This window comes from Nicotiana sylvestris, chromosome 3 (genome assembly GCF_000393655.2).
Source record: "Nicotiana sylvestris chromosome 3, ASM39365v2, whole genome shotgun sequence".
Classification (NCBI taxonomy): domain Eukaryota; kingdom Viridiplantae; phylum Streptophyta; class Magnoliopsida; order Solanales; family Solanaceae; genus Nicotiana; species Nicotiana sylvestris.
Window position 1 is genome coordinate 119136329 of NC_091059.1, and position 127863 is coordinate 119264191.

General features: G+C 36.5%; 7 protein-coding genes and 1 pseudogene across 7 annotated transcripts; 3 read left to right on the plus strand and 5 right to left on the minus strand.

Moving 5' to 3' along the window:
• Positions 1-25293: 25293 nt before the first annotated feature.
• Positions 25294-28801, minus strand: LOC104242761 (BAG family molecular chaperone regulator 7). The gene is made up of 3 exons (XM_009797840.2): positions 27695-28801; positions 27106-27387; positions 25294-25893 (listed from the first exon to the last, which is right to left on the minus strand). Exons 1-3 carry the CDS (start codon positions 28403-28405, stop codon positions 25663-25665), a joined length of 1224 nt encoding a protein of 407 aa, XP_009796142.1. The 5' UTR covers positions 28406-28801; the 3' UTR covers positions 25294-25662.
• Positions 28802-33103: 4302 nt separating this feature from the next.
• Positions 33104-52794, minus strand: LOC138887928 (uncharacterized; annotated as a pseudogene).
• A 3166-nt stretch (positions 52795-55960) lies between these two features.
• Positions 55961-59618, minus strand: LOC138887929 (uncharacterized). Its single transcript, XM_070169720.1, has 5 exons — positions 59491-59618; positions 59394-59442; positions 57589-58058; positions 56616-57093; positions 55961-56485 (listed from the first exon to the last, which is right to left on the minus strand). Exons 1-5 carry the CDS (start codon positions 59616-59618, stop codon positions 55961-55963), a joined length of 1650 nt encoding a protein of 549 aa, XP_070025821.1.
• A 13768-nt stretch (positions 59619-73386) lies between these two features.
• On the minus strand, positions 73387-73986 carry LOC104215170 (pectinesterase inhibitor 4-like). Its single transcript, XM_009764919.1, has one exon. It carries the CDS (start codon positions 73984-73986, stop codon positions 73387-73389), a length of 600 nt encoding a protein of 199 aa, XP_009763221.1.
• A 27894-nt stretch (positions 73987-101880) lies between these two features.
• LOC104228415 (21 kDa protein-like) lies at positions 101881-102735 on the minus strand. Its single transcript, XM_009780882.2, has one exon. It carries the CDS (start codon positions 102655-102657, stop codon positions 102010-102012), a length of 648 nt encoding a protein of 215 aa, XP_009779184.1. The 5' UTR covers positions 102658-102735; the 3' UTR covers positions 101881-102009.
• Positions 102736-116185: 13450 nt separating this feature from the next.
• LOC104228423 (uncharacterized) lies at positions 116186-116542 on the plus strand. Its single transcript, XM_070169721.1, has 2 exons — positions 116186-116392; positions 116447-116542. Exons 1-2 carry the CDS (start codon positions 116186-116188, stop codon positions 116540-116542), a joined length of 303 nt encoding a protein of 100 aa, XP_070025822.1.
• A 1441-nt stretch (positions 116543-117983) lies between these two features.
• On the plus strand, positions 117984-118826 carry LOC138887930 (uncharacterized). The gene has a single exon (XM_070169722.1). The coding sequence runs from the start codon at positions 117984-117986 to the stop codon at positions 118824-118826; it is 843 nt and encodes a 280-aa protein (XP_070025823.1).
• A 4649-nt stretch (positions 118827-123475) lies between these two features.
• Positions 123476-124757, plus strand: LOC104228434 (21 kDa protein-like). The gene has a single exon (XM_009780900.2). It carries the CDS (start codon positions 123827-123829, stop codon positions 124445-124447), a length of 621 nt encoding a protein of 206 aa, XP_009779202.1. The 5' UTR covers positions 123476-123826; the 3' UTR covers positions 124448-124757.
• Positions 124758-127863: the final 3106 nt, after the last annotated feature.

A 127863-nucleotide genomic window follows, 5' to 3' on the forward strand; every position in this document is an offset into this window, starting at 1 on the left:
ATTTTGTATCACTCGAGCAAGGCCAATGTGGTGGTCGATGCTTTGAGTCATCGGGCAGAGAGTTTGGGGAGTTTGGCTTATTTATCAGTAGTAGAGAGGCCCATGGCGATGGATGTTCAGGCCTTAGCTAGCCAGTTTGTGAGATTGGATCTTTCGGAGCCCAGACGAGTTTTAGCTTGCGTGGTTTCCAGGTCTTCCTTATTTGATCGAATCAGGGAGTGTCAGTTTGATGACCTTCATTTGCTTGTCCTCAAGGATAAGGTTCAACCGGTGATGCCAGAGAAGTGACTATTGGTGATAATTGGGTATCGAGGATGCAGGGTCGGATTTTTGTACCCAATGTTGATAGGCTTCGGGAGTTGATTCTAGAAGAGGCCCACAGTTCGCGGTATTCCATTCATCCGGGTACCGCGAAGATGTACCAGGATTTGAGGCAGCACTATTGGTGGAGGTAGATGAAGAAATATATAGTTGGGTTTGTAGCTCGATGCCTCAATTGTCAGCAGGTGAAGTATGAGCACCAGAGACTGGGTGGGTTGCTTCAGCAGATAGAGATCCCGGAGTGAAAGTGGGAGCAGATCACCATGGATTTCGTAGTTGGACTCCCACAGATTTTGAGGAAGTTCGATGCCATTTGGGTGATTGTGGATGGGCTGAACAAGTCCAAACACTTCATGCCTGTATGTACTACCTATTCTTCGGAGCGGTTGGCAGAGATTTATATCCAGGAGATTGTTTGTCTGCATGGTATTCCAGTTTCCATCATTTCAGATAGAGGTACTCAGTTCACATCATGGTTTTGGAGGGCTGTTCAGCATGAGTTAGGTACTCAGGTGGAGTTGAGTACAACATTTCACCCTCAAACGGAGGATAGTCCGAGTGCACTATTTAGATCTTGAGGATATGCTACGTGCTTGTGTGATTGAGTTTGGAGGTTCTTGGGATCAGTTCTTTCCATTGGCGGAGTTTGCCTACAACAACAGCTATCAGTCCATTATACAGATGGCACTGTATGAGGCTTTATATGGTAGGCGGTGCAGATCTCTGGTGGGTTGGTTTGAGCCGGGTGAGGCTAGATTATTGGGCACAGACTTGGTTCAGGATGCTTTGGAGAAGGTTAAGGTGATTCAGGATAGACTCCATACAGCCTAGTCCAGACAGAAGCGTTACGCGGACCGGAAGGTTCGTGATGTTTCCTATATGGTTGGAGAGCGGGTTCTGTCTCAGGTTTTGCCTATAAAGGGCGTTATATGATTCGGGAAGAAATGGAAGTTGAGTCCGAGGTTTATTGGTCCTTTTGAGATATTGCGGCGTGTTGGGGAGGTTGTTTATGAGCTTGCCTTACCTCCCAGCTTGGCAGGAGTTCATCCGGTGATCCGTCGTACGTGTTAGATTTCAGTTCAGTTCAGTTGGACAAGGATCTATATTATGTTGAGGAGCCAGTGAAAATATTGGACAAGCAGGTTCGAAGGTTAAGGTCAAAGAGCATCGCATCAGTGAAGGTCTAGTGGCGGAGTCAGCTAGTCGAGGAAGCGACCTAGGAGACCGAGCAGGATATGCGCAGCCATTACCCTCATCTTTTCACTACTCCAGGTATATCTCTTTGCTCGTTCGAGGACGAACGAATGTTTAAGTTAGGAGGATGAAACGACTTGGCCGGTCATTTTAAGAATTTATGCCCCGATCCCTTATTATCTACTTTCCCCGTGTTTGTTTCTGCTATTTTGATTCGTTGTGATGTTTGGTTTTGGCTTTCGGAGTGTTTTGGGACACTTAGTCCCTAAATGAGAGCTTAAGCTTTAGAATTTGGACCATAGTCGGAGCAGTGTGAAGACGGCATCAGAATGGAATTTTGTTGGTTTTGTTAGCTCCGTTAGGTGATTTTGGGCTTAGGGGCGTGTTCGGATTGTGTTTTGGAGGTCCGTAGCTTATTTGGGTTTGAAATGCCGAAAGTTGAATATTTGAAGTTTCCGGTTCGATAGTGAGATTTTGATATTAGGGTCGGAATGGAATTCTGGAAGTTGGAGTAGCTCTATAGTGTTGAATGTGACATGCTTGCACAATTTCAGGTCATTCGGACAAGGTTTGATGAACTTTTTGATCGAAAGCGAAATTTGAGAGTTTTTGGAGTTCTTAGGCTTGAATCCGATGTTAAATTAGTGTTTGGAAATTGTTTTGAGCATTCCGAAGATTGAAACAAGTTTGAATGATGTTTTAGGATTGGTTGGCATGTTTGGTTGAGGTCCTGGGGGCCTCGGGTGTGTTTCGGATGCTCAACGGACCATTTTTGGACTTGGAGAAAGATCAGATTTTCTGGTTTTCCTTTTGCAGACTTTCCTTCATCGCGATAGCGTGAGTAGCCTCGCGATCGCGCAGGATAATCTGGGATAGGGAAATTTTGCTCTTCGCGTTCGCGTGAAGAGGAATGCGAACGTGTAGTTATGGGCAGTGCTGAAGCGCAAACGCGTGGGCTAGGTCGTGTTCGCGTAGAAGAAATAAGGTGGCAGTGGATTTAAGTGTTTCTCTACGCGGTCGCGTGAAGCCAACCATGATCGCATAGGTCTGAGGGAACTAAAGCATCGCGTTCGCGTAGAGTAAATCTGAGGCGTGTGGTCTTTGCTCTTTGCCATCGCGGCTGGACTTACACGATCGCAGTGAATGCATATCTGGGTAGATTTTAAAACTTAAAATCGAGGGTTTAAGCCATAATTTATATTTTGGACTTGGGAGCTTCGAAAATTGCATTTTTTGAAGAGATTTTTACCTTGGCAATTAGGGTAAGTAATTCCTACTCGGTTTAGACTAATTTCCATGAATCAACACTTAAGTCCATCCTTTAATTTTGAATTTATGGTGGAAAATTAGGGGAAAGTTCTTAGACCTAAATTTCAAGTTTTAATTGGGGATTTGACATTGGATTTGGATAATTTTGGTATGGTTAGACTCGTGAGAGTATGCGAATTCTGAAAATATAAATTTTACCCGATTCCAAGTGGTGGACCCGGAGGGCATTTTCGTCAGTTTTCCTAATTTTGCGTATTAGCTTAGAATTAATTAGTGGAATAAGTTACTTGAAGTGTATTTGGAGTCGAGTACTCATGGCAAGAATGTGGTTTCGGGTTGATTTTGAGCCGGTTCGAGGTAAATGGCTTGCCTAACCTTGTATGGGGGAAACTCCCCTTAGGATTTAGTATTGTTGATATTTGAAATGCCTTGTACGTGAGGTGACGAGTGCGTACTTGTGCTAATTGTTGAAAATCCTATTTTCTTTAAGTAACTTCAATTGTGTTTTCTCTTCCTGTTTATTTTACTTGCAAGTTAAGTCTGCTATTAGCTTAGGGAATCATGTCTAATTGTCTTAATTACTTTATTGCTCAAACTGCCTTATTTGGACTATGTGAAGCATGTTAGGTTAGAATTACCTATTTTACCTTGGTGTGAAATTTAATTAATTGAGTATTCTTCGTATTGTTGCTGTGTGTTTACTTTGGGACTATGGGACGGTATCCCGGGAGTTCCCCTGCACATATATTGATTTGGACTATAGTGCGGGATACCAAAAGATCCTTAGCACATATTGAGGTTACTAAGAGATCCTTGGGATACCGAGAGATCCCCAACATATATATTGAGGATACTAAGAGATCCTCGGGATACTGAGAGATCGCCGACACACATATTGAGGATATTAAGAGATCCTCGGGATACTGAGAGATCCCCGGTTGTTATCTCCGTGTTGAGTTGTATTCCTTTCTGTGATTATTTTGTTTCTGTTATAGTCATTGTTGTTCTTTCTATCCTATGTTACTTCTTACTGTTGTACGTAATTATACTGTCTTATTATATATTGTTATACCTTGTATTTCATTTAACCTCAGTAGGGCCCTGACTTTTCTCGTCACTACCCGACCGAGGTTAGGCTTGGCACTTACTAAGTACCGCTGAGGTGTACTCATGCCCTTTCTGTGCATGTTTTTCATGTGCAGATACAGGTACTTCCACTCAGTCTTATCACACTTGAGGCGAGGTGCTTTCTAGAGACTTCGAGGTATATCTGCCGCGTACGCAAATCGAAGAGTCCCTTTCTATTCTCAGAACTAGTATAGCCCTTCTGTATTTTCCTTGTTGATAGACATTTCTGGAGTTAGAGCTCTTTATGCAAACTCTTAGCTTGTGATTCATAGGGTTCCGGATTTTGGGAGTGTTTTGGTTGAGATTATTGTATTGTTATATGCCAGGCGGCATCTTAAACACTGTTTCATTTTGTTATCTTAGTTTTTAATTATTTTCTTTCTGCAATTGTTTCTTTTCTGCATTTGTTAGGCTTACCTAGTCGTAGAGACTAGGTGTCGTCACGATAGTTTACGGAGGGCGAACTAGGGTCATGACAACAACTCATCCTTCATTTTTCCTAAATTCTCTTCTAAGGTGAGGTGTATGTGATCAGCTTTCTTTTTACCTGTTCCTAATTTCAGTTTTAAATTTTCAGATCTAAGCTCTAACAAAGTGGTGTCAAGTTCAATAACCTAGTTCTTCAACTCAGTATTTTTACTATCACTTTCACTAGCCCTGAGTTCCAGATTCTTGCACTTAGCTTTCAAGATTATACATTCCTTAGACAGATGATCCTTTTCATTATTTATGACTTTAGACTCATCAATGAAATCTAGTAGTAACTTAGATAGCGTTTCTTTAGACAAAAATTTAATCTTGTCTTTGAGATGAATCACACTTACCTCTTGTTCATCATCTGATTCTCCAATGGCCATAAGTGCTTGTTCATTTCCATTTTTATCTTCTGAATCCTCATCTGAGCTTTCTCCCCAGGCAACAACCATAGCCTTCGTTGATCCTTTGTTCTTCTTAGGATGAACCTGTTCCTTTTTCTTGTTCCTTCATTCAGCCCTTTCCTTCTTCCATTTAATTTCCCATTAAGGACAATTTTTGATCATATGGTCAGTCTTACCACATTTGTAACAGCCCTCGTTGGTCTATTTTTCATGGACCCTTGGTTTGTTTTAAGTTGCACCTCTTGAAGAACCCTTTCCTCTCATTAGATACTTCTTGAAGTCCCTCGTGATCATAGCCATTTCATCTTCCTCTAGATCTGCACCTTCAGCGATTATAAGAGTCAGGCTTATTTCTTTCTTGGGAGCATCCATCTCCATGGTTTTCCTTCTCAGTTCATAGGTAGTGAGATTTCCAATCAACTAGTCCAATTTGAGAGTGGCAATGATCTTCAATTCCTGAATAGCAGTGATTTTGCTTTCCCAAGTAACTGCAAAACCCTTGTCAAAATTTTCTCAACCTTGTCTTCTTCAAGGATAATCCTTCCAAGTGACTTAAGTTCGTTTGTTAGTGTTGTGAACCTTGTATAAATTTCTTGGATGGTTTCTCCTTCCTTCATGGTGAAATTCTCATATTGAGAATACGCAGTGTTCCTCTTGATCTCTTCACTTGAGGAGTTCATTCATGAGCCACTTGTAAATTGTCCCAAATTTCCTTAGCAGTAGTGCAACTTTGAATTCTGATGTACTCGTCTGGACCAAGTCCACACACAAGCCATTTCTTGGCCTTAGCATTCTTTTCCCACTTTTCAAGTCCTCACCAGTACAGTCGCTCTAGTCTTTGGCACATCCACTCCTTCAGAATTCTTCTTCGTGGTAGCCAGGGGACCATCAGTAACAATGTCCCAGAGTTCATAGTCCTCTCCGATGATATGATCTCTCATCCTGTTTTTCCACCAGGAATAGTACTAGCCATTAAAGAGTGGAGGCCTAGCAGTGGATTGTACTTCCCAGTTTCCAGTGGTGCATTTATCTTGATCTGTTCCTAAGGTGTTAACCTCTTCAAGGATAACCCGCTCTATACCAATTGATGTTCTATACTTCAATACCACACAAGAGAGGGGGTAATTTATGTGGTGCCTAATTTTTCGTTTAATCTGATTATAGAAGGACCTGGTTCTTCTATGTGTTCCAACTACTACTGTTGCAGAATTATAAATACAGAAATTAAAGAACACATAGATTTTACGTGGAAAACACCTGGCTCAAAAGGTGAAAAAACCACGACTTACCTTCCAGTAGGATTTTCCTAAACTCTCCACTAAAGTTACTGAACCAAAAACTGCATTACAAAAACTCTTTTGTAAACCTAGGATTAACTCTAATCTCGTTGTAGCACACAGCCTCAACTGTTGTGGCAACTTCAAGTTAACTCTAACTTGAAAACTCTGAGTACCTAATATAATTGCTTCTAGATAAAGCTGAAAGGTACAATATGAGAAGCACCTACTACAATTGAACTAGAATAAAAATAGACACTTGAAACTGGTTCTTCTATCTGGTTCAAGTAGCTTCATGATTGAACGCTTGAATCACACATAAATTGCTTGCAAAATTACCTTGCTATTTTGCTCTCAATTCACGTTTAACTTCTGCTTATGTGCATTACCTGTAAAAGAGAACAACACTGATATTTATGGAGTTAGTAAATAGAGATTGACTAGAATAGTGATGCTACTCTTTCTTGGTGGAAGAATTCTAGTTGGTCTCATCCTCTAACTCTATCCATCTCTTAAACCGTGTTCTCTTCGTGTAAGGAGTCTTTATCCTTATTCGATATGCAACCTTTTCGATCAGGATTAGGATATATCATTTCTGGTAAGTGAGGTTTATCTCCTTCACGTACATCTCACATGCTTGAGTTGACCATATCTGTGGTTCACTAGGATGGACCTGGTCCATGTTTGAGTTCCTTTGTCAATCTTCAAAACTCTCCTTTACTTGGGCCAACGGTATACAATAAAATTATGTTTATTAACAATATTCTTATTTAATTTAAACTTAATCAAATTGAGACATATAATAATTTAAATTTGGATCAATTTAAAAATTAAAAAGTTGCAATAATAAGCTATTTGTTAGTAAAAATAACATTAATATATTAGTCATTTTGACTGAAAAATTGTTTATCGTCACTTTTTTACCAAACACTTTAACAATTTATTATCAGCTTTCAGTACTTTTATCCAAACACGTAACTGCTTACTTATAAAATCAGTTTAAGCACATAAAATGCTTTTCAACACTGAATGTTTATCAGCTACTTTCAATCAGCTAAGATAAATGGGCTCTAAAGTGACAATGCAATGTGTAAACATCGGGCTACTCCGCTATTACCTAGCTTTTACTTGGCAGTTGGCACTTTTCTTCTTCTATGGATTTGCGAACTTTTTTTTTCATAATCAAAAGTTTTAATTTTAACTTGTTAATATTTCTTATATATACACGTGTGTCTGCTTTTATTTTGGATAATCATCTTGTGCATATCACAGCTAATTTATCGAGTAGTTTTTTTTAATCAAAGGTCCATCATCATGATGGGGTTAGGCAAACCCCAACGTGTATATAGCAAAAATAATAACTATACAGAGAAGGACATAAATATTTGCCTCCCATATAAAGTGTAAATTGTACTCAAGCAATCTAATGAATAGTTGAACAATATGAGATAGCCTCACATTAAGAACCACAACATTGTTGATAGTGCTCCTACCTTCTATCAAATACACTACACACAAGTTCATCAGCAAACTTCAAATCATAACAAATTCAAATGATGCCATAATCAACTGTGAACTAGTTTTTCTTTCGCTCGATCCTTAGGTAGGGTAGGCCATCTTGTTCTAACTTCAAAGAAGCTCTAACTTGTCTAGGAAGAGAAACAGATTCATTGAAGATATGAAATGTCCTTGTATTTTCCAGAAAATTAGCTAATTGATCTACCACCACATTGTCTTCGCTATATGTATGTGCAATACAGAAGGTTCCTGTGTCAACATATTATCTTATCTGCTCAAGCATATGTTTAATCTGTCAATTAGGTCTCATCTTTTTGTTAATAACATTCACTAACAATAAAGAGTCTGATTCCACGAACACATTAGAGAATATGTATTGGAAGCATATATTAATTCCCTGCAATATAGTCGTTGCCTCAGCTACATTATTACTATATTGTCCATAATAATTTGAAAATGCCAGGCTCATAACTCCTTCATGGTTTCTGATAATTCCACCCCCTCCATTTGAGCCAGGATTACCTTTACTACAACCCTCCACATTCAGTTTAAGTCATCCCAATCGAGGTCTTTCCCATCTGATCACCTGGAAATGAAACCTTTGTAGAACATTCTCTACAACTTTACATTTGTCAAACCAAAGTTGAGGGAAATGAATTGATAGGAATTGACTATTCAAGATCAAGGTCATTGTATTTGTTACTTGCTTTATGATATACCAATCAGACGTATGCTTGTTTTCAAACCTTGCATCACATCTACTCTTCCAAATATTCCAGTAAATCACAGAAAGTAGGCACTGCAGCAACACAACATATACTTCATCTCTAGGTTTGGTCAACCACCAAGTCATAAGAAATTGTCTAAGCTGACCTTGGGTAACTTTGATACCATAAGCTTTAGAGAAGTACCTCCAAACTTGAGAAGCTATCAGACTCGAGGTGAGTAGGTGACTGATGGTTTCCTTTTCACAACTAGTACAACAACTACATTTGGGAGGGATCATGAAACCAAACCTCTCCATAGCATCATCATTAGGAATTTTGCATTGCACAGCTCTCAACATGAAAAAAGAAATCATAAAAGGAAGTCTTTTATGTCAAATCATCTTACAAGTCAATGATCTCAATTTTTTGGTCATACACATTGCCATGCCGATTTACATAAGAACAACTTTGTATCTTCTGGTAACCAATAAGGGTAATCTAATTTTCTTTTATCAAATTTGATGTCCAGTATTGCATTGATGTCACGACCCAAATCGGAGGGTCGCGACGGGCACCCGGTGTCTTACTCGACCAAGTTCAACATAACATATCTTTCTTGTCACACCATTATGGATAAATGGGCCAGAAGGGCCGTCATGAGATAACTAGAATAAAACATAAGGGAATACTAGTCATAGGACGACTCAACATGATATAGAAACTTATATATGTGACATACGGGCATATAAGGCCGACATGATCATTTGTACACTCAAAACATACAAGCCATACAAGTATCCATATACATGAAATCTATTTAGAAGCCTCTAAGAGTATACAAACGTCATAAAGGTCGGGACAGGACCTCGTCATGCCAATCAATACATGTCCAAATCATGCTGACCAAATAGGCAACTCTGGAGCAAGTGGGGTGCACCAACACTTTCTGCTGAACTGATAGTCTACTAGAAGGATTGTCAACCTGTCTATCGGAACATGCGAGCATGAAATACAGCGTCTCCAGGCAAAAGGGACGTCAGTATAAATAAAGTGTTGAGTATATAAGGCATGAAAAGTAGTATATAAAAGACATGAAAGAAACATGAAGTAAAGGACTCGACTTGTAAGTCTGAAGAGCTATGTGAATCATGAAATATTTATAATGCCATACATGTGCATATAATGTCATATCATTCAGAGGTATATAAGCATACATAACATCATCAAGCCTCTGAAGGTATCCCATCATATCATTCCGGCCTCTGTGTGTGAAATTATCAATGTATACCAACTGATCAGGTGGTGGTGCATCTATAATGCCATTACCTTTCCCCAAACCCCATATACATATAATATATGTGTATATAACGCCATCTGGTCATGGGTCAATATACATCTATAAATGAATGTGATGCATAATGAAGTAAGTCAATAAGATCTCTTGGAATGTCATAAGATCAATATGCATTCGATTAATATCACGAAATAAACTTTATCAACTTACGTATTTTCTGAGACCCGTGAACAGATGATATAATAATAGGACATATGGGGAATCAAGAATATAGGCAACCCTAGTACTTCTAAGAATAGAGTCATTTGTGAATGTTACATGTTTGCTCGTTTCATTGCATCATATGGATCATGCCAAAAGTAAAGAAGGGATAGCATTAACATACCTTATCACAATCTGTCCAATAACCACGTTGAACACATCTCGTTGTACTTTAATTTGCAACAATGATAATAAGGCCATCGTTAAGCTATGAAAGATACAACTATCGTACATCGAACGACAAACTTATTTTATACAACCAAACAGCATCTACCCTATTTTCATTACTTTCCCAAGTCCATAAACTAACAAGAACTCATAAAACCCTCAATTATATACTTTCAGCACCACAACACAAATCAATCTACACAACAACAAATGCGTAAACATCATCCACGAAACTACTATTTAACACGACGAGCGACAAGCGCGGATTGAATCCCTTTTGAACCCTTTAATCCAAAGTCACTCATTTACTAACTTAACAGCATATCCATAATGAAATTAAGTATAATGGGAGTACTTCTAACCTCCTATCCACCTCCTAATTCACCCTTTAACAGCCTAACAATCCAACAACAACAACAAGTACAATTTTCCATTGTTATGTTGTTCTTTCTCTTCATATTCACAATACCAACAACAAGTTTGAAATGTAGACAATATATTTATAATAACAACATCATAAAAAAGTTATTTTCCAAGGTCCCAACCATTTAAAGTTCATGGAAATAACCTTTTCAAAATAGTCCATTAAGAACAATAACATCTCAAACAATTTCAAGTCTCCTCTTGTAGTATCTTGCTCAAATAATGCAACTAACATACAAAAAACTTCAAGAACATATAATAGGTTGTTATACTCACTTTGAACTGTATAAAAAACTTGAAATTTTGGCCAAACACAGCCCACAAATATCCTCAATGACAACACAACCTCAAAGAGGTGGTGTCCTTCACGAGAACTAATTTTTGATATTAAAATATGGTGTAATCACTTTGGAATCACTTCAAACCCTTATGGTATCAATTTAGGAGGGGTAGGAAGAGTGTAAGTACAAGGTTGGGTCAAAAAATAAAAAATAAAGGTCGTCCAAATTATTTTTAAAGTAAAGTAGGTCGATCACCGCCTAAGTGAGTCCCATTGGGAGCTGTTTGCGCAGTCTTGCGAAAACGCGAATATCTCTCTACTCCCATGTCGTATCGACAAACGGTTTAATATGTTAGAATCTAGACTCGTATATCTTCAATTTGTTAGGTTTATCATCCCTTAATTACAAATTTATTTGGAGAAAAACTCCGCTACATTTGACCTAATTTTCAGCATATTTATGAATGTAACTTGTGATGACCTTTGCCAACTTTTGTTTCACAACTCGCTTAACTTCAGAATGTAATACACGACTATCATACAACTAAAATAACTCATAACATAATCTCTTTATGATGTTAGGAACCCTAGTCTCACCCCAAAAGTACATGTTATAACATTCCCAACATGTCGACTTTCGACAAAACTTATTTTCTTCAATTTGTTTAGCTTCTAAGCCTTTCAACCCTCTTGGTACTTGTTAACCATGATCTTAAAGATTTGCAACTTCTAAGGTAACATGATTAACTTACTTTATGTACTTTTAAAGACGATCTCATTTATGAACTTACATCAATTGACTTACGATGTGCTTTCACGAAAATATGGGACGTAACAATTGATCACTGGACTAGATAAATTATCAGGTAATTTATCTCTTAACCACATTTCTCCCATTATAAAATCTTGTACCTTAGTGCTCTTTGATGTGACCCCTGACTAAACTTGTTAGCTAAGGCTCCTAACCCTGTCTAGTTGTCCCGCTAAAATGAGACATCACCTCTACCAACTTTCCAGAAAATAAATTTCTCTGCATCTTTCTTTGAATCCATCAGCCTTCTCCACGTGTGAGATGACCATATGCCTATTTCTTTAACACAGGATGTGACCTTTTGCAGTATTTGGCCTCCAAAAATCTTTGAGTAAAGTCTTTTGAGTTCTGAAGTTTCACCATAGCTTAATAGAGAAAGCATTACAAATGTCCTTCAGTTATCTAAAGATTGTCCCTCCCTCTTCTGTTGGAAAGCATAAATCATTCTGCTTTCCAATGCATTTTATTGTTGTTACAATCTTTTTCCCAAAAAAAGTTAGCCATAATCTTCTCAATCTGGTTCAATACTGTCTTAGGAGGATGTAACACAGGAAGAATATACAGAGGTAAAGCTTGTAGTATTGATTTCATAAGCACAGCGTTACTCCCATATGACAATAGCTTACTCTGCCATCACTGCATCCTATTAGCCTCTTTAGCAACCATATTACTGAAATACGTCACATTTTTTCTCCCTAAGTAAATAGGGCATCCAAGGTATTTCATAGGAAATTGACACCATTGAAAACTAGTGATTCTATTAATGTTAGTAATCCTCTGATCATCTTCTTGAAAAGGAACATAAAATCCAGATTTCCTCTTGTTCATCATTTGCCCAGACATCTTCTCATATTCATGCAATTTAGTCATCACAAGCTGCAGAGAAACAGGATTACATGAAGAGAATAAGATAGTATCATCAATATAGCATAAGTGAGTGAGTCTAGAACTTTTCTTATCAATAAAGTATGGGATACAACCAATATTCAGCAGACTATCCATAATCCTTGATAATAGTTTATCCCCCAACACAAATAGAGAAGGAATAATGGATCTCCCTGCTTGATTTGAAAAAGCCATATCTGGTTCCATTAATATTAATAGAATACCACACTGGACATTAGCCTCCATACACTCCAAATCCAACCTTCTGAGAAACCCATCTGCCTGAGTACTTGGCAAAGAAGATACCTCGTCATATGCTTTAGTCATGTCCAATTTTAATATAACATTACCATATAGAGATGGTTCAGTTATATTATGGACTATGTCTTGAGTGAGCATAATATTTTCTGTGATAGACATTCCTCTAATGAAACCTGTCTGGTTAGGAGAAACCAGTTTCTGCATCAATGGGCTTAGTCTCTGGTTCAGCAACTTGGATAGAATCTTGCATGAGAAGTTACTAAGACTAATAGGTCTTAGATCTGTGAAGGACTAAGGATTGTCCACATTTGGTAATAAAATTAGGAATGTGTGAGTCAATGCCTTTGGTAATAGACATATCACTGATAGCCCCTTCCTTCGTGAATAAATTCTAAGAAAAAGAGACAGCTTCCCTAGAAATGTCATCATCACCTTCAATCCATGTACCATACTCTTTTTTAATCTTCTTCAGTGTTAGTCTTTTTTTTCTTCCTTTGACTACAGAGTAAAAAATATTGAGTTAACTTCACCCTCCACAAACCATTTTACACCTGATTTTTGCTTCCAAAAGGACTCTTCCTTCTTGTAAGCTCCGATTAGTATTGCATTAGCCTGGTTTAGTAAAGCCCTGTTGTTCTCAGAATTATCGATAATGGTGTTATCTTCCAATTCAGTCATTGTGTATTCCAGTTCCTTAATCCTGTCAAAGATGTTGCCAACAGTATTCTTGGATCACTCTGATAACTGTCTACTAGTATTCTTTAACTTCAAGTGGAACCTCCACATTGGAGATCCCTGGACCTCTATATTCCAGGCTTGTTCCACCACACTTTTGAAATCAACTTCTTCAACCCAGAAGTCAAGAAACTTGAAATATTTAATTGGATCCTTCTGATTATCTTGGCAATGAGGAGAATGATCTCTATTCTAATCAAATGGTTAGCATTAGTAGAATCAAACAAGTTCATCCATTCATGATTGACAAGGATTCTGTTTAATCTCTTCCATATCCTTTTACTAGGACTCCAACCATTACACAACGTAAAGATAGATCCAGAATACCTAGGATCCAATAGCTCATAATCCATGATACACTCCAAGAAAGTAAATTTTTAGATATCCTGTGAGTATTGCCTCCCCTTTTTCACAAGGATAAGAGATACAATTAAAATCACCCGCAATGTGCCATGGTAACTTGTAAGTGTTGAAATGTCAAATATTCCAGCTTCCCACATCGGTGAGTTAGCAATAGTTGGGGGGATTTTTCCCCTATAAAAGAAGGCTTAATGTTTAGGATTTAAAACACACCTCTCATTTGCCTTCTCATCTGTTTAAGGCATCTTTATCTTCTCTCTTTAGTATTATTTCACTTGTATTTTTGGAGTGGAATAAAATATTGGTTGTGTCCGAGGAGTAGGCAAAATTAGCCGAACCTCGTAAATTTTGGTGTTTCCTTTATAGTTGTTTTATTGTCTTATTTATTATTTGGTGGCTGTCATAATTTTGGTATAGTAGTTGTGACTTATTCACACTATATACATTTGGCTTCCGCAACAATTGGTATCAGAGCTAAGGTACTGTCTAAGTATGCTCTGTGGTTGCAGCATAGTCTGATCTTCCACATCAGAAAAGATTTATCTTGGTAACTGAGTCAAGGTTCTGTCTGAGTATGCTCTGTGGTTGCAGCTTAGTCTGATCTTCTACATCAGAAAGGAAATAATCTTGATTTGTGTCGTCAGCTATTAAATAATATTTGTGTCAAATATGGGAGACAATAAACAAGAAGAATCTACATCAAGTGTCAACAATACGTCATCATTGGCATCTTCGCTTATGACAAGAATTGTGTCAAATGCGAAATTTGCGGTAGAAATTTTTGACGGGTCCGGGCATTTTGGGATGTGGCAAGGCGAGGTTCTAGATGTCCTTTTTCAACAAGGGCTAGATCTGGCCATTGAAGAAAAGAAACCAGATGTTATTGGAGAAGAAGATTGGAAGATTCTCAACCGTGTTGCTTGCGGTACCATTCGATCCTACCTTGCTAGAGAGCAGAAATATCCATACACAAAGGAAACTTCTGCAAGTAAATTATGGAAAGCACTGGAGGATAAATTTTTGAAGAAAAATAGTCAAAATAAATTGTACATGAAGAAGAGACTGTTTCACTTCACCTATGTTCCTGGTACCACGATGAATGAACATATCACCAGTTTCAATAAGTTGGTCACAGATTTGCAAAATATGGATACAACTTATGATGATGGTGACTTGGCCTTGATGTTGTTGGCGTCACTTCCTGATGAGTACGAGCACCTTGAAACTACTCTACTCCATGGAAATGACGAAGTTTCTCTCAGAGAAGTTTGTTCAGCTTTGTACAGCTATGAACAAAGAAAGCGAGAAAAACAGAAGGGCGGAGAAGGAGAAGCACTGTTTGTGAGGGGTCGTCCTCAAAATCAAACGAGGACAAAGAAGGGAAGATCCAAGTCAAGATCCAGACCCAGCAAAGATGAATGTGCCTTTTGTCGAGAAAAAGGGCACTGGAAGAAAGACTGTCCGAAGTTGAAGAATAAGGCCAAACATAACAATGGAAAGGCCATTATGGATTCAAATGTAGCTGATTGTGATGATTCAGACTTCTCATTAGTTACAACAGAGTCATCAACATCATCAGACATATGGTTGATGGACTCGGCTTGTAGCTATCATATGTGTCCCAACAGGGACTGGTTCGTGGAATTTCAAGAAGGAGAATATGGAGTCGTCCACACAGCGGATAACAGCCCTCTTACCTCATATGGCATTGGTTCAATACGATTAAGGAACCATGATGGAATGATCAGAACATTGACAGATGTTCGATATGTACCGGATTTGAAGAAGAATCTCATCTCTGTGGGAGCCCTAGAATCAAAAGGGTTCAAAATCATTGCAGAAAATGGAGTGATGAGAGTATGCTCCGGTGCACTAGTGGTAATGAAGGCTAATCGGAAGAATAATAATATGTACCGCTATCGTGGCAGTACAGTTATTGGGACAGCGACAGTGACATCCAGTGACGACAAAGAGGCAGAAGCAACCAAGCTATGGCACATGCGCTTGGGACATGCTGGAGGAAAATCCTTGAAAACTCTATCAGATCAAGGATTGTTAAAAGGAGTAAAGGCTTGCAACTTGGAGTTTTGTGAGCATTGTGTCAAAGGGAAACAGACAAGGGTTAAATTTGGTACAGCGATCCATAATACTAAAGGCATTTTGGATTATGTACACTCTGATGTTTGGGGTCCTTCCAAAACACCTTCATTGGGTGGGAAGCACTATTTTGTAACCTTTGTTGATGATTTTTCTCGAAGAGTGTGGGTGTATACAATGAAAAACAAAGATGAAGTGCTGGGAATTTTTCTCAAATGGAAGACGATGGTGGAGAATCAAACAGGCAGGAGGATCAAGTGTATTCGCACAGACAATGGAGGTGAATACAAAAATGATCATTTCAATAAGGTCTGTGAAAATGATGGCATCGTCCGACACTTCACTGTTAGACATACACCACAACAGAATGGAGTGGCAGAACGTATGAACCGGACCTTGCTGGAGAAGGTACGGTGTATGTTGTCCAATGCTGGCTTGGGCAAAGAATTTTGGGCTGAGGCAATTACATATGCATGCCACCTCATTAATCGTCTACCATCTGCTGCTATTGATGGCAAGACACCATTTGAAAAATGGTATGGAAAACCTGCTGTAGATTATAACTCTTTGCACGTGTTTGGCTCAACTGCATATTATCATGTGACGGAGTCAAAATTGGATCGAAGGGCAAATAAGGCTATTTTTATGGGAATTACTTCTGGAGTCAAAGGATATCGCTTATGGTGTCCTATGACAAAGAAAGTAATATTCAGCAGGGATGTTACCTTTGATGAATCTGCTATGGTAAATAAGGTAACAGAAGATACCAAACAAAATAAAGGTGCTTCTAAGCAGGTGGAGTTTGAGGGAAAATTTATTTTTCCTACACAAGAAGCAGAGGAGGAAACAAATGAAGATTACCCTCTGGAAGGAGAGCCAGTAGAGGAGATTCCAACTCAGGAACCTCAACAACAACTTGAATCAATAGCAACCAGCAGGCCAAAAAGAACAATAACGAAACCTGTTCGTCTCATAGAGACGGTTGCTTGTGCAACCTCAATTGTAGCTGATGATGTTCCTACTACTTATAAAGACGCTGTCCAAAGTTCAGAAGAAGATAAGTGGAGGATTGCCATGAATGATGAAATACAGTCCCTTCATCAGAATCATACATGGAGATTGGCCAATCTCCCGAAGGGAAAGAAAGCAATTGGGTGCAAATGGGTATTTGCAAAGAAGGAAGGATTTCCTAACCAAGTAGATGTTCGCTACAAAGCAAGATTGGTGGCCAAAGGATATGCTCAAAAGGAGGGAATTGATTACAATGAAGTGTTTTCTCCAGTTGTAAAACATTCCTCCATTAGAATTATGTTGGCTTTGGTAGCACAATTGGATTTGGAACTAGTTCAGATGGATGTAAAAACTGCGTTTTTACATGGAAACTTGGAGGAGGAAATCTACATGACTCAGCCAGAAGGATTCAAAGTTGCTGGAAAAGAAAATATGGTGTGCAAACTTGAAAAATCGTTGTACGGATTGAAACAATCTTCTAGACAATGGTACAAGCGATTTGACGAGTTTATGTTGCGGCAAGGGTACAAGAGAAGCAAATACGATCATTGTGTGTATTTGCACAAGCTTAAAGATGGTTCCTTTGTATATCTTCTCCTATATGTTGATGATATGTTGATAGCTTCCAAGAATTCGGAAGAAATTGATAAGTTGAAGATTCAACTGAAGAAGGAGTTCGAGATGAAGGATCTGGGTGAGGCAAAGAAAATTCTTGGCATGGAGATAATTAGAGATAGACGTTCAAAGAAACTCTGTTTATCTCAGAAAGAATATTTGAAGAGAGTACTACAACGTTTTGGCATAGATGACAAGACTAAGCCAGTTAGTACTCCACTTGCTCCCCATTTTAAGCTAAGTACTACTATGTCGCCAATGGATGAAGCTGAACGAGAGTATATGTCAAAGGTACCATACGCAAATGTTGTTGGTAGCTTGATGTATGCAATGGTTTGCACAAGGCCTGACATTTCACAAGCTGTTGGAGTTATTAGCAGATATATGCACAATCCAGGGAAGGAGCATTGGCAAGCTGTGAAGTGGATTCTACGGTATATTCATAATACTGTAGATGTCGGGTTAGTTTTTGAGCAGGAAGACAATCAGTTTGTAGTTGGATATTGTGACTCAGATTTTGCGGGTGATATGGACAAACGAAGATCAACTACTGGTTATGTGTTTACTTTTGCAAAGGCACCAGTTAGTTGGAAGTCTACTTTGCAGTCAACAGTTGCTTTGTCTACAACAGAGGCAGAGTACATGGCTATTACAGAGGCTGTGAAAGAGGCAATTTGGCTTCAAGGATTGCTAAAGGAGCTTGGTGTTGAACAAAAAGGTATCACAATTTTTTGTGATAGTCAAAGTGCTATTCAATTAGCGAAGAACCAAGTTTATCATGCAAGGACGAAGCACATTGATGTTCGGTATCATTTCGTACGAGAAATCATAGAAGAAGGTGGAGTCACGGTGAAGAAAATTCATACTACGGAGAATCCTGCTGATATGCTGACAAAGGTGGTGACTGCGGTCAAGTTTCAACATTGTTTGGATTTGATCAACATTGTTGAACACTGAAGATTGAAGATGAAGACACAACCAAAATTTGTTATAGAGAGAAAATTGAAGACGTGGAATTTTTGCCAAGGTGGAGATTTGTTGAAATGTCAAATATTCCAGCTTCCCACATCGGTGGGTTAGCAATAGTTGGGGGGATTTCCCCTCTATAAAAGAAGGCTTAATGTTTAGGATTTAAAACACACCTCTCATTTGTCTTCTCATCTGTTTAAGGCATCTTTATCTTCTCTCTTTAGTATTATTTCACTTGTATTTTTGGAGTGGAATAAAATATTGGTTATGTCCGAGGAGTAGGCAAAATTAGCCGAACCTCGTAAATTCTGGTGTTTCCTTTATTGTTGTTTTATTGTCTTATTTATTATTTGGTGGCTGTCATAATTTTGATATAGTAGTTGTGACTTATTCACACTATATACATTTGGCTTCCGCAACAGTAAGTTGTACCAATCAGCAACATCTGCTTGATTGTCCCACAATTTCTCCCTCTGCTCTGCACCATATTTAGCATACATAGAGGAAAAAAGTAATGACAAACCATCCCATTTGACTAAGCATGTGACTTGTTGCTCGGTTGCATCCACAATACTACAATCAATCAGAACATCTCAGAAAATTCAGATTTGGCTGTTGCAGTTGGAGAAAGCATTCTTCATACCAAAAATTCTTTTATACTTGTCCAATTGGTTAGCTTTACAGAAAGGTTCATTTAAAGCTACAAAAGAAAGTTTTTGAAATCTGATTAGTTGTTTAAGTCTCTCAAGAGCGCCGCTAGAATTGATGCTCCATATGTTCCAGAATAAAGACTTAATCATAAAACTAATTGGATAAGTGATGTTCCTGTGATGTTCTCACAAGTTGTTGATTGAGGTGTCTGCCACCTCTTCCTCTTGTTGATGTTCTTCCTCCTCTGTTGTTGCCTCTGCCTCTCCCTATACCTTTATGAGATAGGTGTGCAGTATTGATGACATTGACAAATGTTGAGGTTACATTTATATCCACCAATGAGTCTGGACAAAATTAGGTTTGCACCAGTCTATCTACATGCTCGGCACTATCAATTTTTTTATTGTCAACACTTGCATAATTTGCACTGGACTCTGAGTTTTCTTTAGCCTCATAACCTGACTCCTCTGAGTTAACTACTTCTCTAGTGTCTATTTCACCTGGTTCAAAAGCAAACTCATCCTCACCTGGGTATAGGTTTGGATAGGTGAGATGTCGATGTTTGGTTATTTGGATCTGGTGGGGTAGGTAGTTGTATAGGGGGTGGGTCATTAGGATCCATGTTACTTTTTAGCAGATTTTAGAGAGAAGTTAGAGAGAAGGGAGAGCTTGCTACATTCTACCAAGCAGTGTAGGTGTCATAGCCCGATTTAAATGTTCCTCCAATGGTGCAAGATTAGCATTTGAATTTTCACAATGTAACTTGCTCATTGTGAAATTGTTAGTTTTGACATAAATCATTTAGAGTAACATCGCTACACATAGACACAAGTTTATTCTATATTTAATTTCATGCATAACATGTCATATGCAACAAAGCCTGCGAATTTGATATGAATATGCATCTGAAAGTATACAACAACGACAACGGCCCAGTATAATCTCACAAGTGGGTTCTGGGGAGGGTAATATGTATGCAGACCTTACCCCTGTCTCGAGGGGCAGAGAGGCTGTTTCCAGGAGACCCTCGGCTCAAAAAAGCAACAAGAAATGATATATTAGTACTATCAATAGACTCATAATAAAATAACATAACATAACATAACATAAAATAACAAAATAACAGCAATATAAGAAATATAGGAAATATGAAAAAGATGGAAGGTATAATAATATCCAGCAGATAAAGCCCTGCATCAGTAGTTGACCAAGTGCATCCTAAGACTAACTCTTAACTGACTAGTCACACTCTAGTGCGCTGTAGAAATATTTACAGTATTCCCCCTAACTTACAACATTAATGTTCAACCTCCACAATTCCTATCAAGGGCCATGTATCTGAAAGCATGTGAATAAAAATCAACTGATGATCCTGCTAAATATATTATATAAATTGCCGGAAGAAGGGTAATAGTATATTCGTGACTGAAATTACATATTAAAGTTGTTTAAAGATGCAGTATGGATATTTTAAGTTTCAATAATGCTACGCCACAAGACTGCTCAAGTTGTTTGTTGCATAGCTCAACTGTTTTTTAATATAGAATTCTAACCAAATTTAGAATTTTAACAAAAATAATTAATGCCTACTACTCTGAGTTATTAAATACTCTTTTTATATTACACAAATTCATCACAGGTATTAGAAGTAAAGATAAACTGCCCGATTTAAATGGTGATCCACATAGCATTTCATCTTAGTCATATAGTAGCTCTTCGGCTGTTCATACTTTATTGTCAAAATATATATATTTTTCAATTGAACTTTTTTTCTTTAAGAATAAGTACTTTTCTATTGAACTTATGACATGCTAAATTTTATTTCTGATATTAACATCTTAAAATTTCTTTTTCTGCAGGTGATGTTGTGCCACTCTCAGTATTTTGCTTGACGAATGTGGAGAAGTGGGACAAATTCAGGAATATAGACATGGATAAGGAGGTTATTATGTTTTCCTGTTTCCGTAAAGTGTATTTACTTCCTAAAAACCTGGCAAAATTTCACGCCTCTTAAGAAATAATAAATGAAATGTATAATTTATCATGTTATCCATATTAATTGATGCATATTTTATTAGATTTGAGAAAGTGATTTGAAATGGTAATAAATATTGTGGGTAAAATAGGAAAAATTTGTTGTCTTCTCTTGATATGCATAAAGTGCCAAGTAAAAGTGAACATCTATTTTTAGTATACATGCCAAGTAAAAGTGATGGGAGGGAGTATTAAAAACTATGACTTCTTACGACGCTATGTATTTTCACCCCCTTCTTTTTTTGATAAGCATGCATTATTTCCTTTGGTTTTCCTGGCGAATGATTTCCTTAGGACAATTTAGCGATGTGAAAGGCCTGTTGCTACTTCATAGTTAAATTGAACTACTTATTAAAGCTTATTGATTAATAATTTTACTATATGAAATTCATGATTAACTCTTGATGTGGTATGTCTTCACCCCTCGTGTCAAAAGTTTGCATTTTTATTTAATTCAACGTAGTGGCGCTCTTTCTTGGAATTTGACTTGTGATGTTGCAAAATTGTCTTATGGTCTTCTATATGCTCTTATTTGGTTAGGCTACCATAATGGATGCTCTTGAAGGCAAAACATCGAAGCGAAAAAATTGCGTGGATAATGATAAGGTTGCGGTGTTGACTGCATGGCATATAGTGGATTGTCGAACACTTCGACGTAACTTTCTCCCTGAATTGGTCAGCCGCGATGAGGTATTATTCCTGAGAATTATTGGCCTATTGGGCCCCTTGTCTTCAATTTGTTCTTCTGTATGCGTTGTTCTTATGCAAATGTTATTCAGCTATTTTGCATCTGTTCTTATTCTGAAGATGTTGCAGCAAACACCGACTTGATATGTATTAAGGTTCTGATAGAAGTTTAAGCTCGTTGAGCCTCCAAAGGGAGGTGGCCAGTGATTGCTGAGTTGAAGTGACAACCTTGGGAACCCATATTCGAGTTCCGATAGAGGCGACAATGAGCTCTTCTCTAAGTATCTAAGTTCATGGGGAGAGTTACCTCATACTTGTGCCGGTAGGACTTAGGAGGTAGCAGGTACCCACGGATAGTCGAGGGCGCACGCTGGGCCGAACACCCATTGTTATTAAAAAAGAAAATTTAAGCTTGTTCCACGGGCTAACTGGTTTAATTTACCTTGGGATTACTGGATCTGCAAAATAATCTACATGCTCATGTGAAACAACTTAGATGTCTACTCCTTCGTACTCGAGTTGGAGATTAATGTAATAGGAAGAAATAACATGGATTTTCTTTTAGGCTTGGCTATAAACTATAGTTTGGGTGTGGGGAATGGGTCCATCCTTGCTGTAGCATTAACAAGAGGTTTTGGATATTTTACTGTAGCAATGTGTCCGAGCATTTGTGGAGAGTGGTGATGGAGAGGTGCTTGTGCTACGGGTTCAAGACCCCTTCCGTCGGTTATTGCTGCATGGTGTTTGTGAGGTATGCTTTGCGAAGCTAAAGGAATTGACAACGCCGGTGAAGCCCTTTAAAGTATGTTATGAAGCTAAAGGAATAAATGTCACAGTTGTAGGTCCCTATGTTCCAGTTATTGATCTTGTATTAATATTTGGTGTTGCATCAAATAAAATTGTTCTAAGAAGAATTTCAGCCTGTGCATTTAGTTCCTGATAAGGGGGATATGGGAAGTTGGAGGAAGAGAGGAAGTATCGCTAAAGCAACAAAGTCACATTTGCCAAGCTTTTTATGCCAATAAGGAGCCAAGGCACAATGAGCACTTCAACAAATAGGATCCTGAAAAGTTTTGTTTAAAAAAAAATATGTGGAAGAAGAGAAATAGGTGAGATATCTAAGAAACTTCAGTTATACAAACATATAGATGTTTACATATGCAGTTGTCGTTATACAAAGATATGATGAATACTATCTATATAACTGTGGCTTCAATTCAGTACCACATTTTCAGTGACTATGATTTGCTCGAACACAATATTATACGTGCTCCCAGTAGATTCAAGTGCTAGCAAATTACCTCATTGATTCCACGCTTTGGGCAAAAGAAACGACTATAAAAATCAAAGCCAGAACCTTGTGGAGCAGGTCCAGTTATTATTATTTCTCTGCCAGGGCAATTCTTTATTTGATCAAACTGAGGTTGGCATTCGGCCACTGCCTCCCCTGATGGGAGTAAAATCTGTAAAAGCACCATGAATTATCTTCATTTCCCTAAATTTTACTAACTTTATCTAGCATCCCTTCCTCCTGAGTTTGAAAGAAATGTTTTTTTTTTCCAAAAGAACGAAACAAAAATGCTTTCTTGATTGCCTTTAGGCTTGGGTATAAACTATAGTTTGGGTGTGGGGAATGGGTCCATGCTTGCTGTAGCATTAGGAGTACTGTGCCAAGCCAAGTTATGTACTTCATTTGTTATGTACAAATGTTTCCCTTATGGAATCATCTAGGTGTTGCATCAAATAAAATTGTTCTAAGTTTTATGGTTCAACGGATAAGATGTCAAGTACAGGAATTATTCTGTTGCTTTTAATAAGTATCCAAACAAAGAAGAGGATTTGAAAAAGAAGAAACGATCCGATTTTGCTGCGAAAACTACAAGAAATTAGACCTATGACGACACTTTATAAGTGTCGTATTTAGTTAAATAAATGTCACTAATTCATTAACCCACATTTATTTTACATTTAGCTTAAATGTCGGAAATTTTGGGATTGGAAATTTTTTGACATTTAATTAAATGTTGGCAAAAGTTTTACGACATTTATTTTACGTCATTTAGATAAATGTCACATAGAAATTTACCACATTTGAGCTAATGTCACTAAATAAAGAGTGACATTTATTTCTAGACTTTTATTAATGTCAGCGCATGAGTTTCAAGCACATTCTGTTTTGTTTCCAACATATTTAGAAGTGTCCATGTTTACATGAAGCCATAATCCAAATTCAAATTGTATATCCTACAAAAGTAATCCACTATAAACAATATAAACTGAAATCAATATTTTGAAGAAAGAAGTTCTCAATATCTAATAGAATAATTCTCAGGAATAATACCTCATAGCGTAAAAAGGACATTACCGTAAGAAGCTTAGACTCTCGACGTGCTAATTAGGACTCCATATCATACACCAAAAGACTAAGTACATGTCATGAATAATTTTATTTTTCAGCCTGACAGCATGACCACCGAAAACTGACGAGAGTTGCCTCATATATTCATATAATTGGCAACAATGTCATTCTCCACACGAACAACATATTCCCTACCAATCAATCAACTGAATTTCTTTGAAGGAAAACACCAGTAACATTAAATCTCTGATACATTAAATTTAGATTATGACTTACTTATTTAAAGCAAGATGGAGAATTTAACAAAATTAACCTTAATGCTTTATAGAAAAAAATTAGCTTTAGTGAATATGTGAAAGCACAGTACAAAAGTAACACAAAATTTTGAGAAAGTACCAAATGTGTAGGCAAACGACCTCATCAAAACCGTATCATAAATCTCTAAATATCGTAATTAAGCCATATAAGATTATTAATAAAAAAAAGAAGAAGTTCATATATGAACGATTTGAGAACAAAGCAGATACATGGTTACAACAGAGAACGAGAGATATAAACAGTAAAGAGAAAGGGAATTCTCGTATTGCATCTTTCTCCCTCCACCATGACGCCAAAGGCAGAGAAGAAATCACAGGCCAGCAATAAGCTATATTATGAATGGTGGAACGTTCCACTGCGGTTGAGGAGAAGAGATTGCAGCCGCAAAGGGTGAAGGAGACCTAAAAGAATTAGGTCTTCACGGAAGCCGCTGTACAATTGGAGATATAGTTTCTACATTTAAATTTTTTGAATACGGTAAATTCCCCACTATTAATTGGAAAGGTCATTTACCAGAAGAAAAAGGGGCCAAAATTCTAATACAAAATTACAGTGCAATAAAAGGTGATTCATATCCTTCTTATGTTTTCTGCACAAGCAACACCAACTCACAAAATAGTGTATTTTCACTTCTAACCAACAGTGGTATTGCCTGTCTAAAAGCTTATACTCATACTAATTAGTTATTTTTACAACACAATCATTTGCTCACCACTTACAGCTAAGCTGAACGCAACCACGCTAACATTAGCAGTTGGCATAGAAACTTCAACAAGTCAAGGTCAGATAGAAATCACGATTCCTGTTTCACACATTATTAATAACTAAAGAAATGCTAGTGCACATTGTCTGAGCACAAAATATTGAAATACATGTGGATTACAAAGGAAACATCAAGCATAACACTTGATATGATCATTATGCATCAACAATATCCCTACAAGTGGGAAGAGTTAAGCCAAGTGATAACTTCATACCAGAAAATGCAAGAAGAAGAGGATGACATACTAGCTATAATCTCCATTATCCAGAATAAAAGAAAGGTAACAACAGTAGTAGTAGTAGTAGTTTCACACCTTCGTCAGTCCTACTTAGAACATACAACACCAGCAACCCCAAAGACCAGTGGAATCTCACATGTCATAGTAGACTCATAAGCATGCTTCAAAGGATTCAGCAGCATTGGACTCGTCAAGCATTTGAACAACTTGAGCAACACCAGCTGCAAGTTCCTTCTGAATGGCACCATCAGGCATATCAAATGTTCTCCTCCTAGCAACCGATATAGGCCTCCCGCCAGGTTGGGGGTCGATAACATCAAGCATTGCTTCTAACTCATCCACCATTGACTTCTTTGAAGATCGCACCATTATATCGGCACCCTAATACAGAAGGAAAATAGTACGATAAATGCATTTTTGGAATAAAAGCAAGAACACTAAAAATGGTTGAGAGCCAAAGATCGCATAACACATTGCAAATATGGAGAAGATGTGATCTCATTATATGCAGACAATTGATGTCATCAACAAACTCCGTATGGATTTTGTAGAGAAAATAAATATAGTGGATGATAAAATTTCTGGTTGCAGTAGGCATCATTTCATGCTCATCTACCAAAATACAGACCCAACGTAATTCTGCGGATGTGAGGAAGCTACAGCACAACTAGCTGAGAGGTCAGCAAATTCTTGTTTCCCGGCTTCAATTCCAGGAAAGACGGAAGCATAGTAATAAATAAGCTGCATCCTTATTTAATCCATTACCACTGCCTATCTAGTCAGATAAAGCAAATAATGTACATTCTGAAGTTACCAGGAAAATCTAAAATGGAAAATGCATAACAAAAATAGAAGCACAAACTGGTCTAAAAAAGTAATTGTACCAAAGGTCGTGTTTATGTTGTTCCAAAGTCAGGCCCAGGCTTCCTATCTAATGCCTCTCTTATTGATGAACTATATGTACTGAAAACCATCCGATACCCCCAAATCCAACAGAGTTGAAAAAGAAATAAGAACAAGAAATGGAGAACCACTAAAAACAGGGAAGTTGAAAGGCCACTTCCGGGGATCAGACCATGCAACAACTATTAAACATCTGAGAACTATAGAAGGTAACCACTTCAAAGTTGCAGAATTCTAGTACTCTATCCACTCCAATTTATTGATTTCTTTCAGTTTGAGACGTTCCAAAATGTTTGACACAACTCAATTAACATTATTTCATAAAATTTTCACAGCTTTCAAAAATCCAAATACATCTAACAATTCAAATTATAAAATTTGATGTGATGTTTTCTATCAGAGTAACTCTTCAACTGTACTTCATAATTTCTTCCACAGTTACTAATGTAACAAACTAACTCAAATCAACATCCTTAATTTAGTATCAAGTCATACGTCACGACATAAAATATAATGAAGCAGAGTAAGTACGATTTAGATAGCTAAAACCCGCTAAGCTAATTGATACAAACGACTTAGATAGCTAAAACCCAATAAGCTAATTGATTCAAACGACCAGCAACAAGAACCTATGTATAAACGTTTAATGAGAAGTCCGACTACAGGAAAGATAACACGAAATATGTATACCTCAATGGCGTCAACAGTGAGAAGCAGCACAATAATCTTCTCAGAGAACCTCTGACGCTCCTCAGCATCACGGGCAACACGACGTCGGTAAGTGAAGTTGTTGAATAGAGCCCTTAGCTCCTTCAACTTAGTCTTGGCAATGGCCAGTTCCCTCAGAGCACGCAGTGCTTGCGACCTCCTAATCAAGTAAGCCCTGAAGCTCATCTGAATAGCTAATGCTGCATCCTGTGGTGATATCTCCTTCCTCTTTCCCCTTCTCTTCTCCACCCTCTTCGCAAATACCTATACATCACAAAAAAATAAAAATAAAAACACAAATATGCATCAAAGAAAATGTAAAGAGCCCACATTGATCAACAAAATCTTAATACTCCATGTGTCCCAATATATGTGATGCACCTTAGTTTTTAGTCTGTCTCAAAAAAATGATACCTTTATATATTTAATAACAATTTGTTATAGCGACACAAATATCTTAGGGTTGTTTTCGATCACAGGTTTCAATTTTTCTTAAAATTTATGTCCACTCAAACAACATCACATACAATGAGCCGGAGACAGTAACCAGTAATAATAGTCAAAAGTTAACCTGTCTTAAGACGAGGGCCCCATGATCGGATGGCTCTTCAATCTCAACTATACGTGTAGAACCCTCAGATTTTTCACATTTCTTCTTTTTGTTATGTTTCTTCTCTTTTTTCTCACTCTCAGAATCATCACCGCCGGCATTTGATGCTTTGAAAGTGTAGGTACGTGAATCCTCATTCTTCCCTTTGATCTCAGCAGTAAATTTGTAACTTTTATCCAAAGCACCCTTCTTTTTACCATCTTTAACCTCAGCAATCCACTTGTACTTCCGATCAACCCCGTCCTTCTCGGGGCTCTTGATCTCAGCCGTCCACGTGTACTTCCTCTCACCAACTTTCTTGCTCTTCTTCTTCTTCTTCTCCTCAATGAACAGCCGCTCGAGTTCAGAGACTCGGTCAGACAGACTCTGCAACTCAGTACCGAGTCCGACCCGGCGATGAACCCGGCGAGTGGAGGTATAAAAAGGGGTTCTTTCGATTTGGATCAGATCAGTGATGGTATCAACGTCGTCAAAGGGGGAGGCGAGATCGAGAAGTGTAGTGGGTGTGAAAGTGTTAGGGCAAAGGAGATCGAGAGTGGTGTCAAGCTCATCTTCAATGTGGAATGAGGGGTTTAGAAGTAGGGTTTTGGGGCTGAGAAATGAGGATTCTTTAAGGAAGAAAGAAGGAGAAGGAGAGTACTCAATAAGGTCAAATCTCCTGAAACGGCTCATTTTTCGGTTGAATCTAGCAACACAAAGGAAAAAGGTGTAAGCTTTGAGAAAAAGAGTGATAAAGATGGAGGATAAAATATGCAGAGCTTGGTTTATTAGGAGAAAGAGATGGAGGGAGTCAAGAAGGGTACAGTAAGAGAGGAGGGGTAATATTGGAATTTGGTGGAGATTAGTGGGAAGAAAGTTGTTGAGTACTTTGTGGGGACGATTAGTTGATTCGTTAAAGCGGATAATATCGCCGCGCACGGATATTATATTTACGAAAATGTCCCTGAAAAGGTTAGGAATTTGCGCCGTACAAAAACATAGACTAAAGAATCTCTAGATTGCGACCAAGGCATGTGGGGTTTCAGACTTTTGGGGGCCACTAGCTGTTAAAGAGAACCCCGATTGACATTGAGACAAATTAAGTGGAGTATGCTTTAGACTTTGGAACTTTTGATTTTTGTTAACATCATAATATCCTAATACTGAACCGGCTGTCTTTGTTTCCGATGGCCTTTTATTTGCTTTAGCGTAGTAGGTGGCAAATAGGGTCGCACGTGGGATAGAGTTTGGAGTTTTGTCCTGTTCAATTAGTATATGATCATTTAAGAAATGGAGATTAGCGTTAATTAAATTAAATTGCGCCTATCTTCTGACATAGTCAAGGTATGATGGTCGCCCCAAACTAAGATCTATGTTAGTTGGTCCTGAGTTAATTGCAACCTTGATACTAGCTAACGAAATTAAAGGAAATCTAAGTATCCTAGAGAGCAAATGAAGAGAATTGCTTTTGAACATATGACTTAGCAAGAGAAATGATTTCGAGAATTTAGAGAGAAAAGGAGAGATATTCCATTGAGAATCTAATACAATTGAATAAGCATTACAATTGTTGTGATTTCAGCATATAAGAGAGAAATTCAGTTGTAACTAACTTATAACAAACTATAACTAACTTCCGGAAATTTAACTATCTAACTAACTTATGCACACGTGCATCTCACGTGACTACTTATCAGCTCCCATTTTCTTCTGATCGTAACAAACTTTTAAATGGATTTACTGTTCTAAGTTATTAGTATGGTTTTAACATCAGTTTGTCATACATCATCCCCTTCGTAGAGTGATTTTCTGCAAAAAGATGAGGCGGGAGAAGTGAAATATACGAGATTATAAGTATAAATTACTTGTGGGTAAGTATGAATAAAGATAAAAGCTTTGTAAAAATTCTATCTTCGTAATAAAAACCAACACCGCTAAATTGCGCTCGAACAATTAAAAAGCAAAATATTCCTTAATTAGGTGACCATCGTCCAAAAAATCATTCTAACTTTTTATATGTTATATGTTCTAATTCTGGTTTTTTCCTTACCCAGATAAATCAGAATTCAGAATTAAGATTATTGAATAATACTTTATCACATAATTTCATTTTTCTTTTTTTTTCTTTTACTTGTTGTATCAGGCAGAGGGAGTGTAAGAAAATGACTTAACTTCTAAATTAATTTTAAAATTAGTTTTTTTCCATTGAGATTAGTCAAAACTTTTGTTATTCAATCTGTATTACTATAAATAATGAAACAGTAAACTTTCTGAAACAGAAAACAAACACAGAAAGTTAGCAGCAACAGAATGTCGAAATAATATTTGAAAAATAAATAAGTCGAGCCCACTGAATGCATATTGTGTCCTTAAGAAAATTATTCCCCTCAAGTATCCAAGGTGCTGGAATATTATTGTCCCAGAATTGAACGATTTAACTCACAAGAGTGTTGGTACCAAAAAAGCCAGTGAAACAACGAACCACTCGAAGGCTGTAAACCACACTGGAATTTTAATTGTGCAGAAGCCGAAGCCGAAGCCGATCCGAACGAGCGAGCGACGATGACGGCGCGAGGCATACTTTCTTTCCAACCCATTTAACACCAAGAGAAGTGCTTTCTCAATATAAGCACATTCACTTTTTTTTTCTACCACCAATGAGGGACACTTGCTCTTTCCAAAGCAAAAGGGAGCTCACTTTTCCTCCATTTTCTTCCCTCTATTTCCCATTCACCAATCTTTTAATCTCAACAATCCCCCACATGAATGGGAAATGGCTATAAGACAAAGGAATGCACAGACGAGTGTGTGATTTACATGCAAGAATTAATTGCATCTAGAAAAGTAGGTTTCTCTTGAACTTTTCGTAGTGAACTTATATCGGATATATTCGGTCAATCGGTAGATTTGATATCTTTGAATCGTTGAGCTTTGTTGTATACCTAGACAACATAAGTCACACAATTAACTCTTAACCATCTATGGTTCTCACGGTTGTGAGCTATGAACACCACCTGGTTTCATGAGTGCTTAGAAAATGGGCCTTTACTTTCATTCCCCTTGAAACGGCTTACACTTCACACTCACATTGGTAATTTCTAAACGTGTAATCCTATGGACATATTATCTGGTCATTTCCTTCCAGACTTCGTAAATCATTAAAAAGCTTTAAGCTTTATTGATTCATCAAAAAGCCTTAATGCTTTACCCTAATTTCTCAACATTGTCTTCATCACGAGAATGAGTTGAGTTATTTGACAATGTTGAACCATCATTCATAACTTTGTTTAATCTCTTTGAACCTAGCTCTTGGGATGTCCAGTCTGCTAGGTAGAGTTACCGCCATGATGACTTGTCCTAGGCCATAACCTTATTCCCTTCGATGACCTTTCAACTGCCTCTCTAGATAGGCCTTTTGTAAGTGGATCCGACACGTTATCTCTTGACTATACGTAGTCAATCGTGATAACACCACTAGAGAGTAGTTATCTAACGGTATTGTGTCTCTGTCGTATGTGATGAGATTTTTCGTTATACATAACGCTCCCTGCCCTGCCTATTGCCACTTGACTATCACAACGTATACATATAGGTGCCAAGGTTTGGGCCAAAATAGAATATCTTCCAAGAAATTCTGGAGTCTTTCAGCTTCTTCACCAGCCTTGTCTGAAGCTATAAATTCAAATTCCATTGTAAAAAAGACGATGCACGTTTGTTTGAATGATTTCCAAGATATATATCCACTCGTGGATTTAATTTCAGATAATTTGGTGATCCAATTTGCATCACTATATTCCTCGATCACGGAGGGATATTTGTTATAATGCAGAGCATATTCTTAGGTATGTTTCAAATACCCTAAAATTCGTTTCATTGCCGTCCAATGTATTTGATTGGGATTACTTGTAAACCGACTCAATTTGCTAATAGCACATACTATATCCGGTCGCGTACAATTCATGATATACTTCAAACTTCCCAATACTCTTGCATAGTCTAGTTGTGAGTTACTTTCACCTTCATTCTTTTGAAGTGCATAACTCATATCAATTGGAGTCTTGACAATCTTGAAATCCAAATACTTGAACTTGTCAAGTACTTTTTCAATATAGTGGGACTGTGATAATGCTAGACCTTGTGAAATCTTGTGAATTCTGATTCCTAAGATCATATCAGCAGTTCCTAGGTTTTTCATGTCGAATTTGCTAGCCAACATGCGCTTAGTAGCATTTATATCTGCCATATTTTTGCTTATTATTAACATGTCATCAACATATAAACAAACAATGACTTCATGATCTGGAGTATTTTTAATGTAAAGCTGTTTGTCACACTCGTTAATTTTAAACCCACTTGCCAACATTGTTTGATCAAATTTGGCATGCCATTATTTGGGTACTTGTTTAAGTTCATAAAGAGACTTAACAAGTTTGCACACTTTCTTTTCTTTACACGGAACCAAAAAACCCTCAGGTTGTTCCATGTAAATCTCTTCCTCCAATTCGCCATTTAAGAAAACTGTTCTAACATCTATTTGATGGATTTTAAGACCATACACGACCGCCAGTACCACTAACACCCTAATAGATGTTATCCTCAATATTGGCGAGTAAGTGTCAAAGTAATCAAGGCGTTCCTTTTGTCTATAACCTTTAAGAATAAGTCTTGCTTTATATTTTTGTCAATAGTGCCATCAACTTTGATTTTCCGTTTAAAGATTCATTTCGAACCTAAAGGCTTATTTTCTAGAGGAAGATCAACCAATTCTCATATATGGTTATTCAAAATTGATTAAATCTCACTATTGACTGCCTCTTTCCAAAATACTGAATCAGAAGATAACATAGCTGCTTTGAAAGTGTGAGGCTCATTTTCAAGCAAGAATGTCACAAAATCTGGTTCAAAGGAAGTAGATGTTCTTTGACATTTGCTACGCCTTAGATTCTCTTCACTTGGAGTATTTTCCTTTGGTTTTTCCCGTGGTCGTTTAGGTCTTTCACTTAACGACTCACATTCAGTTTTATACGGATAGATGCTTTCAAAGAATTAAGCATTATCTGATTCAATTACCGCATTAACATGAATTTCGGGATTATCAAATTTATGAACCAAAAACCGACATGCTTTACTATTTGTAGCATATCTAATGAAAATAAAATCCACAATTTTTTATCCGATTTTTACCCTTTTGGGTAAAGATACTTGTACTTTTGCTAAACACCCCCATACTTTGAAATATTTCAAGTTGGATTTTCTTCCTTTCTATTTTTCATATGGAATAGATTGCGTTTTGTTGTGGCTCTGCGGTAATATAGAACTTATTAGTGAAGAATTCATCATTTCCTTTAATGTCCGGGTTTTTCTTTCCACAATTCCTTTGGATTGAGGTGTTTAAGGGGCAGTAGTTTGATGGATAATTCCATATTCCGAACATATTTCTGCAAATGGAGATTCATATTCTCTACCCCTATCACTTCTAATCATTTTGATCTTTTTATTCAATTGATTCTCCACTTCATTATTGTATTGCTTAAATGCTTCAATTGCTTCATCCTTACTATTAAGCATACAAACATAACAATATCGAGTACAATCATCAATAAAAGTTATAATACTTTTTTCACCTCGAGATAGTGTTGACTTCATATTACTAATGTCAATATGAATTAAGTCTAAAGGATTTGAATTCCTTTCAACAGCCTTAGAAAGATGTTTTACAAACTCAGATTCAACACATATTTGACATTTTTATTTATTACACTTGAATTTAAGCAATACTTCTAAATTAATTAACATTCACAAGGTTTTATAATTGGAATGTCCTAAACGAATATGACATAAATCATTTGACTCAAATAAATAAGAAGAAGCTGAAATTTTATTAATACTGTCAACAACCATTACATTGAGTTTGAAAAAACCCTCTGTGAGGTAGCTTTTTCCAACATACATTTTATTCTTGCTTACAACAACTTTGTCAGATACAAATACACATTTGAATCCATTCTTAACAAGTAAAGAAGCTGAAACTAAAAAATTTCTAATAGTAGGAACATGAACAAACGTTGTTGAGCGTTAACACCTTGCCGGAAGTCATCTTCAGGAATATTTTCCCATAACCCTCAATCTTGGCTGTTGTAGTATTTCCCATGGAAAGATCTTCTTCGGGACCAGCAGTAGAGTAAGTCACAAATGCTTCTTTAACAGCACAAACATGTCTAGTGGCTCCAGAGTCAATCCACCACTCCTTCGGATTTCCAACTAGGTTGCATTCTAAAAGCATTGTACTTAGATCATCAATGTCATCATTCTTCTCCACTATGTTGGCATGTCCCTTTTCTTATCCTTTTTCGGGAGACAACAATCAGGGTCTTTGTGACCGGCTTTTCTGCAATTGTAGCAGTTGCCCTTGAATTTTGTCTTGTTCTGCTCCTTAGTCTGTCTAGAAGACCTCTTCCTCTTCTTACTTTTTGGAGCAGTCTCCTCAATGATATTACCTCCCATAATCGTTGAAATTTCACGAGACTTCTTCTCGGTTGTTTTGTTATCTTCCTCAATCTTGAGACGAATCATAAGATCTTCCAACTTCATTTCTTTGCGCTTGTGATTTAGATAGTTTTTGAAATATCTCCACGAAGGAGGAAATTTTTCAATCATTTAAGCCACTTGAAATGCTTCATTATCTATCATACCTTCAGCAATAAGGTCATGAAAAATAAATTGAAGCTCTTGAACTTGGGTTCCAACAGTTTTGCTGTCTATCATTTTATAGTCTAGAAACTTGGCAACCACAAACTTTTTCAAGCATGCATCTTTAGTATTGTACTTCTTTTCAAGTGCGTCCCATAATTCTTTCGAAGTTTTCATAGTAATGTAGACATTGTACAAGTCATCCTCCAAAGCATTTAGGATGTAGCATCTGCAAAGAAAGTCGGCCGATTTCCACGCCTCAATAATCATAAATTTCTCATTGTTCGGCATGTCGGCGACACTAGAGGGTCTTCAATGGTGAACTACTGCATACCAAGCATGGTAAGCCAGAAGAATACCCTTTGCTTCCATCCTTTGAAGTTGGCTCCAGAAAATTTCCCCGGTTTCTCAGTCGGTGGCACAACAGTTTGGCTTGACGAGGCTATCGTCATTGCCGCAACAGTCGCAGAAGGATTTTCATTATCAATTGTCATTTCTCACTATCAACAACAGAAGAGTTTAATTAATGACAAAAAATAGTATAGTAAACAGTACTGTAATTAATGATAAACAGTACGTTTAATAAATAAAAACCGAAGTTTTTATATATTGTTTCATAGAAAACGATGAAGTTTTTATATTCTTCAAATCATTTCTGAATTTTAATACTCCGATGAAGTTTCTATATCTTCAAATCAGAAATAGAAAAATTCAGAAGTAGTAGAAAACCACACAGGTTTTAATTTCCAAAAATAGAATACAGATTACAATATAAAAACTAATTTCCTTAAGATTGTTATTCAATCTGTATTGTCACATCTCCTTTTTACTACCGAGAGGGGATATAAGGGAGTTTTTCTAATTAAAATGACATTATTCGAAATGGAATTATTTTATTTATTTTTCAGAGTCGCCACTTGGAATAGTTTATTTTTTGGTGTCCCAAGTAACCGGTTTGTTTTTAAATCCCAAATCGATGAAATTTTCGACTTTATTTAAAAGTCTGCGAATCAGAAATTCTAAGTAAGGAATTCTGTTAACCCGGAAGAAGGTGTTAGGCATTCCAGGGTTCCGTGGTTCTAGCACGGTCGCTTAGCGATTTATACTTGGCTTAAATTATTTAACTACTCATTTTAGGACCTATGTGCATTTATTCCTCTAACCGCTTTTAGTTGCTTAATTAATCGTAGTTTTGAAATTATCTTAAAAGGAGTCACGCGTACGTGTACTCATTTCATTTGGCACGTCAAGAATCATGTCACGCGTACGTATCTACAACTAATCACGCTTTATTAGTATTAAGAAAGTTTGGTAGAAGTTGCGCGAACGCATACCTCGATTTTGTTATTAGGATCATAATCATGTCACACGAACATGTACACAATCCCGATGAACGCATACAAAAATCAGTTAAAAGTCCACAAACAAAGTGCTCAGACAAAACATTGAATGCATGACTAAAAGCAGGAAGCAAGTTAAGATAACTATAACTTGTGAATAACATGGTTATCAAATTTCAACTTTTCAACAATCTCAAATTGTGAGTAACACGGGCTTAGATCAACATCTAACAAAAATACTTGTATATCTATGTTGCCTAAAAGAATCAAAATCCAGTACAATTACAAAAATGTGCAACCAACGTAGCTAATTGCTTGTGATTTTAGTTCATAGCAAAAGAAGGCCTTCCTTATAAAGGTAGACTAAAAGACAAGTTACTTCCCATAACTTGACATTTAAACTGTAATTAATTAATCAATCAACCTGGCCTCAATCCCAAAACTAACTGAGGTCTTCTATACAAGTCCTCTGTATTTATCCAGCTCTATTCACGCCGACATATAAACTGACGCTAATTATATATTAAGTTGCCAAATATTAATAAATGCAATATGTTAACCAATTACCATAACCAATCACATTGAAGTATCGCTTCATTTATTAGACAAATGTTCATTGTGAAGAGCTAATATTTTCAAGAACTGACCATGACCTCAATACAAAGGTGCCTATTATTACATTTAAAAGCACATAATATTCAAAGACTTATCCTTGGAGAAAGGTGCCTAAAAATTCACAAAATCTTTAGCGCATAAACTTTATATATTTAAACAATAAGTGAATCTTTTTAATGCATCGGAAATAGGTATTTCCAATGAACCACTTCAAATATTTAATGTCAAGACACGGATGAAGAAGAACAATAATCTTTCACCTTCAATATATGTACTCTACATAAACTAAACAGTAATTCATCACCTAATTTTCAAATTGAAATAAAAGTAGCAGAAGAAGAAAATACTTTAAACATCATAGATTGAACAAACATTTTAAAACATTCAAACCATTCAGCCAATGACATTTATTAGCCTATATTTATTCAGCAAATCAGTTAACAGTTACACATGAGCTCAGAACATACCTAAGCTAGTTTTGCGAGAATAGATAGAAGACGCCAAATAAAAGCTGGAGGAAAGGGATTTTGAGATTAGCAAGAAAAATCAGTCAACAAAAGCAGCGATGAACATCATTCGAACTTAAAATGGCTTTCTAGAATCCCCAGAAAATATGCATCAATGAAGAGGAATCAGCAACTGTTTTCTTTTAAGGACTTTTCTTTTGTTTTTGTTGTTTTTCAAAGTCGTCGCTAGGGTTGGGGTGTGTGTGTGTGTGTTTTGGAGTAAATGAAGAAAAAGCCTTGGGAAGGGAAGGTGTTGTGCGCCGTTGGTTTCTTGGAAAAGCAGGGTCTATTCTTGATTTTTTGATGGAAATGGAGGAGAAGCTTTTTTAACTCCCAAATGCGTCGTTTCTTGCTCTTTGGAAAGGAGGTCAAAATCTCATCTTTTTTTTTTCTAAGTCTAGGTTTTCTAATGTGTATCAGATGAAGGCAAGGGGGATGGGCTTGGGTATTTTGGGCTGTTTTGTGGGGAATTTGGGTCTTAATTAATTGGGCCATTTGAGGAATTGGCCTAATTTTGAAAGAAACAAGACCAAAAATATATTCTTCCTCTTTTCCTTTTCTTTGTTTTTTCCTTTTTCTTTTCTTTAATTAGTTAAAATTTTAAAAAATCAATCTACTTTTGTAGAAATTAAAATTCTTTATCTATTTTTAATATTAAAACAACTAATTAACTTAAAACTAAAGAAAAATGCTAACTTTAAAAGGCTAAACTCTAAATATGTAAAAATGACCATTTTTGTGATTTTTTTGCTTAATAAAATTAATTCCTACATGCAAATTGAACCTAAGATGGCATGAAATTAAAATATGATAATTTTTTATGATTTTTCTATGATTTTAAAATATGAAAAATGCATAAAATGCAACTAAACAAAGAAAAACTCCTAAAAATAAATTAAAATTATTTTTGGTCTAGTTTTAGGAGTTATTTTCATGTGGGGGCAAAAATTAGGTGCTCACAGCTGCCCCTCTTTGCTCAGAAATATGGAGAGTTTTCGTGCAAAGATAAAGTGAACAATTACGAGCAATTTTTGCCCATTTGGAACTCCATCTGGAAGCATTTTGAAAATGTTTGACCGAACCTTGCTTCGGAGGTTGCCTACATATCCTTGGCTATAAAGGAATTAGGTCAGTGTAGTTCTGGGAGTTTTGGTAGTCGGGGACTACCGAAAAATTGTAATTTCACTGCTGTTGATATTGTTTCTGCTTGTTGAGCTCCTTATTACACCAAAATGAAAGATGAAAAGCTAAACTAGTTAGGCCTATCAACTACGAGTTACAAGATTCCTATCTATAAACCTTCTAAAGCTTGATCTTGAGTTTTGGCTGGTTCTTCTTGCAGACTCTGATCTGAATCTTGATGCTCGTTAGCTGAAACTGCTGGTTCATTTTTCTTCAGCTTTTCGGATCAAGGCGAGACATGCAAAGCTTGTGACTTCAATTATATCTTGGGTAGTCTGCATCTTTTCTCCGCTTCTACACTTAGAGTTCAACTTCTTTTCTTGTTTTTCTTTTCTTTATTTGAATCGATACTTCTTCTTTTGGTTGCCTCGAAACTTGTGCCTCAAGGTAAAATCCTACTCAGGCACTAAAACAAACAAACAAACGAAATTCTTTGCCCCAGTTTTCACTAGAAAAATTTCATGAGTTATTGTAACAAAAATCTAAACTACTTCTTTATTGAAAACAATAAAATCAGGATTATATATCCTTGGGAGAAAAGAGATTATGGAGTGGAGCTCTATATCTAAAATGAAATCAAATGGGGATCGGACGTCCTAAGTTGGAAAGATTACCAGGTTATGCTGGAATCAACTAAGGAATGAGACCTTGTACCAGAAAAGATTACCAGGTTATGCTGGCAAAGCTAGGGGTGGGACCCTATGTTGGAAAATATTACCAAGTTATACTGGCATCGGCTGGGGAATGGGACTCTATGTTGGAAAAAATTACCAAGTTATGCTAGAAAAATCATCGGGTTATGCCGGAAAAGTCATCGGATTATGCCGGGAAAGTCATCGGGTTATGCTTTAAAGGTTCTCGGGTTATGCCGGAAAGGTCCTCGGGTTATGCCGAAAAGGTCCTCGGGTTATGTTGAGGAAGTTATCGGGTTATGTCGGAAAGGTCCTCGGGTTATGCCGGGGAAGTCATCGGGTTATTCCGGAAAGGTCCTCGGGTTATGCCGGAGAAGGTCATCGGGTTATGCCGTAAAGGTCCTCGGGTTATGCCGAGGAAGTCATCGGGTTATACCGAAAAGGTCCTCGGGTTATGCCGGGATCAACTAGGGAGTGAGACCCTATGTTGAAAAAGATTACCAGGTTATGCTGGCATTAGCTAGGGAGTGAGACCTTATGTTGGAAAAGATTACCAGGTTATGCTGGCATCAAGTAGGGAGTGGTTGTTGGAAAAGATTACCAGGTTATGTTGGCATCAGCTAGGGAGTGGGACCCTATGCTACCATAATTTTGAATTTTCTTCTTCTTTCTTTTCTTTTCATTTCATTTTCATTTTTTTAAGAAAATGAGTAAAAATGCAGGAAAGAATTTAGAGGAGACTTCCCTTTTGGATTGATTATTGCTGCAAAGTTGTTTCTAGCCCTTGCGTAGTTTTTTTTTTGCGGCACCTGCTTCTTACAAGGTTGCTTTGGATTTCACCTATTTCATGTTTTCAAACAAAGAACAATTGTTAGTTTGAAAAAGAACAATTGTTAGTTTGAAACGGTGGTTGGTTTTGTGGCCTTGATTGTTTCAATCACTTGATCTCGACCCGGCTTCTTTGATGAAGATCTCAACTGCAACTTCTTATTCCCTGAGGACCGATTTCATTTCAGGCCCTGGAGGATCTCTAGTTTTAACAGACTTTGCCATGACAGTTGGTCGGTGGAACTCAGCCTTATCAACTTTATTTTGCCTTCGTAGGCCTTTCCCTTTTGACTTTTTTTTTCTTCTTCTCTTTTTTTCCTTTTTTTTTCTAACTTCGGAGCATTGGGGAAATTTTTGCTCCTCAAACTTTGTCATAACGGCTAGTTGCGTGGGACTTAACCTTTTCCAACTTTATTTTGCCTTTATAGGCCTTTCATTTCTAGCTTTTTTCTTCCAACTTCAATTTCAGAGCATTTGGGGTACCTTCGCTTTTCAAACCTTTGCCAAGACGGTTAGCCACGTGGGAATCAACCTTTTTAACTTCATTTGCTTTTATAGGCACTTTAATTTGATTTTCTCCTTCCAAGAGTTTTGATTTCGAAGGATCAACCGCCATGGCCAGTCGAGGTCGACTTAATGCCCTTGCCGAGGCTGGGTGCCTTATTGCACATTAGCTAGTGTCAAATGAGAACCCTGTAAATCAGTCTTACCATCATTTCTTTGTCTTAGTTTCAGAATAGTGTTAGACCGAAAGGGATTCAAAGGAAAAACAAACATGGAACGGATAAATGAATTTAAACACGAGGTATCCCTTTTGGGGAAAGGAAAGAAGGACTTATCTGGAGTACATGCGGACTTTAATGAACATGACATGCCCTTTGGACTGGATTCCTGTGGCTGGGCACATATATGAGTGTTAAACTAAATCATATTACCAAATATTACTAAGAATTCGAAAGCTAGGTCCCATTATCCAGGGAGGTCCTGGCAATTCTTACCTAAACGAAAATTTTAAATCTAAGTTATATCTTCTAAAGGTGTGACTTCCGTTAAATCTTGTTATCTAAGAGGGTCTTAAAGTTACATCCTATTATCTAGGAGGGTCCTGAAACTTAAAATCAAATCTTGTCCTAAAAAAAAGCTTTTACGACTTAATTATATTACCCAACGGCGGAACTTACGATACACCTTGTGATCTAATGGAAATCTTAAAACTAAGTCCCATTATTCAGGAGGGTCTTGAAAACTCCTAATTGAATCCTATCTCAGACATGCAAACTCATAAGCTAACTTATATTCCTTTTGGGGTACATTTATGCTAGATTATGCTATTTCTGAACTTTAAACTGGGTCCCATTTTCCAGGAGGGTCCTGAAAATCAAAAATCAAACCTGTTTGGTGATTTCCCTTTTACGGAGGGTTTCTCCGAAACAAACAAAATTTTCTGCCCCTGTTTCAAATCAAAGAAAAATCTTGTCAGTTTAAAAATATGGTGGTTGGTTTGTGGCCTTGACTTTGAGGACGGTTGCTCCTTCACTTCCCATGATAACTTTGATTTTCACTCGAAGATCTTGCTTGTTTATTTATTAAAACTTTCTCTGTCACCCTTATCACGGAAAATACTTCTGATCCATTCCAACCCAATACCCTTCATCTATTGCATTGTGCTCTTGCATTGATATGTACCAAACCTTTGTGTTTCTCATGAATCTCAAAGCACGACAATTGCCACCCACTCATTGCACATGTTGTTTTTTCTTGACTTAAACCACTGGCCCTGGCCTTGAGGTCTGTTGCTCCTTCACTTGCTACGATAACTTTGATATCTGCTCGGAGGACCTCGCTTGTCACTGATTAAACACCTTTTGTCGATCTTACCAAAGAAAATGCCTTTGATTCGTTCACCAAACCCCTCCATCTTGTTGCATTGTTTATGAATTGATATGTACCAAACCATCGTGTTTCACCGAAAATACCTTTGATCCGTTCACCTAACACCCTCCATCTATTGCATTGTTCTTGAATTGATGTGTACCAAACCTTTGTATTTCATAAGGATCCCAAAGCATGTTGATTATTACCAGCTCAATGCGCTTGTTGTTCTTTCCTGACTTATGACACTTTGATGTACTGGCCAGATCCCGTTTTGTGCAATTGAAAAGGTGGTGGCAAATTTTGAAGTCATTTCTCACTTGTTCTGACCAAACAGACTCGGAACGAGGAGGTAAACAAGACAAAAGGAACATAGTAAAGGACAAAGGAAAGAGATGATTCCTAACAAGAAAACTACAAAGTAGAAACCTATCAGATGTGGATACCAACTCTAATGACCATGACATGCACATGTTGATTAAGTGGCCTAATCTATCAAACAAGTCTGATGTTCAACTCTTGTTATACCCCTGAACCGTGAAACTGGACTTCAATGCTCTGATTATCCAATCTGATTCACAATCCTTATTTGACTTGTAGTGCCCGAAGGGTTTTCACCATCAAACCTCTCTCATTCTGTTCTTTCTCTCAACTTACCATCGCTTTACGGTCCCTGCACGGGTTTTCACCAATAAGACTCTCTCATTTTCATTATTTTTCTGCTTGGACCAGAGTGTTGCCCCTGATATGAATTACCTCTCCTTACATGACTTGGCATCTCTCGAAGACTGATCGGAAGGTCTTTCTTTGGACTGTAATGTGGGCTTTTGGATATGATTAAAAAGAAAGGATATCAAAGGCTCAGAACAATTCTCATGGGTTCAAAATTACAACTTTCGGAATCAGATTTCTTACAACAACCACAACTCCTGCCCCAGTTTCTTGCTTGGGGACTTTTGGATTTTTATTTTGATGGGACCGAACCATGAGGCTGCCTACGTATCCTTAAAAAGGAATCAGGTCGAACGTAGTTCATGTCATAGAAATTACTTTGTTGTTGTGATTTTCTCTTTTTTCTTTATTTTCTTTCTCTTTTTTGCTTTATTTTTCTATTTTTGTTGTTTTTCTTCTCTTTTTTTTCCTTTTCATTCTTTTCTTTCTCTTTTCATTCTTTCTTTCTCTTTTTCTCTTTTCTTTCTCTTTTTTTTCTTCCTTTACTTATCTTTTGCACTTGCAATTTCTGAACTTTGCTACTAATTCCAAAAAAGGGGTATGAAAGAAAATAAATAAGGCTCAAAGGGGTAACGAAGGATAAAGTGTTTAGATAGCAGAACAAAATGCATTCATCATTCCAATCTTCAAAACATGCCAAGTACAAACAACACAATTAAACTAACCAAGGAAAACATTCGTAACACCTTTTGATTGTATCAGACGTGATAACCATATCTACACATTCGCCTTCTACATCTGTTAAATACAAAGCACCATTGGACAACACTCTCACTCTCATTACCACGAATGGCCCCTGTCGATTTGGGCAAACTTGCCTTTAGCTTCAAACCGATGCGGCATGAGGCATTTCAATAGGGTTTCTTCATATTCTATCTACCCTAGTTTCACACAATTCGGGCTTGAAGTGATCTAAAAATGCCTTTACTTATTTCCCTCAAATGTCCCTACATCTTCAACATTGTTTCATTGCTTCGTGACTAAACTTACTTTTAAAACCAGGCTGAGAATTATGCGTGCATGTCATGTCACTAGAGTCAATAGGAAAAGAACCATAAAAAGAAAAGAGAACTAAACAAAAATGATTAGAAATTACAGAAAACAGAAAATTGCATTAAACAGATGGTGAAAGTGTTTGGACAACAAAACAAACAAACTAAACTGGGGTTACAAACCTAGAACAAACCTAGACAACACTAGACGGGCTACTATGACTAAACAAACAAGGCAAAATAGAAGGATAGAAGGGTTTGAGTCACAAGACAATATCCGGATTACAACCATGAAATAACCCGGACAACAGAAATGACAACAAAATAAACCACCAAAACTCTTCCCTGGCTAACCAAGAAAGGAGCGTCTTTCTAATTGCCAAGCTCGGCATCTTAGCCACTGAATTCCGCATCAACATTACTAGGACCTTCACAAACTTCCATCACATTGTTCTTAATAAATTGCTTTTGGGTTCCCTTTGCTAGCTTGTTCTTAAGATCAACCTCTGATAGCACTGAAAACTTTGCAGTGCATGGACCTTCAAGGATCTCAGAAGAATTCTCATATTCCTTTTCAAAACAAATCATACTCACCATATGCGTCTCAGTATGAACAGGCGATGGACTTTGGCTAGTGTCTGCTGCATCTGGATTTTGCACGACAATGTCACCTGCATCAATAAGCTTCTGAATTGCTTTCTTCAGATTCCAACACTTCTCTATGTTGTGACCCGGGGCATCTGAGCAATATGCGCACCTTTGAGAAAAATCAAACTTCTTTGACAGAGGATTTGGCATTTTTATATGAATCGGCTTCAACATGTCCCATTGTTTCAACTTTTGGAACAAACTGGCATATGATTCTCCAATAGGGGCGAAAGCCTTTTCTTTTTTTAGCAACCTCTCATTCTTAAATGCTTGATTGGGCTGGAAACCTGATCTAAGGGGTTTTCGGTAGGCCCGTGCGGGTGGATAGGCATTTCATGGAGCTGGGTACTGGGAAAATGATGTACGACTTTGGGAGTTCTATGGAGAGAAGTGGCATTGGGGAGGATCATCTGGTGCACAGGGATATCCATGGGGATGATGTCGAGGCTGGAAGTGTTGATCGGGAAAGCCCATCGGATCATCTTTTCTGTTTCTCTTTCTTCCACCCAAGCTTACTGGGATGTTCTGAATGTCTTTCGAACAACTCATGATTTTGCCTGATTTGATTCCCTCTTCTACCACCTCCCCCATTTTTAACATATCATTGAAAGGCTTTCCCAAGGTCGGGATCAAATGACCGAAGTAGGTGGGCCCCTAGGCTTTTAGGAAGAGCTCAACCATTTCTTCTTCCCCAATCGGGGTATTGACTCGAGCAGCCTGCTCCCTCCATCTGAGTCCAAATTCTCTAAAGCTTTCCTCCAGCTTCTTTTCCATTGTAGATAGGGAGGAGCGGTCTGGGGTAACGTTTGATCTGTACTGAAAGTATCGAACAAAATCTTGAGCCATGTCACCCAATGTAGGCCACTTACCAACATCTTGACAAATATACCAGTCCAAAGCTGCCCCCGTCAGGCTCTTACTGAAATATGCCATCAACATGTCATCTTTCTCTCCAATGCTTCTCATTTCACTGCAATAGACCCTCAGGTGGGCTACCAGATCTCCACACCCATCATACAAGTTAAATTTTGGCACTTTGAACCCCGCGGGCAAGCAAACGTCAGGGGACACAGACAGTTCTTTGTAAGTCATGCTACCTTGGTCTTCCCTTCCTTGTTTGTTTTTCAAGGATTGTTCTATGCCTTTCAGCCTCCTGGGTATCCCGTTTTTCCCTTCTCTTCCTGTGAACCTTTCATTTTCAACATGCAACTTATCCCGAGGGCTCTGTTTGTATGAGTTGGGAACTTGTGGGCAACCTCTGAGGGGTAATATTGGGCATCGTGAGCTTTGAGTGGGTGTTCATTGTTGGGGATGGTGGATAAGACAGGAGGGCAATTTTTGGGAAAGGTAATTGGAAGATGAGTGACGGAACTACTAGGGTGGTTGGAAAAGCCATGATAAGCGGGTGGATCTGGAGAGTATGGGGGATCATCTGGCATTGTGACCGGTGTTTGGGTAAGGGTAGTATTTAGGAAGCTAGGTGGTGGCGGGGGTGGTGCCTTCCCAGTCATCCAGGCCCGATACATGTCCGCCATGTGTTGTCTTAACATCCTCACCTCTTCAACCAACCCATTGTCCTGCTCAACCAATTGCTTTTGGGCACCTATATCAACCAACTCAGTTTTATTGTTGTTTGTCGTTGCTTTTTGACTTTATGTTGTGGAAAGGAGTTACTACTTCGAGAACCACAAACCAACCACTTTTCTGCTATGAAGATATCAAAAGGAACAAAATGGGGTCATCCCGTTAGCGTTAGGGCATTTAACACCAAAAATATCACATTGCATGCAATGCACCTAGCAACAATTAATGGTTCTAGAATGACTTCGAGGATCATAAGGTCACTTGGCATCATCCCAATTTGTCCATTTGAATCTTCTCTTTTCTTTTCTTTCCTCGCACTTCTTTGCTCGCTCATTTTCTTTCCTTTTTTCTTTCTGATTGTCGCTCTTTTCTTCCTTCTCAATTCTCACATCCCATAATTTCACCATCTTTTTATCTCTTTTTTTTTCTTTTCTTTTTAAAAAAATGATTCGATCGAACCCTATGTAGGTTGCCTACGTATCATGACGCCGCATGAATCAGATCTTTGCGTAGTTCGGGAAGATCAGGAATAAAGGAAACAAACTGACGTTCTCTGTTTCTAACTTAATGACTCTGACGAGAAAAGGGAAATAAAAAAAACAAATCTCTTTTTTTTTGTTTTTAAATTTTCTAGACTTAATGTTCTATAACCTATTCTAAACTCAAGCTTAACGAGCATATATTTTGCTCTTTTTGTTTGTTTGTTTTTTTTGAAACAAACACTCCATAGGAAATTATTAAGGAAAACTCTAAGAAGAGAAAACAAATATTTTTTGATTCGTTCTTTTTTTAAGGAGGAAATCTAAACAATAAACCATAGAAACATATTTTGAATTTTTCATTTGATATCCTGACGCGATATTTCGAAACGAGCAATGAAAAAGATAAAACAAAATGCTTTTGGATTTCAATTTTGATTACCTAAAAAAATTCTAATGATAAACAAAAGATAAAGTATTTTTTCTATGTACAATATCCTAAAGTTCTAATGAAAATAAAAGAATTTTTTTTCTCATTTTTCACTAATTTCCCAAAGAGACACCTCAAAAGAAACTCTTTTTGGATTTTGGAATTAACACCCTAAAGAAGGCTTTTAAAAAAGTACTAAAAGAAAATTCTCTTTTTTTTTTGAATTTTGGTCCTAATATACTAAAGGAAACTTAAAAACAATTCATTTTAAGTCCTAGATATTAATTCCCTAAAGGAAAAACAACCTCAAAATTTTCTCATTTCTAGAATTAGCATTCTAAAGAAAATTTATAATGAAATATAAAATGCAACATCTCTTTTTTTGGATTTTTGAGTTACAGCACATTTTTTCAAATATAAAACAGAAAATAACAATAATAAAAAGACTTGACATTACTGTACAAAAGTAGAAAGTAAAAGACGACATAAAATGAGGAACAGACTCAAAACATAAAAATAAAACAAATCTCCTTAAGCAACTCCTGACTGAGTGATCCTGACCGGATGGTCACGGGGTGTCTGCCATGCTCAAACTTCGGTAAATAAATCCACACTTGTATGAGAAAACTTTAACCAACACTATGTGAGATAATAACGCTCCCTATTAGACACATGCAAGACATAATTGGGACTATTTTTTGCAAAATGACTTATTTGGCCAAAAGGTGACTAGAAGTGCAAAATTTGGCTAAGACCCCGCAAAGCCAAGAACTTAAGATTTACTAAGAAGACCGGACCCTATGTGGGTTGCCTACGTATCCCGCCCCGAGAGACGAGAATCAGGTTCGCGTAGTTCGGGCAAATTGGATACGGGCGAGAATAATAAAAAAAACCATTAATTCATAGAAATCACATTTTTTCTTGTTTTTTCTTGAAAAATGACGAAACATGCAAAATCTTTTTGGATTTTCTTTTTCTCTCTTTTTTTTTTGATTTTTGATTTTTGAAAAATGATGAAAAAGTGCAAAATCTTTTTTTGAATTTTTCATGTTGTTTTTTTTTTTTGTCTTTTTTCTTAAAAATGTAACAAAAAACATAACTAGACCCTACTTGCATTATTTTCACTCTTTCCCTTCTCTTTTTTCTTCTTTTTCTTTCTTCTTTCTTTTTCCATTGGTTTTTTCCTCTTTTTTCTTTTTTTCACTTCTTCATTTACCCTCAGTTATCATTGGTCCGTCAAATGACCCTTTTACTCTTGAATAAATGCAACATGTAGCACATAGGATGCATCAAGATGGTCTGTTATTTTGGGTACACCTGTCCTAGACGGACCCAACCCCTGTGTTGAGTCCCTAAGTCAAATGCACATGATGCAAACAAACGTTCCTACTAGGGATCCGGCATGAGGCTGTGTTTTTCTAGGTTTAAATCCTGGGGTTTTGGTCTAGACTTGGGGTACCCGAGCGGACAACTGGGCCGAGGAGGGGGCGACATACCGGGAGCACTAAAGTCTACCCGGCCTTGTCACTTGCCCAGCCTCATTCTATTTGGTATAATTTCTATAGAAAAAGCGGGCTACGCGAACGTATGCACTATTTCCAGAAGACTCAGATGGGTGGCGTAAGAAGACAGTTATATACAATTCAAATAATATTAAAGCGGTAAACAGATAGAATTTAGCACAAAAGATTCACAGAATACAGTAATATTAACAATAAAGCCAAACAAAATCATATTAACAAGCTCGAATTCTTGAACCCTGAACCAAATATTCTGGGTTCGATCCCCGGCAGAGTCGCTAGAGCTGTCACACCTCCTTTTTACTACACCCCCGCAAAGGGAGTATGAAAGGGAGTTTATCCAATTAAAGGACAATCGAAACAGGATTTATTTATTAAAGATTCAGAGTCGCCACTTGGGAGATTTACGGTGTCCCAAGTCACCGATTGAATCCCGAATCGAGGAAAGATTGACTCTGTCTAACAATCAGCGAATCGAAAATCCGAGTAAGGAATTTTGTTAACCTGGGAGAAGGTGTTAGGCACTCCCGAGTTCGGTGGTTCTAGCACGGTTGCTTTGATCATACTTGGCTTACTAAAATTATTTAATCACTGATTTTAGAACCAATGTGCATTTACCTTTTACCGCTTTTTAATTAAGAAAATTATCTTGAAACAGGTCACACGTACGTGTACCTGTCTGTTTGGCGTGTCAAAATCATGTCACGCAAACGTGTCCACAATTAATAACGCATTATTATTATTAAGAAAGTTTAACCGAAGTTGCGCGAACGCATAATCCGATTTTGTTTTAAGAAACCGTAATCATGTCACGCGAATGTGTCCACGATCACGGTGATATATTAAACGGGACTAAAGCAAACTACGAACATTTGTTATTTTATATCTAAATAATAAGAAATTAGTAGAGGGCCCTGCATTTTAAGATTTGCTTGGCGCGGCGCACCTCAATTCCATTTTTTACAAGGATTCATGACTAATTAATTAAAGAACGTAAGGAGTCCCAATTTATTCTAGACCAAACTCATATTAAAGATTCAATAAAATAAAAATAAAAACTCGCAAGAAACCGCCCGAAACTGATTGCCAAATGACCACTGTTAAAAAGGAAATATGAACATTTTCCATGACTTGAACAAACATAAGAGACATTCAACCAAAACTCTAAATGAAATGACACTTCTAATTAACATGGAAACATACAAACAGAAGTAAATTACTTCATAACACCCATATAGAGGAAGACCGAAAGAGGCATTAAAGGCGGCATTTAGACATCTAAGAGCACATAGACAAGAAAACTCATGTTTACAGCAACGTCGAGTTTCAGCAGCTCAAGCTCGACGGAAAAAAAAATGGACAGCGGTAACCATAGATTGGAACCAACATACGGCAACTTCCACACGACTCAAACTCGCAAATGACTCTAGACTTCAGCTAAACATCCATGTTTCGGAAACTAAGAATCAAACCAAGGACGAGGAAGACGAAACATTTTTTGTACTATTTTTCGACTTTCTGAAATCTCAAACCTGCCTTACGCTCGTTCCCTCACTCCGTTCATGTGCGTGACTGTGTGTGTGTGAAGGTGAAGCTCGCCGGATATGGTGTCGCTGGCGGAAGGTCTGGCGGGTCAAAGCTGACGAGATGGGTGGTGGGGAGCTGGGTGTTGGGTCGTTGTTTGAGGTGTTACGACGAGCTCGCCGCTGGTGAGGAGAGGAGAAGTCGAGAGGTCGTTTGGGTGGGGGAGGAAGATGAGATCATGGGGGGTGCTTGAAGAAGATAGACGCAGGGGGTGGGGGTCGTTCTCTGGTGTTGATTTGTGAAGAAGACGATGCACAGCTTTTTCATTTTGTTTTCCGTCGTTTTCAGCGTCCTCTTCCTTTTTTGTTTTGTGTCTTCTTTTTTATATATAGTTTAGGTTCTTTCTTTTGGTAGGGTTTTTAGGTTAAAGGGTATGGGCCTAGGAATTATGGGCTTGGAAATTGTGGGCTAGGTCCAAAATTAGGCCTAAAAATGGGTTGCTCGAGCCCAAGTTCTATCCTTTCCCCACGAACAAGACAAAAAATACGATCTCAATTATTAATTAGTCCTACTATTAAAATAATTATTAAAATAAAACTAATCATTAAAACAAATCTATTTTTGGTATTTTCAAATATCATATTAAAATAAAAATACGATACTAATTTTTGTATATTTTTTGTAGATTAAAAATGACTACAAAACATTAATGAACCTATTTTTGTAAATTTTTGTTTTCTTGTAATAAAATAGAGTAAAAGAGTCAAATTTACTTTAAATATCTATATTATGCCTAAATTAAATATTTTACGCTAATATATAAAAAATCTTGGGGAGGGTCGAAAATCACATATCTACAACTTCGCCAAAAAGTTGCTCGTTACTGTTTAAATCAAGGCAATCGTTTTCGAAAAATGTTCGGTGGTCCTCTAGAAAGATGTCTCGGGCCTTCTCAAACGGAATATGTGATGAGAGAAATACACGAGGGACATTGTGGAAATCATGCTGGAGGAAGATCTTTGGTAAAAACCATAATTAGAGCCGGCTATTATTGGCCAAAAATGGAAGAAGACGCGGAAAATTTTGTGGCAAAATATGAATGCTTGGGTTGTAAGGGAGTTCTCTTTAGTGAATTCTTTTCTTCGAGTACAATGGAAATGACGTGATAGCTCAGTTCCTATATCACGCGTCTCTTTTGATAAAATGTATCACTAGTGTTGTTCTCTCTTTATTCTCTAACTTGTTGCACAACAGGTCTTAGAGAGCTACAATGTTTGTTTGCAGTAGAACAAAGAGAGGGTGTTTGGTTCGATCAAAGTATATTTATCTAGGTGTGATTACAGGTTTAAATACTTTGAGAGAGAGGCTTGAATTCTGAAGAGAATTGCCAACCCAAGAGATTTGATCCTTAGAAAGAGATTGATTCTTTCCAAGAATAAAGTTGTTCTTCAATAGCTCTGTTGAACTCAAAATCTTGATCTTCTATATTTAGATACTTGATGAATATGCAGTAGGATCTTGATTTATCTTATTCTTGAGTTAAGCTGATGATTGATTCCATCTATATCTTATGTGATTTCGTCTCCCTTTAATTGCGCCTATATTCTGTCAATCTTGTAACACAATCCATACGTTCCTTTATCAGTGATTTCGCCAATCCAAGAGTTCAGGATCTTCGATACTAATGAGCTGGACTTGATTGATGCCTTAAATCTAGGCTTGCTTGATTCTTTCCATCGAAGTTGTTCATTGATCTTTGTGATCGTTGCTGATTGATTTCTTTCCTTAAGCTTCTTGATTGATTTCTTCAATCTTGTAGTAACTCCTTGATTTCCTGTAGAGATATATTATTTGCATCATTAAAATCAGATCTAACAATCTCCCTCTTTTTGATGATGACAAAATAATATATATATAAACAACAGTTGACTTCCCTGTGTTTTACTCCTTCTCAAAGTATGATGGTTTACAGGTACATGGTACTCCCCCTCAGTTCATGCAGTTGACTAGTCCATGGTTATAGATGTTGTAGTCGACTCCTGTCGTAAAGGATGCTAGCGTACATTTACCCTTCAGTCGACTATACATGTATACAAATACATATACTTTTCTCCACCTTTTTGGCATCAGCAATGAGGGAATAGACAGAACAAACCACGAACTAAAACAGAACATATAGCATTATGCAGTAGAGTTATAGTCCAAAAGAAACTACCAAAACAAAAAAACAGAAATTATCCAATGGTTGAGTTAACAGCCCAAAAATAGCACAGCAAAAAAATTGTCTTAAGCGACCACATTAACGACGCAAAAAATAGGTAAGAGTGTTGTAGATGGCCTCTTTCAGTTGTTCAAATCTAGCATTGGCTGAGATGCTCACTCCATCCAACCTGTCATGAATTTCCCTGAAACCCTTGATAGCGTTCTCCCTTACCCTAAGAACGACAACTCTTATCTTGGACACATCAGACCCTGTTTCTTTGGAGATGGCATGAATGTCACCAACAGTTGACTGAGTGGCTGTGAGGAGATTTTTGATTTCAGAGAGTTGAATGTCAATGGCACGAAGCTTCTCACCAAGATCAGGATCACCAGGGCTGGGATGAGAGGCAGAGGATTTAGGTTTGGGACCTAAAGGAGCATGTTTTACATCACCTTCGTGCTTCTTAACCAAGGAGCCCTTCACAGTCACATATCCTATACTTGCAAAGGCTCTAGAATTGTAAGATTTTGAAACAGTGACAAAGGGATATGCGGACAGGGAAATTTGGTGAGCTTCTAGGATGTGAGTGATGGCCATGCCATAGGGTATATTGGTGGGATCTTCAGCACTTTCAATCATGAAATTGATGACCCAGGAGGATAACTTGACTTTGAGTTTGGTCACAAGGCAATATACCAAGAAGGTGTCTCTTTGAGAGAAGGTGGAAAAGGAACCAGTGTGGGGAAACAGAGTAGTTGCTACAATGTGAGCCAGGACTCGAGTTTCGAAACTAACATCACTGGGGCCTAACTAGTTGGGAAGGAATTTAGAGGGACACTCAGCAATACATTGTTTAGCTTGATCAAAGGAAATTTCAAAATCATCGGGCCAGGTATTTTTGAAGAGCATAGGAAACCAGAACATTTACACTGAAAGAGTGAATCAAACAAGGCACAATCAAGAACAATGCGCTTACCTAACACTAAGGTTTCCAAGTTATCAGGTCTACTAGAGCAAAGATTTGCAAAAAAAAAAAACATCTTGACCAGGGGTTCATAGACCTTAGGCGGAGGAATAGAGAGGAACTTATACCACCCTTTGATGAACAAAAAGATTTTTTACCTTACAATTTAGGGTTTCCATGTCGTCGAGGTCGACTACCCTTCCATGAGCAATAGGCTTGTCTTTCAAGGCAATGAAGAGATCCCTTTTTGGAGAATCCCAAAAATTCAGGTCAGATTCTAGAAACCCAGAAAGGTCTATCTTGGATTTCTTTGGAGTAGAGGAAATATGGGGGTCTTCCATAGGTCATTTTCCTAGGGCTTTTTCTCCTAAGATTTGAGAATGATCGGACAAATCTCCTTGTGAAGAGGCGAAACCCTCAGAGTGGTTGGACCCTAGGTCTACTTGTTTTGGGGGCATCGAAGGGGGTTTCGCTTTAGAGTGAGTACTTTTTCTTGTGGAATCGTATGGGTTCTTGGGTTGTTTGGCCATTGAAGGATAGAGGTTTGAGCAGAGCTTTGGAGAAGGGTTTTCTAGATGGTAGGGATGAAAGTGATTGAAAAAGATCTCCGCCTTAAGAAGAGAACCTTTTGACGGTTGAGTATAGAAAAGAAAAAGGCGTCAGTTGAATAGACGTGATGATTGGCTTTCCAACTTTGAACGATGGAACTGATGTGGAAGAAGAAGAAAAGAGAGGGGAAAACCGAGGTGTAATTAATGCAAGAGTAAGAAAGTAATTATTAAACCTACAAAAGTAACCGTATTACACAAAGGTCCTACAGGTTATTATTAAAGCAAGTAATGTCAAGTAATTTTCTTAAAGTACAAAATCTTTCCTCTAATAATGGCTTAGTAAAAATATCTGCTAACGGATCAGTTGTTCCAAAAAAAGATATTTCTATGTCTCCCTTAAGAACATGATCTCTAATAAAATGATGTTTGATATGTATATGATTTGCTCTAGAATGATACACAGGATTTTTTGAAAGACAAATAGCACTTGAATTGTCACAAAAAATTGGTATAGGTTTAAAAGAAAGTTCATAGTCACTCAGTTGATGGGATATCCACAGTAATTGTGCACAGCATTGTCCAAAAGCAATGTATTCAGCTTCAGTGGTAGATAATGCAACTGATACTTGTTTTTTACTGTTCCAAGATATCAATGCTTTTCCAAATAATTGACATGTACCACTTGTGCTCTTTCTATTTTCCTTATCACCTCCAAGGCCAGCATCTGAAAAACCATCTAATTTAAAAGAATTAAAGCGAGGATACCATAGTCCATAGGAGACAGTCCCAATGAGATATCGAATGATTCTCTTTACTACAGTCAGATGAGATTCCTTAGGAGCTGACTAAAACGTGGCACATTTACAGACACTGAACATAATATTCGGTCGACTGGCAGTCAGATATAATAATGAGCCAATCATTCCACGATACTTAGTTTCATCAACAGAGGTTCCTTGTTCATCTTTGTATAGAATCGTTGAAGGACTCATTGGAGTGCCAATGGATTTCGCATCGCTCATGCCAAATTTTTGAGTTAGTTCCTTTGTGTATTTGGTCTGGCATATAAAGGTTCCTTCTTCAGATTGTTGAATTTGAAGTCCAAGGAAGAACGTTAGCTCTCCCATCATGCTCATTTCGAATTCACTTTGCATAAGATTTGAAAACTCCTTGCACATAAGATGGTTAGCACTACCAAATATAATATCATCAACATAAATCTGAATAATGAGATTACCTTCTAATGATCTTCTAATAAACAAGGTAGTGTCTACTTTACCTCTTGTGAAGCTATGATTAATAAGAAAAGAACTAAGTCTATCATACCATGCATGTGGAGCTTGCGTTAGTCCATATAGTGCCTTGGAGAGCTTATATACATGATAGGGAGACTTTGAATCTACAAACCCAGGCAGTTGTTTCACGTATACTTCTTCCTCAATAAATCCGTTCAAAAAGGCACTTTTAACGTCCATCTGAAACAACTGAATCCTTTAAACGATACATATGCCAGAAAAATTTTTATAGACTCTAAGCGAGCTACTGGAGCGAAAGATTCATCATAGTCGACTCCTTCCTATTGTGAATATCCCTGAGCAACTAATCTGGCTTTATTCCTTACGACCTTTCCATCTTCAGTAAATTTATTTCTGAAGACCCACTTTGTTTCGATTACAGAAATATTTTCAGGTTTGGGTATTAGTTTCCACACTTGATTTTTACCAAATTGATCTAACTCTTTCTGCATTGCTTGTAACCAACTTGAGTATTTTAGAGCTTTCTCTATCTTATTTGGTTCAACTTGAGATACCAATGCTAAATTTTCTTTCTTTTGGAGAGCTCCCTTGGATTTCATTCCTTCATTTGGATCCCATATGATGAATTTTTTAGGAAATTCAGGTTCGCTTCTCCATTCATTTGGATGCACTACAGTAGTAGTCAACTCAATCGGTTGATCTAGTACACTGTTATTGATTTCATTAGTGACTCTATCGTAGTAGTTTTATCAGTTGACTCTTACGATTTGCTTGTCTCCTGAGTTTCTTGAGCTTGATCTTCATCACCTGCAGTAATTCCTTTCTCGACCAAGGGGTTATTTTCATTGAATATAAAATGTACAGATTCTTCCACACATATTGTGCGTTTATTATAGACTCTAAAGGATCTGCTATTTAATGAGTAACCTAGAAAAATACCTTCATCACTTCTTGGATCGAATTTTCCAAGGTTGTCCTTACCGTTATTGTGAATAAAACACTTACTTTCGAAGGGATGAAAGTAGCTGATATTAGGACGTTTACCTTTCCATAGTTCATAAGGAGTCTTCTTCAAAATAGGCCTTATGAGACATCGGTTGAAAATGTGACATGTTGTACTTACACCTTCTGTCCAAAAGTGATTTGGCAGTGAATGATCTAGTAATATGGTTCTTGTCATGTCTTGAAGTGTTCTGTTTTTCCTCTCAGCAACCCCATTTTGCTGTAGTGATTGTAGTGCAGAGAAATTATGAGTGTATCCCTGATCATTACAGAAGTGCTCAAATGCTTTATTTTCAAATTCTCCTCCATGATCACTTTGAACTGTTGAAATTAGATATCCCTTTTCTCTCTCAACCTTTTTTGCAGAAAATCTCGAAATTTCTTAATGCTTCATCTTTATAAGATAAGAAAATTACCCAAGTAAAATGTGAATAATCATCAATAATAATAAAAGCATATCTTTTTCCTCCTATACTAGCAGTTCTAGTAGGTCCAAATAAGTCCATATGAAGCAATTGCAAAGGTTTGGAAGTAGACACAATATATTTATTTTTGAAAGAGTTTCTGGTTTGCTTTCCTATTTGACATGCATCACATATATGAGTTCTAGAGAAATTCAATTTGGGTAGACCAATAACTGACTCATGTTTGGACAATTTTTCTATCAAGTGCATGCTTGCATGACTAAGTTTCTTATGTCATAACCATGGATCATCAGACATAGATGTTAAGCAAATATGACCATCTATCTTTTCAAAATGATCAAGGAAATAAACATGTCCATACCTTTTTCCTGAGAGGACTGTTTTACCTGTCTCGTCTTCAATAGCAATGCCTATTTTCTTAAAATTTACCTCATATCCTAAGTCGCATAGTTGACTTATGCTCAGGAGATTGTAGTTGAGTCCATCGACAAGATAAACTTCAGTGATGTCACAGTTGTTATTGAAGGGAATTGTTCCAGTGCCAATTATCTTTTCCTTTGAGTCATCCCCAAACATAACACTTCCTCCATCAATTTTTGTAATTTCTTTTAACAGGTTTTTATCATCTATCATGTGATTGGAACACGCATTGTCTAAGTACCATTTTCCTTTGCGGCTTATTCTGTGGTATTCCTTCAAAATATAGTGATTACTTTCTTTTAGGTACCCAAGCTTGCTTAGGTCCTGGAGGGTTAGTATTACTAGATTCAGAATTATTTTTTGGTTTCCAAACTCATCCTGAAACATTTGCTTTACGAAAGTGAAAAAATAAATATTTATGTTCACTTTTGTTACAGTAGTGACACGTAACTCCTGACCCACTATTAGGTCTTTCATTAGTGTTAGTACTAGTGGACTTTGTTCTAACTAGTCCTTTTCCAGTTGACTTGTAAGTCATCTGGTTTGACCGGACAGAACTATGACTGGTGGATTTGCACATGCCATTGAGTTGCATTTGCAATTCCCCAAACTCTTCTTGAAGTACTTCTTTTTCGATTTCACATACTTCATGTTTGAGTTTCCAGTCTTTAATTTCTTTATTGAGTCTCTTAAGCTCATTCATCATCTTTTGATACTCTTTCAAAGTTAAATCAAGAATATCCTGCAATTCATTGCATCTTTCACAGTTATAAGATCTTACCTCACTTGTTTCACCTCGTGCCATGAAACAGTTCTCATTATCATCTTTGTATTCATCATCTGAAGTGTCCTCATCCGTCCAGCATCCTGAGGATTTGTTCATCTCATTTTCCAGAATCATCATAAAGCAAAGATTTGATATCTCTTCGTGTTCTGAACTATCTTCATCGCTCCAACTTCCAAAGGATTTGTTCTTGTTAAAATCTCTGGAAATTTTTCATTTTAGATCTGGGCATTCAGCTTGAATGTGTCCAAATCTTCCACACTTATAGCATTTTCCATCATTCTTGTCCTATTTGTTGTATTGCTTGGATCGCCTAGGTGGAATTCTTCCTCTTTTCGTATTTCTAACTCTTCTCATTAAGCCATTCATGTTTCTTGATAGCATAGCAATTTCTTCTTGTAGATCTTCAGGATCATCATCAATTTTATTTTCAGCTAGTTTAGTTGAGGCCTTGAATGCGACTATTTTCCTTTTTTCTTCTTAACTAGTCTTTTCGAGATTTGTCTTTTCAAAGGCTATGAATTCTCCTCGTAGTTCATCATAGGATAAGTTATTTAGATCCTGAGATTCAAGTGTGACTACTTTGGTCTGCCAAGTAGTTGGTAAGCTTCTGAGAATTTTTCTGACTTGATCACCACTCGTATATGGTTAGCCAAATGGTTTTAGATCGTTGATTATTTTGCTGAATCTGGCAAACATCTCTTCAATAGACTCTCCTTCTTTCATTGAAAAAAGTTTGTAATCATGGACCAACATGTTGATATGTGTTTCCTTTACTTTGTTGGTTCCTTCGTATGTAACCTCAAACTTGTCCCACATTTCTTTAGTTGTGTCGCAGCTAGATATTTTCTCATACTCTTCACCACTTATGGCATTACAAAGCAGGTTTCTTGCTATGTTGTTAACTTGTATCACTTCCATTTGCTCTTTTGTATATGAGTCTATATCTTCAGGATCGGCAAGTGGTGGAGTAGCAGCTGGCAGGGGATAGTTCCCCTTTTTAATGACTCTCCAAACTTTAACATCATATGTCTTGGCATAGATCTCCATGTGCACTTTCCAATGAGAGATATGTTGCCCATTGAAGTATGGTAGTCTAACTTGTGAAGTTTCTTCCTGAAAGAGAGCTCCTATGATAACTTGATTTGCCATGATCTTTCTCACAAGCTGTTAAGCAAAAGAAAATTGTGAGCCTTGCTCTGATACCAATTGAAAGTACAAGAGGGGGTGAATTGTATATTTTTAAACTTATTCTCTTTTAGTTGACTGGTTTTTCAATTAGTCAACTAGATGTAATAAACTAATAGTTGTAATAGCAGAATATAAGATGCTAAAAGTAAATGCAAGAATTAAAGACACCGGAATTTTATACTGGTTCGGATTCAATATGAATCCTAGTCTAGTCCCCTTGGGTTGCAAGGGAGTTCTCTTTAGTGAATGCTTTTCTTCGGGTACAATGGAAATGACGTGATAGCTCAGTTCCTATATCACTCGTCTCTTTTGATACAATGCATCGCCAGTATTGTTCTCTCTTTCTTCTCTAACTTGTTACACAGCAGGTCTTAGAGAGCTACAATGTTTGTTTGCAGTAGAACAAAGAGAGGGTTTTTGGTTCGATCAAAGTATGTTTAGCTAGGTGTGATTACATGTTTAAATACTTTGAGAGAAAGGCTTGAATTCTGAAGAGATTTACCAACCCATGAGATTTGATCCTTGGAAAGAGATTGATCCTTTCCAAGAATAAAGTTGTTCTTCAACGGCTCTGTTGAACTCAGAATCTTGATCTTCTATATTTAGATACTTGATGAATATGCACTGGGATCTTGATTTATCTGATTCCTTGAGTTAAGCTGATGATTGATTCCATCTGTATCTTCTATGCTTTCGTCTTCCTTTAGTCGCGCATATATTCCGTCAATCTCGTAACACAATCCATACGTTCCTTTATCAATGATTTCGCCAATCCAAGAGTTCAGGATCTTCGATGCTAATGAGCTGGACTTGATTGATGCCTTAAGTTTAGGCTTGCTTTATTCTTTCCATTGAAGTTGTTAATTGATCTTTGTGATCTTTGCTGATTGATTTCTTTCCTTAAGCTTCCTAATTGATTTCTTTAATCTTGTAGTAACTCCTTGATTTCCTGCACAGATATCTTATTTGCATCATTAAAATCAGATCTAATAGTTGAGACATTTTCTTCATTAAGTGTCGTATATAAAAGGGCCCTCTTTTATAATTTGTGTTTGATTCAAAAATCCATGAAGTTAATTATGCATTTCTAAATGCAACAAGTCAAAAGGGTAAGACAAAAACTCACGTATTAAAAAGCAAGACCTTGGGCTTATAAAAAGCAAGGCAAATTATTAAAAGAGTATAACAGAAACTCGAAAGAATTAAGTTATAACGAAAACTTTATAATATTAAGTTAAAACTAAGTAGAACTTAGTCTTAAACTAATTGTCATTTTAAAAGCCCCAAAAAGACCTAGGGACATGTTGTTACCAAAAATATAACCCCCAAAATGGGACCAGGGGTAATACCACCACACATTCTACCAAAAAGGAAAAAAAAGAGTCAAACTTCACAAATAAACTTTCACTGTGGAGCAGGTTCAGAAGAAGAGTTCAAGATGGCATCATCAGCAACAGAAGGCTCGATTTGGTCTGAAGGAGCTGGGACATCCACCGCACCAAGATCAACTTCAACATTTTCGGGGGTATCAGCCATGGGTGAAGAAAAGCTTTGGTTTTGTTGAGTTTTTTTATTGTTTCTTAATCTTGGCTAACTTAGCATCCAAGTTAAAACCTTCCTGGCTTACCTCCATAAGAGTATCATGGCGCGTGTTCAAAATAGTCCAACTTACTTCAACAACAGCCTTGTCCTCAAGAGCCTCGTAGTCTCTTTCCCAATGGTCAATTTCACTCTTGAGCTCCTCCCTCTCAGCCAAAGCTGTATCGTAAGAAGACTGTAAAGGGGCAAGTGAACTCTGCAAAAACTTGACCTTGTCAAAAGACACCCGAAGATCTTCTTGGGTCTGCGTGAGTGTTTGAACAAGCTCACCAGCATAAACCTCTTTCTCATTTAGAAAGCCTTAAGGCCTCTGATCTCTTCAGTAGCTTTGGAGAGTTGTTCAGCAAAAGAAGACTCGAGGAGGCTTTTATCCTTGCCCGTCTGGTTGGAAGAAGTTTTTTCAACTGCTACTTCCGATGCCATGACTCTCAGAGCTGCTCTAAGGTACATTTGTTTTCTTCTAAAACTTCCATCACAAGCTGAAGACTTTCATACTGCTCTTTCCAATTGTCAGCCTCAATTTGGTAATCATGTATCAATTGCTCTGTATGGAAAACCCTTTTCATCATCTCTGTACTGATGAGATTGATCTACATAAAAAAAGGTAAGAATCTCAGCAAAAGGAAAATGGAATAGAGCATGAAAAAAATTAATACCTTTAGTGATGATGGCACGATATCATTCATCTAAGTCAAAGAACTATGACTTTCTAGCTTGGACTTTTCAACTGGACCAATCAAAGGTTTCAACCATACGTCAGTTTGGCCTGACTTCTTCAGAAGATTACCATCAGCAGGAACTTCAATGGTAATTTGCTTCATCACACTACTTCCACTTGAAGAACCAACTTCAGTTCGAGAAATAGTAGTAGTGGGGACTGTAGAGGAAGTCATAATGGCTTGAGGCGGAGCAGAAACAGCAGCAGTAAGAACAGGCAAAGGGCGCTCCACTGGAACAGATACAGGCAAAGAGGCAAGAGGTGTTTCCTCAGATACTAAGTCAAAACCTTCATTATCAAACTCCACGCGAAAAAAGTTGTTCATCAGAGTCACGAGCTGCCATGGGAGTTTCTTCGTCAGAACTCACTAAAGTGGCTTCAACAGGCTCGGTCATAGGCTCAAAACGAGGAGGAGTAACTTCGTCATCCGAAATGACGTGTCTTCTAGTCGGGCGGCCTTCTAACCAAAGAACTTCCATCCCGTTCCTCTTCCTCCTCAGAGTCCTGGAGTTTGTCAGCTTTCCTTTTCGATGAAGAACTCAAGGTTATCTCCTGAGCTTTTTCCAAAGGAAGTTTAGAAACTGTGATTGACTCGGCACTTACACCACGAGTAGGAAACCCTGATAAAAATAAGGGTCAAATACATTCTAAAGTAAGAATGAACAAAAATAGAAAGAAAAGAATAAAGTTTTTACCATGAGTCTTAACCTTCCAACCAAACCTGTTTGAAAGGTATTTCCAAGATTTAACCTCCATCGGAGCAATGGTCAATAATTTCTCTACCCAACCACGAAATTGGGAATCTCTTCAACAGTTCCCATGGTTGCTAAAAAAAGAAAAGTGAAACAGTCACGGCAAGAACAAACCCTTTCTAAAAAAGGAAAAAAGAGAAGAAAGAAAGTTGTAAATAAAACTTACGTGCAAAATTCCACTTTTCAGAGAATGGTATATTTTCTTCACCTACTAACCCTACCGTACGAGCAGCGACAAATCTAGTGTACCAGTCACGGTCCTTGTCATCCTCAAGGCTGACTAAAACCCTCTTACTCCTCGCCACCAAAGTAAAGATCCTATGTCGGAACAACTTAGGGGAGTAGAGGTGGATCAAATGAAAAAAGGTGAAAGGAAATTGAGCCAAATTAGCCAAATACCTTAGACATGCAACAACCCTCCACACAATAGGCACTACTAGAAATCCGGAAAAAGCGACCAAAATTTGACGACCAAAATTGGTCTATCAAGAAAAGCGACCAAAGTTGGTCGCAAAATTGGAAAAACTAATTAAATAATTATTCTAAATACATTAGAGACCAAGGTTGGTCACTTTTTGGTCTATAATGTGGTCAAAATATTGACCGGACTGGGCAGACTTGCTTGGTCAAAGAAATACTGAAATTAGCGACCAATTTTGGTTGCTAAAGTGGGACCCAGTTATAAAATTTTAATAATTATATTATTATTTAAAAAAATTATAAAATATAAATAAATATAATTTAAAATTAGCGACCAAAGTTGGTCGCTTACGAAAGGGAAAGCAGATAGAGACCAACTTTGGTCGCTAATCTGGGACCCAATTATAAAATTTTAATAATTATATTATTATTTAAAAAAATTATAAAATATAAATAAATATAATTCAAAATTAGCGACAAAAGTTGGTCGCATACGAAAGGGGAAGCAGATAGAGACCAACTTTGGTCGCTAATCTGGAACCTAGTTCTAACGTTTAACAATTATGTTATTATTTTAAATATTATATAAAATATAAATAAATCTGATTTAACTAATTTTAATTTCTGGATAATTAGCGACCAAAGTTGATCTCTTTTTAGGTCAACATTGGTCAAAATTAAAAATCACTTTTGTATTTACTATCTAAATAATATAAATGTAATCCGTTAACACTTTTGTAATACAAGAGATGAATACACTAAAATATACTCTAACATGCTATATATGTAGTTAAAGTAGTACAACGAAGTGTGTTATATATATATATATATATATGTGTGTGTGTGTGTGTGTGTGTGTGTAAATTGATTCATCGACTTATAACCTACTCAGATGCATCGTTGAATATTAAAAATAAAACATCTCGACTTATATCAATTAATATGTTATAATTGATTCATCGACTTATAACCTAGTCATGAATGAATGTAATTCATTAACTCTGTTACAATACAAATAATGAATACAATAGCATATACTATAACATACTATTTATGTAGTTAAAGTAGCATGAAGTGTGTGTTATATATATACACACACTAACATATACTATAACAATTATATATATGTTATAGTATTACAGTAAAGTGTCTCTGTGTGTGTATGTATGTGTGTGTGTATATAAATATACACAATTCATAGAATAATATTATATTGGTTTATCAACTCATTAATTATTCGTACGTAGTAATGTATAAGATTGATCATCAATTACAATATAGTTTATACATGTGTATGAAAATTACTCATATACTTAAATATAACTTAAAAAATTCCTTTACATACATGCTATTATACTCTATTAAAAGTAATTACCTAGTTAATATAATTTTTTTTTAAAGATTAGGCTTATAGTTTTTAATTATTTATAATAATTTTAGTTAAACAAATAAATATTTATAGCTAATAAGATTTTTTTTATAGCTTATAATATTTAAAAACTAAAATAGAAAAAAAATTATTTAATTTTTTTTGTTTAGAAATAGCGACCAACGTTGGTCGCTATTTTGGTCAAACAGTCAAAAAATAGCGACTAACGTTGGTCGCCTTTTGTAAATCCAGACTCAAAAACTGGTTTCCCCCTCCCATTCTCTTATTTTCTAAAACAAAATTTCCCCAACTCTCTCTCAATACATTGCCCTCCCCTTCTCTATTTTCCTCACACAAATCAATCCCCCCACCCTGCACCACCACTGTGACCGTCGGAGCCACCGCCGGAGCCGCCGCTACCACCGATGCCACTGCCGCTGCCCCTTTCTCTCCTTCTCCCCCTAAAAAAACCCTAGGTTTGAATTATAACCTTGAATCTTTGTTACTTCTAGTTTTTGTTTCAATTATTTCAATATTATAGTTTAAGGATATGAATTAGTGTTTAAATTCTTTGAACATTGTATTTTATTGAGGATTAGGGTTTAGGTCTTGTTTTAGTTAGCTTTGTTAATTAATTTTATTAACTAATTAGGTTAATTAGTGTTGAATTTAGTTTAGTTAGATTTTAATTATACTTTGTATTGTCTTGATAGTTTAGTTAGAATCTAGGGTTTAGGATATGAATTGAACCTTTAGGATATGAATTGGACTTTTAGTTTATGAATTGAGTATTTTAGGATATGAATTGGACTTTTAGTTTATGAATTGAACTTATTGTTTATAAATTAAAATTTTAGGATATGAATTGAACATTTAGGAATATAATTGGACTTTTAGTTTACGTATTGGAATTTTAGTTTATGATTTGAACTCTTAATTTATGAATTGAACTTTTTGGATATGAATTGAACTTTTAGTTTATGAATTGAAATTTTAGGATATGAATTGAACTTTTAGGATATGAATTGGACTTTTAGGATATGAATTGAATTTTTAGGATATGAATTGGACTTTTAGTTTATGTATTGGAATTTTAGTTTATGATTTAAACTTTTAATTTATGAATAGAACTTTTTGGATATGAATTGGACTTTTAGTTTATGAATTGAATCTTTTGGATATGAATTGAACTTTTAGTTTATGAATTGAACTTTTAGTTTATAAATTGAACTTTTAGTTTGTAAATTGAAAATTTAGGATATGAATTAAAATTTTAGGATATGAAATTAATTAACTAAAAAAAGATTAGGATATGAATTAACTAAATTAATTTGTTCTTGTTTTATTTGTATAGATGGAAAATCGTACTTGGATGTACAATAGGAATTATCTTAATCGGCAGGGATTGCGGGAGGATTTTGTAGAAGGGGTGGATGACTTTATTAGACATGCAATGTCACTTCAACCATACCTAAGTGAAGGAGTAATTAGGTGCGACTGTATGAAGTTTGAAAAACCGGTGGAACTTAAGCATCATCTTTATAGGAAGGGGCTTATAGTAAATTACTTTGTGTGGACTAATCATGGAGAGATCGATGGTAGCCATGGGATATTTCATAACATGGTTGTGGGTGAAAGTAGTAGGTCGGTGGAGAATACAAATCGTGATTCTAGAATTCATGATATGGTTGCGGATGCTTTTGGGATGCACTTAGGGGGTGAACCCAATAAAAATGTTGAACAAACTCCTAATGATGACACAAAATACTTTTATGTACAGTTAGAGGAAGCTAGTCGTCCACTACGTAATGGAAGTCCGCACTCTGAGTTGTCTGTTGCAGTTAGATTACTAAGTATCAAATCTTATTGGAATATTTCTCAAGCAGTCATGGACTCTTTAATTGACCTTATGAGTGAACTAGTTGACCCTAATATCAAATTACCTGGTGATTTCTATACGGCAAAGGGATTAGTTTCTAAGTTAGGACTTTCATCAATGAGAATTGATTGTTGTGAAGATGGTTGCATGTTATATTATAAAGATGATGCAAATTTAAGCAGTTGTAAATTTTGCGAAAAGTCTCGTTTCAAGAGGATTTCCAGCGGGAATATGGTCGCTATTAAGGCGATGCATTATTTACCTCTTATACCTACGTTAAAGAGGTTATATGCGTCGACGAGTTCTGCTCCTCATATGAGATGGCGCTTTGAAAATAGAAGATCACCTGGTGTTATGTGTCATCCTTCAGATGGAGAAGCTTGGAAGCACTTAGATAGGACATATCCAGATTTTTCTAGTGAACCAAGGAACATTCGGTTAGGTCTGTGTGCGGATGGCTTCACGCCTTTTTCTGTATCTGCGACACCATATTCATGTTAGCATGTCTTTCTTAAACCTTATAATCTACCACCCGAGTTATGCATGACTAATCCATATATATTCTTAAATTATATTATCCCCGTTCCGCGTAATCCGAAAAGTTTTATAGATGTATATTTGCAACCTTTGATTGATAAGCTGAAACAATTGTGGTACGATGGTGTTGAAACATATGACATATCAACCAAGCAGAATTTCAATTTGTGTGCTAATTTAAAGTGGACTATTAACGATTTTCCTGCGTATGGAAAGTTGTCTGGGTGGATGACTACTGGGAAGACAGCTTGTCCTTACTGCATGAAAAATAGTAAAGCGTTCACTTTGAAACATGGCCGAAAGCAATCATGGTTTGATTGTTATCATCAATTCTTACCTCCTGATCATGAGTTTAGAAGGATGAAAAATGCATTCAAAAAGAATAAAATGGAATATGATTCTCCACCTCCGATACTTTCAGGTGAGGAAATTTGGGAGAGGGTCCAGAACTTCAGTAAAGTTAATAAAGCTCCACCTTATAGATTCCCCGGATACGGTGTTACTCATAATTGGACGAAACAGAGTATATTTTCGGAGTTGCCTTATTGGAAGGATAATCTTCTCTGTCACAACCTTGTTGTCATGCATATTGAGAAGAATTATTTTGACAATTTGTTCAACACAGTGATGGATGTTAAAGGTAAGACAAAGGATAACCCAAAGGCTAGAATGGACTTACAAGCAAGTTACACATTCACTTTGGAGGAAAGATGGCAAATTTGTGATTGGGTAACAAAATTAAAGATGCCTGAGGGTTATGCGTCAAATCTTGGGAAAAAAGTTGATATGGAGGTAGGGAAGTTGAGCCATTTGAAAAGTCATGACTGTCATATTTTCATAGAGACCTTAGTGCCTATTACATTTTGTGATTTGCCTGAAAAATCTGGAAACTCATCATAGAGATTAGTTTGTTTTTCAAAGACTTGTGTTCTTCCACATTAAGGGGAAAAACCTACTCCAGAAGGATCAGAAACTACTAAGATGGAAAAGATATTTTCATGTGGGTTTTTTTATGTGATGGAACACCTTCCAATCCACCTTGTACACGAGGCACGACTTGGAGGGCTTGTTCAATGTAGATGGATGTATCCCTTTGAGATGTAATATTATAAGTTTGATGTAATTTTCTGTTTTATTTGAATGTTCTTGGCTAACCTGAAATTATGTAGGACAATTGGCAAATGCAAACAATTTGTTAAACAGAGGAATATAATTGAAGGATCTATATGCGAAGCTTATCTTGCAAAGGAAACCGCTCATTTTTGTTCTTATTATTTTGAGAGTAATGTACCATGTGCTAGGAATAGGCCCAATAGGCACACGGTCGAATGTGTGAATGATCCATTATATCCGCCTATGTCCATATTCAATCAACCAGTCTGATGTTCTAAGGATGTTAGAAAGAGAAGTTTGAGTGATATGGAGTACAAGTCAGCTACACTTCATGTGTTGCTAAATTGTCCCGAAGTTGTACCATTTCTCAAGTAAGTATTGATTTAGTAGTTATCAAAATATAAAATTTACTGTGATTACATCTCAATGCAACTACTAAAAATATTTGATGAGTCACAGTCACTTCGTGGGTCAATTTGGCCATGATGCTATACATACGAGATTTGATACGTGGTTCAAACAATTTGTAAGTTTATCCTTAAAATATTCTAACACTATGTAGGTAAACAATGTTTGGAAGTTATGCTAACTTATGAATTTTTTTAACAATATGTAGGTAAATGATCCAAATAATGGTGTAAATCAATTTTGGAAAAATATATCTTGGGGACCTGGGCTTGAGGTCACAATAATGTCTAAGTACGTTGTGAATGGTTATAAGTTTCATACAGAGGGTTGCTCTAAAAATAAAAATAACAACAACTGTGGGATGTGGGTTCAAGGTGGTGATGGCAACCAAGTTGGAGATATTGATTATTATGGTGTGTTCAAAGATATAGAACTAGAATATACAGGTTGGCCATTTAAGAAATTGATACTCTTTAGATGCAAGTGGTTTGACCTAAATCCAACAAGAGGTACAAGAGTACACGATCAATACAATATAATTAAGGTTATCATACGAGGGAGTATGATCGCTATGATCCTTTCATAATTGCACATAATGTTAGGCAAGTATATTATGCTCCTTATCCATTGCGGCGGAATAAGTCCGATTGGTGGGTTATAATAAAAATTAAGCATGTAGGTAGGGTGGAAGTTGAAAATGTGTTAGATGTTGCATATCAAAACGATATCTCCAGTGTTCACCAAATAGTGGATGAACTTTTAGAAAATGATTTGGAACATCCTGAACACATATTGGAAGAAGTTGATATAAATGAAGTAAGAATTATAGAAAACGAGGAAGAAGAATCAATTGATGAAGCTCAAACTAGTGGGGAAGAATAATTCTCGGACGAGGAACAATACGTCGATGAGCTTTAAAAAGTTGGTTTATTTAATAACTCTCGTTTATAGCTAGTTTATTTATATGTTTCAATTTAAATATGTATTATATTATGCAGATGGCAGGCAAGGGTTGAGGTAACAATGACCCTACTGGTTCTCGGGGTCGAGAAAAGGCTAGGAAACCAAAGAGGAGGGTAGAAGATAATACTCAATCTTTTCCACCCTCTTCAGAGATGCCTATGCCTATGCCTAGCCCTATACCTTCATGCAGACACCAGGTCTTTTGTCACAGGTCTATAGGACTATACGTCCGACATACAGTCCACCTGCCTCACGACTACGTGGATCGCAGCCATCTACATCGCATGGATCGAATCGATCCATGTCATATCCACATGGATCACAGCCATCAGTGTCACAGCCACTCAAGTCACAGCAATTAGTATCACAGCCACTTGCGGTCCATCCAGCTATGTCGCAGTCACAAGGATCGCAGTCATCTTCATCAAGGATTCCATCTATTTCAGGCCTTCGCTTGCGAGATACTAGCTCTAACCCCCTACACCTTCCACACATGCCTCTGATATACATGCTTCGGACGATGATGCTAATGATGATGAGGAGGTGCATTATGATCAATATGGCAGGATCATAGTCTCTGAGGGTGATGGGTAAGAGTTATTTGTTATTTTTACGATTATTGTTTTGTACAGTTTTGTACTAAGATATTAATGTATTTTTTTTATTAAATTTTAGGTTCATCCCAAGTAATATTACTACGAGGATAATCACCAAAGCCACCAGAAAGCTTTATGATGGCCCTTATGCGACTTGGAGTGAATTCCCATTCTCGCTGAAGGAGAAAATTCAATCAATTTAAGGTATAAATGTTCTTTTAAGCAGTATAATTATTTATATTTATGATATTTCCATATAATATTTAACTTTTGAAATATAGAGCAAGTGTGTATGGGAACACTTCTATAGCGCGAAAGTGGCTGCAAATTTTCATCTCAAAGCTCGCAAGCGTTTGTCGCACAGTTTCTCCAAAACTATAAAGTTGAACCAAAAGCCTGACTGGTTGCTTCAGAATTTATGGGAGGATTTGCAAAGACAATGGCTTACCGCAAAGTTCTTAGAGAAGAGCGAAAAAGGAAAGAAAGCTCGTGCATCTGAGAAGGGAGGATCCTTGCACACTGGAGGTGCGATCAGCCTAGGGACAATAAAAAGAAGATTGGTACATAATTGCTTAATTTATTTTAATTTTCAAAGTATATCTATTCTGTTTATTAACTAAAATTCATGTGTTTTTAGGAAAAGAAGTTGGGGTGTCTGATGAACCAAGATGAGCTACTCAAGAAGGCTCATATTGTAAAGAAGAAGAAAGAGATGGATCAAGAAAGGTGGGTCGAGGGCCGAGCCTCGACTGTACATGTAAGTTTTCACTTTTCATTAAGTATTTTGATTTATTTTTATATAAATTTTGAAATACTAATTCAATGTAATTTTTCTTATAAGGTCGCTTCACAGCTGAAGTGGAGGAATTCATACGCAGTCAGCCACCTAATAAGTTGGGCGAGCCAATCCAACCTTTGGACGAGGATGCTGAAAGAATGTGGACGGAGGTTGCTGGCGTTCCAAAATGGGGGAAGGTATACGAGCTTCCTACTAAGAAATTCCATCGCTATAATTGTGAAATGCAAGGAATAGGGACTTCCTCGCAAGGTGAGAAAGTTGATGGGGAGAGCCTCTCCGCTATGCAGGAGACTGTGACAAAGCGCACATCCGAGCTAGAAGCGGCCAAGGAAAGAGAAAAGCTTAGAGATGCTCAGTACATTGGCATGCAAGCTCAGTGCCAGGGCATGCAAGAGCAGCTCAAATCTCTCCTAGCTTCTGGAGGTTTTCCGATTACCCGATCTCGTGAGTCATTGCTAGAGGCTCGACTTCCCCATGCTCATTCTTCCCGTCTTCCTCGTGCCCGTTCCTCCCGTCCTCCCCGTGACCGTTCTTCCCGTCCTCGACAAGTAGACCCTTTTGTATACCGTCTTTGTGCTGAAAGTTCATCAGACGGTGATGATAATGATGTACAAAACACTCCTTGACTTTTATATACTTTGAACTAGACAAATAGAACCGGTTTTCGAATGGGCTTGTAATAAGCGTTAACTTAGTTTTGTTAGTTTAATGTATTAGTTCTATTGAACTTTGTACTTTGTTGGTTTTAATGTTGTTGTTAATGTTGTTGTTGTTGTTGTTGTTGTTGTTGTGTTGTTGTTGTGTTGTTGTTGGTATTGTTGTTGTTGTTGCTTGTAATAGGGAATTTGGTATGCTGGCAGGTGGTATAGCTGCCAAAACAGGCAGTTTCTGCCAAATTATACCCAAAAAAGCGACCAACTTTGGTCGCTTGTTGGTCGCTTTTCTATTTAAAAAAATATTTTCTAGGCAATAGCGACCAAGGTAGGTCACTAATTAACCCAGATTTCCTAAAAAGCGACCAACTTTGGTCGTTATTTTATTAAACAAATCCTGCAAAATAGTGACCAATTTTAGTCGCTTCTGTTTAAAAAATAATTAAATTCTTGAAATTAGCCACCAATTTTGGTCGCTTATGTTTAAAAAATATTAAAAAAATTAAAAAAAAAAAGCGATCAACTTTGGTCGCTATTTTTCAGATTTTAAAATATCATATTTATTTTACAGACCAAAGTTGGTCGCTATATTTTGATTAATAATAAATAAAAAAATATAATTTAAATATAGAGACCAACTTTGATCGCTAAATTTATATTATAGAATATTAAAGCGACCAAAGTTGGTCGGTATATTGTTTATCCGGAATATTTGGTCCTTTTACTTTAGAGACCAAAGTTGATCGCTAATTAGTGACCAACTTTGGTCTCTAAGGTAAAGGGACCGCAAAATAGCGACCAAGCCAGTTTGGACGCTTTTTGGTTGCTTTGTGACCTATAAGCGACCAACTTTGGTCGCTTTTTGTGGTCACTTTTTCCGGATTTCTAGTAGTGAGGGCCAATTTGTCCTAAACATATATTGAAGAAACGACAGAGTTCAATAATAAATGGATCAATAAGGGGTATAAAGCCCAAAGTAAAAAGGTACGTACATACAAAGGAAAACCAGCTTTGAAAGAAGTAATCCTTTGATTTGCATTAGGAATTAGAATTGGGAAATCGAAACTCCAGTAGCAATCTCAACGAACAACAGAAATCAAGCCTTCAGTAATATGTGAAGGGAAAACATCGGCACGATCATGAGAGGACATAGAGGAAACCTGGTTCCTAATTGATTCTCTATCAGTATAAAAAGAAAGTTCATAAGGGATAATCTTGTCTACTGTGGGTTCATGGATTGGCTCATTGGAATCCCTACTTCTAGTAGAAGACCTATGTGTGAGGGAAGCCCTAGTTCTAGAAGCTGAAGGAGGAGTGGAACTAGGTAGAGAGGAAGAAGAACCTCTAATAGCAACCAACCCTAGACTGCATAATCTTCCCCCTTTTCTGCTTCTAGTAAGAGCAAGGGGAAGTTCATCAATAATAGGAACTTTTTGGGGATTAGGGTTCGAAGAAGACATAGCTGTACGAGGAAGAAGAGAAGATTGAAGATTCAAAGATGTAAAACTTTTATGAGAAAGAAAAGACAAAGGTAATATTTATACTCAAAAGAACCGTCAAACAAAAAAGGTAATGATGGGAACGTCATAATGAAAACTGTCACTTCGTGATTGATGTAAGCCGTAAAAAATCCTTAAAAGGCATTAAAGGGTTGCAGAACCAATCAAAAGTCACCACGTGTCACATGCATTAAATGGAAGTGACATGCGAAACGTCAGTTCTGGAGAAGTTATGATGATAAATATGATGGCGGCAAAAATTCCCGCTTTAATGAGATCCACTTCACAAATATTAAATTGATGAATAAATGACAAGTGAGGGGACTATCTGTATTGGGAAAAATCAAGTTAACATTTGGAATTAATTATGTGCTGACATGTCAAAACACGTGGATCAATGAAAGAATGACAACTGGCAAAGAATATTCAAAAAGACACGAGCCTTAATAGGCAGGGGCGAATCTACCTTATAGGATCGGGGTGGTACGTCACCCGTGCGGTAGAAATTCTAAATAAATCTGTTGATTTCTATGTAAAATGAGTTATATATAAAAAGTGGCACCCTGATTACAGAAACTTCGTGTGGGTGCCATGGTTAGGCGTTGGTGCTGAAGTCTCTCATTCACCGTATGTGTTTGGGTACAATTCCCAGTAGCAGCACTTTTTTAAGCACTTCTATGTTTCTTTTATTTTAAAATCTTTTTCGTGCTTATTAACCCTAAATTTCCTTCATTCTCTACTGGGCCTGGGGTCCTCGTCTCTTCTTTCTTTTCTTTTCCTCCTCTTTCATTTTACCCTTTTTCTCTTCCCGTTATTTGCTAGTAAATCCTCCATCTTCTTTCTTTCTTTTTTTTAAATTTCTTTACATTAGCCTATATTTTGTTTCCTACAATTATATTATTTCATAAGCAATTTCTTTCTATGCATAATTTTAAAATTCTAAGTAATATATAGTTTCTCTTTTTGGTGATACAATATTAGTAATTTATATATTGGAGTATAATTTGAACAGTGTCATTTGTTGATTTTTGAAAAAAAAAACATGATTAAAAGAAGTTTTAAGTTGATTCTCATAGATTGATATTTTTAAAATTTTGGCTTTGAAAATAATTGTGATATAACTCAATAATTAAATTAAAAAAATTAAACCAAGAATAATAATCAATTAATAAAATCAAACAAAAATTATATACTAGTAATTAAGCTACTCTTTAAGAAAACTTTCCACATGGAGGCGTAATTTCATAAAATAATTTTTTTTTTTGGTAATTTTATCCTAGAAAATAGTAAACCAAACGTAAAAATTGAACTAAAATCGAACTTCTTTGCTTTTTTAAATAAAAGACCTAATTGGAATAACCAAAAAATAACTGAATCATCTATTCTTCCTATTTTGTCTTTCTGGCTAGTGGTAGGTGTGTGTGTGTCTATATATATATATATATATATATATATATATATATATATGGCACCCGTAACTTCCAAATCCTAGATCCGCCTCTGTTAATAGATACGGGCAAAGATTCAAGAAACAGGAAGGAACGGTTACTCGGACCTCTTGGTAATTTGAAGAGACATTGGAGGAATGAACCTAGATAGCAAAAAGTACAGGTACGTATTATCCGTAATTAATGAGCATCAATGATAGAAAACGTTATAAAATCTTCACGAAATAGTTACGATTGTCAATTATAACGTTACATTAGTGCCATTAATTGCTCATAATGGCTCTGTTATGGGAGGAAATTAAAGAAACGTATTACTTAGAAATAGCTATAAAAGGAGAGAAATAACATTTGTAAAGGGACACAGAATATTATTGGAATGCACTGATTTACTTTGTTTTGCTTACTTTGTTACCTTTCAATTCAATTCTTCCATTTAATTACTTAGTCATTTTCTTATTTGTTTATCAGTTACTCGAGTTCTTCTAAAATTAAGCTTTGACCGAAATTCTTATTTTCTGGTCAAACAGTATCCAAACCACAAAGGGACAGTACTATACATAAAGATGATTAATGAGTGACAACGCATTGCTGGACAGTTTAATAATAACTGTCATGCTTCTATTTATGATGTCCTTCACATCTGGATTTACCTTCCGTCCGGAGAAACCATCAGTGCATGAATCTGCGTCTGTTATTACAGCACTTGCATATGTCTTGGCGTTAGCCAACTGAAATTCCTTATCTTTATCACCCAAATGTCCCATTGCTTCAACAGCCAGCTTGAGTTCGTACACTGCGTCCTTGACATCTTCCATACAGTCTTTAATAGCGGCGGCTTCATATCGGGTTATTCCCTTCTGTTCTTTCTGTCTCGAGACAATAACAGAGGCGTCGCGTGCGCCTTTTATGGCTACATTAAGGGCTTTTATGCACAGCAGTGTGGAGTTGCTTTTCACTGAAGAGGCATAGGGTGTTAGTGTTTTCTGGCAAAGTGAAGGATATGTGGTGATGTTGCATTTGGTCTTGACGAAGTTTGTGTAGGCTGTGTTAGAGTCTTTGGCTGCTGTAACTGCTGGCTGTGTTAGAGAGATGAATAGGACAATTGTCAATAGGGGCAACATCAAGCTTTTGCAAGTAGAGTACGCCTCCATTTCTCCTGCTATAGTTTTGACTAACTACTGTATATATCTAGGAGGTTGGGAAATGATGTTTAGTTGAATATGTTGGGAACAGAGAGAAGATCATGTGAATGTATTTATAGAGATCTAATTGGCTGCCTGCAGGTAGGATTTCTCTTAGTTGTTCAAATCTGATCATATTATGAAATACTAACAATAAAATGACTGTAATTAAGCTGCACAGAAATGAGTTGTGAATGTGCGGATCAACTTATCTCTCGCCGTCACGAACGGCACCAGCCACATGGAAACTCAAAGATTGAAAGTTTGTAAGCAAAGTCAAATGATTTGCAAGGTCAACTTATCAAGGGGTGAGGAGGCGGATCTATGCCTTTCAATATAAGTATATGTAACACATTTAACACCTAGATCCAACTATGGTAACACCACCGGGTGTTTACAGAAAATCAATCAATTTAATCTTGTTAGCAGCTAAAAATTAAAGTGAGATATGCACTATGGTTAAGTGATAAATAAGCGTGTGAAAGGCATCTGTGTTGCATTAATTGGTTTGGTGTAACACCCCGTGTGAGAAATTATATAGCTAGGTCCAAATAAATCATTTCAGTTTAGGGTCTGAAATAGTGGTGGCAAAATGGTTAAAAGAAAAACGTTATCCACCCATATTACCTATTAAAAAATGGGTTGGATAATGAACTTTTTAAAAACAGTCAAATATGGATAAGAACCATATTATCCACTTAGAAAATGAATAACTAATGAGTTTAACTTTTACATTTGTAAAGTCTCAAATTGGGTGTCCTCGAGTTTGAGAAACTAGAAATTCTCCCAACAGTGATCATATTCATGGATAATATGGATATCCATATTATCTGCGGTTGACTCATTTTTTATCCGTATTAAATTTGGATCGGGTCGGATAATTTAGAGAAATTTTCATAAAACACTATCTTTTAGTGGTAATTAGCTATCTATAGATACCATTTGCTATATTACAGATTGTAGATACGTTTTCTGTTGTTATAAGATGTATTAGATGTATTTAAGCTATTGTATTCATGAATACAATAGCAAAAATAGGCGTGAATCAGGGAAGTCCAGCTAATCAGTTGTTGGATTCGAGTGTATTCGACTGTATTCACGACGTGAAACAGGGGATTACACTATTTTTAAATGGAAAGTGAATCAATTAACATAATAGACTCCTAATATAACTCAACAAACTCAATTATAACACATAGTTTTTGTATTTTCAGTTATAAAAAAGATTCTCAACCGAAAAATACCCCAAAAACATAGCAATCTTCAAAGAAATTATATAATATATTTGAATATATAAATTATATTAATTAAAAAATATATGAATACATTCATGGAATATAACGAGACAGTGAATACAATGAAATACATGGAATACAACGAGATACATTGAAATACAATGAAAAAAAGACAATGAATACAATGAAATACATGGAAATACAACGACATACATTGAAATATATTAACAGAAAATTCAAGTTGTTCAGCCCCAAACTCCGTCGTCTTTGTTCAAGAACAAACCCTACTTTCCGGTGAATCCGCCGTCGAGCAATGGTGGCAGAATAAAGACTCTGTTAAAGCTTGAATCTTGTATTGAAGATGACGGAAGTTGAGAACCTCGAGTTTATCCAATATTAGGACTCTTCTTTCTCCAGAAGATGAACCTCGAGAAGATGACGCCGTCGAGCAATAGTGGCAGAATAAGGACTCTTCTTTCTCCAATATTAACATGCTTATAGCTTTACTAATTTAAGACTTGCAGCAGTTAATTAAAATGACGACTAATTCTGAAGAAACCAAATTGAGCATGAAGCTTTTGATTGACACCAAGGCTCCTAGTGCTATATGTCCAAATTGTCGAAACCATATGGCAACATATTTGACGTGGTAACTTATATGCATGCTCCGATGGAATTGGAGAAATTGGGATTGGAGAGAACGTAGGTGATGTGGGTGAGAGGAATTTTGTGATTGAGCATCATGTTTTCAGGGAATGGGGAAGAGAATGGCATGTATCAAAGTAGAGAGAGAAAGAAAATAGTGTAACTGAATAGCATATTTAGTGGCTTAGAATTAGGAGGTAACCAAAATTAGATATTTTGCTATAAACATTAAAAGGTATCTATAGAATATAATTTTTTTAAATGGTATTTATTTAAAATAAATAAGGTGTTAACCTTTGCTATAGGAGGTAAAAATTCCAATAATCGTTTTTGCATTACCCGTTTTCAACTCGCTCATATCCGACCCGACCCAGCTGTTTACCACCCCTAGTCTGAAACGTGATCAAAAGAATCCAGTATTTAAGATTATCTTAGGTACGAGATGAGTGGATCGAAGGACTGCGGGAACGTGGCCAGAAAATGAAGGAAAAATGACAGCACAAAATATTGCGGAAGAGAAGGCGATGTCTATGAATAGAAGTTAGCGGAGAAAAAAGAGAGGGAAAACCTTGCATGGCCTCGTTGCTTTCTTTATTATTAACCTCATATATTGATTATGCCTTAGGCAAGACGTCTTGTAACTAGAAAGATTACGTTTTATGAACTTAAATGTGTGGATTTTTGAGTGTCATAGTGATTTAAATATTTTATTTCATTCAATTTCTGGAGGGGATTAACGATACTTGATATGTTGATCAATAGCAAAAAAATAGAAAAAGAAATGTGTCCCTCCCTAATTGAGTGGCAATCAAGTTGGAGTGTATGGCAAGTATGCACTAGGCATACGAGGTTGATACTCCAATGGTTGCTTTGGGCCGTTTTAGACATGCCTTACATTAGGACGAATCTTGAAATAAGTTCCAACTTAATTTACTTTGAACCCAAGGGCGGATTCACCTTGAGTTAAGCAGCGGTGTCATCTCGGACACCTCTTCCTTAGAAAATTTATTAAATATACATGTGTAAATAATATATGTGAAAATAAAATATGAATTAAGTAAAATAAAATGACTTCGTTTGTAGAGGCAGATGTAATCTTAGGACACCAGATTTATCAGAAGTCAATACTTTAGATGCAGAGAATTTATGTTTAAAAATCCCTAAGATTGCAATAAGTGATAGATCTAAACCCATAATATTAAAAATTATAATAGATTCAATGCGAAGAATTTTAAAGTTAAACCCATAAAGATTAATTTCTAAATTCTTGTACATTCATTTGTCACAAAATGTTGCATGTGTCGCCGGTGAACTCCTCTCTCCTCTCAAGGAGGTTTTTTTTTTTGGTTTAAAAGATAAACATATATTACTTTTAAGTGGTGCGTACGAGAGTAGATGCATATGGTGCATCCTATTATAAAATAACGTACTACTGCTAGGTAATATACTATTACACTGACCCATACTATTACTATTATCTACTACATTTATATTGCATCTACTGGGAAAGACATCACAATGGACTGAAGCAGTGTCGATATCATTCAGAACATTCCCTTGCCTTGTAGTTTGTGCTAACATTCCATTCTTGTCTTCTTCAAAAGCTTTCCGAACAAAAACTGGGATCACTTCAAAAATATGTGGTACTGAGTTGTGTCCAAAATTGCTGCATGCCTTAGCTAGCTAGGTGATGCGCAACCCTATTCTGTTCTCTATATGCATGTTGAACTGCTGCTTACCTAGCCGGTCCAGGAGGTACCTGCAGTCAATTAACATATTAGCAAATGAGATATTATTAAGTTGAAGCATTGTGACAATTTCTTTCGCATCCACCTCCACCTCCAGTGGTACTAAATTGAACTCATATGCCAGCCTAAGACCATATATCAATGCATGCAATTCTGCTGAAATATTTGAACCTCAGTAAGTAAAGCGTGTAGTTTCTAAAATTTCTTGGCCTTTATTTGCAGCTAAGAGTTAAGATGTCAACAAAGTTTGAATTGCGCGACCTCTTATCAATTAAAGCAACGAAACCAATGGACTCAGTTCCCTTTCAATATACAATACTTTCTCCGGTCCAAAAAAAGTAATTTTTTAGTTGTTTTCACATATATTAAGAAATTCACTATTAATTAGCAATGAAATTGACTATATTAACCTTTACTATCTCTTTACATAAATACTCCAACACTATTTACTCCAAGAGCAATGTAGGAAAAAAATAATTAATTCATTCTTGAAATCTGAAAAAATTACTTATTTTGGACCACAAAAAAAATGCCAAAAAATCACTTATTTTGGACCGGAGGGAGTACTAAACAAATATCGACTAAAATTTTGGAACGGGGTTATTCTTTTTTTGGGGGGGGGCGTTAAAGGACGGGATAATTCTACCATACTGAAAACTCTAATTTTGAAAAAATAAGCCATTCACTTTTTAAATTTGGAACTTTTCAGGACTAAGCGTGTTGATTGCTGCAGTTTCAAAAAAAAAAAATTCCTTACCGGGTGTCCATTACCCGATTTGGGCACAACTAATATAGATTATGTAAATGATATAAGGGCAAACTAGTAATTTTCTATTAAGCTAGTTAAAAGTGGTTACAAGTGATCAATTAGTTGTTAGTTTAGAGGTTAGTATTAGCTAAGTATAAAGGGGGCTATTGTGTATCATGTATTTTAGATTTTACACTTTAATGAAATCATTTCATTCTCTCTCTGTCATCTCTGCATTCTCTATCTTATTCTTCCTCAATTCACAACATGGTATCAGAGCTTTGCTCGAGAAATCGAAGCTCTTGGTCTAAATTTTCTTCCGCAATCATTCTTCTCTGAAATTCTCTTGGTTGAAAGTTTGTTCTTCTGTTCTTCTTCATCCTGCACATCTGGATGTTCAATTATTGAGAAAGAAACAAGAAAACGAAAATGGGGTCAATTGAAGAAACTTCAAATCTCAATTCTGGAAATAAGACGAATCAAGTGACATGAATCAATTATAATCATCCGTTGTTCCTCTCACCTGCTGATGTTAGAGAAATTCAAATCATTTCGTTTCAGCTAACAGGTATTGAAAATTACTCTACATGGAATAGGTCTATGTGTTTACCTTTATTGGGCAGGAACAAGTTAGGTATGATCGATGGTACGTGCAGTAAAGATAGATTCCCAAATTCTATAGGAAATCACTAGGAAAGAGTAAATGCCATTGTTCTATCTTGGCTGATAAACTCAGTGGCCAAAGGCCTTCTTGGAGGAATTATGTACACCTCTAGTATACAAACAATTTGAGAAGACTTAGTTGAGAGATTTAATAAAGTTGACGACTCAAGAACCTTTAATTTGCATAAAGATATAACCGCATTAAGTCAAGGCTCAGCATATGTCTCAGTTTACTTTTCAAAGCTTAAGGATCTCTGGGAGGAATTTGAAGCTTTAGTCCCTACACCTGGATGTGATTGTCCCAAGCCAAGAGATTTTCGTAACTATCTGCGGAAGTTGAGGATCTACCAATTTCTAATAGGGTTAAACGACTTTTATTCACAAGCAAGAAGTTAAATCTTGATTAAGACACCTCTACCTACTGCGAATCAGGCCTATGCCTTGATAGTGAGTGATGAAAGTCAAAAATCTATAGCAGTCAATGAAGGAATTCTTGGAGCTAATCCAGTAGGAAGTTTGAAGTTGCTATATATACCAAAAACGGTGGAGGTGGACAAAATCAAAGGTTCAAGAAGAACTTTAATGTTCAATGTGAATACTGCAAATTGAAAGGCCATGCAAAAGAAAATTGTTATAAACTTGTGGGGTATCCTCAAGATTTCAGACAAAAGAAAAAAAAGGTATAATGCTGCTCACAATGCTAATGTTCTAACTGAAAACAATAACAATCAGATCAAAATCCTGCAGCACCTACATTTACATATGGTCAGAATACTAATGCTATGAACCATTCTACTTGTGGAAATCAAGTATCCTACAATCAAGGGCTGGAAGTTGTTGCAAGTCAACTAGAAAATTATGCCTTCACAAAGTACCAATATGATCATATTGTTCAATTGTTGAACAAAGGAGGAACCACAACAGTCACCAACAATGCAGATTCAATTGCAAATGTAACAAGTATTGATACAATATTATTGATTCCAAATGGTTCACAGGAATGGATTATAGAGTCTGGTGCAACTAACCATATGGTGTCTGATACTAACCTTCTAAATAAGTCTACAACAGTACAAACAGTCAATCCTAAGAAGTTCTATTACCTAATGATGATGTGTCTCTAGTCGCACACACATGGGCAAGCTCAATTTCTGATAAAAGCACTATAACTAATATATTTCATGTGCCTTAGTTTAAGTATAATCTTCTTTCAGTTTTTAAAATGACTAAAGAGCTTCAATGTGCAACAACCTTCTTCCCTGACTTTTGTGTTTTCCAGGATCTCTTCACTAGGAAGGTGAGGAAGATTGGTAAAGAAGAAAGAGGATTGTACATACTATTAGCTCAACTGGCAAGGAATAATTAGAACTTTGTGTATGCTGCAAAGTAATTGACTACAAGTGAAGTAAATCGGATCAATGTGGATCTGTGGCATCAGATATTTGGACATGTGTATGTTTTATTGCTTTAGAAAATATTGCCTATTAGTTTGCAGAATATCAGAGACAAAGTAGATATATGCACAATTTGTCCTTGTGCTAAACAAACTAGATTGCAGTTTCCTTCTAGTAATATATGATGTTTTGATATAATTATTGTAGACCTATGGGTTCCTTATAGAATAACTACTTTTGATGGCAACAAGTACTTTCTAACAATTGTAGATGATTACAGTAAAATGACGTGGGTGTTCCTACTCAAACAGAAATCAGATGTACATTAGTGTTTACAACATTTGGTCAGCTTTATCAAGACTCAATTTAATAAGCTCATCAAGATTATCAGAGCAAACAATGGGATAGAGTTTTTAAATTCTCTTTGTGAACAATTATTCAAGAACCTTGGGATGATACATCAAAGAACCAGTGCTTACACCCTTCAACAGAATGGGGCAGCTAAAAGAAAGTACATATATATTTTAGAAGTAACAAGAGCTATAAGACTGCAAGGACATATCCCTGTCAGATTATGGGGTCATTGCATTCTTGCTGCAGTTTACCTAATTAACAAGTTACCTAGCTCAGTAATTGAAAATGTATCTCCTTATGAAAGACTACATAATACAAAACCATCTCTAAGTCACATAAGGGTGCTAGGTTGCCTGTGTTTTTTAAAAGTAGTTCAGGAATGTGACAAGCTAATATCTAGATCAAAAGTGTTTGTGCATATGGGATATAGTAATCCATCTACATCAGCTGATACTACAAAAGAAGCCTATAATCCTCAACCAGTTCATGATTTCCAAAATCACAGTATGATTGAGGGGGAGACACAAGTATAACAAACAATCAAAGTATATCTACTAGAGCTCATACCAGAAACCAAATAAATTCTGAACAACCTACAGTCATGAAGTCCAACAGAGACAGACAATCACCAGTATGGTTAAAGGATTTTGTGTCTTTGAATATTCATCAAGAGGTTTATGCTCTAAATAAATACATAAGATGTGATCATTTATCTCCTAAATATCAAGCTTTTACTGCTGCCTTCTCATCCACTACTGAACCTACTACATATGCTGAAGCAAGTAAAGATCCAAGATAGATACAAGCCATGGACGAAGAAATAAAAAGCATTAGAAGGTAATAGCACCTGGACATTGATCACATTACCCGAGGAAAAGAAACTTATAGGATACCAGTGGATATATAAAATTAAGTACAAGGCATCAAGAGAGATAGAGCGGTTTAAAGCTAGACTTGTAGCCAAAGGATATATCCAACAAGAGGGCATTGATTATCAAGAAATCTTTTCACCAGTGGTGAAAATAATAACTGTTAGAACCATATTGGCACTGGCAGCAGCTAAGCAATGGCATATACACCAAATGGATGTATAAAATATATTTTTACAAGGTGATCTACTTGATGAGATCTACATGGATTTACCTTAAGGATTCAGAAAGCATGGGGAGAAGAAAGTATGCAAACTTACTAAATTCTGGTATGGACTGAAACAAGCTCCGAGACAGCAGAATTTAAAACTATCTGAAGCTCTTCCAAAATTACAGTTCAAGCAAAGCCAATTTGATCATTCTTTATATATAAGAAAGATAGATGAATGTATGGTTTTGGTGCTGATCTAGGTTGATGACATGTTAGTTACTGGAGACAATTTAAAGCTGATTCAAGACACTAAGACTTCCCTACAAGATATCTTCAAGATGAAGGATTTGGGAGAGTTAAGGTATTTTTTGTGGCTGGAGTTTGCTAGATCCAGCAAAAGAATTGTTATGCATCAGAGAAAATATGCTTTAGAACTTATTGTAAGCACGTGATTTTTGCCCTATGAAAGAATTACTCCCAAAAAATTCAAAATAAAACGATTTTTCCTTGGTGTGCAATTTTTGAATTTTTGTGGTATTTTTGTATAATTATTTGTATTTTTGTCTGTGCATGTTTATTTGTTTAAATTAATAAAAAATACAAAAATATATCGCATTTGCATGTAGGATTTAATCCTACAATTGTTGGTAATTAAGTTTGTTTTACAAAAAATGAAAATCACAAAAATAGGCATCTTTTGTATTTTTTAGCATTTAATGTCCAATTGTACAATTTCATGCTTAATTATTACTTAATTGTGTGTTAATTGTTATTGGGAGTTAATTTGCGCTTTTATAACTTAATTTAGTTCTATATAATAATTTAAGGATTTTTAGAATTTAGTTTTAGAAAAATAAAAGAAGAAAAGAGAGCAAAAAATATAAAGAAAATCGGAATTGGGCTCTTCTTCAATTTTAAACCCAGGCCCAAAATACCTCTACCCAACCTTCCCCTACGACCCGGTCCATTCCAACCCGGGTCGACCCAGTCCATAACCCCAAAGACCCAACACCCCTATCTTCCCATTTTTTTCATTTTTCACTCCAAAAACCCTAACACCTAAAGCTACCCCCCCCTCTTTCTTCCTCTCCATTTTCTCCAAGCTCATCCATGGCTGCCCCCTCAAGCTCGTCCATGGCTTTTCCTTGTCGACACACACACACTCACACATGCAGAGCTGCTCGTCGAGCACCCTGGCTGCTCCTTCTTCTTCGTCCAACAACCTCCGCCCTTATCCGCCATTGACGAGCTTGTCAAGCTCCCATGGCTGCCTCGTCTTCATCTTCTTCTTCACTTCTACACCAAACCACCACCATATACGCCAAGCAACGCAGCCACACACAGTCGCCATGGCTGCTGCGTCTGCTGATGCCCGTCGCTGCTGCTGCTCCGCCACTGCTGCGTCTGCTGCTGCCCGTCGATGATGCTGCTACGCCACTACTGCGTTTGCTGCTCCTTCTGCTACTTCGTCGTCATCTCCTTCAGTCGAACGACCCATCGTCGACACTGCCCAGTCGACCTCCAGCTGCCTCGTCGAGCTCCATGTTCAGCAGTAGCAGCTGCAACTGCTTCGCCTCATCCTCACCGCCACTGCTTCGTCTTCAAACGACACCAAACGACCATCTTCTTCGATCGTCCGTTCGTGGTCATCTTCGGCATCAAGTTATTTTGGTGCGATAATTATTTCCGGGCAGATTTGTTTTCGTTCGAGTTCATCGTCCTTCCGATCCGGTTAGTTGGTTTAAGTTTCGTTTTGTCCGTATTTTGTTTTGATATTTCTCGAATCTAAAATCTGTAAATGTTTGATTCTTGTTTTGTTCGTTGTTCATCGTTTTGTTAAATTTTCAGTTTGTTCATATGAAAATTGTTAGTTTAATTTTAATGTTGTTAGATTCAAATTAAAATTTAATTAATGTTGTTAGTTTAATTTTAATGTTGTTTCTTCTTCGGTTTGTTTTTATTTGTTTAAAAGAATTTAGTTGTAATATGGAAATATGTTGGTTTAATCATTTGGATCCGTCATGTTTTGTTGTTTAATTCATGTTCATTTTGTTTGAAGTTCGTTTTTAATTCAGTGATTTAATGTGAGTTTATGTTTTGGTTTTTAATTTTTTTATTTAGTTTGAATCATGTATCTTTGTTGTATTTTGTTGGATTTAATTTAAAAAGATCAATTGATTATTTGAAGTTTAGTGATTTGAATATGTTTATTTGTTTTGTTTAAGCTTAATTCGAGTTTAATTCGAATTTGAATAAAACTTGCTTGTTATTGTTGTTGAATCTTTTCATTTATGTCCATACTTTGTTTGATTGTTCTTGAATCCGAAATTAGTATAATTTTGATCTTCTTGTTTGTTGATTATCATTTTTGATTATTTCTTCAGTTTGTTTCATGATCTTGTTTAGTTTTAATATAGAAATTGTTGGTTGTAATGTTGTTAAATTTAATTTTAAGTTCAAATGATTATTGAATTTAGAAATCTGAATATACTTGTTTGTTGTTGTTGTTGACTGAATCTAAAAGTAGGTTTGTTTGTTGTTAAAAAATATTGTTCAATCAAAATAATTTTAGTTGTTTCTTTGTTGTTCATCATTTAGTTTGAATTTGTTGTTGAAAATTATTTAGAAATTGGTCATATTTGCTGTATTTTGGTTAAAATTGATTAGGTGAATTGGTTATAGCTGATGGGGGTAGTTTGGTAATTTGCAGTACGTTCAGGGGTAAATTGGTAATTTTAGTAAGGTCGGAGGGGTATTTTTGGAATGAAACATTTGAACAATTATTTAATATAATGGGGGACAAGACATAAATTAGTGGGGAATAATGTAATTTTTTATGTTAAGCATGGGGGACAAGATGTAATGGGGTGGGGTTGATATATTTGTTTAATGTAGTGGGGGACAAAACATTAGGTAGTGGGATTAAAAGGGGATGAGTGGGAAGATAGTGGGTTTTATGTTTAAAATGCTGAAATATGGTAATAAATAGGGGACTTGATCAGATTTTTGAGGGACAGAGAAAAAACAGACAGAAAAGAGAAAGAGAAGAAGAGAGAGAAAGAAGAGAAGATAGAGAGAGAGAAAAAAAAAGGAGCTGAATATTTAAGAGAAAAAAATTCCGAAAATATTAAGACTTCTAAGAAATACAAATAAAAGCATTCTGGAAATTAAAAGAGAGAGTAATATACACCTGATATACAATTTAAATATTCTGATATACGGATTCAGAAATTAAGGGTTGAACATTAATTAGTCTTTCAAATCTGAAAAGATTCCTTTGGCTTCTGTCCCTTGATTGTTGTCAGTGTTTCTGGATTTTTATCTTGATTTTAAAATCTGTCACTGGTTTCTCGTTGCTGGTTGTTACTGGTTGTTGGGGTTGCTGTTGTTGTATGCTACTGAATTTCCGCTGTTCTCCCTTTTCTTTTGCTTCCAATATCAGGTACATGACTGAAATACTAGCTATCGCAAGCTAATAATGTGGAAGCATGAATACATATGAAGAATGAAATTTTGAAGTTTTAATTTCGCTTTTTCTTTGGTTCTTTTATTGATTGTATTTAGGCTATTTCATGTATTACTAAATAATAATTGGAATAAGAGAAAATAACATAAGTTAGTCTTTAATGAATCGATTTGGCAAAACGGGTTAATTCACTAGTTATGAAGGTTTCAAGATTATCAACAGTAGGTTAATCATGAACAAGTAGCTAAATTTAGCTAAGGCATGAATTTAAATTAAATTTCGTAAATTAAGCATTAAGGCGTGATTTGAGTTCAAGCAAGATTAGAAGAACGTTTAAGTCTAACAAACTTTCTAATAAGTTTTAGTAATTATGGTTAAATCTAGTTTCAAATGGTTGTGAATAATTAATCTCAATAATTTTTTTTTATATAACAATGCGAGTTTTAATCTAGCTATATTTGATTCTTTTGAATATTAGTTGTCGAATTTTTATTTTTATTTATAATTTTGAATTTTTAGTAAAATTCCTTTTCATCAATATTTGTATTAATCTAGCAATTAGTATGTCATGCTTTCTTAAATAAAATAAAAAAAGCTCGTAATTAATTAGGATTTTCTTTCTTTATTTTAGAGACTAATTTTAATAGAAAAATGTAGTCGCTTTAAGATTTGTCCATTTAAAATAAATGAGATGAGCCTCGCCTAATAAAATGTATAGATTGCTGGGCCCTCACAAATGTATGTATTAATTATTTAGAACATCGGAGTTGGCCGTCTAGTGAAATTTTACGGCCTTTCCCAAATCAACAATACGCTAGTCGCTCTAGGCGCATCTTTAACAAATTATTTTCTTAAATATGGGTGTGCATTTATGTAACCCAAATCCAAATCTCAACGGAGTCAAAAGGTGTCGATAACCACGGGTGCATTGATTGTGACGTGGTTTGAAATACGTTTTCACAATGTTGCAATTCTCCATAAAATAATAACAATAAATAAAAATAATAAAAGCGGCTAAGGGATAAAATTTGCACATAAGTTTATAATATGTATTATATCAGATAATCAAGCCGAATATAACAGTTGAGCGACCGTGCTAGAACCACGGAACTCGGGAATGCCTAACACCTTCTCCCGGGTTAACAGAATTCCTTATCCGGATTTCTGGTTCGCAGACTGTAATACAGAGTCATTCTTTTCCTCGATTCGGGATTAAAATTGGTGACTTGGGACACCCTAAATCTCCCAAGTGGCGACTCTGAAATAAACAAACAAATCCCGTTTCGATTGTCTTTTAATTGGAAAAAAACTCCTTCACCCCTCGCGGGGGCGGAAAAAGGAGGTGTGACAGCTCTGGCGACTCTGTTGGGGAACGAACCCAGAACGTTTTGTTCAGGGTTCAGAATTCGAGCTTGGAATAATTGTTGTATTTGGCTTTGTTTAATTTTGTTACATGATATGTGCCTAAGGTGCTAATTGATTGCCTTTTACCGCTTTGATATTATGTGAACTGTATATAAACTGTGCCGAAACCCATCTCCTCTCTGAGTCTTCTGAATCATGAAGAAGGTTGTACTTCGTTCGACTTCTTTTCTGTATAGTGTCAAATCCCAATTTAGAACGAGGTTTGGATAAGTTGCAAAGCCGGCGAAGCTTCTGTATTCCTGGATTGCTGCCTCCCCCTCGGCTCGAGCTGTCCGCTCGGGTAAGCAGGTCTAGAACAAACACCCAGGTTTTGAACCTAGAATAACTCAACTTCATGCTGGATCCCTAGTAGGAACGCTTATCTGCATCACGTGCATGTTGACTTAGGGGACTCAACATAGGGGTTGGGTCCGTCTAGGGCTACCAACCTAAAATGAAAAGACCATCCTGATGCATCCAATTTATTTTCTGTGTATTTATTTGCTCGGGCTTGCATGTTGACTGGCTTCTGAATCTCGGGAATGTTAGAAATTTAAACAAAAAAAAAATAGCAGTTGAAGAGTTAATTGATTGTTTTGGAAAAAAATCAATACCCAAATACTGTCGGAACTCTGCCGAAATTTTGAGAAAAATATTTTATTTTTAAATAGTTGTTTTATTCAAAAAAAAAAATAGTTTGTTCTGTTATGGGAAAAGAAAAAGAGTCTTGATTTTTGTTTCAAAATAGTTTATTTGCCAACGGAAGCGAAAATATGTTGTTGTTTTTTAAAATAGTTTTTTTATTTTATTCATTTATTTTGCTTGAAATGCTAAAAATTAAAAAAAAAAGAGTCGTGTTTTAAAATAGTTTGTTTAATTTCCCGAACTACGCGGGTTTGATTCTCACCGGATGTGTGATACGTAGGCAACCCTCATCGGGTCCAACCTCCCCTTTTGCTAAAATAACCAAAAACAAATAAATAAACAAAAAATATGTCAATGTTTTAATTTTGTCATAAATAAGTCGGGTGATGCTGTTTTGTCAAAAATAGTCGAATGTTCCCGAAAGGGACGCCGGAAGACTGACTTTGCATAAACAGTCACTTTTTGGGTCATGTTTAAGATTTGGTCCAGTTGACCCCCACAGCCTTAAAAAATTTCGTCCCCGAGGCGTTGAAAGGTCGTGTTTGTAATATTGAGTTTTTTATTTTTGAAAAAATGATAAAAAGAGTCATAAATAAGTCGAGTGATGCTGTTTTTGTCAAAATTAGACGAATATTCCCGAAAGGGACGCCGGAAGGCTGACTTTGTATAAACAGCCACCTTGGGTCATTTTTTTTAGGATTTTGGTCCAGTTGACTACACAGCCTTAAAAATCTTCGTCCCTGAGGCACTGAAGGGCCCTGTTTGCAACACCGGGTTTTCATTGTAATTTGAAAAAAAAATAACAAAGAGTCAGCGGTCAGGTGAACACCGTTCGGATTTTTAGTCAAAAATAAGCCAAGCCAGCTTCGGCCGCGTCTTAAACCGTTCTTGCCGAAATAGCCTCAGAGTATCTTTCAGTTGTCGAAAGGCTATTTTTGTAAAAGAATGGGCAAGTTTATAAAGTGTCATAAAATAATCCTCCCTGACCTCAAAATTCATATGAAATTTGGAAGGGGCCACATTTGCAAAAAATAACCGTTTGGTTGCATTTGTCAAACGGGGAAAGGAAGTGGCCGTTAGTTTTTGAGTTTGTAATTCTTTGATTAGAGTATGCGAGTTATTTGATTTTCGAGGCTGTTTGTTGTCTTTTGTCAAAGTCTGCTAATATGGTCAGTTTTTTTTTAAACCTTTGTAATTAAGTTTGTTTTAATATGAAAATTGAAAATTCCAAAACAAAAAAAATGTTTTATTATTATTTATCTTTTATTGGTCCGAACTACGCAAGGTCTGATTCATGCGGGGTCATGATACGTAGGCAATCTCCATAAGATTCGACCACCATTGAAAAAAAAATAATAAAGGAAAGTGTGGGGATTTTCAAAGGGGCACAATTACAAGAAGCCGGAACGACGCACTTAACTGAAGTGAAGGCATGATAGAACGTTTTAACTGCTTAGGTGCACTGTATCTCTGACATATGATTATCTGTCAAATGCCTTAACACTAATGTAATGGCTTCACTTTGCTGTGTTCATATCAAAAAGTGATTGGTTGTGGTAACTCCTCCCTGCAAAGCAAAGTCAAAAGACAATGACTCGGAACCTCAGAACCAAGTGGGTCGGTACTGATGACCGACAACAACTGGTCGAACGGAACAACGGGTTGGTAGAATAAGTGAAAATGCTGAGACAGCATGTGGCAGACATGTATCAGGCATGGATGACTGGGAAAGCACCACCCCCTCCACCGCCAAGCTTCTTGAACTCTGTCATTACCCAAGCACCCAATACTATAATGGAAGATCCCCCATACTCTCCATCCCAACCCACTTATGGCAGCTTTCCCAGCTACCCGAGTAGCTCCATCACTCGTCAACGCTACTCCCCTCCTCGACACTACTTCTCTCCACGAGACTCCCAAAGACATGCTTCACTTTCCAAATACCCAGCTCCACAGAAGGCCTATCCACCCTTACAAGCCTACCAGAAGCCCCCTGGATCAGGTTTCCAGCCCAATCAAGCATTTAGGAACGAGAGGTTGCTGAAATGAGGAAAGGCTCTCACCCCTATCGGAGTATCTTATGCAAGTCTGCTTGAAAGGCTAAGGCATGCTGGCTTGATTGAGCCGCTCCCCGCATATACTCCAGATCCACGTGCAAGAAACTTTGATCCGGCAGCACGATGCGCATACCACTCCAATGTCAGAGGGCACAACATTGAGAGCTGTCGTAATCTGAAAAGAGAAGTAGAAAAAATGATCCAAAAAGGGCGGATTGTGATCAATAACAGTGACATGGAGCACTCGAACCCTATCGAGAACTTGTTGACGGAGGTTGATGATGTTGAAGCTAGTAATGGTCTTCGCAGTATTGATGCAAAGCTCAGTGGCTAAGATGCCAAGTTTGATAATTAGGAGGGCGCTTCGTTCCTTGGTTAGCAAGAGAGAAGCTTTTGATGGTTTATTTTGTTGTCATTTCTGTTCTCCGGATTATTAGGGTTGTAATTCGGATATTGTCTTGCGTCAAACTTTCTTATCTTTCCATTGTGTCATAGCAGTTTGTTTAAGTTTTATCCGGGCTGTTTTAGGATTTTATTCTGGTTTGTTTCATTTGTTTTGTTATCCAAACCATTTCACCGGTAATCTAATGCAAAATCCGGTCTTTTATTATTTCCAGTCATCTTTTTGTTTGGTCCTTTTATCATTTTTGTTCAGCGCCGATTCTGGTGACATGACATGCGCACACAGTTTGGGCCTGATCTTAAAAGATAATCATAAAACCATTGGGAGGTGATCGGAACATTTAAAAGGAATAAAGACTGTTTGAGATTATTCGGAGCTCGAGTCATGTGGAACTAGGGCAAATAAAACATAAAGAAAAACCATAAAATCAAGTGAGAGTATTGCCCAACGGTGCTTTAAAAATGACAAAAGAAAAAGGCAAATGTATGAATATGGTTATCAAGTCCGGCACAATCAGAAGATGTGGTGAATATTTAATGGTGTTGTTTGTGCTTGGCGTGTTTTGAAGATTGGAATGACGAAGGCATTTTATTCTGCTATCTAAACACTTTCTCCTTCGTTAACCCTTTGAGCCTTATTTGTTTTCGTCCATACCCCTCTTCGGAATTAGTAGCAAAGAGTAGAAACACAAACATAAAAAGATAAGAAAAGAAAAAGAAAAAAACACAAAAAGAAAAAAAATCAACAAAACGACAAAAGAAAAATGAAAAAAAAAAGAAGAAAAGAAAAATGATAACAAAAAAAACAAAAGAAAGTCAGAAGAAAACAGAGGAATTGGGAACTACGTTCGACCTGATTCCTCAAAGAGGATACGTAGGCGCCTCACGGCTCGGTCATGGTGTAATAAAAATTAAAAAAATAAATAAATAATCCCCAAGCAAGAAATTGGGACATGGGTTGCGCTTGTTGTAAACAAATATGGTTCCGAAGGTTGTAATTTTGAACCCCAAATTGATTTGTTTCTGAGCCTTTAATACCCTTTTTTTCTAGCCTATCCAAAAACCCACATTACGGTCCAAAGAAAGACCTTCTGATCAGTCTTAAAAAGATGCCAAGTCAGACAAATGGGAGTCATACGGATGAACATAACACTCTGATCCACAGCAGAGAGAGTCATATCGGCAACACTCCAAATCCCTAGCTGGAAAGTGATACAAATGAGAGAGTCTTATTGGTGAAAATTTTCACGGACACCATAAGGCGATGAAAGCTGAGAGAAAAACCAAAATGAGAGAGGCTTGATAGTGAAAACCCTTCGGGCACTACAAGTCAAATAAGATTGAGAATCAGATGGGGAATCGCCAAATGAAGATCTTGAAAGACGATTGACGGTAGAGGATAGGCCACATGCGCATGTCATGACCATTAGAGTCGGTATCTGCGTTTGATAGGTTTTTATTTATAGTTTCTCTTATTAAAGAGTCATCTTTTTCCTTTGTCTTTTATTCGGTTCCCTTTTTGTTTATCTTTCTCCTTTCATAGAAAATTCCCTAATAGAGTCTGTTTGGTCAGAACAAGTGAGAAATGACTTCAAAATCTGCCATCAGCTTTCCAATTAGGCAAGACCAGATCTGATTAGATGATCCAAATGGTCTAAGTCAGGAAGGAACAAGCGCGAGGCCAGTGTCAAGAAAGATATCCCCAGCAAAAGGGAATTGACAAAAGGATTGACAAATGTCAAGAGGGATATCCTTGCCGAAATCAAAGGTTATTAAACCTCAAGGCCAAGGCCCGTGGACAAATCAAGGAGAGCAATGGGCATGATTTGGGAAATTCATACGAGAATAAAAGGAAGGGAAAATGACAATTTCCGAACTATGCTACAAAAGAAGAGGGATATCCCCAGCAGAAAGGGATCATTCCCAGCAAATAATAACATCCCCAGCAAGTTTTTTGGAACGCAGAGCAGGGAAGGAGAAAGGGAAAAGCCATCCCCAGTAGGAGTATCACAACCAACCACCACAGTCGAATCTTAAAAGGAAATGGGATTGATGGCGGAAATGCATGCCACAAGGGAGATTATCAAACTGGGGCAGAAAATTTTCTGGAAGTCAGATACCCATTCGGAGAAGAATAAAGATAGCACCAGTCTCAAGAGAAGTGGTCTTTGAACCAGTTTTACCCCCAGCATAACAAGTTTTAATATAGGAAGTTGTTCCCCAACGGACAGAACAAAAGGATGAAACTTGTGCTCGGAAAAAGCAAAAGGCCAGTATCATTCCCAGCAGCCTTCAGAAGAGTGAAGCACTAGTTTTGAAGGAATCAAAATCTCCCAGCAGTGTTATCCTCAACAGCGTTATCCCCGACTGATAACATTTTATCCCCAGCAATGTTGAGAGAGAAAAGTTTTGAAGGAAGTAGCTTTGGAGAAAAGGGGAAGAAAGGAGACTCCCCAATAATATTACTCCCCAACAGGTAAGTAAATAATTCCCCAGCAGTGTTATCCCCAGCAGTCTCGCGGAAAGACAACACGAGCTTTTAAAGGAGATAACCATCCCCCAGCAAGGCCACAAATCAGCCACCATTAAAAAAAACTGATAAAATTTTCTTTGCATGAGAGTTGAAACAGGAACAAAGTAGCGCAAGGGAAAAAGAAAAGAAAAAAAAGGAATTACAAAGGTAAGTTTCTCAAACCTTTGATCTTTACATTTTCCTCCTAGGATAAAAGTCCTAGTCTGATGAAATTTTCTCCTGAGATATCAAATCTTAGTCCGATGAATCTTTCTCCAAAGCTCGAAAGGAGCTTGATTTATTTTTAAAGTATTAGAGTTGAAGTCAGGAGCCCGCCTAGAGAATGGAGGTGTTAAAATTTAAGAAATTGTTAAAGTCAGGAGCCCGCCTGTAGAACGGAGGTTGTTAAAGTTTAAGTTGAAGAAGTTAGGAGCCCACCTGTAGAATGGCAATTTAAATTTCAAGTTTTGAAGTTAATACATTTCAGTCTTTATATTTAAGTTGAAGAAATTGGGTTCGTCCGCCCTCAAATAGGATATTTTGGGTCTATCCGCCCTCAAATAGGATGTTGAATCTATTCGACCCGAGTGGTCCGGCTTGTATGAACATTTCCGAAATATATGTTTCATAAATCATTGCCAAAGGCGTTTTATTTTTAAAAGTTGTTGAAAACTCGCCAGCCTAAAGAAAGAAATGGTATTTTATTTTCAAAGTTGTTGTTGAAGTCAGGAGCCCGCCTGAAAAGAGGAAAGGCGTTTTATTTTAAAAGTTGTTGAAATCAAGCCAGCCTAAAGAAAGGAATGACATTTTATTTTCAAAGTTGTCGTTGAGGTCAGGTGCCCGCCTGAAGAAAGGAAAGGCGTTTTATTTTTAAAAGTTGTTGAAATCTTGCCAACCTAAAGAAAGGAATGGCATTTTATTTTCAAAGTTGTTGTTGAGGTCAGGAGCCCGCCTGAAGAGAGGAATGGCATTTTATTTTCAAAGTTGTTGTTGAAGTCAGGAGCCCGCCTGAAGAAAGGAAAGACGTTTTATTTTTAAAAGTTGTTGAAATCTCGCCAACCTAAAGAAAGGAATGGCATTTTATTTTCAAAGTTGTTGTTGAAGTCAGGAGCCCGCCTGAAGAGAGGAAAGGCGTTTTATTTTAAAAGTTGTTGAAATCAAGCCAGCCTAAAGAAAGGAATGACATTTTATTTTCAAAGTTGTCGTTGAGGTCAGGTTCCCGCCTGAAGAAAGGAAAGGCGTTTTATTTTTAAAAGTTGTTGAAATCTCGCCAACCTAAAGAAAGGAATGGCATTTTATTTTCAAAGTTGTTGATGAAGTCAGGAGCTCGCCTGAAGAGAGGAAAGGCATTTTATTTTTGAAATCTCGCCAGCCTAAAGAAAGGAATGGCATTTTATTTTCAAAGTTGTTGTTGAGGTCAGGAGCCCGCCTGAAGAAAGGAAAGGCGTTTTATTTTTCAAAGTTGTTGATGAAGTCAGGAGCCCGCCTGAAGAGAGGAATGGCGAATTTATTTTCAAAGTTGTTGGTTGAAGTTGGGAGCCCACCCATATAATAGAGGAATACATTGCAAGTCAGTAAAGAAGAAGAATCCAACAGGAATCCCCAGCGGGAAACAATAAAAATCCCTAGCACCGGAAAACGGAAGGTTGCAACAAGAGATCCCAGCGCAAAATCAAGCACATGAGTCAAAAGGGAGACACATCTTGAAAGAAGCGGCCTATGAACATTGAATTATGCCCAGCATAACAAAGCTTAATGAAGGAAGCCATATCCCCAGCGGATCGAACAAAATGATGAAAACTGGTATTCAGAAAAGCAAAAGGCCAGTGTCATCCCCAAATTCTCGGAAGAAAAGCACCGGAAGAAACACAAGCCGACAAGAAAGTAAGGCAACAAGAACAAGTTGAAGATAGATGAGATCTTATGATCCGTAGTCTAGCCTAGCTTCTTGTTTTCTTTTAAAGAACGGTGTAACAAGGGGATCGGTAAGCAGTGATAACAGCATGCAACAGCAGTAACATTGCAGTCCCATGGTAGTCCCAGCTACCAAAACTTCCCGAACTACATTACCTGATTCCCCTTTAGCCAGGGATATGTAGGAAACCTTTGAAGCAAAGGTTCGGTTAAATCTTTTTCAAAAAATGCTTCACACGGAGTACTCGGATGGGCAAAAATTGCTCACTTTATCTTTGCACGAAAACCCTTCGTGTCTTCGGGCAAAGAGGGGCAGCTGTAAGCACGTGATTTTTGCCCTATGAAAGAATTACTCCCAAAAAATTCAAAATAAAACGATTTTTCCTTGGTGTGCAATTTTTGAATTTTTGTGGTATTTTTGTATAATTATTTGTATTTTTGTCTGTGCATGTTTATTTGTTTAAATTAATAAAAATATATAAAAATATGTCGCATTTGCATTTAGGATTTAATCCTACAATTGTTGGTAATTAAGTTTGTTTTACAAAAAATGAAAATCACAAAAATAGGCATCTTTTGCATTTTTTAGCATTTAATGTCCAATTGTACAATTTCATGCTTAATTATTACTTAATTGTGTGTTAATTGTTATTGGGAGTTAATTTGCGCTTTTTATAACTTAATTTAGTTCTATATAATAATTTAAGAATTTTTAGAATTTAGTTTTAGAAAAATAAAAGAAGAAAAGAGAGCAAAAAATATAAAGAAAATCGGAATTTGGCTCTTCTTCAATTTTAAACCCAGGCCCAAAACACCTCTACCCAACCTTCCCCTACGACCTGGTCCATTCCAACCCGGGTCGACCCAGTCCATAACCCCAAAGACCCAACACCCCTATCTTCCCATTTTTTTCATTTTTCACTCCAAAAACCCTAACACCTAAAGCTACCCCCCCCCTTTCTTCCTCTCCATTTTCTCCAAGCTCATCCATGGCTGCCCCCTCAAGCTCGTCCATGGATTTTCCTTGTCGACACACACACACTCATACACGCAGAGCTGCTCGTCGACCACCTTAGCTGCTCCTTCTTCTTCATCCAACAACCTCCGCCCCTATCCGCCATTGACGAGCTTGTTAAGCTCCCATGACTGCCTCGTCTTCATCTTCTTCTTCACTTCTACACCAAACCACCGCCATCTACGCCAAGCAACGCAGCCACACACAGTCGCCATGGCTGCTGCGTCTGCTGCTGCTCCGCCGCTGCTGCGTCTGTTGTTTCCCGTCGATGATGCTGCTACGCCACTGCTGCGTTTGCTGCTCCTTCTGCTACTTCGTCGTCGTCTCCTTCATTTGAACGAAACATCGTCGACACTGCCCAGTCGACCTCCAGCTGCCTCGTCGAGCTCCATGTTCAGCAGTAGCAGCTGCTACTGCTTCGCCTCATCCTCACCGCCACTGCTTCGTCTTCAAACGACACCAAACGACCATCTTCTTTGATCGTCCGTTCGTGGTCGTCTTTGCCGTCAAGTTATTTTGGTGCGATAATTGTTTCCGGGCAGATTTGTTTTCGTTCGAGTTCATCGTCCTTCCGATCCGGTTAGTTGGTTTAAGTTTCGTTTTTGTCCGTATTTTGTTTTGATATTTCTCGAATCTAAAATCGGTAAATGTTTGATTCTTGTTTTGTTCGTTGTTCATCGTTTTGTTAAATTTTCAGTTTGTTCATATGAAAATTATTAGTTTAATTTTAATGTTGTTAGATTCAAATTGAAATTTAATTAATGTTGTTAGTTTAATTTTAATGTTGTTTCTTCTTCGGTTTGTTTTTATTTGTTTAAAAGAATTTAGTTGTAATATGGAAATATGTTGGTTTAATCATTTGGATCCGTCATGTTTTGTTGTTTAATTCATGTTCATTTTGTTTGAAGTTCGTTTTTAATTCAGTGATTTAATGTGAGTTTATGTTTTGGTTTTTAATTTTTTTATTTAGTTTGAATCATGTATCTTTGTTGTATTTTGTTGGATTTAATTTAAAAAGATCAATTGATTATTTGAAGTTTAGTGATTTGAATATGTTTATTTGTTTTGTTTAAGCTTAATTCGAGTTTAATTCGAATTTGAATAAAACTTGCTTGTTATTGTTGTTGAATCTTTTCATTTATGTCCATACTTTGTTTGATTGTTCTTGAATCCGAAATTAGTATAAGTTTGATCTTCTTGTTTGTTGATTATCATTTTTGATTATTTCTTCAGTTTGTTTCATGATCTTGTTTAGTTTTAATATAGAAATTGTTGGTTGTAATGTTGTTAGATTTAATTTTAAGTTCAAATGATTATTGAATTTAGAAATCTGAATATACTTGTTTGTTGTTGTTGTTGATTGAATCTAAAAGTAGGTTTGTTTGTTGTTAAAAAATATTGTTCAATCAAAATAATTTTAGTTGTTTCTTTGTTGTTCATCATTTAGTTTGAATTTGTTGTTGAAAATTGTTTAGAAATTGGTCATATTTGCTGTATTTTGGTTGAAATTGATTAGGTGAATTGGTTATAGCTGATGGGGGTAGTTTGGTAATTTGCAGTACGTTCAGGGGTAAATTGGTAATTTCAGTAAGGTCGGAGGGGTATTTTTGGAATTAAACATTTGAACAATTGTTTAATATAATGGGGGACAAGACATAAATTAGTGGGGAATAATGTAATTTTTTATGTTAAGCATGGGGGACAAGATGTAATGGGGTGGGGTTGATATATTTGTTTAATGTAGTGGGGGACAAAACATTAGGTAGTGGGATTAAAAGGGGATGAGTGGGAAGATAGTGGGTTTTATGTTTAAAAATGCTGAAATATGGTAATAAATAGGGGACTTGATCAGATTTTTGAGGGACAGAGAAAAAACAGACAGAAAAGAGAAAGAGAAGAAGAGAGAGAAAAAAGAGAAGATAGAGAGAGAGAGAAAAAAGGAGTTGAATATTTAAGAGAGAAAAATTTCGAAAATCTTAAGACTTCCAAGAAATACAAATAAAAGCATTCTGGAAATTAAAAGAGAGAGTAGTATACACCTGATATACAATTTAAATATTCTGATATACGGATTCAGAAATTAAGGGTTGAACATTAATTAGTCTTTCAAATCTGAAAAGATTCCTTTGGCTTCTGTCCGTTGATTGTTGTCGGTGTTTCTGGATTTTTATCTTGATTTTAAAATCTGTCACTGGTTTCTCGTTGCCGGTTGTTACTGGTTGCTGGGGTTGCTGTTGTTGTATGCTACTGAATTTCCGCTGATCTCCCTTTTCTTTTGCTTCCAATATCAGGTAGACGACTGAAATACTAGCTATCGCAAGCTAATAATGTGGAAGCATGAATACATATGAAGAATGAAATTTTGAAGTTTTAATTTCGCTTTTTCTTTGGTCCTTTTATTGATTGTATTTAGGCTATTTCATGTATTACTAAATAATAATTGGAATAAGAGAAAATAACATAAGTTAGTCTTTAATGAATCGATTTGGCAAAACGGGTTAATTCACTAGTTATGAAGGTTTCAAGATTATCAACAGTAGGTTAATCATGAACAAGTAGCTAAATTTAGCTAAGGCATGAATTTAAATTAAATTTCGTAAATTAAGCATTAAGGCGTGATTTGAGTTCAAGCAAGATTAGAAGAACGTTTAAGTCTAACAAACTTTCTAATAAGCTTTAGTAATTATGGTTAAATCTAGTTTCAAATGGTTGTGAATAATTAATCTCAATAATTTTTTTTTATATAACAATGCGAGTTTTAATCTAGCTATATTTGATTCTTTTGAATATTAGTTGTCGAATTTTTATTTTTATTTATAATTTTGAATTTTTAGTAAAATTCCTTTTCATCAATATTTGTATTAATCTAGCAATTAGTATGCCATGCTTTCTTAAATAAAATAAAAAAGCTCGTAATTAATTAGGATTTTCTTTCTTTATTTTAGAGACTAATTTTAATAGAAAAATGTAGTCGCTTTAAGATTTGTCCATTTAAAATAAATGAGATGAGCCTCGCCTAATAAAATGTATAGATTGCTGGGCCCTCACAAATGTATGTATTAATTATTTAGAACATCGGAGTTGGCCGTCTAGTGAAATTTTACGGCCTTTCCCAAATCAACAATACGCTAGTCGCTCTAGGCGCATCTTTAACAAATTATTTTCTTAAATATGGGTGTGCATTTATGTAACCCAAATCCAAATCTCAACGGAGTCAAAAGGTGTCGATAACCACGGGTGCATTGATTGTGACGTGGTTTGAAATACGTTTTCACAATGTTGCAATTCTCCATAAAATAATAACAATAAATAAAAATAATAAAAGCGGCTAAGGGATAAAATTTGCACATAAGTTTATAATATGTATTATATCAGATAATCAAGCCGAATATAACAGTTGAGCGACCGTGCTAGAACCACGGAACTCGGGAATGCCTAACACCTTCTCCCGGGTTAACAGAATTCCTTATCCGGATTTCTGGTTCGCAGACTGTAATACAGAGTCATTCTTTTCCTCGATTCGGGATTAAAATTGGTGACTTGGGACACCCTAAATCTCCCAAATGGCGACTCTGAAATAAACAAACAAATCCCGTTTCGATTGTCTTTTAATTGGAAAAAAACTCCTTCACCCCTCACGGGGGCGGAAAAAGGAGGTGTGACATTTATAGCAGAAGTTGGATTAACTGCAGCTGAACCGTCAACAACACAAATTGACAGAGGCGGACCTACATTGTAGGTTGAGGGGTCACGGGACCCCGTTAGCTTCAGAAAAAACTCTGTATATATATATATATATACGTCAACAACACAAATTGACAGAGGCGGACCTATATTGTAGGTTGAGGGGTCACGGGACCCCGTTAGCCTCAGAAAAAACTCTGTATATATATATATATATATATATATATATATATATATATATATATGTATGTATATATATATATATATATATATATGGGACCCCTTAAATATTTTACTTGTGCCCCCAAGCACAAAAAGGCTTATAGGAGAAGTGGTTGCTGTGGGGATTTAAAGTCCCTGCTTTTCTGGAAGATGTACGTTCGAAACCCTCTTCAGCTTTTTCTCCTCCCTTTTATTTTAGTTCTTAGCTTTTTCTCCTCCCTTTTATTTTAGTTCTTAGAATGAATACAAAGTAATTTATACTTAATAGCAAATTGCTTTACTTTTCACTTTTATCTTCTTCCTTTTGAATTCAGTTATAGTTTAGTACTAATATGTAATAGTCAACTTAATTAATCTTTTTATTTTTCAAATTCCTCCATTAAAATTAAAAGCCTCAATTTTAAAATTATCGCTCCACAAATAGAAAAATACAAATCCTTCTGCAACAACCTTCTTCAACAATCACTTTGACTTTGACTTGGCAATAACAACTAAGAGCTTGAGACTCTTCTTCAGTTTTTTGACTATTAGCATACCCTTAATCTTGATTTCTTTATTAAGTTTTTGATAATTTAAAGTTTGAACGTTCTTTTGATCACTAACCTCTTTTTTATTAAAAAACTAAAAATGTTGAAGTGTGAAACATGCTTAATCAAACATCCTCCATTCACATAGTACCCATTTTACGAAGAACTCTCTCTCTCTCTCTCTCTCTCTCTCTCTCTCTCTCTTTCTGGTGTTTTCTTTTTCTTTAAAACTTTTTTTTGGTTATACTTAGATGATAAGTCATCATAATCATTAAGTTTTCAAAGAGTTGCACCCCGAATTTTATCATTAGTGATTAGTGTACAGTGGTGTCCCCGTCGTGCTCAAATCCTGGGTCCACCTCTGCCAATTGATACTAATGTTAAGCTCACAACTAAACAGTATGATGAGCACATTTTAAAGGATGACAGATCAGTAGAAGATCCTACAATTGATCAGACAGCTATCAAAGGTTAATAGGTAAACTCTTGTACCTAGCTGTTACTCGACCAGATATAGCTTATGAAGTTCAAACTCTAAGTCAATTCCTTCAGCAACCAAAGAAGTCTCATATGGAAGCTTCCTTAAGAATTATAAAATATGTTAAGAACAATCCAGGACAAGGTATCCTGCTATTAAGTCAATACATCAACACTGTCACAGCATATTGTGATGCAGACGGGGCAGCTTGCCTCGTCACTAGGAGATCTGTTATAGGTTTTTTGATCAAAGTGGGCAATTCTCTAGTATGTTGGAAGTCCAAAAAGCAAACTACTATATCAAGAAGTTCTAAAGAAGATTAGCTGCAATAGTGGCAGAATTGACATGGCTACTGGGAATGTTGAAAGAAATTGATGTGGAAGTTAAACTACCAGTAGACATTTTCATTGATAGCGAAGCATCCATTCAAATAGCTCCCAATCTATTCTATCACGAGAGAACCAAGCATATAGAAATCGATTGTCACTTCATAAGAGAAAAAATTCCAACAAGGACTAGTCTATACAAAGTATATACTTACCAATGATCGACCTGCAGATTTGCTCATAAAAGAATTGAGTAAAGTTCAGCATGCATATTTGAGTTTCATGTTAGGTGTTTTTGATATCTTTACACCACCTAACTTGAGGGGGAGTGTTAAATGATATAAGGGTAAATTAGTAATTATTTAATAAGTTAGTTAAAAGTGATTACAAGTGATCAGTTAGTTGTTAGTTTAGAGGTTAGTATTAGCTAAGTATAAAGGGGCTATTGTGTATCGTGTATTTTAGATTTTACACTTTAATAAAATCATTTCATCCTCTCTCTATCTCTCTATCATCTCTGTATTCTCTATCTTCTTCTTCCTCAAGTCACAATAGATTCGCGTTGGGAAGTTTCACTTTAGGGGGTAAATTAAGTGCTCCCTAGTAGGGGCGACTCCATACTCATGGTCAAAATCAAAACTTCTGTTTAAGGATGAATGAGTACTTATCAATCACACCACAAAATCATTGTAAGTTCTCTTGCTACTCTTTTCTTTTCCTTCCTTTCTTTTTCTTTTCAGTTGGATATTTTTTAAGGATATCCATTATTTTCCTTCGTGCGATGAGTTCTATGAAATTATGTCGAGTTTATCCAAATTGAAATTTTAATTATAATTCACCTCAAAATTTTAACTCAGAGATATTTTCTAAAGCATATTCCAAGCTTCAAAGAACAAGTTTGATATCTAAAAATTTATCTAATTAACTCCGGAAAAAAGGGTCAATGAGTCGAAACAACATCGACAAAAATGAATGAGTTGATTTAAGTTCCGTAAAAACTAATAGTGAGAAAAGATTAACAATTCAAACATATCATTCGAATGACTATGATGTAATAAGAAGATCCTTTTAAACCTCAAAATCACAATTTTCCGCAACGAAATTTGATGGTCATCAATTATGTCATGTTAATGCTGAATGGTCATTTGTTTACTTATCTAAATAACTTTTCAATACTGGTTAGGAAAAATTCTACATAAGCCATTGACTGAAAACATTGACTGTGGACAGATAATGCTGGTGAAGGCTCTCATAATTTTATTAACATTTATTTGGTCACCCCTGTTACTATGAATTTTGAAACCAGGAAACCTTTAAGTTAATTTTACCCATTATAAGAGAAATGTCACATGAATTATTTTTTCCTACATTTTGAAAGCGAAAATTACAGAGAGAAAACAATAGAACCCTGTTTCTTTTCCAAAATGGGAGATGGAAAAAAGAAACAGCAGAATAAATTACACAGGTGAATCAGCTAAGAGGATGAAAGATTTTTGGTAAGAGCTAAAGCATTACTAGTTAACTGGGCAACATTAACAATGTAATTTCTAATAGTGGCCCTAACTTTCTCATTCATGTTACCATTTCCTTCAAACCCATCCATACAAGTATCTTCATCTGTCAAAGCAGCACTTACCCAAGTCATTACATTCCCCATTTTCTCTTCAAAATCAGGCCCATTCAAATTCTTCATCTCTAACAAAGATTTCTGAAGTTCAACTACAGAATCCTCCATGTTTTCCACACAGTCTGTTAAGGCATGTGTTTCAGCTAGACCCAAGTCCTGCTCTTTGGACATTTTTGAAATTTTATTTGTTGTTGATTTAGCCCCTTTTAGGCTCACTGTTAATGCTGCATTAGCCAATTCTTTAGGGTTTGTTTGGATGGAATTTGAGTAAGGTGAAAGTGTTTCAATACACAATTTGGAGTACAATGTCGTACCACAAGAGTTCGTAATGAACTCAGAAGTATTTGTTTCTGATTTTCTGGCGAGGTCTCGTGTTCCTGTTGCTGAGCATATTAAAGTGGATGTTATTAAAATGAAGTAGAAAAAGGAAATGCGAATAGATGCAAGGCTATGGGAATTAGGACAATGTAGCAATGAAAGAGCAGAGGAATCCATATCCAAATGATGGGGCTAAAAGGATTTGGGATGAATGGTGTGGAAAAGGTCCTTTGCACTTTCTTATAAAGGATACAGTGTTCCTACTTTATTTTAATACTTGTTGTGCATTTCCATGTTATGGGGCTCAGTTTACGATCACGGGTTTTGGTTTTGATATATTGATTGTTATATAAAAAGGAAAAAGCAAAAAGTGGATAGCACGGAGTACTTAAAGTGGACGATATTCAACGAATTAATATTCTCATCCCAAATATCTATTCATACAATAATGAGAGAATAAAAAGTGAAAGACTAAGCGAAAGTAGAAAATTAAAAAAAGGTGTTCGAAAATTGTTAGTTTGCTATGCAAAGGTGTGTAATGTCTATTTTTTTAATTAATAATAAGTAATAGTTTACCATATACGCAATACTATAATTTTTCGGTGAAGTGTGTTCACCACGTACGCAATTATTTACTATCTCTAAGAAACACATCCACCAAGATGAATGGCCGAAGGATTGCAAGTCCAAAACTTTCTGGCCGGCGACTGTAACCGACTGTTTTCTTCCATCAATAAAGTATCGCCTTCGTTTATTTTTCGTTAAGAGTTCAAGTTCCACGTACTATAAACTAATAAAAATGACAATTCACCTATTATCACAAGTGAAACTATATTGATAGTGTAATACTTAGAGCCCGTTTGGATTTGACTTATTTTAAGTGCTTTTAAGTCAAAATAGTTTTTAAGTTATTTTGTAGTGTTTGGATAAAGTAAAAAAAGTGCTTTTAAGCATTTGTTTTTGAGTTAAAATGACAAAATAAGCCAAAAGCTAAAATTCCTAGCTTATTAGCTTATGCTTAAAAGTCACTTAAAAAAAACACATCCAAACGGGCTCTTACTCTGGTTCATAATAAGTGACCATTTTACCTTTTTATTTTGGTCTAAAATAAGTGTCCATTTACATAATCAAGTAGGAATTAATTTTATTTTTCCTAAATTTGCCCTTATTTACATATTCCAATGTGTCAAGGTAATAATTAATTAAGGTGAATTTAGTGAAAACATCTTTTTTCTGAAGGAGTTCTATTTCCTTAATGGATGTGCCAAAGGTAAAATGATCACTTATTGTGGACCAGAGGGAATAACTGTTACTCCCCCGGGTTCACAATAAGTGACCAGTTTACTTTTTCTTTTTGGTTCAAAATAAATGTCCAGTTAGGTAATCAAGAAAAAATTCAATTTATTTTTACTCTTTTACCCTTATGTGCATATCCCTAAAAAGTTTTCTCACTCCTCACTATAACTATGTGACCAATAATTAATAAGGGTAGTTTAGTCATACTAAGTATTTTTGTATAGGATTTAGCATTTTCTTAATTGGCATGCTAAAAGGAAACTGGTCACTTATTGTGAACCGGAGGAAGCAGTGAATATAACTTAATTCCTCTCATTAGTTCTGACATTTAAAAAGTTCTATTGTTAGGTTCACATTGTACTACAGTAGAAGTTTTTTGTATTTTCAAGGACAGTTTGAGCAACATTAAAAGCCATAAATAAAAAAACAAGGCAAAGGAGTAAGGAGATTCCCATCTCAAGCAAATAGTCTCTGCCTTGGATCAAGAATGTTACGCAACGCCTTCCTGATGTTCTTTGGAAGGGCAATGTAAGGCTAAGCAACCGATGTCAGTGCGGTTGTTGTCCGCCAATGAGATCCCCTCCGCACGCTAGACTAGATTGTCAGTGCCGTGCGGGAAAACCAATGTCATGAGCAATTGCGGAAGCTGAGAGAGAATTGGGTTTTGAATGATGATGATGATTTTATTGATGAATGAAAATGTTGATTACAAAGATGCGGTGTCGAGGGGAGAGACACCAGAAAATGCTTGCTTGAAATGTTTGATTGTTTGGTCCCCCTTAATAATGCTTAAAAAAATAAACCAACATTACATGACTAGTCCTAATAAAGCTGTAGAAGCACACTGAAATGAAAATGATGAAAACTAGCCTATGATTACAATGAAAAGGACTTAGATTATTACAAGGTAAAACTAAGTCCGATGGCAGCAACTTTGTCTTGCGGGTCAGGGTCTGCGCGCGCGTTGCTGTGGGCGCGTGCGACACTTGATGTGCTGGCCTGAGGCTGGGCGCTGGTGCTAGGCATCAGGGTCTGTGCGCGAGGCGCTGCTAGAATGGGCCTGCAGCTGGGCGCTGGCGAGGCATTAGGATCTGCGCGTGCGGCATTGTCAGGAAGCGCGGCGCTGTTGTCATTGGCCAGCCCTTGGGCGCTGGCGAGAGGCATCGGTGGGGCGACAGAGGCGTATGCGCGCTTGTCACTTGGCGCAGCCAAGACCACGGGGCCGACCATGGCGCTAGGCATTGAGGCTTACTAGGCCGCCATGGGGGCGGCCAAGGGGTCATTGGGCGTGTCTGGAAAGCAGCCCATGACATTCTCCCTCACCTGAGTTGGCGCCGTCCTCGGAGCCTTATGATGATGATGATGATGATGTTTCTAATGGTGGTTGGATGGGAGGTCTGCGCCCCTCTGTTCTGTGAGCTTGATGTTGTGGCGACGCAATGATTTCATGCGGCTGACATGGAAGACTGGATGGATCTTCCACCAGGATGGAGTTTTTACCTGGTATGTGGACTTCCCAATGCGTTTTTCAATGGGCAGGGGCCCGATGTATTTTTGTTGCAGGCGAGGGTCATGGGTCCTTTCTGCAAACAAGTACCGCTTTGGGATGCATAGCATTACTTTGTCCCCTGGTTGATGTTGGGCAAAGCAAAGCTTTTGTTCGGTGAACCTTTTTGCCCGCTCTTGGGCTCTGACGAGATAGCTCCTCACTATCCCCATGTTGCGCTCCCATTCGCTCGAGAAGTTGGCAGCTCGAGGAGATTTCGGCATGGTTGAGGCATTCACCGTTTGCGGGAGAAGCGGTTGTTGTCCGGTAACAATTTCAAAAGGGCTTTTGTTTGTATGATGGCTCTTTTGAGAATTGAAACACAGTTGAGCAGCATCCAGGAGCTTCACCCAATGCTTCTGTGATCCGGTTGCGAAGTTGCGGAGATATTCCTCCAGCATGTCATCGAACCGGTCTGTCTGGCCATCCGATGGTGGATGGATGTCTGAGTTGTGACTCAATGTTGACCCAAAGCACCTGAAGAGATGGGTCCAAAAGTTGCTAGTGAAGCGTGAGTCGCGCCTACTAACAATGTCTTTGGGCAGGCCCCAATGTTTGACAATGTGCGAGAAGAAGAGTCGAGCTGTATCTTCTGCTGATGCATTTTGCGGGGCTGCTATGAAGGTTGCATAGTTTGAAAATTGATCTATGACAACCATGATGGATGCAAGATTACCGACTTGGGGCAATCCCGTGATGAATCTGAGGGAAACACTCTCCCATGGTCTCTGAGGGACATGTAATGGCTGCGAGGGTCTCATCTGTGATGAGTGATCTGACTTGTCCTTGTGGCATGGCTGACAAGTCTTCACACGATGAGGAGCGTCACCAGTTTTTTGAGGCCGATGACATGATGGTTGATTGTTGCTGCGAAGGGTAGCCGGAACCAGGGGTTCATGTCTGTCGACTACCTTCTCCAACTGCATGGCCGAGATGTTTTCAGCGGCCATCTTTATGGGAAAACATGGTATGGGGCAGGGCTTGGCCCCTTTTTCTCCCATCATCAGGAGCATGTTGGCATATGGTACCGGTATGGTGTTGGTTTGCCTCATTAACTCCAAACCCACTATGATATCGAAGTCATCTATGATTGCGATGCGCAGGTCGATGCTTCCTTTGTATGGGCCAAGTTTCACTGGGACATTTGTAGTTGTTCCACCCAATGTCTGGGGTGGTGAGTTGATAGCCTTGACGCGGCCCTTGCTCTTTTGTACAACAAGACCTAGACGCTCTACTTGCGTTGATGACAAGTAGTTGTGGGTGGTACCCGAGTCTATCAATGCGTGAAGGGGCTTGCCGTTCACTTTCAATTCGACGAACATTAGGGTCCTCGCTTGTTTAGGAGGTCTGTCGTCCATCTTTTCTTTCCCTTTCTTGGTGATCGGGACTGATGTTTTCTTAGGAGGACATGCACTGGTCCCCGCTAAGGCATGTGGGATAGAGCCAACAATTGCATTGAAGGCACCTACCTGGTCGTCTTCGGATGTATCTAATATATCTGTCTCATCCTCGACAGTCTGATGGGCATTGACCTTGATGTTTGGGCATTCATTGTTCCAATGTGCCCCGCAGCAATGACGACATTCTGAGGGAGGCTTTCTCCCTTGATTGTTGTTGATAGATGCAGCACTGTTTTTGTTGGAGGGAGGAGTCTTAGTTTTGGATGCACTCCGATCTCCCCCACTTTTGCTTGGGCCACCATTGCTGGGATGGTTCCCATTGAATCCCCTCGGACAGACGGCTGGGGCCTGTCGTTCTGAGTTCCCAAATGATAATCGCCAAGGCATTCTGTAGCTTGAATGGCCTTGGACAGAGTGTCTACCCGTTGTCGCTGTAGTTCCATACGGGTATGAGGTTTCAAACCTTCTATGAATGCGAAGAGTTTGTCTTTGTCCCCCATGTCGCGTATGTTTAGCATGAGTGCAGAGAATTCGCGCACGTACTCCCGCACTGATTTGGTGTGGCGGAGGTCCCGTAGCTTTCTCCTTGCATTGTATTCCACATTTTGGGGGAAGAACTGCAGGCGTATGGCTACCTTCAATTCATCCCATGTCTGGAGAGTATCTTCACCGGCCTTGATGGCTTCGTATTTGACCCGCCACCAAAGTTTGGCATCGCCCTGAAGATACATGGCAGCAGTCGCTACCTTTTTGGATTCTTCCAAATGACCCACGGCATCGAAGTATTGTTCGATGTCGAAGATGAAGTTTTCCACTTCTTTAGCATCCCAGGATCCGTCGTAGGGCTTTGGCTCCGGTATCTTAAGCTTTTGTGGAATGGGGGTGAGGTCTGCTGCACCCCTGATGTGATGGTTGCCTTCTCGAAGTAGGCTCTGTAAGGCAGCATTGACAACGTTGAGCTTGTCTGTCAAGTCGTTTATGGTTTGCTGCATGGCAGTTAGTCTGTCTGCCTCATGTTGCTGATGGGCTAAATCGTCGGCACGCTCCTGTTGGAGGTCCTCAAATTTGCCATGAATATTGGCAGTTTCGATGGCTGCCGTTTGTCGGTCCTCGTCGGAGTCACGACTGATGTTTGCAATGTCATTTTCCGCCTGCCGCATTCGGCGGTCCAGGTCGTCCAACCTTTGCACTAGGTTGTTGTTTTGATCAGGCACCGTATCCACGATGGGTCGTAATCGGTCAACCGTCTCTTCTAGGGATGCTAGACGCTCCCCATGATTCACCATGGTCAGAAATGGTGATGATGGCAAATGTGTTCCCTCGTCCGATGTCGAGCCTGGCTCTGATACCAACTGTTATGCAACGCCTTCCTGATGTTCTTTGGAAGGGCAACGTAAGGCTAAGCAACCGATGTCAGTGCGGTTTCTATCCGCCAATGAGGTCCCCTCCGCACGCTAGACTAGATTGTCAGTGTCGTGCGGGAAAACCAATGTCATGAGCAATTGCAGAAGCTGAGAGAGAATTGGGTTTTGAATGATGATGATGATTTTATTGATGAATGAAAATGCTGATTACAAAGATGCGGTGTCGAGGGGGAGAGACACCAGAAAATGCTTGCTTGAAATGTTTGATTGTTTGGTCCCCCTTAATAATGCTTAAAAAAAATAAACCAACATTACATGACTAGTCCTAATAAAGCTGTAGAAGCACACTGAAATGAAAATGATGAAAACTAGCCTATGATTACAATGAAAATGACTTAGATTATTACAAGGTAAAACTAAGTCCGATGACAGCAACTTTGTCTTGCGGATCAGGGTCTGCGCGCGCGTTGCTGTGGGCGCGCCGACACTTGATGTGCTGGCCTGAGGCTGGGCGCTGGTGCTAGGCATCAGGGTCTGTGCGCGAGGCGCTGCTGGAATGGGCCTGCAGCTGGGCGCTGGCGAGACATCAGGATTTGCGCGCGCGGCACTGTCAGGGAGCGCGGCGCTGTTGTTATTGGCCAGCCCTTGGGCGCTGACGAGAGGCATCGGTGGGGCGACAGAGGCGCATGCACGCTTGTCACTTGGCGCAGCCAAGACCACGGGGCCGACCATGGCGCTAGACATTGTAAGGCTTACTAGGCCGCCATGGGGGCGGCCAAGGGGTCATGGGGCGTGTCTGGAAAGCAGCCCATGACAAGAATCATGCTTTATTCTGGTTGTCTCCATCTGCTTGTTTCTGTTTGTGAAATGTGAACACGATAAATGTAGACAGATTTCCGAGAATGGAGTTTGCGCTGTACTTTAATTTGGAGATCCAATCTGAACGTGATCTGAATTATTATTTCAAACTGTGGAAATAGTATCTGGACGCTCAAAAGCAGCAACAGAAGGGCCTTAATAGTAGCAAAAGCCGTGATTTACGAAATCCAATTCCCATATGAAAATTCCATATTCTAGTCTGGATCAAAAATTGATTGATGTTAATGTCATATTTCCCGGTAAGGACACTTGATACTGCAGATACCCTTTTGAACACAGAATCACATACTAAGAGTATTTTGATTTCCACGTGTCTCAAATTCAGAGGAGATGTAGAAAACATGTGCTGATTAATTGGAATTTGAGTCATGTGAGTCCATTATTAGTTATCGTTACTTATTGACATGATTAATTAGAATTCACGTCACGTGAGTCCATTAAAAAAGAATGCATTCTCTAGCAGAAATTTAACATTGGAGTATAAGAGACAGCAAAGGTAGTTAAAGGATTCCAAATGTCATGCCATTTACCAAAAGGAAAAATTGTTTACCAAGTTTGTTTAATTAGGAAGGAATATGAAAGAATAACATGCAGCCAGCCAATTTTCTTATCGTTTCTTAACGAAGTTCTCGAAAGAAATTGTACTGCCCTCTTAACTGAAGTTGATAAAAGTGGCAGGGTGTGAAAAGCGAAAAAGGGCTTGAACTATTCAAAATAGCTCAAAAATGTTCTCCGTTTGTTTTTGGTGCCAAAAATATTCCTGCCGCCTATGTTTTGGACCACAAATACCCCTAAAGGAAAGTGGTAGGGTGTGAAAAGTGGCACAAGTTTCAAGTCAACTGAAAAAACGCATCCTTTTGATTTGCATATATAAAGTAGATCCGTTCAGTATTCCGAGCTGATTAAAATAAAGGGCTCTTTGGTCCATAGGGGCGTTGTCGACGTTAGCAACAGCCGACGTGTATTCTATTTTATTTTAGGAGCCAGCCAAATCAAACATAGCAGCCAATTTGATTTACCGGACGTCAAATTAGGTCGCTTGAATAGCCAATTAACTAACAATTTTAGACTACCAAGTTTGAACTTTTAGTCAAAAGGCTGCTATGTATAGCGGTCAATATGGGCTTGGCCTGTTGGGCCAGCTCATAATTTAGTAGGACTGTGCTAGAATTTTTGGAGCCCGTTTAAAAATAAGGCTTTTAAGCCCCGGCCTGAGTAGTAAAAATTGTATGGGCGCCTTATTTGGTCACCTCCATTTAACCTATACCTATTTTTTAAAAATTTTTAACTTGTACCCACTTTTTAAAGGGATTTTTACCTATCTATACCATATATGAAACCTTATTACCCTCAATGTTTAAGGTTTGATTTAATTACAAACTCGTATGCCAAATTACCAATCATATACCATACTTAATTAAGGGTATAATTAATGGGCAGTTTTTACTCCTTAATTAAAAGTATCCATATATCACACGTTTCTCTCTCCCCTTAATTCCTAAGATCTGACCATATTCGTTTTCCCCTCCCATTTCTTTCTCTTCTCCATTCCTTCTTCTTCTCAAAAAATACAGAGATGAGACCCATTGAGTATATCATCTTCATCGTGGTAGATGTTTTTCGTCATCTGCCAGATTTGTAGTATATTATCTTCAGCAACACTAGCGACGACCCAGTCTTCACATGGGTTCCATGAGAAGTCAGAAATTTTACTTGTATGGCCACCATGAATAAAGAGCAACTCCGGTGGCCCATCTTCTGCATCTTCTGCTGTTTTGTTCTTCATCAATCCTGGAAAAATTGATTTGTAGTTTATTTGTAGAAATTTTGTAGATAAAGAGAAAATTTTGTAGTCAACATTTTTTTCAACATAGATTGTATTGTAATTGTACTATAAATGTAGTAATTTTATAGATACCCTTTAAAACAATACTGCTTTATACATACGTAAACTGATTTGTAGATTTTTTGTAGAAATTTGTAGATATCTACAAACTGGATACATTGAATTTTAATATCTCAATTCTCATTTCAATTGTAGCATAATTGGCATTTTCGACATAATTGTAGAAGATTTAGAAGTTTTAGTCTTCCCAATCTACAATTTATCTACAATTGATCTACAATTCTACAATTTAGCTACAATTTTTGGAAATATGTCTTCTTCTTCTTCTTCGAGTTTCAATCTGAAATTCAGTTAAAACCAAGTCTAATCTTCACCAAAACCCCTCAAAATTGAGATATAAACTCCTAAACATATTCCGAATTATTTACAACAACACACAATCCAAACAAATAATGATTTTTGAAAACTCAAATTTGAATTCAAAGCTTTTTAATGGCTATCAATGGTGGAAAATATATGGAAGAACAGATTTTTTCAACTTTGAGTTGTTGAAACTCGAAAATTTGAATTGTTCGTTCTTTTTTTTTCGAGAATTTGAATTGTAGTTCTGGAGAAAAAATACGCAGATGAGAAATCTCCTTTCCCTTTTTAAAAATTGAATTTAATGTAGAATCAATTAACACCAAGATTCTCTCCTTAATTTTAGCGCGTTTTTAGGGAATATTCTGCTCTTTTAATGCCTAATAGTCGAATGGTATATAAATTGTAGTTAAAGTGTGGATTGGGCGGGTAATTAATAAACTATGCACATTTAGGGTAATAAGGTTTCATATATGGTATAGTTAGGAAAAATCCCCTTTTTAAACAATTTCAGCCCCCTTTCTCCTCCTCCTTCTCCTCAAAGTTTTATCTTTTCTTTTTCCAGAAGTAAGGTTCATCCCTATCTGCTTCTTTTTATTTTTCTAGTGAGTCCTATAAATTTTCACGCTAACCTATACATCTGAAACAACCAATTTGCTTTCTTCGTCACTTCCTATCACGTGTTAGTTGACTTTCTTGTTTGTGGCAAATATATATATATACACACAACATTGCAACAGAACTCATCAACTCACAGCTTTATCTGGGAAGGGAAAGGGTAAAAAAAGAAAGTAGAGCTATGTTTTGTACAATTAGCTTCATTTTCACATGTATTCATTGCAACTAATGGTTCTGATCATTTACGATGCAGCAATAATTTTATTCTTTATATAAATATCAAGAAACCTGTGATTTGATGGAGATGTTGTTACATCCTTTTTAGTTACTACCATAAACAACATGAACGATAGGTTATATGTATGTTATTAAAACATGATAACTACAGTTTCACGTGAATAGAAGGAGACTGATGGTCTAATAACTACAGTTTCATACAAACACGAATGAATAAATAAACAAAAACTTCAGCTCTAGAGCTGAAGTTCCCCAGTTACAAAACAAAAACTTCGCCAGTTATAAAAACAAAAACTTCAGCTCTAGAGCTGAAGTTCGCCAGTTACTAAACAAAAACTTCAGCTCTAGAGCTGAACTTCAGGCCCGGCTACTAGAATGCTGAAGTTTTGCGTGATTGCCTTTGCTACTTCAGTCCCGTATGCTGAAGTTATGCGAAAAAGCGGGTACGCTTGCAATTTTTTTTGCAAAGCGGGCACAAGTTAAAACGTGACACAAAAAATGGGTATAGATGCAAATGCCCCTCCCGAGTAAGCCCGTGGCCCGTGAGGCTTGGCTGAGGCTGGCCCGGCCAGGCCCGTGGGCCTAATAAAATATTTATTTAAAATATATAAAAAATAAAAAGTGTAGTGCCATTAGAGATGGAAAGTCAGAATTGGATCTTTACTAAGAGGAACCAAAACTTGATCTTGAGAAGTTTCAAGAGATGATGTTGTCATGTATTGAAAGGATCATTCTAGAAAATATCCCGAACTTTCAATGATGGTGCGTGATGTACTTAGCATTCTTATTACCATTGTACCATCGTAATCAAGATTTAGCATTTGTGGCGTGCTCTTACAAAGTACTGAAGTTGCATTTATTATGAAAATGTCCAAACTTGTTACTACTTGAAATTGGCTGCACATGTTTTTTCGAACTCAAACTGGTAATATTTTGTATGTGAATTTAAATATTATTAATTTTTAAAATTTAATTATTTTTAATATTTAACTAATTAATATTGCATATGAATTATAGATGAAAGTGAAGATGTTAAGACAACCTTGTCACAAGCGGATTCAAATATGTTTGATGAAGATGATGTGTTGGATATCTCATAAGCATCATGAACGTTCTCTTGAATAGTTTGTTTTAAGTTTTGACTTTTAGTGAATGAAATATAGTCCTGTCTTTTACTTTTTATTTAGTATTTATTGTGATATATTGGAACAATATAAAAAATTATTAAGTTTTGCGAATTTTTTCCAAAAAGATATTTTTTAACTTTTATATAATTATTTTTTTAGGTCAGAACTTAAAGAAAAAATATAAAATTATATTTTTAAAAATGATGGGTCAGCCCGTGGGGGCTCGCGACCCACATAGGGCTGGGGTGGGCTGACCATTATAAGGCCCATCAAAATGGTGGACTAGCCCAGTCCGTCAATTGCTAAAGCCCATGTGGGCCGGGCCTATTGACAACTCTACTGCTATGGACATATATATCCATTATTTATTGGAATTTCATTAATTAAATAATAGAAAAAGATCGGTATAACGTTTTCATACAAGGTCTATTGTACGCAGCCTTACCCTATATTTCTATAATACCTTGTTTTCACGGCTTGAACATGTGAACCTCCTAGTGTTGGGATATACTATTAAACATGCGGTTTAGACATAGTATTTTATTTCACTCTTTATGGAATAATTATTTATTTAATTTATTCAATTCAATAAAGTACTATTTTAAATAGATCATTTGTTATATGTGTGTTCTTTTAGTTATGTAGTAGACAATTTAGTCTATGGAATCTTAGCTCATGCACAGAAGATTAAATTATCGGTTCTCATAATTAATAAATTATGTTCACAATCAAAGATATTATTGGACAAAATATCTTAATGATTGTAGCATAAGATTATAGTATAATTTGTCTTGATTATGGGAGTGGTTTTACTCCGACTTCTTGTGCTAGTATACTTAGTGTATATTGAACGAACCAAGTAAAGAAAGATATTTTTGTACTGAATATATATATATTTTCTCTAATTCATTAAATAAGCTTATACTCCTAATCTTGATATTATTATTATGATCAATGTAATTTGTTTATTGTTTTGATTTATCAAAAGGTACAACTCTATTCAGAGTTAGTGTATGCCTAATAGATTGGACAATAACGAATAACATTTGTGAAATAATAATTAGTTGATAGAATCGATGACTCGGTTTTGAGCTTGATGATACCCCTTTATGTAAGCTTATAAGTTTTCATGTGAAAAATCCAGCCGGTGGATTTTGTATCCGCCACATGAAATAGTTTAAGCGGAATTGTAAAGGATTTAATTAATTGATTAAATTAAATTTTCAGTGATTTAATTAACTGGTATTTGAGATCTTAAGATGGGGAGTTAAAATAAGTGTTATTGAATTTTCGAAATTCAAATTGAGGAGTTCAATTGCAGTTTTTAGTGGAATAAATTGCAATTAATTATAGTAAGAATTAATTCATGCTAATTTCGAATTAATGCTATAATTGGTAGCCTCTTATTATTTCTGTGGTCCATGCTATACCTAGTAAAAACTTGGAGAAAATTTGGGTAAAAAGTGACTTGGGAAAAAAGTCATCTAGTAGAGCTGGAGTAGGATTCTACTTGTAAAAGCAGAATCCTACACATTTTTGGAGCATAATTTCGGCCAAAAATAAGTCTATTAAAGGAAGATTAATTTCACTCAATAACTCACTTTTTAGAGTTGTATTGGTCTTGCCCGCTCAAAAGAAAAATCATCCAAAGTTTTACTAGGCATATAGTAGGAGACTACAACCCATGATTCTTGCTGTGTAGAAGATTTGTGCAATGATTTCAAGAGGTTAGTGCTTCTAATCTTATGATTATAGCATTGTCTAGTTTACATGTATTTGATGCCTGGTTTGTATGCTTGCTTCCGCTGCGCATGTTCTAACAATTGGTATCAGACGCCGTCTTACATCTAACTAGATAATGTAATACAACATGAATAGAGTAATATTAAAACGTGTTATTATTCTATGTTAAAAACGTGATTATATTTATTAGTATTTTAATTCTATAATGATGAATTAATATACACGCATAAACTGTGGTGTTATATTTGATGACAGTCTGTGTAATTACGCTTTTGATGAATAGCAATTTATGTTTTTTAAAACGTGACTGTTTTTAAATTCTATTAATTCTGTAATTATGGATTAATTCTGTAATTTTTGATTAATTTTGTGTGTGTGTGTATATATATATATATATATATATATATATATATATATAAACAGTGAATAATACTATTAATCTGTTTTAGTTGCATTTTGTCCATAATCACAGTGTTATATTAATAAAAACTTGAATGTTTTATATGATATTAGTTCTGAAATTTTAGATTAATAAATGGAATTATGAATAGTGGCATTTTTGAACGGTGAAAAACAAACTGTTTTTTACAATCCTGTTTGAACACGTTTTTATTAAATAATAAAAAAAATATTATTTAAGTTCTGAAATCATGTTTTAACATACATCAGTATATTATGTGATTTAAACAAGTCAAAATAATAAAAACTCCTTAAAAATGCCAAAAACAGAATTCTACAAATAGGTCATGATTTTAGAATTGTGAGCATTCAGGGTCGTTTAGATGGGTTTTTGGCCATTTTTCTATTTTCTGGAAAAAAAATTAATAAAAGAATTTTTTTTAAAAAGAAATTTGTGATGGTAGGGTTCAATTTTCATTATTTTCAATCATGTTTTACAGTAATATAATGAATTTATATATTGACATAGGTCTTCTTCCTCGTCGGATAAATTCATTATAGGTGATTACTGTAGTTTTGCCTCTAGTTATTTGATTGCTTGTATTAACTCTCCAACTGAGTTGGATGTTGATTCAATGAAACTAGAGTTTATAAAAGTGATATTTACCTATCTTAAATTAATAGCTTACTCTCTATCTGAGTTGGTCATGTTTAAATTTATGGGGTTAATATCTTATATCACTTATATATTTTGCATGAATAGTTAAGTTTCCCTAACGAATCTAATTGTTCAATGAGCATGATTATATGTGTAATGTGTTGTTTTGAATTTAATTATTCTAGATACATAATTAATGATCTATTTAATGTGAATATCTCTCAGATTAATCATGTCTTCATTCAATCCACCTACCCCAATTTTGAATCAAAACAAGCTAGAAGGACCGAATTATGTTGACTGGAAAAGGAACCTTGATATTGTCCTAACTGCCGAAGGTTACAAATTTGTAATCACTGAGGAGTGCCCAGAAAAACCTGAAAATGCTACTGACGATCAGGTTAAGGCCTATGACAAATGGGTAAAGGCTGATGAGATGGTGCGATGTTACATTCTTGCCTCTATGGCGAATGTTTTACAACATCATCATTAGTTTATGGGGTCTGCTTATGATATGCTCGAAAGTCTCAAAGAGATGTTTTGTGAGAAAAATCGTGCAGCTAAGCAGATAGCCATGAAAGCCCTTTAGATGGCTGAAGGATTATCGGTCAGAGACCATGTTCTGAAGATGATGAGTCTTCTGAATGAACTGGAGGTCCTTGGAGCTGTGATTGATAAGGAGTCTCAAGTTGAGATGATCCTGCAGACTTTGCCTTATAGTTTTCAACAATTTCTCTTGAACTATAATATGAACAAAATGAATTTGTCACTAGTGAAACTGTTGAATGAGTTGTAAGCAGCAGAATCTATTATCAAACAACAAGCTCTAGTTGTGGCACTCAATGTTGAGAAAGCTTCGGTTTCTAAGTCGAAAGGCAATAAGAAAAAGAAGTAAGCTCAAAAGGTTTTGGCACCTAGTGGTGCGGTTGGTTTGAAAGAGCCCAAAGGCAAGTGCTATCATTGCAAGCAACCTGGGCATCACAAGAAGCAATGCCCTGCCTATCTGGCAAAGTTGAATAAGTAAGGCAATTCAAATTTAAATGTTGTTGAAACTTGTTTAGTGACTATTTCTACCATATTTTGGTGTGTAGATTCGGGAGCCACTAATCATATCTGCACTACTTTGCAGGGGTTTCAGGAAACGCGTCGGCTAAGTGAGAATGGAGTTTGAGTTTTTCAAGCCAATGTCAAGCCAGGACCAGCTTTAGCATTATGAGATATTAGAATTTCGTTTAGTAGTGATAGAGTTTTAGTTTTAAAAGTTGTTCTCTATGTACCTTCTATTAGAAGGAATTTGATTTCGGTTTCGAAAATAATGGATGCTGGTTATAATATTTATTTTGCTAATAACTCTGCTGTTATTAAGTTTAATAAACGTTTTATCTATATTGTTGCTAGAGTACATGACCTTTTTATTGTTGATATATCTCCTCATGTGCTACAACAACCAAAAGAATTAAAAAACATTAATCTGCCACATAAAAGAAAACGTATTTCTGAATTGAGTCAAACTTATTTGTGGCACTTACGTCTAGGTCATATAAATCTAAATAGGATTTCGAGATTGGTCTCTTATGCACCTTTGAGTTCATTGAAAGTGGAGTCACTACCAACATGCGAATCCTGTTTAGAAGGTAAAATGACCAAGAGACATTTTCCCTCAAAAGGAAATAGAGCCAGTGATAAGCTAGAATTAATTCACTTTGATTTATGTGGTCCTATGAATATACAACTAAGAGGTGGTTTTGAGTATTTTGTGACTTTCACAGATGATTACTTGAAATATGGATACATTTATCTGTTACGACGTAAGTCTGAATGCTTTGAGAAATTCAAAAAAATTTAAGATGGAAACGGAGAAACGGCATGATAAATATATCAAAACATTGCAATCTGATCATGGTGGTGAATACCTTTCTGCAGAATTCATAAAATACTTATCAGATAGTGGAATTACATCTCAATTATTTGCCCCAGGAATACCACAATAAAATGGTGTGCCAGAAAGAAGAAATATGACCCTTATGGAAATGGCTAGATCAATGTTAAGTTATTCTGATTTGCCTTCTTCGTTTTGGGGATATGCTTTAGAAACAGCAAATTACATTCTAAATTTGGTTGCTTCAAAGTCAGTACCTTCAACTCCAGTAGAATTGTGGACTGGGCGCAAGCCAAGATTACGGCACATTCGGGTTTGGGGTTGTCCAGCACATGTGCTGAAAGGGAAAGTGGATAAATTGGAATCAAAGACAGAAGTATGCATTTTTATTGGATATCCAAAAGGAATTAAAGGCGGTTTGTTTTATTGTCCCAAAGAAAATAAGATAATTGTTACGACAAATGCCAGATTTTTAGAAGAGGACTATTTAACGAACCATATTCCTAGAAGTAAACTAGTTTTACAGGAATTAAATAATGGAGTAACTCAAGACTCATCTCTAGAACGTATCCCGGAAGCCAATATTGACATACCACTGCATTATCATAGTGAGAGAAATGTCAATAGGCAGCAGATTGCACAAGAGCAATTGCCTGACATCTCACTTCCCCAAAGTAGTGGGAGTAATGTTGAGCAACCTCAGATTGTTGAAATTGTTTTACAACCTGCATTCCATGAAGAAGTTAATGATATCTCAGCACCACAAGGTGTGGAGGATAACATTGAGGCTTCAGTTCCAGAAAATGATGTTGTGATTCAACAACAAAATCAGCCTCCACCTGTAGTGACTAGTCGTAGTGGGAGAATTATTAGAAAACCTCTACGGTTTGCGCTCTTGGGAGAATCTTATGATAGAATCCCTAAAGAGCGTAATACAGAACCTATTAGTTACGACTACAGGATACAGATACTGATAAATGGGTTGATGCTATAAAATCTAAAATGGAGTCCATGTACTCCAATCATGTATGGGATCTTGTAGAACCACCTACTGGAGTCAAACCCATTGGTTCTAGATGGATCAATAAGAAAAAAAAGGAGTGGATGGAAAAGTGCAAACTTTTAAAGCTAGGCTTGTTGCAAAAGGGTTTACTCAAAAAGAAGGGATCGATTATGAGGAAACTATTTCGCCAATAGCCATGCTTAAATCCATTAGGATTCTCTTATCCATTGCTGCTCATTACGATTATGAGATCTGAAAAATGGATGTCAAGACGGCTTTTCTAAATAGAAGTCTTGATGAGTGCATCTATATAGCACAACCAGTTGGTTTCATAAAAAGTGGCAATAAGCACATGTTGTGTAAATTAAAGAAATTCATTTATGGATTGAAACAAGCTTCTAGAGCATGGAACACTTGTTTTGATACATCGATTAAAACCTTCGGTTTTAATAAATGTGAAAATGAGTCTTGTGTCTATAAGAAATGGAATGGAGATAAAGTTACATTTTTGGTTTTGTACGTAGAAGATATTTTGCTCATAGGAAATATTGTGAGCATGTTGAATTCACTAAAGGAATGGTTGTCCTCACATTTCGAAATGAAAGACTTGGGACAGACAATACATATCCTTGGGATCAAGCTTATGCGAGATCGCAAGCAAATGATATTAGGCTTGTCCCAAGCACTTTATATTGATACTATTCTCACCAGGTTTAGCATGCAAGATTCCAAGAAAGGGTTTCTCCCTTTTAGACATGGAATCTCTCTGTCGAAAGATCAGTCCCCAAAAAACGACTGATGAGATAGAAAAGATGAAGGAGGTCCCTTATGCTTCTGCTGTAGGGAGTCTCATGTATGCTATGCTATGTACTAAACCTGATATCTGTTTTGCTGTTGGCATGGTTAGTAGATTTCAGTCTAACCCTGTACGAGAACACTAGACTGTCGTTAAGCATATAATCAAGTACTTGAAAAGACTAGGGATTATATGTTAGTATATCACTCAAGTGATCTTGCACCCACTGGCTATACTGATTCAGATTTCCAATCAGATAGAGACTCTAGAAAATCTACCTCAGGATATATTTTTACCTTACGAGGTGGAGTCATAAGTTGGAGGAGCATCAAACAATCATGTGTTGCTGATTCCACCATGGAAGCCGAATATGTGGCTGCATCTGAGGCAGCTAAAGAGGTTGTTTGGCTCAGGAATTTTCTGAAAGAGCTTAATGTGGTTCCTTCGGTTCAAGCACCGATTATACTTTATTGTGACAATAGTGGTGCAGTTGCGAACTCGAAGGAACCAAGAAGCCATAAAAGGAGTAAGCATATTGAGCATAAATATCACTTAATTCGGGACATAACTCAGAGAGATGATGCAAGAGTATTGAAGATTGCGTCAAAGGACAACTTGGCAGACTCGTTTACAAAGAGCTTGACATAGAAGATTTTTGACAAGCATGTAGAAGAAATGGGTGTTAGAGTAGTAGGCGCATGGTTATGAGTCTAAGTGGGAGATTGTTGAGATATACTATTAACCATGCGGTTTAGACATAGTATTTTATTTTACTCTTTATGGAACAATTGTTTACTTAATTTATTCAACTCAATAAAGTACTATTTTAAATAGATCATTTGTTACATGTGTGTCCTTTTAGTTATGTAGTAGACAATTTAGTGTATGGAGTCTTAGCTCATGCACAGAAGATTAAATTGTCGATTCTCATAATTAATAAACTATATTCACAATCAAAGATATTATTGGACAAAATATCTTGATGATTGTAGCACAAGATTATAGTATAATTTGTCTTGATTATGAGAGTGGTTTCACTCCGACTTCTTGTGCTAGTATACTTAGTGTATATTGAACGGACCAAGTAGAGAAAGATGTTTTTGTACTTAAAATATACATAAAACATTTTCTCTAATTCATTAAATGAGCTTATACTCCTAATCTTAATATAATTTTTATGATAAATGTAATTTGTTTATTGTTTTGATTTATCAAAAGATACGACTCTATTCAGAGTTAGCCTAATAGATTGGACAATAACGAATAACATTTGTGAAATAATAATTAGTTGATAGAATCGATGACTCGGTTTTGAGTTTGATGATACCCCTTTATGTAAGCTTATAAGTTTTCATGTGAAAACCCAGCCGGTGGATTTTGTATCCGCCACGTGAAATAGTTTAAGCGGAATTGTAAAGGATTTAATTAATTGATTAAATTAAATTTTCAGTGATTTAATTAACTGGTATTTGAGATCTTAAGATGGGGAGTTAAAATAAGTGTTATTGAATTTTCGAAATTCAAATTGAGGAGTTCAATTGCAGTTTTTAGTGGAATAAATTGCAATTAATTATAGTAAGAATTAATTCATGCTAATTTCGAATTAATGCTATAATTGGTAGCCTCTTATTATTTCTGTGGTCTCTGCTATACCTAGAAAAAACTTGGACAAAACTTGGGTAAAAAGTGACTTGAGAGAAAAGTCATCTAGTAGAGCTGGAGTAGGATTCTACTTGTAAAAGTAGAATCCTACACGTTTTTGGAGTATAATTTCGGCAAAAAATAAGTCTATTAAAGGAAGACTAATTTCACCCAATAACTCACTTTGTAGAGTTGTATTGTTCTTGCCCACCCAAAAGCAAAATCGTCCAAGGTTTTACTAGGCATATAGCAGAAGACTGCAGCGCTAGATTCTTGCTGTGTGGAAGCTTTGTGCAATGGTTTCAAGAGGTTAGTGCTTATAATTTTGTGATTATAATATTATCTAGTTTACATGTATTTGATGCCTAATTTGTATGCTTGTTTTCGTTATGCATGTTCTAACACCTGGTCACATAGCAACAACTTTACCATTTCCTTAACTAAAAACCCCATCTCTGGTCTATCGTTATCCCTTATTATTTGTTTAATAGTTATCCGCAAAGCCATCAATGGCGGCTGTAACTTTCCAACTTGTCTACTTGGAGGTCTCCATTTTTATACCCATACTCGTGATCATATTAGCGATCCCCCTAATCGTAGTGACGGCCACTCCTGCAATTTCGGACCTTTGTACGGTACAATAGCGAATAGGGCTCCTAAAAAACGTAAACCTGTAAATGATAAAGATAACAGCTAAAAAAATGCAACCATCCTTTGAAACAATATTTTTTTTTAAAAAAAAAAAAAATTTCTTGCATGCAAATTTAACTTCGTATACTAATCTCCAATGCGATTTAGAACTTAAAAATTACTATTCCTAAACAATTAGAAAAACTGCATTTCTTAATCTAAGGATGTTTTGTGTCTGTCCTATTGAAACAACTTTAGACTACAGATCGTTAAATTGTAATCAACCTTCTTTTAGTGTAAACTGACGCGGCTTTACCCTTTGGTCAGTTAAATAATCCTTACATTTGGTAAATGCTTATATTTACTCACGCGATTAAGAGTAATGACCTCGCAAAGGTAGAGTTCAACTGCACCTCACTTTGTATTCTTTGAAATAGCCCTCAAACATTACGTCAATGAAATAACGATATGATCTCGATTTTGAATTTCTGAGTCCCAGGTTAGTATATATATAATTACATTCCTATTATCATGGCAGATATTTCAAAAAAAGAAAAAAGATTAAAAAAAGAAAGAAAAACTGACCTAGAAATATCTCCAGTCCGCTTCCTAGAAATATAATGCATGAACACTAGAAGATAGGACATTTAAGAGAGTCACATGGTTGTTTATGGCGAGAAATATTGCTAAAAATAAAAAAAATATGATATTATATGTCACATAAAGTTGGATAATGTAAATGTTGGAGGATAAAACACTTCAAGCCCAATCATAGGCCGACTGGTGAATGGCTGCTTAAATTTCAAATTGATTTACACCCTACCAAATACAAAAATATAAACTCTTTGGTATTGTTACTATTTGGCAATCAATCATATTCATAATTGGCATGTGAGTTGAAGCTAATTGATGAAGCGAAATTTGATGCGTGAGTAGTCTCTTTATTGCACCACACTAACTGTTGAGATATTTTGCTCAACTTATTTGAAGAAAAACAAAAATAAAAATGAACTCTTTGGACACTTTCAATCTTTCATTGCCATTCATCAAGATAATCTGATGTAACTAAAAAAATAATAGGACCAGTACCCAAAATCCAGATCTTTTCCCAGCAACAGGAAACCTTTATCAAATTTTAGTCCCCATTTAGACTACCTAATCAAAGAAGATACTCTGCATTCGACTTAATTCACGCACATTGTCAATAAGACAAAGACCTTAGCGAAGCCAACCAAACTCTTTCTTTTACTTTTTCATATTACTCCATCCGTTTTAATTTATATCACACAGTTTAATTCGGTATGGGATTTAAAAAAAAAACTTTTAAATCTTGTGGTCTTTAAAGTATAAAAGATAAAAGTTTTGTGGGGCCATAATATTTGTGTGACTATAAAAATTTCTAAAATAAAATATTTATAATTATATTATTTTCAAATATAGAATATATAATTTTTTTGGAACGGACTAATAAAAGAATTGTATTATATACTATATCAATTGAAACGGAGGGAGTAGATGGTTATCCGCACGCATCTTTAGTAGTGACAGTTATTCGATCTTATAATAGGTTGGCCTATGCATGCTGATGTATTGTCTTTTAGTAGCTACATATTGAGTTGAATTACCTTTTACCATGCCTGCGACCCCATGCAAACAAGAGCTTAGGTCCTACGAGGAATGTCCTTCTCAGCACGCCAGATGCACATACATGAACCAAGGCAAAAAAGCAAAGGAAATTTAACCTTTTTGCCATTAATTACATTTAAACTGGACTAGCTCATTCCCCCAGCTCTCTTACCCACAAGCTCCTTCTATAAATTCAGAAACCAACTGCACCCCCCACATTCATCATAACTCGATCTAACTTTAGTTATTGAGAGACAAACCAATTACAGAAGCTTAATCCTTAGAGAAATTAAGAGAGATGGAAGGTGCTTATTATATCCGTTGCCATATTCTCATCGTTTTTCTTATTTTAGTTGCCTTCACTTCTTCTTCATTCATGAAGTCATCAGTTTCAGCAGCAAGACCAGCCGCCGGAGATACAAATACAGAGTTTATAAGAACATCATGCAAGTCAACAACTTATCCAAACCTCTGTTTCAGCTCATTGTCAAGCCGTTCAGCTGCTATTGGAGTTTCCCCTCAACTTCTTGCCCATGAATCCCTCACCGTCAGTCTCGAAACTGCCCAATCAACATCTGCTATGATGCTAAAGCTAGCACACGTCCAAGGATTGACCCCTAGAGAGGTTGGTGCCATGCATGACTGTGTGGAGGAACTAAGTGACACAGTCGATGAATTGAGAAAGTCCTTGGGGGAAATGAAGCAGCTAAGGGGCAAAGATTTTGACCTTAAAATGAATGATATTCAAACTTGGGTCAGTGCTGCCTTGACTGATGAGGATACATGCACTGAGGGGTTTGCCGGAAAAGTCATGAACGGGAAAGTTAAGACTGTTGTAAGGGGAAAGATTTTGGAAGTTGCACACTTGACAAGTAATGCTTTGGCTTTGGTCAACAGCGTTGCCGCTCTTCACGGCTAAAGTTACATGTCAACTATATATAGTGCTACTCTTCTTTTACAATTAGTGTACTTAATTCCAGCTTAATTAGTTGATTCCTGTAATACCAAAGACATATGCTTTAGATGAATTTTTTACATGAGTGAGGGAGCTATCAATCAAAAATGTGCGCTAAAAGTTAAAAAGTGCCAACATCAATGATTAGGTTTGCACAGTCCTAATGAGTGAAAGAGAGTAGAGGCTATTATATTAATTCTCCTTCTGTCACAATTCACATGTCAAAAAAACATATGTTTATGGGATTCAACAAATAGATGAATTTTTCTTTCAATTCTTAATTATATTTATTATGAATATTTATCTATTAAGTGACTTGATAATTAAAATGGTTTAACAAGTTATCTACCATGATTTCAAAATACTGCATGCAATATGTTTACACACAGAAATACATGTTATAAGAGTGTTCGATTTCACACAGATGATATACCCAATTTAAGAGAAGATGCAGGAAACCAGCATAGCGGGCTTTTATTTAGAGCTTGAAGAAACCAATATGGGAGTAATTAAAATAGGCAGTAAAAAGGGTAGTATTTTATACCAGTTGCCCATCAGAAATTTTTTATCAAGTTTAATTAATTTAATATACCAATTCAACTCATTAGTGAGACTGTTTTTGAGCCTAGGTCCTCACGGTTTTAAAACACTTGAGGTGGGATTCTCCATTTCCCCCCAACCTTTTCAAAAATGTGGGATTCGCCTAAACTCAGTTGATCACATATGTGTGTCTCAAAGATGTGGGATTCACCTAAACTCAATTGTTCAAAGATGTGGGATTCACCTAAACTCAATTGATCACATATGTGTGTCTCACCATCTTTCAAGGTTGCAGAGAGAGTGACTCTAATAGCATATGTAACAGCACAATCCATTAGTGATATTGTTCGTGTTAGGACTAGGCCCGCATAATTTTAAAACATGTCACTAGAGTCTAAGGCTTGTTTATTTATATACTTAGTATCTCTTTCGTATTTTGTAGATGTGAGATTCGTCTGAAGCGTCACATTTAACCAGAAGAATAAAGCAACTATACTTCTCAATCCAAAACAAGTAGAGAATAGTTATTTGGATCTTTACTTACCATGCAACTTAAGCTCATCTTGTGCCCAATATAATAACAAACAATAACAATAATAATACTAAGAAGAAAAAGAAGAAGAGTAGGAGGAATAATATTAGTACTGGAAGCGCTCAAATTAGTAGGAGTAAAAGACTCGTAGAAAACATATATAAGATTAAATAAAACGCACTAACGTGATTAAAAATAGTCCCAACTGATAATTGTTGCCCTCTATATAAGTTTTTTTTTTCCTTCAATTGTGCTCTGTTTCTGCGCAACAAATACAATCAAGACGAAGTAATATAAAAAAATCGAATGCTCTTATTGAGAGTCAAACTCAAAATCTCTGCTTACTAAACGAGCACTCTAACCAATTAATAAGTTTCGAGAACTTGTTGCTCTCCTATTCCAGTTCAAAACAATTGATCTCTTGTTTTATAATTTTGCTATAAAATTCAAATATAACCGCGAATGATAAATTTGCTGAAAATATAACTACGTATAATAAATACAGGGTAAATATTTGAAATGTCACGTAATTTTTTCATTTTGCCTCTCAACCTTTCACATCTCTACTTGATGAGGTGGGCTCATGCCCTCTTGCATAAGTTGATTGTGATATCAAAAGGGCAAAGGCCCAACTTTACACTTTACAGTTCAACAGAAAAGTGCATCGAGTTAGATTTATATATATATATCCACATAGTAGTCTTTCATTCATGACTGTCTATCCTTGGTCCATGTTCCAGGCAGCATTATCGCATCACCTACAAAAGAAGTTTACTCTTGGCAGCCAATTTTTCTTAATGTCATTGTATAACCAATTGAGAGAAGAAATTTAGTGAAGAGCAACACTAAATAGGCAGCTATCCAATTGCCGAGTTAATTGCTCTTAATTTGATGTTGAAACTATGAGCATACGTGATTGTCAAATACCATTATTTATTAATTTTTTTCCCACTACATTTGAACATTTCCTTTATGATTTTCAATAAGTTACTGTTATCCCCGCAAATTGGGCGATTCTTCAGAATTACCAGTTCTCAGTTAATTAAGATACTCCACCAATTTTTTTGTTTTTTACAAATATTGGAAAAAATTATATGGAATCTTTTAGGTTATGCTCTACTCAACTTAGATTAGTCTGTGTTTCCGTATAAATATGTGTAGATGAAAATTGCAAAATAAAAAGAATTTTAAATTTTGATTTCTAATTCATTACTATTTCTTGATAATTAAATGAGTGCTTTACCTGAAAAAGGTTTGAAATTTCTTGAAACAAAAATAAAAATCCAAGAATAGTAAGTAGTAAAGACACTTATATTTCCATGGCAATTAATTTGAAACGTATCTTGAGCAGTAAACCACAGGAGGAGAGCCTAAAAGGATTAATTGTAACACAGTTCATAGATTTTGGTGGTATACAGAAGATGCAATTCTTGTCAAAACACTTGATACATACTTTTCCCACTTGCTAGACGATGATGATTTGAAATTAGAGAGCCTCACCCCACCTTTTGTTCAAATCGTTACAGCTTCTTATTTTTAATAGAGTAGTTATCCATTGGGCATCTTGGCCTTCAACTTGTCTACTTGGAATATTTTTCCACCATTAAGAGTATTCAATATCTTATATGTAACTTAATTTTTTATCAACTTCTAATGTGAAATTTTGTATGCACACGTAACAATTTCTCCCTCGAATTAAGTACCATATGGCCCATCATTAGACTTAGGAATTTTTCTAGAGATTCACTGCGTTTTACCTATATAATCCAAGTATTTATGACCACTAAAACTCGTAGGCTTCATCTTGTGTTTTGAGTCTCCCAACTACAAGTAAATGTAGTATCCGATTTATAGACGAGCAAAGGCAATAAATTAACTCGTTCCATCGCATCACTCTGTTGTCTTGTTTCTTAGCTCTTCTTAAGCCGCAGTATGAGAGATACGTCCATTATCTCCACACCTGTTCCGCCGAACTATCTACTTTGGTATCAATTTGTTGCGTTAAAACAACTCAAAAACACTCTTAATATATGGTATTATATTGTTCATTTTAGGCCAAGTCTATAGAATTTTTTCCGAAGGGTATCACAAAATAAATAGTACCACCCTATAACTTTTATTTATCAATTTTTTATGTGAGACTTTATTTGTACGTGTTGTTGGGTTTTGTTATTATTTATTAATAACAAAAGAGGTGTGAATGGAAAATGGTGGAAATAAAATGGAGGGAAGTGAAATTATGAATGAGTTCATTTTACTAATGCACTTTGTCCCTCATTGGTAGAAGGAAAGAAAATCTTTGTGTATA

Coding starts and splice junctions, on each gene's coding strand:
- LOC104242761 (XM_009797840.2), bottom strand. CDS start 28,405: ATGAGCCGTTTCAGGAGATTTGACCTTATTGAGTACTCTCCTTCTCCT. Junction 27,388..27,694: donor GGGCCCTCGTCTTAAGACAG/GTTAACTTTTGA, acceptor TGTGATGTATAG/GTATTTGCGAAGAGGGTGGA. Junction 25,894..27,105: donor TCACTGTTGACGCCATTGAG/GTATACATATTT, acceptor CTTCTGTATTAG/GGTGCCGATATAATGGTGCG.
- LOC138887929 (XM_070169720.1), bottom strand. CDS start 59,618: ATGGCTGATACCCCCGAAAATGTTGAAGTTGATCTTGGTGCGGTGGAT. Junction 57,094..57,588: donor GGAGAGTCTATTGAAGAGAT/GTTTGCCAGATT, acceptor AAAAATTTCCAG/AGATTTTAACAAGAACAAAT. Junction 56,486..56,615: donor AGTCAACTGGAAAAGGACTA/GTTAGAACAAAG, acceptor CAAATGTTTCAG/GATGAGTTTGGAAACCAAAA.
- LOC104215170 (XM_009764919.1), bottom strand. CDS start 73,986: ATGGAGGCGTACTCTACTTGCAAAAGCTTGATGTTGCCCCTATTGACA.
- LOC104228415 (XM_009780882.2), bottom strand. CDS start 102,657: ATGGATTCCTCTGCTCTTTCATTGCTACATTGTCCTAATTCCCATAGC.
- LOC104228423 (XM_070169721.1), top strand. CDS start 116,186: ATGTCTTCATTCAATCCACCTACCCCAATTTTGAATCAAAACAAGCTA. Junction 116,393..116,446: donor GGGTAAAGGCTGATGAGATG/GTGCGATGTTAC, acceptor CATCATCATTAG/TTTATGGGGTCTGCTTATGA.
- LOC138887930 (XM_070169722.1), top strand. CDS start 117,984: ATGGCTAGATCAATGTTAAGTTATTCTGATTTGCCTTCTTCGTTTTGG.
- LOC104228434 (XM_009780900.2), top strand. CDS start 123,827: ATGGAAGGTGCTTATTATATCCGTTGCCATATTCTCATCGTTTTTCTT.